This window comes from Podarcis erhardii, assembly GCF_964252035.2.
Source record: "Podarcis erhardii genome assembly, chromosome: 1".
NCBI classification, from domain to species: domain Eukaryota; kingdom Metazoa; phylum Chordata; class Lepidosauria; order Squamata; family Lacertidae; genus Podarcis; species Podarcis erhardii.
In genome coordinates this window covers 111,712,524-111,856,671 of record NC_138497.1, presented here as the reverse complement: position 1 = coordinate 111,856,671, position 144,148 = coordinate 111,712,524, and the positions used below count along the sequence as shown (strand labels likewise).

Below are 144,148 nucleotides of genomic sequence, written 5' to 3'. Positions count from 1 at the left end.
ATATTATGATTTTAATTCATCGTGAGGTGTGCTTTTTAAAGAAAAAAGTCAAAAATTTTAGATGATATGATTTGCAGTAAATTAATCAAGGTACTTAAGCTTACAGGATTTGAAGGACTATAAGCCAATTAATTACACTGCATTCTTCATTGGATTTCCAAGCTTGTGTGCTTGCAATTCTTTATTTCAAGGCATTTTGAACAGTACCTTTTCAATAGTACCTTTTTCTTCTTCAGTGCACTTGCTGTAATCATAAGGCTTCACAATAATTTTTCAGAGAGAAAGCTGACTGCACAGAGGATGGACAGCACAAGCTACAGCTCAGCATCCTTTTGACAAGTTGGGTACCACTGTATCAACTGACAACGTTCTTAGTTACAAAACCTTGTGTCATTTGGAACACGACAGTGATACAACTAAGCAAGCACCAAAACATCTGGAAAGAATGATATATATGCAGGCTGGTTTGAGGAAATAGGGAGCCTGTGGTCCGCATCCATCAGACAGCCGACAAGAGATGATACAAGTATGAGCTCTGTGTATGGGGCATCGCTGTGTTTATAGATTAAGGTTGCTGCCTTCTTACAAAGCACCCTTTTGCACATGTGGCTGGAAACTCCAAGGATGAGGGAGCCAGTGGCCCTCAGGACATTGTTCAGCCCCCACCACCCCTGACCTTTGGCCATACTTGCTGGGGCTGATGGGAGTTGGAGTCCAACAACCTCTGGTGGGTCACAGGTTCCTCATCCCTAATCCAGAAGAACAATCCACATGATGTTCCCTTTAATGAGTTGCTGTTACAGGATGAGGGTAAAAGATGTCAATGGAGTGTAATGCCCTAAACTGTGCACAGGCTAATGCAACGTTCCTGCAGCCACAAGGACTCAAACAGATATGTGCAGTTCCTCAGGAGTTTATTAACTTTGATGGAAGAGGCAGTTCCATGCACAGAAAGGAATGTGCATGTGAAGTGGCGTCCTTCATTGAAACGAATGGTGACACCTGCATGCTCAAGTATGGCACCCATGTCAAAGCGTTCTTCATTGGGGCATCAAAGTCCAATGCAAGCACCAGTTTTCAAAATGTGCCTCTTTGGGTGCAGCAGAATTGAATTAAAAACTAATTATCAGCTGTAAGTTACTCAAACCTTCAATGAATATTCAAAAGCTAGCCTACGGTATTGTATGTGAGTTAAAGCAGATATTTAGCAATAGAAATGTTTAGTTGTCTTTAGAACATAAATATTTAAAGTCTGCAGTTTTACATATAATGTATTTTACATTTTCCCTGTGTGGGATTCATAAATCCTTCAAGCCAGGGGGAAAAAAGGGAATAATTCTGTGTTCAGTCATTTCTGAATAGCTAAGAGAAATATTTTTGTATTATCTAAAAAACGTAAACAAAAACCTTCAGCCATTCCGCTTGGACAATATTGGCCATCTCATAAATATAACCTTCAAGACTCAACATTCTGGTGCAGTTTCTTCCCATAATATAATAGCTCTGGTGCACACAGTAGCTATTTTCTTGTCCAGAAAAGCCTGCCCTCAGCCTACTCAGAATCAGTAATATGTCTAACCCAATTCATCAAAAGTGTTGGAAGATAACTAAACAGCATTTGGTTGGAATACAAAAACCATCTATCACATCTCAACAGCCGTATTGTTGCAGATTCTCCCAAAAGTGCCTGCTGGAAGAATCTTGGTGGAGGCAGAGATAAAGGAAATAAACCGTTTAAAAATCACACAATGATATGCCTAAAATTTAATTTAGCTAGCACTTATTATCTCATTTTTTTTTAGCTCTCCCTGTTAGTAAGAAATGCCCCACATAGGTGAACTCACTGCACAGAAAAACCGAATTGAGAAGAACCAGGTCCTAGTTTTCAGCATTGTCGAGGCTGGATATTATTGTATTAGTAGTGCTAGATTTTATTGATGATTTTCTGTCCATTGCTGTATTGCATTGCACTATACCTATCTGCACTATACATTTAAAGCAGTATCATGCCACTTTAAAGCACTCATAACTTTCCCCAAAGGATCCAGCGTTTCTTAAGGAGGCTGAGAGTTGTTAGGAGACCATTATTCCACTCACTGAGCTACGATTCCAAGAGTGCTTTAACAGTCAATCCCAGGGAACTCTGGGAATTGTGCCTCTGTGAGGGGATAGGGAGCTTCTAATGATACTGCTATGATAACAGTGGTATATGATACTGCTCTGGTTTCAATGTACAGTGCAGATGTGGCCTGTGTTTCGTTATTGAGGTCCTTTGCTTTTTTAAAATTCTGGAACCTGAACCTGTAACTCCTCCTCCCCAGAATTAGACAGAACATATTTCTGCAAAGATGAAATCACAGTTTGGAACTGTTCCATAAGCAGACTCCACCCTTTCCCCTTCCTGCTAGCAAGCAGAGGTATTTGGATCCTGGTTAATACTCCTCAGGGACCTTCGTTTTGACTTTTAGCGAAATGATCCAGCTTTCCAAACAACCTGACTGAGACAGGCCTGCCAGTGTCTGGACTCCTTCCCAAAAAGTCACACATCATCCCTGCCATGGGAAAGGGAAACAGGTTATCTTCTCATGATTATTAACAGCAGCAATTGCCAGATTATCCCATGAAAAGCCTTTAGAAAGAAATTACATGCAAAATTATAAATAAAATGAAAATATTAATCACGATTAAGGAAACCACTGAACAAAACTATAGATTTATGCAAGCTGAAAGCTGAATGTTCTTTCCCCCAGTTAATCCAGTTCAGATTAATTTTTTGTATTAGAAAATTAATTTTTGCATTCTTGATAGCATTAATGTTCCTTGAAACAGATGGTCTGCTACTGTCTGGTGAGGGGGTGGAGAGACAGATTCTAACTGGGGGGTGGCAGTGGGGGGTGGGATGTGAAATAGCTTAACCACTCACAAATGCAAAGGAAGATTGAACAAAAGGAACAAAAGTCCATTCTGCAGTCCACTCACCTTGCTTGAGTCAGAAATTAGTTTAATTTATGGGGGTTGTGCTCTCACATGACCTCCAAATCTAGGTGCATTCCATCTCCCACCATCCCTGACTTTTGGTCATGCTGGCTGGGGCAGCAATATATGGAGGGGGCCACATGGTCTAGCCGTGCTATACTTGTCTGGAGAGTAAATCAAGGACAGTGCAATCCTACCTGTGTCTACTCAAAAATAAGCCCTACTAAATTCATTGGAGCTTACTCCTAGGTACGTGGGGTTAGGATTGCAGTCTTACTTCGGAGTGGACATGCCTTGGCTTAAGCTATATATAGTTTAGAGCCTCATTTCCTGTACCAAATTTACAGTGCAGAAGGTCAGTGTGCTACAGTTCACAACCAGACTTACTAGATATGTACACACACAAAAGAGAACACTATGCAGCCTGCATCACTCACTGGTTCCATAATCATTCTGCACCACAGACTGAAGCCCCTTCAGCATATGCACTGTGGCAATTTCATGTGCCATTGTCCGGACAGATGTGCGGAAACATTTCTAATGAGAAGTCTTCATGCATTTATCACAGTATTACATGCTTCTGTACATTGCTTAAGGTCAAGGTAGGTAATCAAATTGATAAGGTGACCTTCAGAAGCCCTTCTCCGGGTGCCCCCGCCAAGTGAGCTATGACTAATGGGTATTGGGGAGATGGCCTTCTACCTTGCCTTCCACCTTCTTGACTTGCACCCACTCGGCATCCTTCTTGGATTTTAGGTGCAGACCCAGTTAAATGCTGACGACAACTACTACTCAGTGTTTCTACAATACAAAGCTGTTTTAACACAAGGTGCTCTTCCTAGGAAACCCTGAGAACCTGTAGGAGAGAATGGGATGGGGCATTTACCTGACCTCCTAGCAGCAGAGTCTCTACAGCTCACCTGGAGGGATAGTGGGAAGGGCAAGGAAGCAGGGAGGTCAGTGCTGTGCAAACACACCAGCAGGAGCACCATGTCAGTTGAAGTCTCCACTGCCTTGCCTCGTTCACGCTCCCTCTTGGAAAGCAGCAGGAGGTTATGTAACTACTGCCATCCTACCCTATCACCTACTACTGCTCAGAACTGAAGTTCTGGAGTGGTTAGAGTTTTTTTTGGGGGGGGGTGCAGACAAGCAAACATCTGAAGACACACCAGCTATGGTCTAAGGCATTTATTTTCAGGGCAGAGAATGTTTTCCGATATGTATTCCACTAATCATAATAGCATGTAGGAATTCCCAGTGTTTTCACCAAACTACCAATCCCAGAAGCCCTGATAGTTAAGATGATATAAAACTGGCATAAGTTTGTATTGTAGCTGCACTGCTGCCCCCAATGAAGGGATTATAGGTGCTTCTGGAGGACATTCTGACAAATGGACCACCACTGTCTCTAAATGGTACCATGACCACACTCTTGGGGGGGGGGGAGATTTCTGCATGTTTCAAAGAATCCAGCTGATGATAACAAAAGATTGTGAATATAATTAAGTTAAACATAATGATAAAGAATTCTGAGACGGGGCTGAGTGATTTGCTGGTGAATCATGATGACACAACAATTCTATTGTTAAAATGTTGTTGATCAAGAAATATCTTTCTGGCTTCCAACCGATGGCTATTAGCAGCTGTCTATTTACCCTTGGGCTCAGCACAAAGCCATCAAAAATATGCAAATGAATGAAAAAAATGGATTTTAGAATGCAGTGTAACAGAGCACATCTCTCCGTGAACAAAAGGAGGTAATTTGGAGACAATATGAATAGGGTGGAACCAGTAGCTTGCAAACAACTTTGTGTCCTGACCAATCTACAATATTCATTGTCTAAAATACCCCACATGGAATGCATTCCCTGGTGCCTAAGACCTGGAATAGTCCCCTGTGCATGTTAGCAGATTCAGCTTGAGAAGAGGTGTTTGGATCCCCCAGTCCTACTACGTTAGGTAACTTCATAATACAAATCAAACCAGAGTCCATGGACAAGGGTTTGATTTGGTATTTCTCACTAACTTGAACATATCAAATGTCACTGGCTCCCAGGATATTCCCGAGCACAATTCAAAGTGTTGATGCTAACCTTTAAAGTCCTAAATGGTCTCGGCCCAGTATACCTGAAGGAGCATCTCCACCTCCATCATTCAGCCGGGACACTGAGGTCCTCCTCCGAAGGTCATCTGCTGGTTCCCTCACTGTGAGATGCAAAGTTACAGGGAACCAGGCAGAAGGCATTCCCGGTAGTGGCACCCTCCCTGGTGGCACCTTTGGCCCACTTTTTGAAATATGGCAGCCCTACAATAGCCCTTTCCTGCTCATGATCCCCAACAATTGGTGTTCAATGCTGCTTCTGATATGGGAGGTAATATAATCACCATGAATGGTCCAATCCCTCTTTAAAGGTAAAGAGGTAAAGATACCCTGACCATTAAGTCCAGCTGCGGTGGACTCTGGGGTTGTGTGTTCATCTCTCTCTATAGGCCGAAGGAGTCAGCGTTTGTCTGCAGACAGCTTCTGGGTCATGTGGCCAGCATGACTAAGCCGCTTCTGGCAAATCAGAGCAGTGCACGGAAACACCATTTACCTTCCCGTCAGAGTGGTACCTATTTATCTACTTGCACTTTGACGTGCTTTCGAACTGCTAGGTGGGCAGGAGCTGGGACAGAGAAATGGGAGCTCACCCCGTTGCGGGGATTCGAACTGCTGACCTTCTGGTCGGCAAGCCCTAGGCTCTGTGGTTTAGACCACAGCACCACCCGCGTCCTATTATTACCTATATGACCATTAAAGTTCCTTTGAAGTGCTAACTACTGTCTTCCTATGCATCTTTTAGACCAGTTGGATGCTTAAGCTCTGAAGATTCAAGACTGCTGTATTTCAAGGATCTTTGGGGATATACCCACTAATTTGGGGGATGTAGTGAGGTACCCCTAATGCAGCAGGGCAGATTGGGTAAGAGGAGGAAGAACCCTAATCTCTCTCTCTCTCTCTCTCTCTCTCTCTCTCTCTCACACACACACACACACACACACACACACACACACACTGCAAGGTAAGTTGGGAGGGAATAGGATCACATATGGTATGAAGTAAGGTATGTAGAAAATCACTTAAAGTTGTGGAACACAGCAAGTACAAGTGGGATCAGGGTGTGGGAATTGTTTTCACACTTGTTCATTGCCCTGGAATCTCCTGATAAAGGACACTTTGGCAATATTTTGGCTGAATAACTAAATATATAAAGCAAACAAAGCTCAAGCTACCTGAGCAAATTAAAACAGCTGAAGGTCAATAAAGAAGGGCAATCATGGGTCTCAGAGAAGAGTTTATTCCGCAGCATTGGGGCAATGTAGTCACGTACACATTTATACATAAAGTAATTAAGAAATATGAACATGTTCTGCCACTCTGCCTTTGCCCTGGACATAGCACTCAGGTTGTACTTCTGATCAGATTAGTTGACGATCGAAGCCCACAGAAATTATTTCATCAGTTTGATCCTTCAATAGCCCTTACAATATAATCCTGTACACATACACTCAGAAATAAGCCCCATTGGCTTCAATGGGACTTACTCTCAGGTAAGTTGGTATAGAGTTGTAGCATTAGTTGAATTGATCAGAAGGTGCTTGTGTGTGGAATATTCCAAACTCTGGCATCTCCAGCTTCTCCAGATGATTGAGGGCCCCTGACATGTCATCCTGACATTGCGTACATGATGATGTGTGATGTCCTGATGTCACACTTGGAACTCTCTGAATTTTGAGGGGGCCCAGCCCCTGCAAAAAAGATCAGGGCCCGAAGTGCCTTGGGCCCAGAAACCGGTGCCCTTGTACCCTGGAGACACCAGAGATTGGAACAGGGGGCTGTTGCGTACTAAGCAGATGCTTCACCACTGACCTCCAGCCTTTCTCCAAATGGTAAAATGGGGAAGAGATGATAGGAACATAGGAATACACCTTATACCAAGCCAAGCCATTGGTGCATCTGTTGACAACGACAGGAAGCAGCTCTCCAGATTTTCAGCCCAGGGTGTTTTTCAGTCCCACCTGGAGATGGAACCTGCAACCTTCTGCATACAGAGCAGAAGCTCTGTCACTGCAATACACATCCCTCCCCCCTCCCAATATATGGAATCTCTCTCATTGGTTTTAGAAAACGCTAATTATCTGATATTGCCACAACCCTGCTTCTAAAAACCAGGTGACTTAGGTGGTGTTCCAGCTGTGCAGAGCTAAGTGGGACAGAGGCAAGAAGAATAAACATTCAAAAATAGTATTTTTGATCCCAAAATGTGCCAGTTCTTTGAAGTGCTAAGAATCCTCCAGGGCTGGAACTATATAATGAACACATCAGGAGGAGACATGCCTTCATTTCAAATGGTGGCAGGCCGTTCTGTCCTGTAGCCGTTTCCAGCCCCTGAAGGCCGAACATTTCTAAACCAGGCACCTAACTTTGTACTAGAAGGTGACTTTATTCCGACACGGCGCACAGTCTCTCCAGTCAAAGCATCTCCCTCTTCTGCACATTTATTTTCCTGATGGTTTCTCAGCCTTGCTTGTGGAGCCCACGTGAGCTTTATTATGTCAGGCTACCGCAAAGCACCAGTGAGCTTGACAGTGAATCATTTCATCGCAACATTAATCTGGGCTTGGGTTGTGGGTATTTGGAGGAGGGTTTGTATCTTCCTTTCTGGCTGTGCCATATGGTGCCTTAAAAAAAAAAAACTTCCAAGGTGTGATAGTGCACAAATTGCAGGCTTATGTGCTTCCGAGGAATAAAAGAAAAATGGGGAAAGGCTCCTGGCGATGCTGCTTCACTCCACAAGCAGGGTTCACTTGGCTTCTCTTTTGTTGCACTCCGACAGCAGAGACAACAACCAAGAGCCTTTCAAGTTGTTCTCCGTTGCCTCTTTCCCAAGTATCAAAATAGCCATGCTTGATGGCAATGGAAATCTCCTCACCAGCCTTCCTCACAAAGGCACAATTTGTATCTTTTTTTGAAAAACGAGCCCTGTACTGATGAATTATAAGCATTGACTCAGCAAGCAAAGGAAGATAGAAAACAAGAGGATGCAAAAAATAAATAAATGTGCAGGCATTAATTTCTTCCCCTTCACTTATTGCTTCACCCTAAGCCAGGGTTGGAGGACCTGGAGAGCTCCAGATGTTGATGGACTTCAATGCTCATCAGCCCCGGCAAGCATGGCCAAAGGTCAGAAATGTTGGGGATGGTAATCCAACAGAAGATCAGGAGGAAAACTGGTTGGCTGTCCCTGCCCTAGGTTGCACAAGGCTCAGAAAATAAGAACACCTTCCTCCTCTTAACTGCTTTTATAGTATGCCTACTTTAAGGGGGTGATCCAGAGAAGACAGAGTACCCCTCATTGGAAGAAGATTTATACACTGAATATATTGTACCTGCCAAGTGCCCCAGAAAAAAATGGGACATCCTGTTTTTTTGCATAAGATTGTGGTGGTCATTTTGGGTACGGTGCTCTCACTCTGCATTCTCACCCCTAAGCAGTGCTTTTTGGGGGTTGCATGAGATCTTGCCCTCCAAAAGTGCTTTTTGGGGCAAAAGGAAGGTCTGGGTCAGGTGACTCTCCCAGAAGCACGTCCTGGAAGACGTGCACCCAGTTTGGGGTCTGGAAAAGTTGGACAGTGTGATAGATACAGTGCTTCCCATCCCCCTTAATAATGTTTAGGGGTACTCTCATTTTGACTCAAGAAAACTACCATTTTATAGTTCAAACCAGGGGAAATAAATTCAGTAAGTGGACAAAAGTACAAAGAGTCACAAAATGTTTAGGGGTATACGTACTCCTGCATCCCCCCAGAAAAAAAGCACCGGATAGATACATCCTGATGGTTAGTTAGTTGGCAGGGCTTCCAGATCACAGGGCACAGAGCTGGGCACAGGGCCTTTGCAGGTACTTCCATTCTGCTGGTTGGTGGTACCCGGAAACAACCTGTTGGCCAAGTCTCTTAGTTACCTCCCCACCACCTCCACTTGACACATACCCTCCATTTTTCCAATGAAAATAGAAATGTCCCTTCCAACATTTCTCCACTGAAAATAGGGGTGTCCTAAGGAAAAGCAAGGGACGTAGGTTACGCTGTGGGTTAAACCAGAGCCTAGGACTTGCCGATCAGAAGGTCGGCAGTTCAAATCCCCGCGACGGGGTGAGCTCCCGTTGCTTGGTCCCTGCTCCTGCCAACCTAGCAGTTTGAAAGCATGTCAAAGTGCAAGTAGATAAATAGGTACCGCTCCAGAGGGAAGGTAAATGGCGTTTCCGTGCGCTGCTCTGGTTTGCCAGAAGCGGCTTAGAATGCTGGCCACAACCCGGAAGCTGTACACAGGCTCCCTCAGCCAATAAAGCGAGATGAGCGCTGCAACCCCAGAGTCTGTCACGACTGGACCTAATGGTCAGGGGTCCCTTTACCTTTACGGAAAAGCAGGACATTCCAGTACAATTCAGAAACCGGAATGACTTCTGTAAATCCCGGACTGTCCCTGGAAAACAGGGATACCTGGAGGGTCTATATATCATATGTGACATCAGGTGTAAGGCAAGGGGGCATGGCTTGACCAAAACAGCCTTGTGGGCCAGCTGTGGAAGCCTGGGAGGCCTAAAGGTCAGAGGTTCCTATCTGCTGCTATGTAGGTTGGACGGAAAATCATCCAGCAATGTTCTCCAGGCTCATGCTGTATCTTTATTCCAGGTGGAAGGGGTTCTCGAGGCCTTCACTATCAAACTGGCTAGACAAATTGCACTTAGAGGTGGCACTTTCACACATGCAAATATTTCTTTACTGTGTGATCACCATGACAGAACCCCCCCCCCTATTTTTCTCATGCTGGGCAGCTGTTAAAGGCATAGACAAAAAAAGTATGGGGGGAAACATGGCAACTCTAGTAGCAAAGTGCCCCGCAAGTGTGAGGGAAGGCAGAAAGTAATCTGTTACAGCGCCTTTCAATAACTTCCTGAACTTCTTGTTTGTTTGTTTTTAAAAACACCCTGCAAAACAAATGCTTCACAGCCTATTCATGATGGATTTAATTTTTAGTCGCAAGTTCAGTTTATATACCTAGAAGCCATTAGCACTTATGAAATATTTCATTTAGATTATTATAATTAGACATTTGATAGTTGTTACGCATTTTTTGCTTTTGCCTGTCGTTTGCTCTGCATTTGTTTGTTGTGTGTTGTTCACAGTGGTAATTTAATATGCTTGCAACTGCATTTACCAGTTGGAAGTTAACTCCTGTGACCTAAATCTTACATAAATAATTCTGGTAATTATCCTCCATGTTGGAACAGAAGCCTTGACTGTAAATATTTATAGCTGAGATTCTGCAGAAAGTGCTTTGTGGGGTGCTAGATAAGATTGGGCTCTAGCATGACAGGAAGAGTTTTCTTGAATGTTGCTGGGGAGGAGTTTGGAAGCTTCCATCCGTTTAACCACCTACAAGACTATCCTCTGTAGAGAACTCTCACCAAACCAGCATCCTTTCAAGGCAATCCAACCCTTACTTGCCTTAAAAAAACAACCATCCCTTGCCTTTACTTTGGTGGGGCTGGGGTAAGGTTTTTCTTGGCTCAGAGTATTTTCTTGGCTACCTCAGCCAGCCTCCAGATGCAATGAGTTGGTGGGCGGATTATGCAGCAGGATAAAAAATTCAACACCCGGTGCTGCCTTAATACAATTGCACACTCCCGTCACTGGGTACTTTTGAAAATGGCTTCTCCATGCAAACCAAGAAGTGATCTTTCTAGACAATGGAACACTCTTCTTATCTCTGTGGCTGTGATCTCCTGAGTGATGTGTCAAGCAGTTGAATGTGCATGCATACTATGTCTGTTTCCCTCCTTCCCACCCACCCCTTTGCGCAGCCTCGGGCACTGGCAACCCATGTTACACCACTGATCTAATTCCATCACCAGGGCAGGGTGTGTGTGTGTGTTAGGTTTTAACACACGGTAACCTCCAGGTTTTGTTGGACTACAACTCCCATGAGCCTTGATAATTGGCCATACTGGCTGGGGCTGATGGGTATTGGAGTCCCAAATACCTGAAGGGCACCAGGTTGCAGAAGGCTGCTTTAGATGAAATGAAGTAGTGATGGATTTTCTCTCTTTTGGGTGTAGGAAGAGTTTTGTCACCCAACTTCACAAAATTTCTAGGATTCAACAGCTAGGATTTATGCAAAGGGCATAAAATCATAGAATCACAGAACTGCAGGATTGGAAGGGTCCCGAAGGACTGCCTTGCAGTGAAGATAATAAACTTGCTATTTCCTACTAAGGACTTTCACACGCACACTTTCCTCTCAATCCTCCTTCCTCTCCCCTCCCCACCTTCTTGGCTAGTCTCTAGGGATCTTATCCCCCAAGGTCATCTAGCATTCATGGATCCAAGAAAAGCAAAATTCCTAGCTAGGAGAACTTTACTGTCGCCACTAAAATTTCCTGGGTCATTTTATGATGCTAATATATGTATGTGTGCTGTGGGCCATAAAGTTGGCTATGTTTCACAGAAAACACAAATACTACCAAGAAAGTACAAGAGCCATCCACTGCCTTTTCGTGGCCACACATCCCAATGAAAATAAGCACACCTCAGGCAGACATTTACAGTTATGATCTATGTTCCATTTTTTATAGTTGTCAGGATGCACCTCGTTGATCATGCAAACAGACCAATTCAGGTTGTTCCAAGCTGGCCCGGGTGCTAAGCCAACTATGTTAATGAAGCTGCAAAGGGCCTTCTCTCCCTCCCCTCCACACATTTACAAGCCCCATAAAGCCTAGTACTAGAAATGCAAAAGTCTCTTAAGGACACATCAACTCACATCCTTTGATTAGTGCAGAAGAAAACATGTCCACTCTTGGGGCCCTGTGATACACAAGTGGGTGCTCTGCCCCCTGCTAATAGGGTGGCTAGTTTTAGAAGCAGGCATTCTAACTGTTCCTTTAACAGCCGTCTGATTTGCAGCAATTAGCAGGTGACCTGGTTTAGCTTCATAGCCTGAAACGTCCAAGCTGCTGCTATCAAGCTGCTGTTAAAACAACAGGGATCAAGACAGGCCGTTTCTTTTTCCTTGGCTGGCTGGCAAACTTAAGTGCCGATACGGATAGAGAGATCTAGACTGTGCTGTCCCAACAGCTATGGATCAGTTGAATTGTTTACATTTTAGGGACATAGGTAGAAACATAGAAAGCAACCTTATATTGAGTCAGATGATTGGCACACCCTTCAGCCTTTCTCCTATGAAAATAGTAACGCTAAAGGGACCCCCCGACCGTTAGGTCCAGTAGCAGGCGACTCTGGGGTTGCGGCGCTCGTCTTGCATTATTGGCCGAGGGAGCCGGCGTACAACTTCTGGGTCATGTGGCCAGCATGACTAAGCCGCTTCTGGTGAACCAGAGCAGCGCACGGAAATGCTGTTTACCTTCCCACCAGAGTGGTACCTATTTATCTACTTGCACTGTGTGCTTTCAAACTGCTAGGTTGGCAGGAGCAGGGACCGAGCAACGGGAGCTCACCCCATCATGGGGATTTGAACCGCCGACCTTCTGATTGGCAAACCCTAGGCTCTGTGGTCTAACCCACAGCGCCACCTGCGTCCCTATGAAAATAGGGATGTCCTATTCTGTAACAACATCTCTACTATTTATAGCCCACCCATCTGACTGGGTTGTCCCAGCCTCTCTGGGCAGCTTTCAACATATATAATAACAACATGAAACATTATATATTTAAAAACTTCCCTATACAGTGGTACCTTGGGTTACAAACACTTCGGGTTACAGACTCTGCTAACCCAGAAGCAGTACCACAGGTTAAGAACTTTACCTCAGGATGAGAACAGAAATTGTGTAGCAGCGGCAGGAGGCCCCCATCAGCTAAAGTTTTACCTCAGGTAATAAACGGTTTCAGGTTAAGAACGGGCCTCTGAACAAATTAAGTTCATAACCAGAGGTACCACTGTACAGGGCTGCCTTCAGACAGCTCGGGGGTTGAATAGTTCCATACCCTCCAACATTTCTCCAATGAAAATAGGGATGTCCTAAGGAAAAGCAGGACCTTCCAGGATTGAATCAGAAACTGCGATGGCTTCTGTAAACCTGTGACTGTCCCTGGAAAATAAGGACACTTGGAGGGTCTGCATTGGTCCATCTAGCAAAGCGCTGGGGAATCCTTGGCCCTTCAGATGTTGCCGAACCACAGCTGCCATCAGCCCCAGCAAGCAAGGGCCATGGCCATGGCCATGGCCAGAGATGGTGGGAGTTGTCGTTCAGCAACATTTGGAGGGCCACAGATTCCCCAACCATGATATGGCTCACTATTAGCCACACTGGCCTGATTCACACTGCGCAGTCAGCCAAACTAAGTTTAGCATGAGCTTAACCACAGATTGGACAACACAGTAAACCGAACTTTGGCTTATCTCAGTATGGTGCAGCAACAAAAAGCACTGGGAAGGAGCAAAGTGACTGCAAGCTCCTCTCCAGAAGTTCACACCCTTGCACTGTCTTCACTTAGCACATAGCACAAGTGACTGGTAGTGGCTTTTCAGGATATCAGGCAGCAGTCTCCCCCAGCAGGGGTCTCCCCCAGCCCAATCCAGAGATGCCAAGGGTTGCACTTTGGCCCTCTGCCGGTGGAACACATGCTCTGCCATTGAGCTGTGGCCCTTCTATGCAGAAGAGGAGAGGCAGTCCTGTGCCAGATGGCACCCTAGATTGCAGGGCGATGAGTGCTGTGCTAGGGCTGCAAAGTGATTAAATAATGTTTGATTCTTGCCTCTTAAAGCAGTTCCTCAACTGTTGAGAAGAAAATGGTTCAGTAAATGTCCTGAACCCCTGGCCTACCTGGTGGCAAGCGCCCAGTTCAGGGTCAATCCATATGTCCAAAGTCCAAAGATTCTACCTCATCCAAGCTGGGGTCCATCAACATGGGCACTTGAGCAGACACAGCACCTCAGCTCTGCTGCTGTTTTATAGTTTGCATGCTGATTGCAGCACCTGGGCTTGGCGAGGCAAGTGACCCTCACCTGTTCCAAGTCTACTCCAGCTGAGGAATCACACACTAGTGAGCCCCACCTGGCTTGCTAGTGAGCTGGGCTGTGGGCCCTTGCCTGCCTCTGCATCCTAGAGCAGTGTTTCCCAACCTTGTGCCTCCAGCTGTTTTTGAACTACAACTCCCATCATCCCTGACTAGCAAGACCAGTGGCAAGGGATGATGGGAATTGTAGTCCAAAAACAGCTGGAGGCACAAGGTTGGGAAACACTGTTCTAGAGCACCCTGCTTGTTGCTCCCTATGCCTCAGAGCCCTCTGTGTTTGTGGAGGCTGGGATCCCTGTGGCTCTGGTGATGGGTCTTGCTGCTCTGGTTCCTGTGCACTGACCCCCATCCCCTTGCCATCCTCTGACACTCCATGAGTACTTTCTACACCAACCTCTCCTTGCCCATCCTCAGCTTGCCCCAGTGTGTCCCAGTCCCAGCTACACCCTTCACTGGGATCCTCTTCCTCTTCTCCATTGTCCTGCCAGTCCATGACACTAAACTAAAGGCTTTCATTGCAAGAATGAGAGTCTGTTAGAAATAAAACTGCCTAAAACATCAATAAGCATGTAAGAACTGACATGCCACATATTGCACAAGTGATTTTAGTCATCATCCTTCATGCTAGAATTGAATCTTTAACTATAATTATTTGAACTATAATAATATCAAAAATAAACAAAGTTGTGACACAATGTAACTGAAGGTAGTGTACCAGAGAGTGACATTTTATTGCTAACATGATATTTAATTTTTTAAAAATCTTGTAAGTGTGTGTGTGTGTGTGTGTGTGTGTGTGTATCCCAAGCAGGTATGCTTTTACTTCATATTTTGCACCAACTAAAAGTAGCCCCAACTAAGGAATCAGCTGGACCAGATGCAAGTCTGCATCCTCAGTTTATACTCACAGTTGTGAGAAGAAGAAAAAGGTCACCTGTCATTTTCCCCGTGTTGAATCTGTATTTGTTGAAGTGCCTCCATGTGGTTCTATGGCCCATCCCATGGTCACTTTCCCTCTGTCATAAATGATGACACAAACTGACACTTAAGAGGAATTTGCATGACTCTTTTCAGATGACAACTAATGAATTGTCAAACCAACACAAGGTTGGGAGAAGGGCATGGCAAGTGGTGTGATACACCCCCCACACTTTCTCCTCCCTCCCCCCCTCTTCTTCCCCACAAATCCCACCTGCAAATCACCTGGGCTCCCAGTTCTCTTGCTGTAGCGACAAGATGGCACTAATGATAAAACACGAGTGTTGCCTTTTATACAATGATGGGTTGTGGACCACATCCAAGCCAACATATTTAGCAAACAACAATGACAACTCCAGGGAAGAGGCGTTTTACCCTTGGAATGACCACCAGTGAAAAGTAGCCCCTTTCTGTTTTGTGGGCTGTTTTGCTTCTTTATTGCAGTCTCTAGCGTCTGCAGCAAAGAGTCATTCTGAGTTAAATATGGATCTGACAAAACTGAAAATGAAACTGTCCCAGGATGGCATTTTTACAAAAGAGTTTTAGATTTTTATCTCTCTTCCACCAGATTAACTTTTCTACTTAAGAGAGGCACTGTCTTATGAGTCAGAGCAAATGTTGAAAGGTTTAATGTAGCTTTTAGTCACAGTTCCGTAGCGAGGCCACAAAATGGCCTTTCCACTCCTGCTCAGTCTCAGCAGAGCTGACTGGATTTTTGGCAGCCCCTGATTTCAGAGGTAGCAATTCTACAGGTTTATGTATATAAAAGAACCAGGTTTGAGCTGAAAGTCCAGTTTCAAAAACCCTCATGGCAGCCTCCACCCCCCCCCCCTTTTTGGCAGATAGTCTGAAGAAAATGTGCAAGTAGAGTCACCGGTGATATTTCACATAAAGCAAAATTCAAAGTGAATTTTGTGGCAGGGCCTGAGGTGCAGCCAAGGAATTTCAAATTCAATAAAGCTAGTGAACCTTCCCAAGGGGCTCCTGTGCCTTCCTAGGTTGACAAAGGAATTCAATTTTTAAAAAGCTTTTTAAGAACATTAGAAGAACTCTAACTCTGCTGGATCAGACCAAAGGTCACTGTAGGTTGAGGCCACCATCTTCATTTCTACCAGATGCTTGCAGAAAACCCATGCGTAGTCTGAAGGCAACATTTCGGTTTATACCCCATCTCTGCCCATGCCAGTGGTATTCAGTGATCAATGGGCTCTGGATATAGACATTTCTTAAAGCCACCCATGAATTTGTGACACACCATTGATCTTCCTTTCTCTTTTAAAGGCATTTGGCAGAGCAATCCAAACCCGCTTTGTGCCAGGCTGAGGGACGGGTTGGATTCACAGAAGTGCCCCTCTGCCTAACTCCGCCAGCCTCCATTGGCCTCCCACCCACTGCTACCTGTGGATTGACTCTGGTATTGCTCTACTGAGGTGCAGCTCCACCTGCTGTCCACCAAACAAGTGGATGGAAGCAGGGCTGGCTTGAGGTACTTTGGCACCTGAGGCAAACCACAAATGGTGCCCTTCCCCCACAACCAGGGAAGATGGGCTGAGTAAAGATCGACACCTGGAACAAGGTGGGAATCAAGATCTCTATCAGGAACCAGGGAGGGAATCAAATTAACCATAACCAATGGTGGTCTTGGGGATCAAAGGCCATGCAGGGGAGAAAGGTGCTGGCTCTGAATCAGAGCCCAGGAGACCCCAGAAACTGGTCCCAGCCATTTTCTCCCTAGAGGTGGAACAAGACCAGCAGTATCCGCTTTTCACTGAAAGGCCCTATTGCTGTGCAGCAATCTGCTTGCCCCTCCCACCTTATTATTATTATTTATTAAATTTTGCATACTGCCCTATACCCATAGATCTCAAGGTGCAGATGGACTGTGAAGGTGCCAGTGGTCCCAGCCCTCTGGAAAACTCCACCAGGGTGGAGTAGATTTGGGATCACAGCCTAAGCCATTGGCCATCACCACATTTCAATTATTATGCTCCATCAGTCAAGGCTGGTTCCTGTCCTGTCAGGTAAGCTCATTTACATGTTACTAGGAGACGAGAGAGAAGTCAATCCAGGCTTGCCATTGCTGGTAGCAGCTCATTTTCCACCACAACTCTGTGCAATCCATTCTCTGCAGCTTGTGCAAGAGGACAGGAAGGTGGAATCCAAGCCACACAGGAAGAAAGTTCATTGTCTACCTTCTACCTTTCACCTTTGCTGCAGAGCAGAAAGAGAACGAGGAGACCCTAAATTAGCCAGGTCTGCTCCCCCATGATTGGTCACCATGGCCCAGGTGACCTTGCCCCTTCTTCCTTAGGAAATTCCTGTCAGCCTCTTTCAGGAAAGTGGGTAATGGTGCAAACTCACCTCTGCTAAAAGATGCTTCCACATTGCTAATTTGCCTGTTTGTCCTGACAGCTCCAGGGCTCCCACAGCGCAGTTCTTCCAAAGCTTCTTAGATTTGATTTCAGCATACTATTGATATTACAAAGAGCACAATCACATCCAACCCCAACACCATTTCCCCCCAAGTTTTGCAATGGAGAGTTGCTACAGTCATTTTCTATTAGCCTGATGAGAAATACTTTCAAGAATGCCACTTCCCTGATCTCTTTGACTTCAACTTTTTTATTATTATGCTAACGTCTGCGCTGCACGGACTGGTTTGGCTTTACTTTCGCATTCTCTTTCTTTCACTCAGCCTTCTTCACTGAAATTGATGGGGATTTGGGCAAGTGATCCATGTGTCTCATTTCTGGTATGGATGAGCTGCCTCATTTTTATCTCCTTCAGGGAAGATTTAGAGTACTGCTTAAAGTTTTAGACTATTGTGCAATGAATATATATATATATATATATATATATATATATATATATATATATGGAAAATCTTTTCAGGGAGCACTTTGGGCTGGTAATCATTTGTGCAATGGAATTTACGCTTGCAAAGTCACACTCCCTGCCAATCACTTAGATGCAGGTCATAATACCACATTTGTTTCATCGGGGGCAAGGGTGAAGGATGCAACCTCTTTCTCAGAAACAAATAAAAATGATCAGCATCCAAAAGGCCATGTGAGATGGTTCTGATGATGGCAAATCTCTGAATAAATGTTCGATGAGTTGTATAATAGGAACAGTTCAAGGCAAAGTGCTCTCAAGTGGAGGGAATGTGCATCTTAAAAAAGAAACAACTACCCACAATTTTCTTTATACAGTACAGCCCTGTAACATTAATTTCTTCGGTGGAGTGAGGCTGGGCTTCTTGCTCACAGTGTGAGAAGTGGGTTTCTCCACACAAAGTGCATCTCAGTCTGTTCTCCCAAGTCCCACCCCCCTTTTTTGAAGCATCACTTAAGCTGAGTGTTTTACACAGAGCAGAATTGATACCTTGCTGTTTTTTGCCACACCCAGCCTTGGCCAGTGCTCCAGGAGCTACATGGCAGTGGGGGCCACAGCACATTCTGTCACACACATACAAAATACATACACAGATCCTGAGCTTTCCTCCTCCTCAGCTGATCCATGCAGATCAGCTGAGAAGGGTGGAAATCGCCCCCTCCCTGCTCATCAAATAATCAATCGCAGAAACTACAACTAATCCAGAATGCGGCAGCTAGACTGGTGACTGGAAGTGGCCACTGAGACCACCTAACACTGGATTTGAAAGACCTACATTGGCTCCCAGTGCGTTTCTGAGCACAATTCAAAGTGTTGGTGCTGACCTTTAGAGCCCTAAATGGCCTCGGCCCAGTAAACATGAAGGATCGTCTCCACCACCATCATTCAGCCCAGGCACTGAGGTCCAGCTCTGGGGGCTTTCTGGAGGTTCCCTCACTGCGAGGTTACAGGGAACTAGGCAGAGGGCCTTCTCGGTAGTGGCGCCCGCCCTGTGGAATGCCCTCCCACCAGATGTCAAAGAGAAAAACAACTACCAGACTTTTAGAAGACATCTGAAGGCAGCCTTGTTGAGGGAAGCTTTAAATGTTTGATGTTTCATCGTGTTTTTAATATTCAGTGGGGAGCCAGCCAGAGTGGGTGGGGAAACCCAGCCAGATGGGCAGTATGAATGAATGAATGAATGAATGAATGAATGAATGAATAAATAAATAAATAAATATGACTACTACTACTACTACAATCTGATGACCAGGGAAGGGGCAACTTGCATTCCTATCTGGATGCTGGGCTGCATGGTGAGGTTGAAATCCCAACTCCCAAAACTGCTTTAACGGGACAGTCGACAAATTCATGGTCTACCACTGGCTCTTGTTCTGATGCTCATGCCGTCACTGAAAAAGTGTTTATGTGCATAGGAATGCTTTTGCTCATGTGTCCCACTTGTGGGCTTCTCACAGGCATCTGGTTGGCCACCTCAAATGAGATGGGCCTTTGGCCTCACCCAGCAGCATCTTTCTTCTGTTCTCATCATGTATATTACTTTAGTTTTATGAGCCAATGTTCCCAGAGAGGAATAATTATGAACGTTAGGCTTCAGTTTGGTTTTCAGTGCTGCTGACTTTATTTAATTTATTTTTTATGTTCACCACAAAGTAATTCTCTTATGCTAAAACCATTATAGTAATTTGCTATTACCAAACTTTTTTCAAAAGTGTTGGGCTTAAAAATAAACTCAAAAGCTGCATTTTGTAAAGTGCTTTTTTATTATTAGGCATTGTCAACTGCTCAGTGAAGTGCTTTCATGCAAGCTCGACTACTGTTAACCTAGAAAAATCACTGCTATTCAGTACATAAAAGTCAGTCATCAAAAGTGCTACATGTTTCTAAAACTGAACCAGAGCCTGGTTTCGTTTCCAGTCACGTTGGAATATTTCAGTGAATTAACATTGGCTCACCAGCTCACTATTTCTGTAGAAATTCTCTGAATGCACATCAGCCCAACACAAGCAAGCTGAAGTCTCATTGATTCCAATGGGAGAAACTTAGCTTACTGTTTTCTCATTGAGCTAAATGGGACTTTTAGTGTGCAGATCTATGAAGGTAAGCCATATTGAACTTAGTAGTACTTACTTTTAAGTAAATATGCAAAGGATCTTGCTGCATACTGCTTAACTTTGGTTGGATCATGCACCTTATTTTTGGTTTTCAGGCAACATAATGTATACACTGGATTCAAAAATGTGAAGGCACATCATACCTCAACAACAAAAACAATATGTTTAATGTGCAAATGCTGGATAGATGGATTATGGTGCATTATGATGATCTATTTCAACCAAGGACTCTGATTCAATATTTCTTTTCTTAAAAAAAATGAAAAAGAAACAATGCTACTCCTATAGCTAAGAAAGCAAATGTACATACCATATCATGAAACAACAGCTCATTTACTTACAGTAATAACAGTAGGTGAAAAAATATCTTTAGAAACCTTTGTCTCAGAGCACACCAGGTGCATCATCTCCAAGTTTATTACAACAGATAAAGCATATATTTGAAAAAGTGCAGTAGAAGAGAATGATATTGTAGCCTGTTTTTCCAGGGATGGAGTCACACATGCTCGCTCATCTCTTGAAGGCAACACTAACACAATGATCTACAGCATGTGTGAAGGGACCCATCATAAGAGCTAAAACCACAGTGAGAATTTTCATACACGCAATGTCACCTCAAACCAGATACATTTCAGTTCACACCTTTAGCCAGAGCTATCAAGCATTGGGTAAACAGGAGATGTGCTTGCATGTATGAAGTAGCCCTTAATAAACATTTTTTTAAAATACAGATTATCTTTGTCTGAACAGACATGACAGATATTTCTCAGCTATACATGAATTCCAGTACACCTCCAGCAAATTAAGTGTAAATCGTTGGTGAAATAGAGTACAAATAAATGTTTTCTGGTGCGACCTCGTGGTTTAAGTGTTTACAAAAAGTTATGGCAGGTAGCCGGATGTGAAAGGTATATTTCATAAATAATAGATATATAAACGTTTAACCACAGTTAACAAATTATGCTCGGTCAATTGGATTACATTTACTCATTATCATCATACTGTGTATTTCCTTTAAATTGATCTCCATCAGCTGGCTTCCTCATCTTGACATAATCTTCTTGAGAAGACAGAACAGCTCTACAGCTTGAGTCCAGTGAATCTATGCTTGTATCTTTCTGCATAATTTCCTTTGCTTGACAGATATTAATATGACCATTCATAGCGTCTTTTGAATATGGTCTGGAAATATCTTTGGTTGCGCCAAAAGAGCCCAACAGACCAATGCTGTCATTGCAGGATAAAAAAAAAGTTTCTGTGTTACCGGATGAAATAGTATTTAACTTTTTAGCATGTCTGACTGCTTCCCTGGTGCCTAGTAACTCACTATCCAAAGGATATGCTGCATTAGCGACCTCCTTTAAAATCACAGCGTTGCTAGCGCGTGGTTTTTGACAACTGGCAATTTTATTATTATGTTGAATAAGATTATCTGAGGTAGTGGTAACTTTCCTTTTGATGCTTTCTTCAACGAGATTTAAAGCCTCAGTGGAGTAGCCCATGTCCGGGTCAGTTCTACTGAGCTGTTCTGAATTTCCTGTGTCTCTCTCTAGCCTTTCAAATGCATATTCATAGGGAGCGTTCTTTGCGTGGCTCAATTCTCCTAACAGAGAGTGCATATCACTAAGATATACTTCCTGTCTCCCAATGTTCTGATGCGGAAAAGCGGATGTACAACTGTTGTTGTTGTTGTTGTTGTTGTTGTTGTTGTTGTTATTGCTGCTGTTGAAAGTGATATCCTTATTATTCATCAATATGATGTCCTCATCTGTGTTAGTAACTGGTATAACTTCCGCAACATCAGCCTTGCTATTTCTTCCATCCATCTCCTTTTCAGTACCCTTCATTGTCGTGTTACCACATTCTTTCACATTCTTTCCACTTTCCTTCTCCTTTTCTGATTCTTCAGCTTCATTTATTTTCCCTTGCCTAGTTTCGTTTCCCCCCTTTTTGCTGACTTCGCATGTCCTTGTCATACTGGTATTTGTGGCTTCCACTCCCTGAGATGCAGGAGTAGGAAAGGGCTGGCCATTTGATTGCGAGTCAACAGTTTCACCTCTCTTTTTCTCCTTGGTTTCCCAAATATAGTCATCGCCATTTGCCAGTTGATGCTGGTTTCGGTCACCCACACACGGATTTAGACAGGTCCTGACGACCTCTTGTTCAGAAACTTCTGGTGGCCATTTTGGTTTATTCACTTTAACCTCCTCCTCAATAGAAAATGATTTTTTGGGTGTTTCCATAGAAGGAGGCCATGTGACATTTAGTTTTCCCCACTCAGTGTTTTGTTTTAAATTCTCACCCAAAGTTTCACGATGCCCTCGCCGCCTGCCAGGATTTGAAATTTGATCCGTTGGTTTATCTGTCTTTGAGATGGATGGATTAACTTCTTGAGCACGAACACAGCCAATGGGACCTTTTTGATCTTTGGGAATCCATAATTCTTTATGTTGCTTGTGTCCAAAACCTTCATCATAATTTCCTTTGGATTTGAAAAGTTGCTTAAAATGGGGTTTACAGTATATTTTTCCATGGAGAGAAGCGTAATTTCCCAAGCTGCCAAATCAAAGAGAAAGTGTTTTATGGCATCTATCTATCACAAATGCTCTAAGAATATCCAATTTCAGTTGACATTTTAAGTACCTATAAATAACAGTTTCTATAAATATGGCCCTAACTCATATCATTTTAGAAAAGAAATAATAAATGCATTTTATTTAATGTATTCTCAGAGATTACAGATTCAATGTATTCTAACAGATTATGTCTACTAGCAAGTGATATAACATTCACTTTCAATGTTGGTTTTATAACTTTGTTTTAAATGTGGAAATTGGTTTTTCAGGGCACACAAACCATAGCAGTGTGCAGCACTAGAGAGAAATTGTTCTTTGTGAGGCAGTGTGGATTAAGAGTAGGTTGAAGGTGCCTATTCTTTTGAGGGATCAGTCTTCAACTCACTATTGGGTTGTGGCCTGATCCAAAGGAGGTTGCAACAGGAACACCACCACCATGCAAATATATGGCCAAAAGAAGAAGAAATGAGTCCTCACATGCATGCCTGGATAGCTCAGTGGGTTAGAGGGTGGTGATGATAATGCCAAGATTGCAAGTTCGATCCCTGCATGGGGCAGCTACATATTCCTGCATTGCAGGGGGTTGGACTAGATGATCCTCAGGGTCCCTTCCAACACCACAATTCTATGATTTTTTGTTTGGGTTAAAAGTAGGTCATGGGTCTCCAAAGGCTGAAGACACCCGCTTTAGAATAAAATATTTCAGAGGACGGTAATAAGTTTAACAGAATGATGGACAATACTGGCACAGTCCACTCAAGATCCGTAAGTCCCATTTATTTTACTGGAAAGGCTAAACAAATATTTACCCTTTCTCAGTTCTCAACAGGAATGAAAGATGCTTAATTTTGATTGGTTCACACTCATTTTTACCAGTTTATACAGTGTGGTGAACTGCTTAGCCCATGAACCTGATCTGGACCACCAAGCCTTTTTAACAGCTCACCCTTGACCCAATGTACCAGGAGTGATAGCTCAGCGGCACTGTGATGCTGATCAGCCCCACCCCCACCCTGAGAGCGGGTCAGAGCACCCCAGAAAGATGAAGAAGCATCCCATCCATAGATTGATTTGCTTCACATTGAGCAGCTTTGCACACTATGTGGATGTTACAATCAGAAACTATATGCGAGTCCCGCTTCCTGTTTCCCAACAGGTTTGTGAAAAACATACCCAAGTGTGGCATTTGCCCTCCCAGGTGTGTGACATCATACTGGGTTCATAAGGAAAGGGTTAACTAATTGTAAGGGGCAGAGTTAACTGTATATAAGGTTTAAGCACAGAGGGTTTTTTTTTTAAGAAAAAGAGTTAGAGTTAGGGTGGTTGAGAAGACAGTCTGGAATTAGAAGAGACAGAGGAGATAAATCTGTGGGTTGGGCTAGTCTGGTGTGAGAGAGTGAGAGAATTTGTTAAGAGGAGTCAGTCAAACAGTTGAGATAATCCCTCAGAAGGTATTAGGAAGGTATAGGCTGGTAAAGAAACTAAAGTTAAGATACTGACAGGAATATTATCTGAGAAACCATAAACTTGTTAATGTTTGTAAAATAAACTTGTTTATTTGGTTCACTTTTAACAACTGTCTGGACTCAGTGTTTTACCCAAGAGTAACAGGTTGGTGGCAGCGGGGAAGCGAGAACAGTGGTGGCACAGGGATCAATAGACCGTTAAACGTCCGGGGACCCTGTGTGATTGCCACACCAAGGAACATCAGACCTTGCATCTGATAGCCACGCATCTCCCTGGATCGTATGTGTGCCGGACATTTCACACATGACCCCCGAAGTGTGGAAAGAGGAACCACAACCCATTTGTACTTTCTGTTTGAACACTTTTCAGATAAACCAAGGTGTGTTTCAGATTCATTACACAAGTATTGATTAACTGCAGCGTACTGAAATGCAGCACAGCAATGCAAGCGTGGTGAGGCTGTCCAGTCACATCACTACTATTCCTGGGAGCCAAATGGGAATGGGCAACGTGGCAAGGAGAGCAGTGCACCTCTTCTCTTTTCGTTGATCTATACTTTGCTGATTTTTCTTGGAATCATTTTACAGGGTTGTTTTTTTTTATAATCATACATAAACTGATATATTTCTTTTCTTTGTTTTTTAATTGCATGATTATATTACTGTAAGCTGTCCTGAGGCCTTTTGTTGAAGGGCAAGTAATGAATCTTCCAACTAAATAAATATTATGAGTTCCTTGGGAAACGTGGCATATTTAGTGTCCATGTGCAATATTATTTTGCAAACATAGCAAACAGAAAATAATTTCCAGGGGACAGATCCACCCAATCATTCTTGTTGCTCTGATTCTACCTATAAGACTTACATCGTACTTTGCATCCAGCTCTGACAAGTTCTAAAATATGGAGAACTGATATTTCCCCCCCTCCTTTAGATGGAAATATCCAAAGAGAAAGAGCTTACAGTAAGTGACCTGCCAAATAACCATTTCGGTGTTAGAGTTCAGCAGGAATTCCCGGTCTGTTGACTTTTGACCCACTCTCTTGGATATCACTGATATGAAAACAGACACCAGCTATGACAGTATTTGTACGTCAACGTGTTAATTGTTCACTTCATCTTACCTTAATTTACTGCCACAATGGTGACACCGGAAACATGATTTATGAAAGGTCTGCTTGTCGGCAACCAGGCATTCCATTGGATAGACTCTCTTTTGACAAAGTAGGCACGTTTCCTTTCCCTGAAGTTGCAGTTTCTAGAAATAAATAAGACAGGGTCTCAGAGCTATTACTCATTTTTTTCCCCTTCAAGCTCCGCACCAAATGTGTTGCCACCACTAAGAAAGCTGAAATGCTTGACTCACATAGAATTAACACCTAAGATTCCAGTTTAAAGGGCCAAATAAAATCCATGTTGCATCGTAACCTATACATCCTTGGGAGACTATGCTCACCTGTTTACTTGGAAGGCACAGATTGCGGTTTAATATTCCAAGAGGAAGAGTGACTCATGCTTCCTACTTTTACATTTTCACTGTCATGTGCCAAGCAGGAGCTTGCATAGCGAAGCTGCATATTTCTGCAGCCGGAGCTCGCCCACACCTTCCCACTGGGGAGGCGATGCATATGTTCCCCCTTAGCACATATTTCAGTGCAAATGCCTGTTTTTCCTCTTTCACTGCATTGGGGATTTTCTGCAGGCAGCAGATCATACATTTTTAAAGGGTTGGCTCAACAGTGTTGATCAATAGTCCAAGACATTTTGTGTTATTTACTTTGTTGAATCAGACCTGTTCTCCTTGGACAACATGGATTATTACAGTGATGTTGATCCCTTTGTGTGTGTTTGTGTGGGGGGCTTGATGCTGTTTAGCAATGAAGTTGCTGCCAAGGTTTGCGTTGCTGTGCTCTCTGCGAGGGACTGTGTTCCATCCAGGAATGGATGAAACCAGCTGACCAACTCCACTCCACAGTCCCACCACCTGCGTACTGAAACTATAAACCAGGGCTGACTCACCTGTGCCCCCTCCCCCCAGATGTTGTTGGATTACAACTTCCATAAGCCCCAGCTAAATTTGGCCAATGTTCAGGAATGATGGGAGTTGTAGTCCAAGAACATCTGGGGGAAGGGGCACAGCTTAGACATCCTTGCTAAAAAGAAGGCACTTCAGAATAGATGACAGCAATCTGGTTTTCCCCCCTTTTCTTTTTGAATTACATTTGGCCAGAAGAAGAGAGAATGGGACTTAGAGAGAAGTTTGGTTCTTAAAATACCCTATTTAGGTTGAGCTAATCTTTTGAATTATGGTGCCAGAGGAGACTCTTGAGAGTCCCATGGACTGCAAGAAGATCAAACCTATCCATTCTTAAGGAAATCAGCCCTGAGTGCTCACCGGAAAGACAGATCCTGAAGTTGAGGCTCCAATACTTTGGCCACCTCATGAGAAGAGAAGGCTCCCTGGAAAAGACCCTGATGTTGGGAAAGATTGAGGGCACAAAGAGAAGGGGACGGCAGAGGACGAGATGGTTGGACAGTGTTCTCAAAGCTACGAACGTGAGTCTGACCAAACTGCGGGAGGCAGTGAAAGACAGGAGTGCCTGGCGTGCTCTGGTCCATGGGGCCACAAAGAGTCGGACACGACTAAATGACTAAACAACAACAACAATCTGTGAATATTCTACATTTGCTCCTCTATGCTTAAATGTATTGACACTGTGGTGTTTTTTTTTTTATTATTATTTTTGCATTTAGACCATTCATACAGTTCTTAGGTTGCTGATTTAACTGTTTTTAGCGTTATTTAATTGTAATTGTTTATTGATTTTTGTGAGAAATTTTCTTATAATTACTGTTGCTTTTGTACTCGGCATATTGATGTTAGGAAGCAATCTGAGCCCTTGATCCATGTTCCTGGAGGGGGTTAGAATTGGGCAAATGTCACTCCATCCAGCTCTGCTGAAAGGGTAGCTCTACTGCCATGGATGCCCCATTGCACCTACTGAAGATGGTAATGTCAGCCGTGTTCCTGCTGACAGTAGCTGGTGCAAGGACCCCAGATGTGGGTGTTATATGGGGAGCAGCAGGAGTGACCAAGGGTTTACTGGGTCCTAAAATGGCCCCTTTTCAAGTTAGGGTCTTGATTTGGGCCGTTCTGCTGATCATGCTCAGAGCTGAAACAGGAGAGAGAGGGGGGGGGGGGAGAGAGAGATGCCCCCAACTCTGCCAGAAAAAGTTTAGGTAAGGCGATGGTCCCATGACTCTGATTTTCCCTGGGACCAGATTATTCTGATTCGGATTGCTCTGTTATTATACTTTTGACATTGATGTATTTACTGACATGTTGTACATATTATTGCTATGAAGCACTTTGAGCTCAACTTTGCTGTTGGAAAAGTGGCATGCAAGTAAATCAGATGAAATCCTTCGAAGATGAAGCCCATCACCACTTTTATTATAGCAATTAAAATGGATTAATATGGCATCAATATCATCACCCTTTGTTTTTCGTCTCTTAGCTGTGATATAACGACCTGAAATGTTTTTATTGCTGTTATCATGACCCTGATTATATTGCTTATATTTTACAAGGTTTTTAATTGTTTTAAATCTTGTACACTACTGTGGGAAAATATTTTGAATGAAGGCTAATAATTTCTTTAAATAAATAAATATCCAGGGAGGCCAAAGAGTTGTTGGGGAGGGGAGAGAAAGGGGCAGGAAAGTCGCTTTCTATGAGCTTCTTTTTGTTTCCTATTCGTGGGTTCCAAGCCCATATGTTGGTTTCATATTTATACTGGAACAGAGTGTTTGGAAATTCCAAAATCCTATGGATGTAATCACCCTAAACAGTTCTGGTAGTGCAAGCATTTCTGGCTATGCAGTTAAACTTCCCTCCCTCTTTTCTTCCTGTCCAGCCCCATGAACCACTTAGAGCTGTTCCAGATGGTTGTGGAGAAACCCACAACATATTTTGGGGATGTGCAGGCAGAGAAGACGGAGAGGAAGTTCTGTGGTACAGCCAAAAGTGTTTCCACTAGCGTAACTATTTACCTGGATAGCATCTAGTGATTATATCCATAACTCTCATCGCTCCTTTTCACAATGTTTTTTACTGCTCTTAGTGTCTTCAGTCTCTCCTTCACTATAACATGTATTTGCAATAGTATGAATGAAGTGTTTTCATCAAATCAGTGCAATATTATTGTGCTTCCTTTCCCTGCTCCATCAATTTGTGCCCATCCCTTGGCACAAACATCACTGAGAATGCCATCCTATGGGAGAATCATTTTTGACAATAATTCCACACACCACAGAGTAGAACTCCAAATAAATGCAACATTTTATGATGTCTTCTTTCTCTCTGTCTGGCATTCTGAGGTTTCAGCCCTAAACACACTTTTATAATTGGATCATTACCACGGAGCACATTGCAAGGGTTGGGCTATAAATCTCTTTAAAGGCCTCCACATATAAAACAAAATGAAGTTGCATTAAGGCAGGGGTAGCTAACCTGCCACTTTCCGAATGTTGATGGACTACAATATCCATCATCCCTGACCATTGGTCATGCTGACTAGGGATGATGGGAGTTGTAGTCTAATAACATCAGGTGGCTGGAGATAAGACACTCCTGCATTATGGGCATACTATTCTAGGAAAAAGTCAAGCACTAGCCACTTTTTTAAAAAAATCACATTAATTTTATACACCATGCAGATCCAAAGACCTTCATTCAATTAAGTGCAAAAAAAAAACCCCACACATGTTAGCATACTTTTAAAACTGAAGGAATCAACAAAAGTATCTTAAAACAAATGTCATAGTATGTTAATTATTTTGTTCTAATTTTAGTGCTCAGGAAAATGTCATTCCCAGAAATCAAATTTAACATTTGCCTTTTTCCACCTAAATCTAGGTTAGTCCCACACTTGGCACATATATCAAAGCACATGCCTTTGGAAAGGAAAGGAAGAAGAAAGATTTCTGAGACACAGAGAGAGTTGGGGTTAGTGGGAGGGGAAAACACCAGCAAAGAATTGTTAGTTGGAGTTCTGTAACTTCACTCTTCCAATAGACACATTAATTGCCATGGTGCCATACTCTTCCCAAGCTGTTAATACCTGCTTCACACGCTGCATGCTTATTTACCACTGATAAACTCTGCCTCCTCGTGGAAGCTACTTCTCACTTCTGCTTCGGCAGCATCAGACACGGTGTAGCCGAGGCTTTTGAAGACTCTCTCGCTTTCTTGCCAAGTCTTCTGAAAATTCCTTAGCAGCTCTTCTGGTGAATCAGCAGCAGAAATATCCAAGATATGCCCTGAGATGACATCTTCATAGGTTGGCGGTGCACGCTTGAAGCCAAATCCTGACTGCATCCCATCTGCACTTCGTGATGTGGAGGTGGCAGTTCTCGATTCCACGATGGTGTTCTCAAACGTATCCATGCCGGAGGAGCATTCAGTGTGGAACTTTGCGTCAAAGCACACCCTGGGTTCCAAGGGATGCTCTTTAATGGCACATTGCTTTTGCTTGCAAGGTGCGTTTTCCTTGGGTTCTCTTTGCCACTTGCCTGGAAACTTTTGGAAGCTATCTAATCTCTTCTCACTCTCTTGGGAAGTTTGGCTCAATTCCTCCTTCCTAACCCTGTGCCTTTCTTCTTTTATTTTACCACTGATTACACCATTCTCAACATACTTTTTCTTTGTTTTCACCTCAGCCACTGGCTTATCATGAAGTGTTCCTAACACTACATGTATTTTATCCTCACTCTCCTTGCCCAATCTTTCAGATGCAGACGGTTCCTTCCTTATGGGAATAATCAATTCAGGGACTTCGGCCTTCTGCACAAGACCTTGGGGACCAGTCTTGGAAACCTCAATATTTTGAGTCCTGCAGACAGAGTCCATATTTTGTCCAAGTGGCTCTAAGCCTTCTGGAATGTTTCCTCCCTTTTTGGAGATGCGAGTCTTGTTTGTTTTGGATTCTTCACTAGCTTTTTTCACTGTACCAGCAGTTATTTGGGATTCATTTACGGACGGCATTTTTGAAGTTAAAACATCAGATTGCCATGCCTCAATCTTGATTTGTCGGCGGAGTGTTGCAGGAGATTTCACTATCTCTGACCTCTTTTCCACAATAGGAACTGGGGTTACTGATCGGTTTTGCGTTGCTCCTTGAGCGAGTTTTACTGTGGTGTCTTTAAGCTTGGCCAGCTGCTCAGAACGGCTTTTTGGAGGAGAGGGGGAGAGGCAGGCAGCTGGCCGCTGCACCTTAGATGTTGGTGTAGTAGACCTGGGAGGTGGTGATGGTGGAACCGGGGTACTTTCCCTTTGAACAGGAGACAAGACCTCCCTGAGAGGAGATTCAATGCATCTAGATTCAATTGTAATATAAGTAGGTGAAGGTGCTCTCATTCTTAGGGTTGAGGGTGAAGAAGTTTTGGTTTCCGAAAACCTGTGTTCACTAACTTGCTGTTTCACCTCTCGATGTGCCCTTGTGTCTTTGATCATCTCTTTAGTCTCTTGTGATTCTTTCCTGCTTGAACCAATGCTTACTTTAGCTATCTTTTGCAATGATCCCCCAACTTTAGGAAACTCTTTTCTCGGTTTTTGGGGTTTTGTGGAATCCATGGCTGTCTGGATGGCCTCCTCAAAGGATCCAAGCATTTTGGTGGCTTGATCTTTAATCAGCGATAACTCTTCTTTCATCTTCTCAACATCATTCCCTTGTGTGAAGTAAGCCAAGTTTTGCTTCCTGTTTTGTTCTACCAGCCACTCTGGAATGACATTTAAGAATGCCTGTAATGTTTTGAGCCCATTTTTATTCGGCTCAGTTTCAAACTCCTTCACTCTGGACAACACCTGCTGTACCTCCTCACGTTTCCTCAAAAACTCTAATATATCGACTGGGCTTTTCTCGTTACTCTGCAGTGATCCTCCTGGTGAAATGGGTGATAATGTCTTTTTCTGTGCCAGCTCTTGTTTCATCTCTGTTGCCTTTAAAGGGCCTTTTTTCTGCTGTGTGGACTTTTCCTGGGCATATTCCTTTCCTTGTAGGCTGCTAGTTTTCTGGGACAGTTTTTTATTTTGGGCATTTGTTTCTGAAACAAATGTTTTCTCTTTCTGTGAGATAGATGTCTGTGACTCCTGATGCATATCAATTATCTTTTGCTTGACCATTTTCTCTGATTTATTATTAACCTCGTCTTGTTTTCTTTGGATTATTACTTTCTCTTCCTTGGGGCAAGCGATGACTTGCTTCTGTTTTCTTTCCACAGCCAAGGAGACTCTTTCTTGCTTCATTTCTTCAGTCCCTGTTTCTTTCCTTTGAACTAATATTTGCTTCACTTCACTTGAATCTTTCTCTCTTCCATCCTGCTTGCCTTCTGTATATTTTAGGAGTCCTTTCCCCACGTGCATCTTCTCATCAATGTTCACCTGGTTATTTGTCTTTGTGGTGCTTTGCTTTTTTCTGATAGAATTGCTTACATTGTCTTTCTGTTTCTCTTTAACTTCTTGCTTCACAGCATTCTGGAAGCTAGTTCCCTCTTGCTTTCTATGCATCTCAGACTCCTTGTGGGTTTCATATGAACTTTGTTCTAAGGTGGGAAGCTTGACGGTTCTTACATTGAAAGTAGGGGAGACCAGTTTGCTTTTGGGCATGTGCAAATGCTCCACAGTTTTCTGTTGCTCTCCTGCATGCATAGGATGTTCTTCATGGGTCTGTACCTTCTGAGAAGACACACAGTGCTTTGTTAGGTTTTCTGACTCATGCGTTGATGTTTTTTGAGTGTGTTCCTCTGCTGAGATCCTAACAATGGTTTGAGACTGTTCAGCAGCCAATACCGTTGACATAGACTGCACTTTATTGCTTTGTGACACCACAACTTGCGCCTTTCCCTGACATTCAGGCTGAGTGGGCTGATCTGGAGCTGAGGGCAAAAGGCCTGGCAGAGGGGTTTGATCCTGTTTGTCTGGTTTTAGTACTGGCAGACAATGTTCTGGCTCTGTCTGAACTGAACTTCCCGAAGCTTCACTGTTTCTTCGCATAATCACTTTGCAAACATCTTGGGTTTGCTTCTGCTCCATCTGTTCCCTTTGCTGCCTGTATTTTTCTTCTGCGATCATTAAAGGGGTTTTGAATTTTCGCACATAAGGCTTAGGACTTGCTTGTGTCACATCTGCTGGCAGGGAAGGAGATTTGACAAGCGGGAATGGACTTGTTTTCTTTAATGGTGAGGGCTCTAGCTTGATCACTTCCATAACTGATGCCGGCCTTCTAACCTCTTCAGCCCTTGCACAAACTCTTTCTTCTCTCTTTTCACAGCTAACAACATTCCTCGTTGTTGTGCTTTCCATGTTTTCTTCCATTATTTTTGTGGTATTGTTTTCTTGGTGCCTCTGGACAATGCTTGGGTGAACTTTGTGAGATGTTTTAGGCTGGGGTGCTTCTGACTCTTTCGTAAGTTCTATTGGAGGATGTTTCTTGGTGTGTGGGGCCTTGCCAGGCTTAACACTGGCATGAAGCTGAGTCGACTGCTGCAAAGTGTTGTCTAGGCGTTTGAGGAAATGTTCTTTCCTTTGCTTTGCCTGGTGAACAGCAAAGGGCTGAGGAACAGGAGATGAAGCCAAAGCCACCAATTCATGCTCATCTTCGATAGGGGGCGGAGGTGGAGGAGGAAAATGTTCATATTCAGCTTTAGCCTGTCCTATGGGGGGTGGAGGGGAAGGAAAGCTTTGTCTGTCAGAAGCCATCAGGAAATGAGTCAGAGGAGGAGGAGGAGGCAGAGGAAGATCTGCTTCAGATGAAGTCACTGATATTGGGGGCGAAGGGGGAGGAGGAGGCGGAGGTGGAGAATCAATTTCTGTCCTGTCTGGGCCTTTGGGGTTTTTGTTTGGATTCAGTGGATTTTTCACCACACCTCTGAAGTCCGATGCCGCAGCTTCAACTTTAGCTTTTCCTTGAAACTTCACTGTGGATTTTTCATTTTGCTGGATAATGTCTTGCTTCCTCTCGGCTTCTTTAAATTGGCTGTGGATTTCCTGGGTGACTCTGACTTTTTTATTGGTTTTAATATTCTGCTCTGATGCCATGGAAACCTCCACTTGGGTCGCCTTAACATTCTTTTTCTTCTCTTGGCAAACTGCCTTTGAATACTGAGATTGTTTTCTATCTTGCTGCGCCCCTTGCGCTTCAACATGACCAGTTGCTTTGGAAATCACGCCAGTTGACATGTTGACCAGCTGCTCCGCACCCCTGCGATGAGAGCTGTGCTCACGGGCCGACAATTTTGATTTTTCTTTCCTCTTCTCCTGAACGCTCATGTCAAAATATTCTTCATCTTTACATTCCTGGAACACATTCTGCTTCTTTCCAGTCATTACTTGCTTTGCAGACGGTACAATGCCGGGTGAACTGCCTTTCCTCAGCGTTCCACCTCCCTCTGACTTCTCTGTTCTTTCGCTTTTCTGAATACTGCTAGGAAGAGCAGGTTGATCAATCACATATTGATCTGTATGACTTTTTGCTTCCCTTTTCACAATGTTCTGGACTCTGACCTTATTCGTGGACTTATCCACTTTCTCGGTGACCTTGTGCTGGGAATTAGATAAGCACTTCACATTTTTCTTATCTGACTCATGTGCCTTGCTGCTCCATTTCTGAACAGAATGGATTGCTCTGGTGCCTCCAGTGAGAACACTTGTCTCCCCAGACTTCATTCCTTCATGACGTTCCCGGTGACATTCTTCAATATTATTTTGTGAACTTTCAGTTACATTAACTTGCTTCTTGACTAATTGCTGAGGTGGCTCATGCAGTTGCTCGGTGAGGCTCTTCATCTCTCGGCCGGTGCCTGTTTGCTGCAGCTTTGTTTTAGTTTCTGCAGAAGTTTCAAGAAAGCTCGCTGCCTCCACCTGAACATCCCTCCTGACCATTTCCTCTTTGCTGACGCTCTTGAAAGACTGTTGAGCTGCTTTTAAAGACCTCAGTGTGGATTCAAGGTCACCTCGAACAACCTCTTCTCTCAATACCTGGCTTTTTGTGTTTCTTGCTTTCTCCAGAGATTCAATCGCTTGCTTAATATCTCCAGGGATGACATCAGGCTTTTCTGTTTCCTTCAGCTGAGAAGCTGATTCTTTAAGGGACTTCAGAATTGCAAGGATGTCAGCTTTTATAATTTCTTCCTTCTCTGTAACAGTTGTTTGATTTATGGCCTGGCTGAGGGAATTTAAAGCTGCCTTCAAATCACCCCTTATAATTTCTTCTTTGCATACATGACAAGATGTATTTTGTGGCTCTGTTGTAAAGATTTTAACTGCATTGCACACATCTCCAGGGATTATGTCAGTTTCCTCAACTGTCCGCTGAATTTGAGACTTCTTTTTCTTAAGCAACAGTTTTGTAGCTTCAACATCACCACCGATGATTTCCTCCTCCTCCTCTTCTTGATTATGTCTTGCAAATGTTTCGTTTTCCCCTGTCTGGAGTAGTCTCAAATAATCTAGTGCCCCAGCTTCTATGCATGTTGTAAAAAACTGAACATTTCCCCTTTCTGAATCATCTATTTTAGGTCTTTCTGATATTTCATAATTCATTGCAGAAGAGAGAAGGCTATGAATTGTACGCTTCACATCGCCACATATCACTTCTTCTTGCTCGATTTTATCACTATCCTTTTTGTGAAAGAGAGAATAGACTGTCATGTTAATATCACCTCTCTCATTTTCCTGAATTAAAATTCCACGTTTTACAGAGCTGTCCTTACTAAACAGGTTTTTTATGGCTTGCTGTATATCACCTCTCACTACCTCTTCCTTTTCAATGTGAACATCTGTTGATCTATTCAGCAATTGCTCTTTTGCTAAATTCACATTTCCCTTTTCATCTTCATTGACTTTAGTTTCCCTTTCAATGGGGCCTGGTTTGGACAGCAGGTTCAACATGATGTTGGCTAAATCTCCTCTGATTATCTCTTCTTTTTGTATTTCAGGAGCCTCCTGATTCATAAGTTTATATTTTGTCATTCGGACATCGCCAATTTCATCTGCTTCCAAGATGATCCCATGGGATTCTACGACTTTGTGAGAATAAAGTTCCTTTAAAGTTTCTTTCACGCTTTTCCCTATGATTTCTTCCTTTTCAACTCTGCTTTCATTGAATTCATGGAAAGGAGTTGTTTCAAACAGCCACGTCGTAGTCTTTACATCTGCCTGTGGAATTTCTTCTTTATCTATTTTTGTATCGTTTTCGTCCGTTTCCTTAATGGAGTCCAGAGGCTGGTTTTCAAAAAGCCACACTGCATGCTGAACATCACCTTCTTGCACATCCTCCTTTGTTACTGTCTTGACATCTTTATACTCTGACCCCTCTCCTCTAATCTCATCCATGGTGTGTGTTTCAAATAACCAAGTAGACGTTTTGACATTGCCTTGCTGTATTTCGCTGACACTCACTGTTCTTACATACATGCCTCCTTGGCTTTCTTCAGACTCAAATAATTTCTTGTTGGCCTTCACGTTGCCACCCTGCACAGTGTCGACTGTGGGTACAATGAATTTTTCCTCCTCTGAAATGGTGTCCAGCGGCTGTGTTTCAAATCGGTATCTGACCGAACTAACATCTCCTTTCTGAATATCTTCCTGGGTGACAGATTTTATAACATACACATTATCTGATTTGTTTATCGATCCTAAAGGCTTTGTTTCAAACAACCACCGCGTTCCACGTACATCCCCATGAATTACTTCTTCCTTCTTCACGGTAGTCACCTCATGATAATACCCTTCTTTGTCTTGAATTGCGTAAAGTGGCTGGGTCTCAAAGAGCATTCTGTAGCTTTTCACGTCCCCTTTGGCTATTTCTTCTTCACTTATGGTTTTCTTGGTGCTGACATCTACAGAAGATTCATCTTTAATCTGGTCCAAAGAAAACGTCTCAAAGATGAAACATCCTTTCCTCACATTTCCACCTTGTATGTCTGTAACAGTTTTAACTGAGGTCCTGTCTCCCTGGTGGTCTGTTATTTCGTCAATTGACTGGTTCTCAAAAAGCCAACAGCAACGCAAAACATCCCCTTTCTGTATATCTTCACTTTGGATGGTTTTAATTTTGTTCACAACTTCCTCTGAGCTGACATTTATTGAGTCTAACGATTGATTCTCAAATTTATACCTCATGGTGGAGACATCTCCAGGCTGGATGTCAATTTCTACCACCCGCTTAAGTTCTTTCTCTTCTTCTCCTTGGATATTTTCTAGGTTTTCAGTCTCAAAAAGGAAACAAGCTGTGCGAACATCACTTCCCTGAATGTCCTCCTGCTCCACAGTGTGAAGTTTTATGGCTGTTTCTGCTTCTTCCCTTATTGCATCGAGAGGCTGAGTTTCAAAGAGCCAGGTACAGGTCTTGACATCTCCTCTGCGGATTTCTTCACTGTCTGTCGTGACCTTCTCTTTGTCATATAGAGATTCCATTGGCTGGGTTTCAAATAACCACCTGCATGTTTTAACATTCCCCTTCACAATTTCAGTTTTCTCAGTCTGTTCTGTGCTTTCTTCATCTTCCACGTTGCTAAAGTATTTAATGGAGTCAAGGGGCTGAGTTTCAAACAGCCACTTGGCTGTTTTCACATCACCTGACTGTACTTCTTGTGAGGAGATCCCTTTGATGATCTCAATTTTTTCAATACTCTCGTCAAACTGGTCAATGGGCCTTGTCTCAAAGAGCCACCTGCAGTTCCTGACATCCCCTCTCACGACCTCCTCTTGTCGAATTGTTTTAACTTCATGATATTTGCCATGCCTATCTTGGATGGCATATAATGGAGTTGTTTCAAAAAGACCTTTGTTTAATTTTACAGCACCTCTTGTTACACCTTCCACATGGATTTTACATGAGTCGTCGTGTTTTCTGAAACGGCACATTTCAAATGCATGTTTGCAGCTGCTCACATCCCCCTTGTCAATTTCCTCCAGTCTCACAGTTCTTATGACTTCTTTCTTTTCCTCTCTAATCTGTTCAAGGGGCTTAGTCTCAAAAATCCATTTCTGATGCCTCACATCCCCTTTTTCTTCCTCAGTGGCAGCCATTTTCTGAAGCTTTCCAACATCTGGGCTGTCTTTCAGCATATCCATTGGCAGTGTTTCAAACAAGTGTTTTGTGGTATTTACGTCACCTCCGATTATTTCTTCTGTGGGTAGAGGATTTTCATCTTCACTTTCCTTTAGAGTGTCAAGAGGCTGAGTCTCAAAAAGCCAGCATTTTCTGCAGACATCAGTGCCTAGGATGACTTCTTTTTCCACCACAGTTTCTTCAGTCTCCTCCTTAATGGCATCTAAAGGCTGGGTTTCAAAGAGCCATTTTGCCCTGCCTACTTCACCTTTGACACCCTCCTCCATGGAGATTCCACGGACAACTTTGATTTCCAATGAATCTTTGTTGATCATGTCCAAAGGCTGCGTTTCAAACATCCAGCGCACTGTCCTGACATCTCCTCTCTCAAGGTCTTCTCTGTGGACAGTTTTAATCTCTAGCATTTGGCCCAAATTGTTTCTAATAACATACATCGGTAGAGTTTCAAAATGCCTTATACTTCTCTTCACACCGCCTTTAATCTCCTGTAATTCAGATCGGAGCTGCAGCAGCTTAGCTTCATCCACTGAATAAAGTTGTCCAATGCTATCCAGATGCTGTGTTTCAAACATATACCTCACCGTTTTCACATCTCCGCCAGTGATCTCCTCATCAGAAGTTTCATTGGATTCCTGGTCTTTCTCATGGTGAATTTTATTCATTGAGTCCAGTGGCTGAGTTTCAAACATCCACGCGGCTGTGCGGACATCGCCTCGAGCCAATTCAGGAATTCTGTCTGCGCTTTCAGTGTTGTCTGAAGAATGTCCACCCAGTGCATCAATGGGCTGGTTTTCAAACATCCAGGTGGTATACTTAACATCCCCACCTGCAATGATTTCTTGACTGGCAATGCTTTTAACATTGTCCGGGTCAGGAGATTCATCTTTGATGGAATCCAGAGGCTGATTTTCAAAGATCCACCTCATAGATTGGACCTCTCCCTTGAGGATTTCATCCCACTCCAGATATTCCCTTTCTGGGCTCATGCACTTCTGAGGGCTGCTCTCTGTGTTTTCAAAGACGTACCTCGCCTGGCGTACATCTCTTGCAGCTGAGCTGCTTATTTCAGTGTCACTAGACACGATATCAGAAATATCATTGAAGTAATCTTTTTCCAAATTCTTTCTCAATTCTGGGTGGATGTGTTTGTACAAACGCTTTAATTCGTAAAGGTTTCTTTGCTTGGAATACAGATCTTTGGGAAGGGGCTGCTTCGATGGAGAGGGAGAGGATTCAGGGGACTGGGAAAACTCTGTCATTTCAGGTGGAGCCTGTAGTAAGTCTGGAGAAGGTGGAGGAGGAAACTCCTCTGTACTTGCATACTTGGAAGAGCAGCTATAAGCTGCAGCTGAGGCAGCAGATGTGCACTCGGTTTCCCTTGCCATATATATTCTTTGCTGTCTATTTGCAGAAGCCACTTCAGCAGAAGAGGAAAAGGCTGCAGAAGGCCAGGCCATTTCTTGATACTCATTTTCAATCTTTAGGGGACAAAATTAGTTGTTTCTTTTAAAAAACTGTTTTCTTGAATTCATTCTATATAGTTCACTCAGCCCTCCCAAGTGCTAAGAAGCAGGAGTTCAAATTTCTAATCTACCTGAGAACAAAACTAATGTCCAACAGTCAACATATTGGGGAAGGGCCATTGCTCAGTAGTAGAGCATCTGCTTTTCAGGCAGAAAGGTCCAAATTTCAATTCCTGGCATCTGTAGGCAGGGCTGTGAGAGTCCCCAGCCTGTTATGCTTGAGAGCTGCTACCAGTTGGTGTAGACAATAATAGGCTAGATGGGCCTACCTGGTAGAAGGTAGCCTCCTACATTCTATGAATTAGAACTGGTGCAATTCATCCATAGCCTCCATTACTTCAACAAGGTAGTTTGTTCCGATATTATTTATCTGCACTATAGTATATACACATTCTGAGATAATCTTGATCTTGCCTGCTTTTATCTCATATTAACAGATGCAGCAGTCATAGGCCTATGCCTTCTTGTAAGAATTGTAAATAGACAGAACACAGAGCAAGGAGCCAGATAGTTTATACCTGTAAAATATCATTTATCTACACTATAGTGTGTGTGCCTTCTTCTAAGAATTGGAAATGGAATACAGAACATGCAGCCAGAGAAAAAGAATTTAACAGCACACAAAGGATATTTTGAAAAGGAAAGCTGTACCTTATAGGTGGGTGTTGATCAAAAAATACACTTAAGGATGTTAGAGAATTCCAGATTATGTCTGTAAAATTTAGACTAAACACTTGCAAGATCTTCCTAGATATCTCCCAAACAGACCGAAATATAATTTAATATACAAACAGCACTGTCCTGTGAGCCACTGTACATTGGTTCATGGGATCACGCGTAAGGAGCCCAATGTTGCTATGACGCTCTAACAGGTACATGGGAAGGTAAGGGGTGGTCACAACCCCAACTCTGCTATTGGCTGCCATGCTCACAGCATCCTAACATCTTTTTCAGTCAAAGAAAAGCCAGTGTAATCAAATCCCACTACTTCATTGAAGCAAGGACTTGGCAGGAAGAACAGTGAACACACTCTGTCTTGCTAGCAAGTGATCAGAAGACACTAGCAGGAGTCTCTGTTTGCCCTGCCACAGTTTTAATTTGCCCCCAAACAATTGGAGCATAACCACACACCCCCTTGCCACACACATCCCTTGTTTACGGACTTAAGATTTGCACTGGAAATATCACTTAAACGAATGCAACATAGCTATTCTGAATTTAAAGGCACTGCAACTCAGAAAAGAATATTAACTATATGCAAAAAATGATAACAATTCAAGATTGTTCGGATGGAGAAAATCCCATTTTTGGCATCACCGACCTTGATCTGCTTTGCAGGTGTTCCACTCTCTCGGCCAGAATGGAACTGGGCTGTTTTTTCAAAGTGCTGCTTTAAGGATTGCGTAGAAATCTTTGGGATCTCCTCATCTGTAGCTGCATTGACCACTGCAATACAGAAAGAAAATTAAAAGAAAAATGAAAACTTGAATTTATATTGCCTGTATGAAAATTCATTAGCATATTTCTGTGTGTTTCTCCCCACAGGCACATTTTTGTATGTGACCCCCCCCCCAATATATTGCATTTTTATATCATATTTTCACAAATTTTTGCATTTTTATGAACAACTCCCCATAACGTATGCATTTCAATTTTTTCCCCAAAGTGCAAATTTCAAAGGACGGTTTGCATATTATTTGGGATTTGTGAGTTACACCCTTGTGCAAATTAAGTGAAACAAACAATGAATTTAGTAGTTTATTGTACAAAACTCACATACAAAACTAGCGGATATGACCTCTGCTATTTTTAAGCAGCATTTGAACATGGTTTGGCATGGAGTCTACTAGTTTTGAACAGACACTGTTGATTTTCGGATCCCTGTACCACACCTGAATCATTGCCTGAATTAGCTTCTCCATAGTTGTACAGTCTACAGCATGGAGGTGACTTTTGCATATAGCCCACAAATTCCCAATGGGATTTATGTCCGGGGAATTCCCTGGCCAATCAAGTACCTGTATTTGCTGCTCTGTCATGAATTTCTTCACCACTTTCGATGTGTGACAGGGGGCTAGGTCCTGCTGCAATATCCCAGTACCATCAGGATACCTCTTTTTCAGCTCTGGAATAACTCTTTTTCATAGAACCTCAATATATTGTGGCGAGCACATCATTCCTTCTATTGGCTTCCGGCACCATAATGATAAACTGACTTTTCGTGTTTGTTTTAAGTACTGGATTACGAGTAAGATAGAAAACATGCTTTGTTTCAATTTATTTGCACAAGGGTGTAGATAGTGTTGCAAACCAGAGCAAATATCTCCTCCATCCCTACTTCAGGAATCCCCAAAGGCTTGAGCATTCCCAGTGGCGTGATTGGTTGGAAGTTGCTACCAAAAACCACCAGGTTGGATTTGATGGGCCTCTGGGTCAAAGTCTAGCCTGGAGACTCTATGGTTCTTATTCTGCACTATTTCTCTCGCATTGATAGCAGAGAACCTTTCATAGATAGAAAGTCCTAGCCATGAGTTAGAATCACAATGAACCAGAGTTTATTTGCTGAGTGACATAGCAGCACCTCTTTCACATGTCAGACCAGAGCTGATTGAACACTGCAATAACAGGGACTGCGAGCCTTTATTAATTTCTGGCTAGGTGATCAGTCCAAGGGTAATTATATCCTTTGATATTCATGACATTTAAATATCTGCTAGGGGAATTGTTACAATAATAATAGAGAAAGAAAAATTGTTTGCCTAAGCCCAGGGCACTTGTGAAAAACACTCAAGCATATATTAGGTAATTTTAAGCACACCACCATTCATATCAATGGGATGTATGAATGTGCTTAAGAGGAGATGCAAAGGCTTCTGGGCTGGAGTGAGTGTAAATAACCTTAATTATATCCTAATCTTTATGGCCACAATCCATCCAAAGTTAAGTCCCACTGATTTTGATGGATGATATTTAAGTAGGTGCTTAGTTCTCCAGTCAAAATTAATGGCACTCCCAGGACTTAATTGTGGATGGATTTTGTCTTTCATCCATATGCATACAACAGAATTTGCTGTGTGAAAGGGTAGCTATCGCTTCTTGCCCCCCAGTATATTCTCGGATTTCTCTTGCCTGTTTCCTCAATGCTTTGAGTGACGTTAGAAGCTCTCTTAGCCTCAGACAAAGCTTGTTCACGATGAGAAACCTGCAAACGCAAATACACACCACAAAATAATTAAATAAACCAAATTTCAATGTGAAAATCAATATTTTAATTTGATCTATTGTATGCTTTATGCAACTCTGGGCGGAGGAGGAACAAGTGCTTTAAGGAGGGAACAGTGTGAACACTAGAACTGATGCTCTGTAGTTATCTGTGAGACAGAAAATCAGCAATTAAAATTTCACCTCTGCCAAAAATTCACAAGGCAGGCAAGTTGCCATCTCTTCGTCTCTTGAAATGCATTTATTTATGTATTATTGATGTATATACCACTATTTGTAAATATGTAAGAGCAATACTTGACAGTGCTTGAATTGGGGGGACAGAGAGGGTCCAGCCCCCCTTAGTTTAGGGGTCAGTCCTCCTACACGGCTGCATCATTTGGCTAAGCTTAGTATGTTAGGGGATGAGAGATTTCTTTAAGACCCCCCCCCCCCCCGCCACCTCCCCATCCCCATAATTTAAGCCCCAGTATCTGGAAATGTCATCATCATCATCATCACCATCTCAAAGCATTCTGTCATAATACTGGGACAAAAATTTAGCCTACTTTACAGGGCAGTTTTAAGGATAACTGAGACAAAGTATGTGAAGTGCTTTGAGGACTCAATAACTTCAATTTGAATGCAGAAATGCAGAAAACATCAAATACACACCATCAGTGACTGAATTTGGATACATGCGGGTACAGTGCACACCACCTCTCCCCCCATCTTGCCACTGTTTGCCCACCCCCTTCGCTCCCCTCACACTTTTGCTGCCACCACCTCCATTGCTGCAAATGCTTCCTGGGCTTGGGGAACAAGGCACAAGGCTCTGTCAGGATCCTGAGTACCTGCTGCCTCATTCCCTAAGCCCAGGAAACACCTGCCTGGCTTTGGGAAGGATGCAGCAGCGTGCTGGGATCCTGACGGAGCCTGACAGACCCTCACACCCTCATCCCGCAAGCTGGACAAGCAGGTCCTGGGCTCGGGGAACGAGGCCCTGCCAGCATCCTGGAGCCTGAAATGAGAGGGCTCTTGGACCCTGTCAGAGCCCTCCTGCCTCCATCCCAAAGCTGAGCAAGTGCTTCCTGCGTTTAGGGAATGAGGCAAGAGTCCTGCTGGAGCCCTGCTGGAGCCTCCTTCCCTGAGCATGTGCAGAGTGGCTCCCACCCCCTTTGCCCAGTTGGTTGTCCCTCCTCCAGCCATTTCTAGGCGGTGAGTACCAGCACCTTATTTTCAAGAGACTGAAAAGCACTGGGTACAGCAGTACAAACTTACACGTCGGTACAGACATCTGGACCAGCAGTTCTTTAATTTCTGTAGTAAAGTGTCTATCCGGTAGGTATAGCATATTGCATACAATGTTCACTTGTTCCAGTTTAGCATGGGGCAACCCAATGAGGAGAGACCAAAGAAGAAAGTGGAAATGGGTTTGAGGAGGAACGGGTGTGGTTAACAGGAAGGTGTCAAAGAAGGAAAGCTGCGGTGAAAGGAGGAAAGGATCCACTGCTCTTCTGTCACCCAAGGGCCCACACAAACCTGAAGCTGGCCCTGCCAAGTGGCAACATTTTTGCACAAATGCTTTTATCAGTGGTACTTCATTTATTTCCTAAGACGGGTAATGGGGACGGGTAATGAGTACAGGTGCAAATCGCCTCATATAAAACTCCAAAGCAAGAACGGATGCTGTAAGCACCAGAGGGCAAAAGTGGCACAGGTAAAATGGTATCTCATTGCATTGGTACAGTTACCTTTTCTGATTGAAAGGCTTCCCGCTGAGTTGCCTTTGACGCCACCTCGTTCACTCTGGTTTCTGTGGTGCTGCTGCTTGACATTGTGGCTTGGCTTCGACTCGTCACCTTCTGAAGATGAATAGAAAACAATTCTACGTTGGCAAGTTTACGGTACACTTTCTTTTCTTTTCCTTTTATTTCTTGTACACGGGCCTTTCCTCATACAGAGCCCTCAGGGACTAACACCAGCATTAAAACACACACAAGTAAAGTCACAATTGGCAATGCAACAGCATGTGGCAATCAGTGAAACAGGTTGACCAAGAGGGCCACTCCCGCGATACTCTGAAGACCTGCCAAAGTAAATGGTTCTTAAGCTGGCGCATGAATCAATACATAATGCGGGTGAGAACCAGATCTGTGCTGGGAGGGGGTTCCATAAATAGAACTGCCTCCATAATCATAAATGATTCTACGGTATATAAGAGGAAAGAGCCAGTTATTTAGTAATAGGGCATAACTCATAATATAATTGGCAAGGATAAGATAAGAAAAAAAATACTGGGATGGCTTTTGCCGTAACACACATTGTGGTTTCATTACTATAGTGCATCCAGGAGATTTCCTTTGCTAGGCTTTGTGGCATAAGATATGTATTAAAAGTAGTAGTACAGGACACAGTGACCTGGGTTTTAATGGAAGCTCTGTTGATTTAATCGTCAAATTCCTATTTACAAGCAAGTACATGACTGGAATATATAGGAGAAAGTTCCCCAACTTGAAGATGATGTGAAGGTCTTGTTCGGAGGATGTAAATATGGGGAGCTAAAAGTCCCAGCAGGTGGGACAGAGGAATATTTCTAGTGTTGCTAGAAATTGTTGCAGCTTAAATCCCTGATTACAAACCACAGCAACTCTTAATCTTTGCCTTCAATACAAGCTGTGCATTATGGCTCCTCAGCTCCTCAGATTTCAACCCTATTCGAGCTGAACAAGGCTGCCCCCACCCACCTTTCTACCCGATTTTTGCCACAGTGGGGCCAGCTGCCACAAAGAAGAAGGTTGTCCTCCATCTTCTGCCCTGCTCCTCAGGGAAGGACACCTGTGCCATTTCCTACTTGCTCCCTGGTGCTTGGGATGCTGTTACTACAGTGATCCAGACATTGGGGGACGGAGAGTGGAAAGAGACACCTCTTTCTTCCACCACCAGTGCCAAAGAAGAGGAAGGTGAGAAAGAGCACTGTGGTGTTTGTACGAATTGCTTTGGGTTGCTAGCCTCACCCTGAGTCAAGCCTGGAGAGTTCACTCCTCACTGCCTGTTTCTCCAAGGGGCAAATGGGGGAGGAGCCAATTCACATGTCGGAAACTGTAAAGTAATGAGGTCTCCAGCAAACAGCATAATGGTGGGAAGCAGCATCTGCAGTTTGCGGCAATTATTATGACAATGTAGCTAGTTTTTTCAGCATGATGGCCATATACAAGCCCAAGTTAAATTCCCATGGATTTCAAGGGGGGCATTAGCAGAAGTCAATAGGAATTAATAAGGGCTTAACTTTGGCTGGGCTCATGCACAAGAGGACTTCCATTGCATTCCCTAAACAATGGCTTAATTGGCCATTCCTGGGGTTGCTCAGTTGGTAGTTCATGAGACTCTTAATCTCAGGGTTGTGAGTTTGAATCCCACACTGGGGAAAAGATACCTGCATTGCAGGGGGTTGGACTAAATGACCCCCATGCTCCCTTCCAACTCTACAAGTCGATGATTCTATGATCCTCCTCGTATCCATGTTATTATGGATGTTCATGCCAAATTTGAAGATCACATGCCTGGCTCTATGGATCTGTAGGACCTGGAGCACATGTAAATAGTCAGACACACAAATGGTTCTGGGTGTGATGGACTGTTCAGCTCATTTTCCCAAAGCCCTTGGGCAGGGACAAGGGGTGTGGGGGTGATTTCCAAAGGAAATAATCTATTTCCTTGTTTGATAATTCATAGGTTCATAAATATTTCCTGATGTCCACAGGGAAAGAGAGCATGTGAATTGCAGAATGTAAAGGTTTGAACTTTCCAACTGTTGCTTGCAACAGCAATTATGTTAAGCGGAGGCAACCATGAGGCTGGTCACAGGCAGAACATATCATTCAAACTAGGTGAGAAGGAATGGTAGGAAGAATGGGCAAGATTATTTAGATGGGTCATTTCCCTCCCCCTCCCATAAATGTAATTGTGGAAATGCTGTCGTAAAGTGATTTTCACATAAAAATAGTGTGAGGTTGAAAGCAAATGCGGGTCAGGGGGAGGAATCAATGCAGGTAAGAATAAATGTTAAAAAGTGTTCAGGATTAATTTTTTTTACATACAGAATTCTCTGGAGTAGATCACAGTTGAAAGGAAGCAGAAGTCAAGGAGTCTAGATGGCATCACCCACTGGCATCTCTCTCATTTTGAGATGAACCTTAAAACTACATTATATTAAGCATATTCCTAATTATGGTTCCATTAGGTATATAACTGACAGTTCAAAGACAGCTAACAATGGTTAGTAAGTGTATGAGGGCTTGCTTTGTATTTATAGTTGAATCTTTCCTACAGCGCCAATGGGATTGTTATGTAGCTAAGTGGCTTGAGAGCTACAGGCATTCCATTTACAATTTGCCTCATCTTTCTTCCTTGCCGAGACTGAGTGATGGGCACAGCACACAATTGGCAGGGAACACAACTGGTTCTATTCTACACGGTTCACCTACAGCTGTTGTTATCACAGTCTGTGTGCTTTTTATGTCCAGTGCCAAAAATAAAGGCTCCTCTCTTAAGTTATAACTCCAAGTAACTTCATAGGGTAAAAGAAATGGGATGAGTTGCCAGTCTGGTCCAGGGACTCTTGAAGGAGATGGGGTTTCTGGATCCATGAAATCCGGGTCCATGCCTGGTTTTGGTACTTGGTCACCCTGCAGGATAACCTCTGTGGGGATCAAGGATAGTGCATGAGACTCGTAATCCAAGGTAGAGGGGTTTGGGCCCCACATTGGGTGAAATATTTCTGCATTGCAGGGGCCCTTGTGGTTCCTTCCAACTCTACAATTTTATGATTCAATTATTCTTAGACAGGGGGAGTGTGAACCTGTTGATTCCCCTTGTCCTCGCAGCTGTTACTATGCTGTTACTAAGAACCATGGTATTAATTTGGAAAGGCTGTCCAAGCTGGGTGAGGGTGGTATTTCATTGTGGTGGTTCCACTCATCCAAAATGTAGCACTGGGGGGAATTTTCTGCTTCAGGGTTCTATCTTATCCACTTTTCTGTTCATCATCTACAAAAGACCACTGAATGGTCTTTTAATATATTACTAATTGAATACTTTACAGACTTGAAATTGAATCTGCTCACACACACACACAAATGAGAGAGAGAAATTCTTCTTCATCCGGATATGTTGTTATTGTTGTTGTTGTTTAGTTGTTTAGTCATGTCTGACTCTTTGTGACCCCATGGACCAGAGCACGCCAGGCACTTCTGTCTTCCACTGCCCCCTGCAGTTTGGTCAAATTCATGCTGGTAGCTTCAAGAGCACTATCCAACCATCTCGTCCTCTGTCGTCCCCTTCTCCTTGTGCCCTCCATCTTTCCCAACATCAGGGTCTTTTCCAGGGAGTCTTCTCTTCTCATGAGGTGGCCAAAGTATTGGAGCCTCAGCTTCACAATCTGTCCTTCCAGTGAGCACTCAGGGCTGATTTTCTTAAGAATGGAGAGGTTTGATTTTCTTGCAGTCCATGGGACTCTCAAGAGTCTCCTCCAGCACCATAATTCAAAAGCATCAATTCTTCGGCAATCAGCCTTCTTTATGGTCCAGCTTTCACTTCCATACATCACTACTGGGAAAACCATAGCTTTTTCTATATGGACCTTTGTTGGCAAGGTGATGTCTCTACTTTTTAAGATGTCGCCATTGCTTTTCTCCCAAGAAGCAGGCGTCTTTTAATTTCATAGCTGCTGTCACCATCTGCAGTGATCATGGAGCCCAAGAAAGTAAAATCTCTCACTGCCTCCATTTCTTCCCCTTCTATTTGCCAGGAGGTGATGGGACCAGTGGCCATGATCTTAGTTTTTTTGATGTTGAGTTTCAGACCATATTTTGCGCTCTCCTCTTTCACCCTCAATAAAAGGTTCTTTAATTCCTCTTCACTTTCTGCCATCAAGGTTGTGTCATCTGCATATCTGAGGTTGTTGTTATTTCTTCCGGCAATCTTAATTCTGGCTGGGGATTCATCCAGCCCAGCCTTTCGCATGATGAATTCTGCATATAAGTTAAATAAGCAGGGAGACAATATACGGCCTTGTCGTACTCCTTTCCCAATTTTGACCCAATTTTGAATCATCCGGATATAAGAAGGTCCAATTTCAGGTCTGCCAACCATGTCCCTGTCCATTAAATGGAAGTTATGTGGGCAACATTTTAGAGTCTTCTCATGACACATATGCCGATAAGCAAACTCTGTGTTAAAGCTACTAATTTTTTGTAAGACAACACCACAGGAGATGTTGGACTACGCAGCATGGGAGAATAACAGGTTCTCACCCATTTGACAATGAACCATATTATTAATCAGCATTGTTTAGTTTGTGTATCCATCACTTGCAGTGACATCCTATTCATGTCTACTCAGAAGCTGGACCCACCTCCAGGGAAAATGGGTGCAGGACAGCAAGCTTCACCTACTATGCTCATCCTTTCATCTACCAGTCTTGGTCTGCTTTTGTGCAGCCCTGGCAAAGAGCTGTCAATCCCCTTCAAGCAAATCCCAAAATAGAGTGGATGAGCCCTACACGTTAGTGACCAATATTATTTGTAATCACATTCTTCGGAGAGATGTGCAGCCAGAGGTCTCTAAAGGGAATGATGATCATATTCTTCAGCAATGACTCAGGTGCACTACCCTGGTTTTACTAGCAGTAATCCATTTTCCTGAGCTTTCTGTGCTTTTTATGATGAGCCAAACTTCATATCAGTTGATGCTCTTTGTTATGGCACAATGTTCTCTGGTCTATAAGAATTCAGCTTTATCCCTTTCCATGGAGAAGGCTGCCTGCTCTTTGTCTGAGAGTGTTTGTATCTGACAGCCAGGTTTATGCTGTATTGACGGATTGGCCTCCTTATCCTTCAAAATCAATTTAGTAGCTGCGACTGAGATGATTTTTGGCCCCTTCAAGAACAGAAGAGGTTCTTTCCAATTTCACACAGTGCAGTGGTGAACTTCTGTAGCTAAATTGCATGCTACACCCCGCCACACACACACAAAGATACCAGGCTCTGAAACAAAGATCCTGGTGTTTAGTAGTGGTCTGCATGCCTAGACACATTGTGAAGATAGTGAGAGAACAGTCCCCAACCTTCTCCAAATGATATGATCAGCACTGTCAAAATGGACAGCATCGGCCATGCATTTGGTACTATAACATGGATCCCAATGCACACTGCAGGAACCCTATATCAATCCTTGGTGCCAGATGTAAGGAAGTTTGTTTTAAAAACAAACAAGTTCAAGTTCAACATGTCTGCAAAGGAGCTAATTCTGGCTCACAGCTGTCCCTTTGCAAAACAAAGCTGCTGTGCCAAAGTATAAAACATACTTAAGAAGTCTAAGAAAACATCTAAATACACACACATATGTGTGTGAATTTTGTTTCATTTATTTCCCCCAACAATTAGGATCTTTAAACTATAAGGCCCATAGTGTGAATGAATTTGAAGATGAACAAGAAATCATTCAAAGTTCTGCTCCAAAAATGAACTTAATTCATGTTCAGCTCACTTGGCAATTATGGGAACTATTTTCAGATACAGTTCAGAAATTTTTGAACTAATTCAGTGAATTTCATTGAACCAAACTAGGTCATCCCAAGGCCTGATAAGAATTTGGCAAAAGGAACTGCAGGCATGACCCTCATTTGCACATGTGGATCCTTATCCATTAGGGCTTCAGCCCTGCACAAACAAACTAGGAGTATGCTCCATTTAATACAGTGGGACTTACATTTGAGCGTACATATGCACAGGACTGAGGTTCACCGACATTGGGTGGTGGCATTCCATGCCAAAGAGTTTAATATTTGATGCTACAATTCTATGCAATTCTCTTTGCAATGTTAAGTTGTGCATGTATTACAGTATACAGTGGTGTCTCGGGTTACAGATGCTTTAGGTTACAGACGCTTCAGGTTACAGACTCCGCTAACCCATAAATAGTACCTCAGGTTAAGAACTTTGCTTCAGGATGAGAACAGAAATCGTGTGGCGGTAGCGGGAGGCCCCATTAGCTAAAGTGGTACCTCAGGTTAAGAACAGTTTCAGGTTATGGAACGGACCTCCAGAACAAATTACCGGTAAGTTCTTAACCTGAGGTACCACTGTATTTGTTTCTGAAGAGCAAGAGACATATACCAGGCAGATGATTTTTGGAGAGCAGATTACGCTTGCTTTGGTTTTCAGAAAACTGGCTGCTGCTCCCATCAATGGCTGTTGCTTAAATGTTATTCAAAACTATTTCATTGTGTTCAGTAGCATTGTGTGAAGGAGACAGGAGGGGGCTTCCTAGCAGTATTTACAACCAGAGTTTGAAAGCACTTCACCACATGCTGTTTTTTTCTTTTTTTAAACTTTTACTTTTACTTAGAATTGAACACCACCCTGGTGGGAAAGTCAAATGAAAGAGCTCCATCTATATGGCTCCTGCTAATGCATGGCTTTTTAGATCTATTTGAGTGTGCTGGTTGTGTGGGAAAGCTACACAAAAGCAGGATGGAATTACTAAGCCCTGTGTTGTGATGCCCATTATTCTCTATGAGTTGGAGGATGAAATTTGAAATGTGTAGACTGCTCAATGCTCCCCATATGATTTATAACCTAAGTTTTGCAGAACAAAACTGTCCTTGCTGTAACTCCCCCCCCCCCGGTCCTTTACCTAACTTATTATCTGACTTTGAACTTTGGGTTCCGTTGTTTCCCTGTTCTTGTGGTAGTTTTCAGTATCCACTCCAATAACTCTGATGAATCAGATGCTTGATGTCATCTTGCGCTTTCTGGTTTGTATCCCCATCCCTCAATTTTTCCACCTCTTTGGCTCACTCACAGATCATGTTTGGGATTTGATAACAGTTTTTTCTATATTTCCATTTCCTGATGGTCACCTTCTTTTTCTCTCATTCTTCTTTGTGTAAACCTCTTACTAGATCATCGAATTACCTTCAGAATCTGGATTTTGATGCCTTCACCCCTGTTAGGTCCTTCGGTCGATATCGCCTGTTTATTTATTCCCTGCATCTTCTTCTAGTGTTCCTCTTTCCCTATGTAACTGCTCTTCTATATTGTTCCTGTTATCCTTCTCCTACTTTGCCTTTAGTTCCTCATTGTAGTAATTTCAGTAATGAACTTGGGCTGCTTTATAAGTTATGGGGCAAGACTAAACACATTTCTTCTCCCTGGCATAAATTAATGTACATCTCTTTTCTTCTTCCACCTGCTCAACCTTAGTATTTGCCAAAACAAATTGCTTCTTTTCCTTCTCCTCCTTGCTTTTTAACTGTTAATTTTGTGCTCTACCTTTTTTCATCCCCTCCCCATGTCTCACATCTCGGATTTTTGCTTAGTTCCCCTGCCCACCATAATAAATCACCAGCCCCTGACTTTTCTATTTCTGTAACTTACATCTCCTGGTCCTTTATAGAACTCTTATTTCTAAACCTTCTCAACCATTGGCAGAGGATCTGCAGTGCATGGAGAAGGTCCCACATTCAATCCTGGGCATCTCCAGGGCTGGAAAAGATGCCTAGTCAGTATAGACAATACTGAGCTGGACAGATCATCTAAAGAAATAGCAGTGGAAGAAGGAAAGCAATGAGCAGAAGAAATAAAGGAAGATGCTTTGCTACAAGGCAAATTCCTATGCCTCATGATTTTCTTCTTTCTCTACTATTTCTTCAGAAGATCTTTCTGGTTTTGTCCTCACCCAAACCTACATCCAGTCCTTTTTCATCCCATTTCTTCTTCTTCTCATTAAATATATTGCTTTAGCTCATTTTGCTTTCTTTCTCTAACTAATCCCTCCTTGATTTCTGGTTAGTTTTCTTTGACCTTTAATTCTAATTTTAATTTAAGAACACAGAAGTGTCAACAATGGTTGATTCTTCTTCACTTGCTATTGGCTAGTTTTTCATCTTGCTTTTCAGTGGCATCCAGTGTTAGTCAAACTTAGAGCAGACCCATTTAAATCAGTGGTTGTCTGCTGAATTCAGTGGGCCTACTCTGAGAATCACTAACATTGGATCTCTCCCTTTGTTTCTTAATTACTTGAACAAATCTTATTTGAATTTTATCAAATACTCTTTTTGAGTCTTATCAATCAGATCTTCATGCTAACAGAACAGAAACAATGTTCTTTTCCTTAGCTAATTTATCTGAATGCCCCTTGTATGCTGATCTCTTCCTGATCTCTCCTCTGCATTATATAGTATTAGTAATTCTCTTCTTCCTTCTGTTTTCAATATTGTTAATCATACTCGTCTTTCTTCCTTGCATGAGTTTAGTTTCATGGTTCTCCTCATATATTTTTTTAACAATGCTTGTGTTTCTATTGTTTGAAATTCCTAAAGGTTCTGATTCAGGCCGTTTGATTCTTGTTGTTTACCTTCATGAGAGTTTTAGATTCTCTCATTTAGTCTTTTCATATTGATCAGCAGGATGATATCTAGCTACTCTTTTCTATTTCTGATCTGTCTTCTTCTTTTGCCAATCTTTTGTCATGTCTTCTTGCTGCTTCCACATGGCAGCCTGCTCATTCTTTGAAGTTAGATCTTCAAACAGAAAATAGAATATCTTATTTTTCCTGTCTCTTCTCTTCCCGTTCTTTTGGCTTCTTTGATTTATGGCTGATGTTATCAGTTGTCCTTCTCTTCCAACCAGAGATCTCAGAACCTTTTCCTTCTTTTTTCTTCACAGACTTTATTTTCAGCTAAGCTCCGTCATTTTCGGTTGTCAAAGCCAGCTAAAATTCATTCATTTCTTTTTGTTTATTCTGTCCATCCTTTGAATCATTCTCTTATTTTCTGACACTTGGATTATTGCAGTGCTCTTTTGGTTGGTCTTCTGAATTACCCTCTTGTTGCTTTCATTTTGTCACCCGCCTTATTTTTCCTCACACAAATATGATCATGTTTCTCTGCCTTTGATTCCTCTTCAGTGGTTACCTTTTCCTTTTCACATTCAATTTATGATTCTGCAACTTGCCACAAAATGTATTCAATCTCGGACTTCCTGTTATGCAACGAACCCAGCAAGTCGCCCTCTCGGGTCCTCTGATGCCTGGGAGGGGTCCCCATGGAGATTAATGGGTAAGGGGCATGCCTCCCCTATCCTTTTGAGGGTAACAAAAGGGCACGACCTGCGGTCGTCCATTAATGCCTCTTTGGTAACAACTGGACTGACTGTCTGTAAAGCACTTGGAAGAGAATAAACTGTTGAGTTGGATGTAATGGAACTGAGGATTGGCAGGATGGACTGCAGGAAGATTAATTAGTTTAGGGAGGAGGATGGAGAGGAGATATGGATTTTGTTGAGATTACATCAGCCCACCCTCTTGAAGCTTGAAGTTGGAAAGAAGAACAGTGAAAGGGATGGGATGGACCGCAGTGTATACCAACTTGACGGCTTCTAAGACTTTCAGACAGAAAAGAAGAGATGTGGATTGTGTTTATTTATTAATGAGCTGGTTGTATGTAAAACTGAGGATTAAATTTGGCAAAATCTGAAAGGTGGGTGATGCTGGGAGATTGGCAGTATTAAAGGGGGGGATGTTTATTACTTATGTTTATTACATATAATTACAAAATTATAGGGGTTTCGTTTTCACCCTCTGCACGCCGTACCAGTGAGGCTGAGTTGTTGATTACTGGGGCCAGATGTCAGGCAGCAATGTTCAAGACTATGTTAGGGAGGAATGTGTATATGTTGACTGGGAGGAAACAAGATCTGTTTTTCTCAGGTAAAATGTTACTCAAGAGGTATCAGGAGGAAATGTTTGAAAATTGATGATCTATCTATCTATTATAGATAGATGAGGATTTACTCTACTCAACTATTTTGAGGACAGGTTATAACAATGTATAAAAGATATAGCAGAAATTGGTAATTGAACAGGTGTAGAGGCGAAGGGATGAATGTATTTTTAATTATAGCTGGAAAAGTTATTTTATTGGGAGCAGCAAAGGAGGAAGGAAAATAGAGGGGACATCTGGGGTGGCTGGTAAGTTGGTAAGTCAACTTTTAAATTTGTATTGAACTTGTATTAATTTGGTGAAAATTTGTTAACATTTATGGAAAATCAATAAAAATAATTGGCAAAAAATGTATTCATTCTCTAGATCCTGCTTGCCTTCATCTCTGGTTTCCCTATATTCTACTTTCCTTCCTTTCCATTTTTTTGCTTCTTATTATTTGTCACATGCTGGACTTCTTCCTCTCATGCTTCATGCTTTTTTCCTTTTTCTCCCTCACTATGCAACTCTTTTAGCAAACAATATTTGTTAAATTAATTCTCATACTTTTGATTTTAAAATGCCTTTAGAATGCAATTCTATAATAAAATCTGAATTTTATGCTGAAATCCTAATCCTCTTTAACTATGAGTAAAAGGTAAAGGGACCCCTGACCATTAGGTCCAGTCGTGAACGACTCTGGGGTCGCAGTGCTCATCTCGCTTTATTGGCCGAGGGAGCTGGCGTACAGCTTCCAATCATGTGGACTCATAGCATGACTATGAGTAACCCCAATTTAATTCAATAGGTCTTATTTCTGAGTCTACATGGTTTGGATGGTGTTATAAGTCTATTTGAAGTGGTGCTTGCTTCTGAGTAGACATATATATATATAACTGCATTGTCTTATCTATTTCAGCTAGTTTCTTGCTGCCTTCTCCAGTGTTTAGCTTCATTTTTAGTATATTATTTCAGTATTAGCAGATTGTTGTCTTACATAGATAGTAAGACCACTAGGTAAGACCTGTCTTTGGGTCAAGCAGAAAAGAGGTATCCATAATGAGTCTCCAAAATAGATAGTGTATTTATTGCAAATTCACTAGGATGTATGTCACTGGAATGCAATGGGACTGAGACCTGGGTTAAATGTGTAACAAACTCACCCATGCTGGGTTCCATGCACCTGGTGTCATGCCTGTTGGCATCTACATGTGCAGCACTAGTACACAAGTGATCTGTGCCTCAGGAGTATTTTGTGCTAGCATGTTCATTATGCACACAGAACCGGTGACACTGTGTGCGCAATTCCTTTTCTTCTTTTTTGCTCAGCACATTTAAACCGGGCTGTATTTTTGTAAATGCGGAATCTGATATAATCTGACGGATGCAGGCTTTCACATGGCATCTTCAGTTTGCTTCCAACGCAGCCATGATGTGCATTTTGTGGCCTTTAGCAAGTCAGCATTACCTATCCCACCAGGATGCCATGAGGATGAAAGGAGATCATTGCAAGTGTGCCACCCTGAGTTCTTTAGAAGCCAGAATAGAAGGATTACTAATAAATATATTTCTTGCTATCCAGAGACGAGTGATGTTTGCCCTTTAGTTGGACTTTGCTTTCAGTTCTGCTAGAAGCAAGTACTAACCATTATTCAGCCACTCGTTTTATGTGAAGAACTGCACATAGCTCAAAAGCTTGCACAACTAATATATAATACCTTTGTAATACAATGGTATCAGTGCTCAAATTGCAGACACCAGAAGAGAATCAGAGTTGAATAAAGAGGAGTCAGCCACACCTGGGGCTGCTGTACCACTCACTGGGGAACTGGACCAGGTTCACTGTGTGCTCCTACAGAAGCTTGGGCTGATGATTTGGAAGCCATGGAAACTGAGGCTGGTGGTCTGGAGTATGCAGAGCTTAGGTCCTTAAGAGACACTATTAGGAATCAGACCTGCCCAGCAATACAAGGAGAACATCAGAAGGAAGGTCATAGAAAGAGTAAGTACTTGTCTTCAGGACAGAGTGCTGGCCAGAACCACAGGTGTCAGGCCAAGGTGGTGGAGCCTGGGGAAGGTAGACTGAACAAAGAGATGTATTAGGTCTCAGTTCATCTCCAGTCTTCCTCAGAGCAAGTTGCACACTTGGTGCTGCAACCACAGAACTGCCTTGCTGCCTTGGCCTCATGGGTACCCAATTAGTATGGTCAGAACCACCTTCCATTCGGACACTCAGGGTGGGGTGAGTTAAAACCAAGTCAGTGTCTTGGATCCAAAATGTTCCTCCTAGTAGAATATCCACAGCAAATAATTTGAATGAACGCTTACAGAGGAAATCATTCAAGGAGGATCCTGTCAGTGATCAGAAAAGAGCACGCCTTCTTCCTTCGGCCTCCCAGATCTTATAATGTCATGGAACTGATATGCTTTCCTGGTTTGTTGCTAGCTTTCAAAAATGAAGATTTAACTTGTTTTCCACTGTTTATTGCCAAATGTTCCTTCTAGAACAAAGATCTTTTATAGTAAGACTGTACTGTGTGCTCCTACACACACACAAAACAAACATAGCAGTCTGAAAGGAGAGGCAAACAGCTATTGATCTGAAAGCTGCACTATGAAAGAAAATTCACGGTAAAATCAGGTAATTTTTGCCCATTTGAATTTAATGCACAACAATAACATTAGCAGATTTTTTTTCTAAGGAACATGGGCTCAACAATCATTATTATTTCTAACTGAGGTGATGCATGCTTCAAGTCCAATGTTTAAAATGCATCTTGATCAAGCTTCTATTGCTCTCTTTGGTACACTGCATTGAATATTGACCCAAGATACCAAAGTTAAATAAGGACAGGATGCCAGCCTAGATTTCCTTGTTACCATTAGCTACGTGAATCCTGGCTTGCAATAGGGCAACACAGCAGACCTGATCTTTATATTTGCTCGGGTGGCTTAAAACAGCTTTCAAACTGGGAATGCATCACATTGATTAAAAGGAATTGAATGATTTCCTGTGACAGGCTATGGATTCCCTTAAGAGTTGTCAGAAATCTGTGGACAGAAAACCCATGCAGTTTCAGAAGGGGAAGTGAATGCATAACTTGATTAGATGAGATTTTTTGCTGGAGGCTACTCTCCCTGCCTGTCTCCCATATATCTCAAGGGATATGACTACCATATGCATTTCGATCTACACTTATTTTTAGCATTAGGTTTACTTTAAGTAAGTGAAATGCACTAAGCATAGGTAAGTACCAGTTGAGATTGCGCCCGTGAGAGTGTAGTACATTACTGACAAATCACGTTAAATCAAATGGCGAGCACCTTTTTTTAAAAAAAAACTAGGGGTGTGTATTATTTATGATCCTACAGAAGAGAAAGCTCCAGTGGATATAAATACAGCACCATCAATGAAAGCAGCAGAAGAAAAAAAGTTGAGCTCCTAAAGGATTAGGTAAAGGTAAAGGGACCCCTGACCAGTCATGACCGACTCTGGGGTTGCGGCGCTCATCTCGCTTTATTGGCCGAGGGATCTGGCGTACAGCTTCCGGGTCAGGTGACCAGCATGACTAAGCCACTTCTGGCGAACCAGAGCAGTGCACGGAAACATCGTTTACCTTCCCACCAGAGTGGTACCTATTTATCTACTTGCACTTTGACATGCTTTCGAAATGCTAGGTTGGCAGGAGCAGGGACCGAGCAACGGGAGCTCACCCCGTTGCGATGATTTGAACCGCCAAGCTTCTGATCAGCAAGCCCTAGGCTCTGTGGTTTAACCCACAGCACCACCCACGTCCCATCCACAGGCCAGAAAACTCTGAGTAAATATGCAGAGGACCAAGCTCTTGTTTTTATCCAGGCAGTCCCACTTTCTGCTCTGCCCTATTCTATTAAGACCAAGAAGATAATCTCTGTTCTCTCTATGAGTGTCTTTTGTCCCCGGAATTCCTTTTCAGCCTGAAAGACTATGGTGTTTGTTTGTTTGTTTTTAGCCTTGCAGTACATATTGCTGCTAATAGGATTTATTTGTGTAAAGCCTGCATACATAGAAGACAAAGAAGATGCCTAGAGGTCTGTGCTTGTTTTGGTTTTTGGTTTTTTTTACAAACCTGTAGTAGGTAAGCTGATTTCTTCTTCATGATGCATTTGAAAATCAAATTAAGAGTGGCATAATTCATGGGACATTATTAATTGGGCAAAAGCTTCTTTTCAGTCTCAAGAAGTTGAAAGTTTAGTATTATACTAAACTTCTACCTCAGGGATCTCCAACCGGTCAACCGCGATTGATAGGTCGATCCCCGGGTGATAGTGGTAGATCGCGGTTGATCGAGGGCTCACTTTCCTCTGCGGGGCAAAAAGGGCATCCACCCCCGCCCCCTTGCTCTTCCCTTCATTCGCGCAAGATTGCAAAAAAGGAAGATGGAGTTATTGCTGCCGTGTTTACTACTCAGTAAGCATTTCATGGCGTGTCCCCCCCAAAAAGCAGCAGAAGTAAGGCATCCCCCCCAAAAAGCTCAGCAACTTTGGCCTGCCTCCCTAGCTCAACAACTTTGGGTTCCCTCCCAAATGGGTAGATCACTGCTAGATTTTTTTATCCAGGAGTAGATCGCAGTCTCTTGGGAGTTGGACGTCCCTGTTCTACTGCATGCACATCGTATCTCCTGCTGTATACCAGTCCCCCCCCCAAAAAAAATTGGGTCCCCCCAGCTGTTTTTGAACTACAATACCCATCATCCCTGACCCTGCTAGCTAGGAATGATGGGAGTTGTAGTCCAAAAACAGCCAGAGACCCAAGTCTGAGAAACACTGCTGTAAATACTACACAAAGAAGATGGTCTTTTCACTTTATTGTGGGGAACCTGCCAGGTTCTCTCCCACTTCCCATCTCCACTCAAATCTAGTCCTTGGCTGAAGTATTTGGCCCAGTCATTTTCATACATTTTGAGGAGAATGTCCTCTGATGACTGGATTAATCTTTGGGGAATGGACAAATTGTTAAGAATTTTCATCGTTGACTTCAAATTCAAGGTGCTCTCAGTTTGTTCATTTCTTTTTTAAAACAACAGAAATGGCTTTCCACAGTGTGGCTGCTCAGGCTGAATTCTCAGAACAGACTGCTCTTTGGGAATAATGCTACATCATGACATGTACAATATAGATATTTCTCATACACATCACTTGACTGGAGAAGTTACCTTCGGAGAAGTGCAAATTTTGAGTTGGCTGTGTTTTGATTTGCATATTGTTAAGTGTGAATTAAGCAAGTATGCCTTTAAATGAAAACTGGATCAAACCCCTCCCCCCATTCCCAGTTAAAAAGTAACATGGGAAGTAATTATTAACTACATGGAAGGGAACAGCTACTTCTGACCAGCCTGGAGAGATCAGGGAACTGCTAACATGGCATAAAGCACCTGAAGATAAAGCCCAGTATCAATAAAAACACTTTTAACACACTCTAAAAGGCTTTATTTACGCTTGTTTTGGCTGACCTCTATAACTCACTCCTGGTTTTTCTGCTGAGCCGTGTTAAACTTGCACCAATGAAATGTACCGTGCCACAGAGAGCTGTCAGAATGGTTCATTGTATCACTATAGCTGGCAGAATTTCTGACTGTAGATATGAGATGGTCTGAGTAAGTTGCATATGCAAACCTATTAAATATAGGCCTTTTGTGTTTCACACCTTTAATTATTTTGGCTTTTTTCTCCCTCAAGTTTCACCTAAATTTGCTTTCCTGTAATGGAGGGTTAGCTAACATGGTGCCTTCCATCTGTTGTTGTACTCCTGCTCCCTGTAGTACCATCCAGCTTGGTTAATAGTCAGGAATGATGGTAGTTGAAGTCCAGCAATATCTGGGGAGCACCACATCGCCCACTTAAAACACAGAATTTCTATGTGGTGCACGTAAAATGTTTAAACAAAATAACCCTCTAGAATAAGGACTCTTAAAATCTATCCTAGAAACAGAAAACTACCTTTAATGCCTGCCAAAATAGGAAAGTCTTTTTCAAGCACCTGAAGTTTACCAGAGATCTCAACTGGAAGGGGGTTCTATAGGAATTTGCCCCAAATACTGAATGCACAGCTTCTGGTAGTTACAAGCCATGTATCTGAACCATGGGGGAGAGCGGGGCTGACTGAGATTCCTTTCAAAGATCACAGTGGTTGGGCAGAGATATAAGACACCAGGAGGTGCTGAAGGTATCTTGCACCCAAGGGCCTTGTACATTAAGACAAGAACCCTGAACCTGGTCCAGTATAATATGGTATAATAAGTATAATAAGTACCAGTGTTATGTGCTGACATGTTCCCATCAACAATCTAGTTTGCAGCACTGGGCACCAGACAAAGCAGAAGGGTAGCCCCATATGGAGCACATTGCGATGATCAAGTGTTGAGAGTCAATGCTCATTAAATAGCCAACTTTGTCTAATACTCCTGCAAGCAAATCATGATGAAGGGTCATCTGGAAGCTACACTAATGACATATCCAGGTTGTCACATTATCAAGACATGTGTTTCCCTGCACCTGTACTGCAACAATGGCTGCCTGCTGGTGGAGAGGAAGAAAATGCAGAATGTGTTGATGTCATAACACGGACTCTTCCAGAAGAGTTTGCAATACCAGCCCTGCCTCATACACAGCCTGTATTCCCATATTAGGTACCAGTGGGTTAATTTAAGGAAGCATAGTGAAGTATTGTCAATGGCTAATTTTAAAATTCACAGGGTGATAGCCAGTTCTCAGTACATGAGTGGAATGGACTTCCCCTTCCCCTCCTCCCCTTTGGAGCTCTAACCAAGGAACACCCCGAGAGGAAGAGGAAGTCCTGTTGTACAAGCAGTAGCCCCCTCACACAACATTGGGTTTCACCCACAGTTTAAGAACAAAGCAGCCTAGATGCAAAATGGATTTGTTTACAGTACAACCACATACACACAGAGAAACTCTCTCACATACATTTACTATACATTATGGTATACACAGTCCCTGCTCCATACATACCAGCTCCTAGGGGCTGAGGCTGTTTTGGCCCCCCTGATTTTTTTTAAGAGGGCCAGACTCCCTCAATGTTCAGAGGGCATTTGGCTCTATCCCATGGCTCCTTGTGACAACATTAGGACGTCGCATCAGGCCCCTCAATCAACTTGAGAAGCTGATGCCTCTGCTCAGTCCTAGTCAAGATTTCAGGCTACTCTGAGTGATTTCAGGCTGCTTCATCCTAATGGACTTCACTGGGAAGAAGAACCAAGAACCTTAACCTTTATTTGAAACCAGGCACACAAACCCAGGCACGGACAAACACAATATGACATTTCTCTAGGGATGAAACATTTCCTACTACAGATTGTGTGAAAGGATTTAATCGCAATTCTCCATGTGAAAACCCATGATTTCATTGACATGTACCTCCAGCATTAGACTCAAAATTTTTTCTGGTGATGCTTTTAATTCTTTACATATTCACAACTGGAGAAAAATCCTGCCTTCGGATACAGAGTTCTCATTTTATGTAAATAAAACCTGCTCACGTTGATACCCAAAGGCAGCTAGCTGTCTCACTGTGGACTGTAAAAGCTGGATGACATAATTGACAGTGACCTTGTGTATGAATGACCTTGATTTAAAGCACCTCGAGACCATGGAATTTTATTTATTGGTTCAGCAGAGTTTTAGACTAACATCATTTTGTTGTTTCATAGATGAGCGCTGAGCATTAGAGTAAATGTGGCTGTTTATCAAGCCGTTACTATTTCTCAAAATGAACAGCACATAGATAGTGCAATGAGTTTCATTATACCATCCCTTACATATTCCAAAAATCATTAACTTGGCTGCAACAGTTTTTTTCCATGATATATGATAATGAAGTAATAAAATACATAAACCTCTTATCTAAACCAACATTTGGAAGCTGCGTTTATATGGCTTTGTGTAGCATCTGGGTTCCTCTGTGCCATTTTTGATCTATTTAGAGAAGCTGATTAAATTTAACACAAAGAAAACAGCAAACTCTTTCCCAAAGAGAACAGCTTAGCACAGCTCCAAGAAAAATATATGCAAAACACTCACAGATAGTTTATAATGAATTATAACCCCAAAGACGTGGTTTACATTTTCATATGTTTGGGGGCCATAGAGAAGAGGTGTGTTTGGATCACTGTTCTACAATATGAGTTTTGACTGGCACTTCATTCATTTGTTTGTTTTACCTTCAGATATAGTAACCGCCACAGGGACACGGGTGGCACTGTGGTCTAAACCACTGAGCCTCTTGGGCTTGCCGATTCAGAAGGTCAGCAGTTTGAGTCCCTGCGATGGGGTGAGCTCACATTGGCTGTCCCAGCTTCTGCCAACCTAGCAGTTCAAAAGCATACCAGTGCAAGTAGATAAATCAGTCCCGCTGTGGCAGGAAGGTAAATGGCATTTCCATGTGCTCTGGCTTCTGTTGTGCCAGAAGTGGTTTAGTCATACTAGTCACATGACTCGGAAAGCTGTCTGTGGACAAACGCCAACTCACTTGGCCTGAAAGTTAGATGAGCGCCACAACCTTATACAGTGGTACCTCGGGTTAAGTACTTAATTCATTCTGGAGGTCCATACTTAACCTGAAATTGTTCTTAACCTGAAGCACCACTTTAGCTAATGGGGCCTCCCGCTGCTGCCACTGCGCCGCTGGAGAACGATTTCTGTTCTCATCCTGAAGCAAAGTTCTTAACCTGAAGCACTATTTCTGGGTTAGCGGAGTATGTAACCTGAAGCATATGTAACCTGAGGTACCACTATAGTCACCTTTGACCGGACCTAACCATCCAGGGGTCCTTACAGTAACCCTGTAAAACAGAACATTGAAAATTACCAATATTCATGCGCATCCAGGAAAATTGTCAATCAGGGAAGCAGCTCATATTACTTTTTTTGTTTAAAGCCAAGTGAACATTCCCATGGCACATCCTCTTTCAGATGGCAATACAGGGCCGGTGCTTTCATTAGGCAGAGTGAAGGGGATGCCTCAGGCAGTTGATTTTGAGTGTCATTAGAGAGCAGCAAACTGTTAATTGTTTAATGTATGTTTATTGCATTTTTGCTCCCAGAGAAAGGGACTTGTGGGATTTTCTTTGAAAACAACTAGGCCAGCTTGGGTTCCTTATGTGCCTAGGGATAGGTTTGGAGATGCATCATTTGCTGTTCTGTTGTTCAGTCAACGAAATGCCATGGGCCAGCCCTCTTGCAAGTTGGAGAATTTGACAGTCATCAAACTTTAATGCAAGCTCTGTAATTTTTGCTTATTCGCCAACCATACAAGTATGCAGTGTTTTATGCGAGCACTAGCAATATTTAAGGATACATTGTAAATCAATCAATCAATCAATCAATCAATCAATCAATCAATCACAAACTTCATGACAATGTTGTCAAACCCAGACCATTATATTAATGGTACTCTGTTCACTGACATTGTTTTGGAGTTACCATCCAATCTGATATGCTGAAATGTATATTCCCTTGAAGTGATGATGGTAGCCATTAACAATAATTGTTATATTTCTTATCCTGTCTCTCTACCTATATAACTCTCTGTTATATTAGTTTTTGTTGTGAACAGTCCTGAGACCTACAGGTATAGGACGGCATACAAAATAAATAAAAAATAAAATAAAATAAATAAAAAATAAAATAAAATAAAACATTTTGTGCTTTTATCTTGTATTTTTATGATTGAACTGCTCTGAGATCTACAAATGAAGGGTGGAATACAAATTTATTAAATACTAAATAATAGTAGGAAGGACATATTACTCTGTCCCAGCTCCTGCCCACCTAGCAGTTCGAAAGCACGTCAAAGTGCAAGTAGATAAATAGGCATTGCTCCGGCAGGAAGATAAATGGTGTTTCCGTGTGCTGCTCTGGTTTGCCAGATGTGGCTTAGTCATGCTGGCCACATGACCAGCTGTCTGCAGACAAACGCCGGCTCCCTCAGGCAGTAAAGCAAGATGAGCGCTGCAACCCCAGAGTCGTCCGCAACTTTACCTTTACTTTTTAATAATAGCAGTAGTAGTAGGCAATAAATATGTAGGCAGATTATTTTTAAAAGTAAGAATGATTATCTCAGCTTCCCTCAGAGATACTTGAAGAAATCCTATCAATGGATGGCTCAGTAATCTGCACAAACAATGTTGGGTAGAAATCTGTATCCTGGGGCAAAAAGTATCATCGACAAGCTGAGAGGAAACAAAACAAATTCCTTCCAGTAGCACCTTAAAGACCAACTAAGTCAGTTCTTGGTATGAGCTTTCGTGTGCATGCACACTTCTTCAGATACACTGAAACAGAAGTTTCCAGAAACTTCTGTTTCAGTGTATCTGAAACTTCTGTTTCAGTGTATCTGAAGAAGTGTGCATGCACACGAAAGCTCATACCAAGAACTGACTTAGTTGGTCTTTAAGGTGCTACTGGAAGGAATTTGTTTTGTTTTGACTATGGCAGACCAACACGGCTACCTATCTGAAGCTGAGAGGAGGAGGACTAGAGGGCGGGCCTTACAAATAGAAGCAGAAACATTACCTATACAATACTGGGTGGTGGATCCTGCATTATCAATTTTGGTTTGAGTCACACTTCACAGTTCCACCAAGTAACTGTAAGGTCAAGAGACACGATTACAGTGCTTGACGGCTTAAAATAAAGCCACCCAGACATGTGACACTTCTCAGTATCAACCCCCACCCCCAAGAAAAAAACCCAGTTAGGACCAACAACACAATTGAGGATTGAGGATTGAGTAAACATTTAAAACAGAAAATAGTGAAGCAAATTACAGTGTTCAGCTGCATGCACAAGTCTCATTAATTTTTTTTAAAAAAAGGAAAGAAGAAAGGGACATGTCAAAATTAATGTGATGCTGCCACAAGACAGATGAATTACAATGTGCCTGGTGGGGGTGGGTATATGATGGGATACTTGATGATGGGCAATAAATAACAGTAGCCGTACTGTCAATAACAATATCCGTCACACAAGCAACGCCAGCAACACTGTTGGGAAGATCGAAAGCACTTACGTTGTTTTTTGTAAACCACCAGATTTGGCCGAGATCACATACGTTTAACAAAATATGAACTGCAACAGACCAATTTTGTGGAATCTATACACAGTTCTAGGAATGCTTTTTCCAAAAAGCGTTTTTTAAAAATACATGGAATTTTCCCTAAGCTCGCCATCGCCATCTAGTGTCACTTTGTGTATTGCACTTAAAACACACTTAAAACATTTTATTTGCAGCTGTATAGCTGAGTCCTGTGAATATGAACGGGCTATCACACATTTAAAACAAAAACAAAAAACCGCCCATAAAAGGCATCTGTAAGCATACACCCTGATTTATATGAAGGTGGCTTACAAGGTCAATACATCTTAACTGTTGCTTAAAACTAGGACCACCCTCCACACAACCACCATTACTAATTCTTACCTGTACTACTACTTCTTACCTGTACAGATTTCTGCTGGTATTGGTACTGAGCACTCTGCGATGTGGCAGTTTCTGCTTTTTCAAACTGGTTCTTCACGCTTGCCAAGCCTCCAGGTATCCTACAAGCCTCTGTTTCTTCGAGAGCCTGGTGGGACAAATAAGGGTGGTATAGTGGTTAGAGCGTTGGATTAGGATGCATGAGAGGAGGAGTTCATATCCTCACTCAGCCATGAAGCTTGCCAGGTGAATTGAACCAGTCGCTGTCTCCCAACCATCATCTTACTTAACCATAGTTGCTATTCTGCCTGTTCTTCCAAATGACGCTTCTGCATTTTGTAGGATTTTTTTTTTTTAATTAAAAAAGTCAGTTTTTTAAAAAAGGAGTTTTAAAATATTAGAAGTGCACAAAGTGTAAGATGCGAATTATTATGCAATGGTGATGTTGTTGTTGTTTATGCAGAAAATGCCTTTTGACACTTGTTCCTTGTATCCCGAACAGCAGCTCATTCGCATACATTTCTTAATAAACCATGCCAAAATTAGAAAGCAAACCTATTAGGAGGCTGTCATCAAAATCCTTAAAATATGAATGGGCTGTACATTATGAAGATTCCTACTTAGAGAAGCTTGCTGTGGTATTATTACCTCATTGATTTAAAAGATTAAAGCCATACTAACAATAAGCAGATTTCAGAATCCCCTAATCCAGAGCTTCTTCAATACCATTAACTACTTTACACTGTCAGGTGTTCAGAGACAACGAAGAGATTCTGCCGTTACACAGCTACAAATTAATCTCTTTTCAAAACCAACATGCAAAGTCTCAGAGGCCCCTTCCATAATGCAGATGGATTAGCACAATAATGCACGCTGCACTCTGTGTTTGGAAAGAACTGCGTTTCAGACACTGACCCAGAGAGAGCCACAAAGTAAGTTAGAAAAGCCGAGGATCAATGACAACTTGGAAACTGGGATTCCAGCGAGACTTTTAAAACAGTGGCGGATCCACAATGCATCTGGAAGCCACTGGCTCCTGACAACCACAATGATGACTAATCACCACCACTTAGGATCTGCCCATTACCTATCTATCTTCCTTTGTTTTCCTCTGTGCTAATAGGATCCTTGTGTTTTGAATACCATGTAAGAGGAAGAAGCAGGAAGCAGGAAGGGAGTCTGAACCAGCAGGTAATTTTAGGACAGGGGTGGGAAACTGTGAACCCCAACTTCCCCCAACCACAGTCACCATGGCCAACGCTCAGGAAAAACAAGAGCTGTGGTTCAAAACCATCTGGGGAGCCACAGCTTCCCCATCTCTGCTTTAGGGTAATAACCCTGATCCCAAGCTCTGCCTGGAGTTTGGGTCATGCACATGCATGTTTGGCCTGGGGCAAGCTATATACATTGTGCACAAATGGACATGACACACTGACAATGACTGCTCTTACTAAAGAAAAGCAGCCTGTTTGAATCTAGAACAGTGTTTCCCAAACTTGCGCAGCCAGCTATTTTTTTGGACTACAGTTCCCATCATCCCTGACCACTGGTCCTGCTAGCTAGGGACGATGGGAGTTGTAGTCCAACAAGAGCTGGAAACACTGATCTAGGAGCCTCAGGTGACCAGGAGGTGCCTCATCTTTTCTCCATTTTTCTACTGGCCATTTCCCCTTTCCTCCAAACTATCCTCAAGATCCACATGTGTATACCAGATGTGAGGGGGGAAGGAAGATCTCGAGTAAGAAGATGGCCCATCGGAAATGGTAAAGGACCCTCCCCCTACTCACGGCTTCTCTGATAAAATTTGCTGCAGCTGCATTGCGTGCATTTCTGTATAACATGTTGTTTGCCCCTAAGTATAGAGTTCCCATTTGTTTCTTATACATCACAGTGTTGTTCTCGAATATCCAAGTTTGAGTGGGTGAAGCATATATTTCATTCTTTGGGTGCCAGCTTGACAAATCTGCACATTTGCTTCCAGCATTCTTATATATTAAAGCTGTGAAAAACAGATGAGCACACACTTTGCAAATCTCCATTGCGCACTTTGTTTTCCAGGAATGCAAGGGGATATATTGCCAGAGTGCATTGTGCAAGTTTGTGGGATTAAAAAAACACAACAACACCCAAACAAGCATGTTTTGGACAGGTATGAATTCACTCAGAGACTTCATAACTCCAAGGCTAAGAAACCGCCTCCCAAAATAGCTTCAAAAACATATTGATTTTTTAAAAAACAAAAACAAAAAAACATGCTACTTTGCCACTAACCTCCACAAAGAAGAAGAAGAAGAAGAAGAAGAAGTAGTAGTAGTGGCGGCAATGGGATACTTTTTAAATGGTATATTTGCCCACTGATATCAGAACCATCTCTACCATTAGGTAGCGTGAAGAAGCTGCCTTAGGAAGCAGAAACTTGGGTGGGGGCAGGCAGCAGCAGTGAAGTATTGGAAGAAACAGTTGAATATGCTACACAACGTGCCTTTAAGCTTCAAGCCAGCCTGCCTTCCTCTGGTGTGGTGAAGGGAAAATTAAACTAGCAGCCCAGTTGGTTTCAGTAGGTGGAATGGAGAGGGGCACCATCTTGATCTTCACCTTCATTCACAACGATTTACATGTCACAAGGAGTTGAAATCCTAGGTAATGTTGTTACAAAAAATAATCTCACTCATCTCCCCCACAGCAAGAAGTGGGAGTTGCTCCCTCCCATCTGGATCTCACCTTTTGCAGATTATTATGGAAGCACAAAAAGACATGCTTTTCTCTGTATCAGGGCTGGAAACGGAATGGGAACCCATGGTAGGGCCAAGAACATCACATTCAAGGGAAGCGAGTGGCAAGGAGACCATGGCAAAGAGATACGAAGAAGGGTATAATGTCAAAAATTAAAGAACTTAAAATAAAAATCCTAGCAAGGCGTCCTTCCCCTCCAAAACAAATCAAGCAAAAATTCTGTGCCATGTTCTATCTAACCTAGTGGTACAAGTAACTTTCGTTATTGTGGTTTGCAGGGCATTAGGGCCATCCAAAGACAGATGGGAAGCAGCAACATCGTGGCAGGGGGATTGGACACCACTGCTTTGTGACAAATTACCTTGGTGATTGGACCTCATTAGAATATAGCACTCTGCCTGTTTAACTGAGCACTTTGTTGCAAACTAGGAGGTGGTGGAAGCAGTGACCTTGGGAAAGGCTACCTCTAGCAAAAAGAGCCACGTCTTGTCTATTGAAAGAGAAGTGAACTCTAATAAACCAGGTATGGTGTTTTTAAAATGTCTTTTTAAACCACCAAAAAGTCTATAAAAACACTCTCCTGATAAGGAACTGGCAACTTCCTCCCTCAGTTGGGTGGGAAACCGTTCTCAGTTTAGTGCTCAGAGCTTTCCATTAAGATTTTCCACATTAACAAGTGGCATGGAAGTTCTTGTCCTGCACATGATTTTGTTAAAAATCAAACCCTGTTTATGACCTTGTGTGTCAACCCCAGACACACACTTGAGGGCTGTGCTGCTCCTTCTTCCACACACACCTCTGTTGCCTCGCACAAAATTCACACGAACCTTATTTTCCCAGCAAAGACGGCCCCCTCCTGGTTCCTGCCGTATGGCAAGCATTTTGGACTATATCAAGGGGAAGTGGAGGTGTCACACCTTGCGTTTAGGTTTGGGGTCCTCTGTTTTGAAATGGCAATTTCACACCAGGGCACTAAATAGCCAAAGCTGCCAGGATCTGACATATTTCTTAACAATGACAACAACCCCAAAATACTATAGCAACTAGCAAGTCAGTGGGGAATGTAATTTTCTTGAAATGTCCAAGTCATTTTGGGTAGCTAGTACATATATCTGAGGAGCAACTAGGCATGTCCTAACAAAACAGTACCGGTTTCCAAAGGATGCAAAAGACATGAAGTTTCGTTTGAAGATCTATGTTTTGGCAGAGCAAATGTGAACAGCCAGTTATATTAGCAAGCGGCCATTTCATGCATGCCTAGCGCAAGCCAGTGAATTTTCAATGATTTGTGGTGGGCAATTTTAGTCTGACACTCTTTAAGCTCTCCAATGAATGTTACTTATATAAAAGGCCACTAGCAAATATCTACTGTTTGTTCAGACATCCTGTTTGGGAGAAAGTAGCTCTAATTTCAGTGTTAGGTTTAGCTACGTATTGTGTCCTTAAATGGCACAAAACATTCAGTAGTCAGTAAATTTACAATGCAAAGGTGTGTAGAGTTCTTAATACAGTTCTTGGATTTGGAGAGAGATTACAGGTTTCCATTAAATTCTCTATTTTAATTATGGAAGCAGTGTATCTCTTTCTCTCTCCGGCACAAAAACAAACAAGCAAAATCTCCTTGCAACACACATTTTCTTTGACCAAAAGTGAAATGCCAATCAACCAAGCACCTCTAATGCAACAGTTGTCATACAATAGGTAGAAAAGGTAATAATAATAATAATAATAATAATAATAATAATAATAATGTACAATGGCCCTTTGTTGGATGATTGTTTGAGGTGTTAGAAGGCAATGAGAAGCAATTGTAGGATGGTTGATTACAGTAATTTCGCTATTTCCGAACAAATGAAAAACACAAGTTACATTTGAATACTGCATTGTATGAAGGCACTCAGAGAAAATATATATATATATATATGAATGAGAGAGAATATGTTTTGCCTAATTAAATGTATGAGGCCTGTTCTTCAGATAGGAAGGATAGTAGCTCAGTGGTAGAGCATTTGTGCTGCATGCAGAAATTTCCAGGTTCAATCCCTAATATCTCTACAGGTAGGTAAGGCTGGAAATGCTGCCAGTCAGTGTGGACAATACTGCGCTAGATGGATCAAAGGTTTGCCTCAGCATAAGGCCACTTCCTATATTCCTTTGTGAGTGGCAGGAATTGGTCCTATTCCTGTGGCTCCTGTGTACTGGACTGTGTGCATGCTTAGGGCAGAGTAGAGGCATCACTACAGAGTTTGCAAATGGCCCATAGTACCCTGCACAACACACAAAAGTACACTTCATTCACCGGCCTCCTCGGCTACATATTGCAGAGCAATGCAAAAGGAGCAAGCCGTTTCCAGCTGTGCAGGTCTAAAGAACTGCAAGACATTTGCTACTGCTGCTTCATCATGCCCAATGGACACCTGTTGGTCATACGCTACTATCAGGGATGGGGAGCATGTGGCCCATTGGATGTTGTTCAACTCCAATTCCTAGGCACCAGTTCCTAGGGGCTTGCTCTCTCCCCCCACCCACCATTTGTTCACAATGATCAGGGAGTGGAGAAGGCCGAGTGCGGAGCCAAGCGTGGCGTGGCTTCAGTGGCTGGCTCTTCCTCCTCCTGCTGCAGAGGGGAAAGAGGGAGGAAGCAGTCCCTGGTGGGTGGCAGTGAAAGGAGGAGGAAGAGGCGGTCAACCGTGGAGCCCAGCAAGGTGCAGCATAACTTCAGCAGCTCATGGTTCCTTTTCCTGCTGCTGCTGCTGCTGCTGCTGCTGCATAACAGAAAGACAGGGGAAGCAGCCCCTGGCTGGTGGTGGCAACAGCAGGAGGAGAAGGCCAAACACAAGACAGGAGGAGCTGGTGGCCATTGAAGCCACACTGCCACTGTGTTTGGCTCTGGCCCCTAGCTCCTCCTGGCATCCTGATGTCACGTATGTGTCATCAGCCTCCCCCCCCCCCAATCTTCTGTGCAGGTTGGTGCTTCTGACAGCCAGCATGGCCCATGCTCAGGGATGATAGGACTTGGAATCCACCAAAATCTGGAGGTCCACATGTTCCCCTGCTGTAGAGTCTGGGGACCAATAATAATAATAATTTATTATTTATACCCCACCCATCTGGCTGGGTTTCCCAAGCCACTTTGGACAGCTTCCAACAAAACACTAAAATACAATAACCTATTAAACATTAAAAGCTTCTCTAAACAGGGCTGCCTTCAGATGTCTTCTAAAAGTTTAGTAGTTATTTTTCTCTTTGACATCTGGTGGGAGGGCGTTCCACAGGGCGTGCGCCACTACCAAGAAGGCCCTCTGCCTGGTTTCCTGTAACCTGGCTTCTCACAGCGAGGGAACCTCCAGAAGGCCCTCGGTGCTGGACCTCAGTGTTCGGGCTGAATGATGGGGGTGGAGACGCTCCTTCAGGTATACTGGACCGAAGCCGTTTGGGGCTTTAAAGGTTAGCACCAACACTATGAATTGTGCTCCCACCGACTAAACAGCAAGAATTAGATTAGGCAATACCTTTAAAGTCTCCACATTACCTGGGTACTTCCTTTGAGGCACTTAGTGATGCAAAGCTCTAAGTATTATGCGTGGAACTTTTATTTTGATACTTGTATTCTGGCACTATTAAATGGGGCTGTCAAAAGAAGATTTGTAGTTCCTTAATTGCTTGACTTTTAAACAACCAACCGATTTTCATATTAAATTTGCATATTACCCAAACCGCCGTATGGGCGTGTTTTTAATATATCAAAGAAGACAGATTTCGTTTGCGAAAATTTAAGTGATCACTCACTGTTAGCAAGGAACGGGACCTTTAATATTTTATTGCTCATTCCTCCTTACCCAGAAACACACCGAAAGCAAAATAGCCTCAAAAATAAGTATTGTGCCATGAACTTACAGCCTCATGAATTAAAATTTGCCCCATCTCTGTTTCAAGTTACCCTCTATGTATAAAGCAACTATAACAGTGCATTTCAGCACATGCCTACTCAATATTAAGTCCTTCTGAGTTCAATGGGACGTGTTCCCTGCTAAGTGTGTGCAGCAGGGATGGAGAGCTTCTCACCAGGCCTCTTCATTTGGCCCAGAAACCATGCCCATCTGCCCCAAATCTGATGTCATATGTGACATCAGGTGTGGAACAGGAACAGATGCAGCTGAATTGGCAACTGTTGTGGCCAAGATATGTAGAAAGCCATCCCTGTGCACCAGAAGTTCAGTCCTGCTTGTTTCAGGTGTGTGAGAGAGTTCCGTAGCATTTTTCCTTTCGCTGTTTCTTTAGTGGCAGCATTGAGACCCTCCACCTCATCCCTCCCTTATTTGCTCTAGGAAGGGAGAAGTTGGAAAGCCTCTCTGGGTGGATAGGTGGTGGCAGAGGTGGTGGCAGAGCCAGTCAGGCAGCAGGGCTGCTAGCTGTAGCTGCCAGTTTCAGGTGTGCCCCCCTCCCCACAAAGCATGGGGTCTAAGAGAGGTGACCTTTCTCCACGACAACAGGGGTGTCCCTAACTGTGAGCATACCTGCATCTTATGCGTTGACACAAGTTTTCACATGCAGGTCAGATGGAATGGGTATACCCTAAATGGCCTCAGCCCTGTATACCTGAAGGAGCGTCTCCACCCCCATCCTTCTGCCCAGACATTGAGATCCAGCACTGGTGGCCCCCTCAATGTGAGTAGTGAAGCTACAGGGAACCAGGCAGAGGGCCTTCTCGGTAGTGGCACTCACCCTGTGGAATGCCCTCCCATCAGATGTCAAGGAGATGAATCACTATATAACCTTTAGAAGGCATCTGAAGGCAGCTCTGTATAGGAAAGCTTTTTTATGTGCAATTATTTTTTATGTTTTTATGTGTGTTGGAAGCCACCCAGAGAGGCTGAAGCAACCCAGTCAGATGGGTAGTGGTATTATGCAACATGGAGGATATGGACAAAACAAGGGCATCTGTAACACTCTGGTAATGGTGTATTACCCTATGTAAAGCAGCCAATTTTATAGAACCATGAATATGACTGCAGGCATCAAGCCTTCTGCTGGTTCCATATTTCCTGGGATTAGAGAATCCATCTTCATTACAATTCACTAATTATTTCAATGATCTTTTAACATTCCTGTTGCTTTTCTTACAACAGGAGGCAGCTGTGGCTGCACTGCAGTCATTTCAAGCAACAACTACTACTACAACAATACTAAGCTGCCGCCACCATGGGAAACTGCAGCTATTCCTACTCCTTTAACTGGTTTATCAAGTGACAAGAGTGTAAACAGATCTCATTTCTCTGTTGACTAAGCCAATTCGAACAGATTTTATGCCTTCAGCAGCAGGAAGAAGAGAAACTGGCCAGCAGTATGATGTACACAGTACAAATTTTTATCTGTCATACCTTATATTCAACCCTAGGTAATTTTAAAGATGCTACACAGCAATCGTAAAGTACCATTAATGCTGGAATGTAGCTAAATAAATTCTAATCAGAGTAAACCCACTGAAACCAATGACCAAAATCAGCCCCTTCCATTGATTTCAATTAGTCTGCTCTAAATATGAGCAGTACCATACAACTCATTGGGTGGTAAGCAATGCTAGTGCTACTCAGAGTAGACCCACCAAATTTAATATACATTACTAATTTCATTAAGTGGGTCATTAAGTGACCCCCCCCTTCATTTCAGTGGGTCTGCTTTGAGCAGGACTTGGTTGAATACAACCCATTGGGCCAAATTCAACTAACTGGTCCCATTACGGCAAGCCCATACAAGGACTTCCCTCCTCTTCCCTCCCCACTGAATTGGCTGTGTGTGTGTAAGTAAGTAAATAAGTAAGTAGAACTGCTCACATATGGAGGGGAGGAGAGATTGTTCCATTGAGCAAGCAGGAATGCATGTGCTGACAACATGTGTGGCAGTGTGACATTGAATCCTACCTATTGTACAGGGTGAGTCTTTTAAAAGAGGCCCTGTGGAACAGGTGTACTCTGTATCCATGGGGCCTCTTTTAAAGGACTCACCCTGCATATTAGCTTAGGTTATGTATGCATGTATGCATGTATTATATTCTGCATTTATATTCCACTTTTTTCTCCAAGGAGTTCAATGTGGCATGCATGGTTCTCCTCCTCATTTCATCTCCACAACAACCCTGTGAGGTAGGTTAGGCTCAAAGGCAGTGACTGGCCCAAGGTCACCCAGTGAGCTTCATGGCTGAGTGGGGAGTGGAGCCATGGTCTCTAAGCACTACACCACACTGGCTCTGGGTTATGCTTTTTCCATTTTTCTAGGTTTATGTTAGAATAGCTTTTGTACTTATTTTGCATTCAGATATAGAATCACAGAATTGTAGAATTAGAAGGGATCACAAGGGTAAGGTAAAGGTAAAGGTAAAGGTAAAGGTAAAGGTAAAGGTAAAGGTAAAGGTAAAGGTAAAGGTAAAGGTAAAGGTAAAGGTACCCCTGCCCGTACGGGCCAGTCGTGTCCGACTCTAGGGTTGTGCGCTCATCTCACTTAAGAGGCCAGGAGCCAGCGCTGTCCGAAGACACTTCTGGGTCACGTGGCCAGCGTGACGAAGCTGCTCTGGCGAGCCAGCACCAGCGCAGCACACAGAAACGCCGTTTACCTTCCCACTATAAAGCAGTCCCTATTTATCTACTTGCACTTAGGGGTGCTTTCGAACTGCTAGGTGGGCAGGAGCTGGGACCGAAAGACGGGAGCACACCCCGCTGCGGGGATTCGAACCGCCGACCATACGATCGGCAAGTCCTAGGCACTGAGGTTTTACCCACAGCGCCACCCGTGTCCCTCATCACAAGGGTAATCTAGTCCAAATGCCTGCAATGCAGGAATCTTTTGCCCAATGTGGGACTCACACCCACGGCCCTGAGATTAAGAGTCTTATGCTGTACCATATAGATACAGACACGGCTTTTTTCCAGTTGGAACTCACCAGAACTTAGTTCTAGCACCTCTCAGATGGGCGCCATTGTTATTATAAGAGAACAAAGGAGGCATTCTTCTTCTAGAAAAATAGCACTGGATACATATAGATATATACATACACTTACCCATCTACTTCTATACAAAGCAATTATTTTTCATGTTAACTGTCACCCATCCTAAGTCTTAATGTTATAGTGAGAGAAGTGGTGTGTGGGTATATACGATGAGAGTGGCTGCAAATTTCTGGATCCCACAGAAAAGGGGCTACAATATGCCCCCTCCATCCAAACTGTTACTGGAGGCTGAAGCCTCTAGGGTTAGGGTTGGGAGGCAATTTTCAGCTCCATCTGAAAGACGTCTACAAGCGCAGAGCTTCATTTATCTTCACACTAGTGAATAGCAGACATTCACTTGCATGGGGAGAGTAAAGGGCTTTTTATGTTCCATTTGGCGTTCCATAAAAAAAGTTGGACTCCTTTCTGAAGGTTAAAAATCCATCATATACACTGCTATGGATTTACTTCAGACACACTTTTTAAAGATATCCTTAATTTGGGATGGCTCCCTTTGCATCATGAAACGAGATTATTCTGATATGATATCTGATTGACTTTTGTTTCCTTGACTTTAGGATTTGCCAAACATCGCAAAAGTAAACAGGAGCCCAGGCTCATTTTATTTTTATTTTTATTTATTTTTTACCATTACATTTTTATTCAAAATATATAAATACACATATCAAGACAGAAGCATAATACACCCATTAATAAACATATTAATTTTAAGTTATTTACATAATGCATTGTGTTCTCTCCCCATTTATACAAAACACAAACAAATACATCAACACAAAATTCTCTGTATTTGGGCTCTATTTAAGAGCCCTGGACTCCCTTCCACCCTTTTGGTAAGTATCAAATAAATTCTACGGTCACGTATTTTCTTTTTAATCTTAGATACTGGTTTTTCTCTGAATTAGAAAAATTTGCAAGGAGATATGAGAAAGATCTTGGGAAGATGGTGGGGGAGGAGGAGGTGGCTGAGAGGCAGGGGGATGAGGGTGAGGAAGAGAGGAGTGAAAAAGAAGAAAGAGGGACCAATTCATCAGAAGAAGGGGAAGAATCAGAGAAAGAAGACAAGGGACAGTAGTCTACAGCCGGATTTGATAATTTAAATAGAAGTGTACAATAATGGCATTAAAAGTACTAACTTGGAATGTGAATGGGATGAACAATAAAAATAAAAGGAATCAGATTTCACACATACTATTAAAAAAGAACCTTGACCTAATCTGTTTACAAGAGACTCATGTAATGAATAAGCACAGGAGAATTTTGAGCAACAAGAGACTAGGTCTGGACTTTGTGTCCTCAGACAAGGTTAAGAAAAGAGGTGTGGTATTATATATAAAGGAAAAATTTGATCCACAACTACTGTACAAAGATGATCAAGGGAGGCTGATAGTGGTTCAGATGATGTTTCAAGGAGAAAAAATAATTGTTGTAGGAATATATGCCCCTAATGATAAAAAATCAGTCTTCTTTTCTGAATTAGGCAATAAGCTACTTGAGTGGATGGACCAAAAAATGATACTGATGGGAGACTTCAATGGTGTTGTATCACCAAATCTGGATAAGTCAACCAAAAAGCAGGAATCAAAAGAAGGTAAATTACCCAGATCTTTTTTCGAGCTGGTGAATAATATGGGCTTAATTGATGCCTGGAGATTTAAAAACCCTACCATCAAACAGTATACTTATTTCTCAAATCCAAAGCAGAGCTGGGGGAGGATAGATGGTGTTTGGATATCAAAAGAATTGGTACAGAATTTAATTAAGTCGGAAATCCTCGCACAAACTATATCTGACCACAATTCGGTAATTATTGAGTTAAAAGGTAAAGATGTTAGAACAGGCAGATGGAGAATGAATGAAGCTTTATTTAACGATCAGAGGATAATAGCCAAGGCCAAGGAAACAATTGGAGAATACTTCAATTGGAATTTAAATCAGGAAACAGCTATAGAGACGGTATGGGATGCAGGAAAGGCAGTCATGAGGGGCTTTTTGATCCAGAAAAATAGTCATTTAAGAAAAGAAAAAGAAAGAGCAGATTTTAACACAGATTATGGAAAATGAAAGAAAATTGACAATCAACCCTGGCGATGAAGCCGTTAAAAACAACATAAAGATACTACAAGCCAAATTTTCTACGATAATTAATCAGGAGATTGAATGGAAAATAAAAATGATGAAACAGAAAAATTTCGAATCAGCTAATAAGATAGGGAAATACTTGGCGTGGCAAATAAGAGAAAGGAGGAAACAAAACATGATATCCAAGATAAAAGATGGAGACAAGATAATAGAAGACCCAAAAGAAATAAAAAAGGTATTTCAGAAATATTATAAAGACTTATATAAAAGAGGGAAAGAAACAGATTGTGAAATAGATTGTTTTTTACAAGAATACCACTTGCAACAAATAGCAGAGGAAGAAAAAGAGTCATTAGATCAGCCGATAACACAAGAAGAGATTCAAAGGGCAATAAAAAAGATGAAAATTGGAAAGGCGCCGGGACCAGATGGCCTACCGGCCAAATACTATAAAGTACTAAGTGAACAAGTATCCCCAATTTTATGTGAAGTAATGAATAACATTTTAAAAGAAGGAAAGATACCGAACACCTGGAAGGAAGCCTTTATTACATTAATTCCTAAAAAGGATGTAGATGCTTTAGACGTAAAGAACTACAGACCGATCTCTTTATTGAACAACGATTATAAGCTATTTGCGGATATTTTGGCAGAACGATTAAAAAAAGTATTAAATAATAGAATTCACAGAGATCAAACAGGCTTCCTTCCGGGGAGACAATTGAGGGACAATGTCAGAAATGTGATAGACATTATTGAATACTTAGACACTAGAATAGATCTACAGGCGGCGCTGATATTTATAGATGCCGAAAAGGCATTTGATAATGTCTCTTGGGACTTCCTGAAGAAAAGTTTGAAAATGATGGGGATAGGAGAAAAATTTAGAAAAGGCATTGAAGCTATTTACCGGGAACAGAAGGCAAAACTTGTATTAAACAATTCAACATCTGAAGCCTTCAATATATTTGAAGGAACTAGACAAGGATGCCCCCTGTCTCCTTTACTATTTATAACAATATTAGAAATATTCAATAAGAGATTGAGGGAATCAAAAGAGGTTAAAGGAGTCAAGGTTGGATTGAAGGAATATAAAATCAAAGCCTTTGCTGATGACATTGTATTAACATTAGAAGACCCAAAACAAAGTGTACAAGAAGCTCTGCAAAAGCTTGAAGAATTTGGCGTTGTGTCAGGGTTTAAGGTAAATAAGAACAAAACTAAAATGTTGGTAAAAAATTTAACAAAGGAAGAGATGACAGAATTAGAACAAAGGGTGGGAATTATGATAGTCAAGAGGGTGAAATATCTTGGGGTGTGGATTACGACAAAAAATATCAATTTATATAAGGACAACTATGAGGCCACCTGGAGGAAGATTAAGAAAGATCTCGAAATCTGGGAGAGAATGAAACTATCCTTTCTAGGAAGGATAGCGGTAGTCAAAATGAATGTTCTGCCCAGAATGCTGTTTTTATTTCAAACAATCCCTGTACTTAGAGGTCTGAGGCGATGTAAAGAGTGGCAGAGAGTGCTTGCGAGATATATCTGGCAAGGGAAAAGACCCCGAATAAAAATGAAAATATTGGTGGATAAAAAAGAAAGAGGGGGCTTTTCCTTGCCGGACTTGAGTCTTTATTATGAGGCGGCATGTCTGGTATGGTTAAAGGATTGGATAAAACTGGAAAATACAGATATGTTGGATCTGGAGGGCTTTGACAACAGGTTCGGGTGGCACTCGTACCTGTGGTATGGAAAAGTTAAGATACACAGGGGCTTCTTAAACCATATCTTCAGGGGACCAATATTTCAGGTATGGGAGAGGAACAAAAATCTTTTGGAAAGAAAGACCCCATGGTGGATTTCACCAATAGAGGTGTTGACTATTAAGAAAACCAATATGGAAGAGAAGAATGCCACATACAAAGAACTTATAATTAAAACAGACCAAGGTATCAAACTCAGACCGTATGAGGAGGTTAAAAACCAATTCACTAGCTGGTTGCAATACCATCAGGTGAACGGTTTGCTAAATGAAGATAAAAAGAAAATAGGATTTGAAGATAAAAAATCTAGATTTAATGAAGAAGTGGTAGAGGGTGAGAGCAAAACTCTATCTAAGATTTACAATATATTACTGGACTGGTATACAAAGGACGAGGAGGTGAAGGAGGTAATGATAAAGTGGGCGATGGATATTGGCCACAATATCGAGTTTGAAAGATGGATGGAATTATGGAATAGCAACATAAAGTTTACGGCTTGTATGGCATTGAGGGAAAACATCTGGAAAATGATCTACAGGTGGTATCATACACCAGTGAAACTGGCAAAAATGTATAGATTAAAGAATAAAAGTTGTTGGAAGTGTGGAGAAGCAGAAGGCGACCTCTACCACATGTGGTGGTCTTGTAACAAAGTGAAAGCTTTTTGGGAATCAATTTACAATGAACTTTAAAAAATTTTCAAATACACTTTTCCCAAAAAACCCGAAGCCTTTCTGCTGGCAATGCCAGGCAAAGAAATAAAAAAAGAGGACAAAATGCTATTCCTCTATGCCACCACAGCCGCAAGAATTATGTTGGCGCAAAACTGGAAAACGGAAATTATACCTAGTATAAGTGACTGGCAGGTTAAAATGGTAAATTATGCCGAACTTGCTAGATTAACAGATAGAATACGAGATCAGGATGAACAGAAATTTCAAAAAAATTGGAGTAAATATTGGAAATACATTGGAAATGAACTGTAGAAAGCACTGGCAGTTTTGAAATAACACTTACAGAGAAAAACCAATATCTAAGGAGCCCAGGCTCATTTTATTATGCCTTGGACGTGAATTCTCATATGCAGCTAAGCAAAGATTAATCCGTGAGCAGAAGCTTCCATTGGGAGAGCTGACGTCAGCACTTCTGAGCAGAAAGCAGGCACCCAAGTGGGAGCACAGCAGCGATCCCTCTGACCCACATTATTATCTTTGCAGTGAGCAATTTATTTTCCTGAGCTCTCCAGGAATTAGTTACACCTTCAGAGCAAACCCCATGAGTTTAGCTTCTAATCATTTTTGTTATCCCTCAGTAGGGCCCACAATCAGACACTTTCCTTGGACTTCCAGTTGAGGACAGGGTCAGTTCTTACCGCCTTTCAAATATGACTACCAGGTCCCCAACTCCAAAAGAGGTGAATCCACTATGCAGTGGTACCTCGGGTTACATACGCTTCAGGTTACAGACTGCGCTAACCCAGAAATAGTACTTCGGGTTAAGAACTTTGCTTCAGGATGAGAACAGAAATCACGTGGCGGCAGCAGCTGGAGGCCCCATTAGCTAAAGTGGTGCTTCAGGTTAAGAACAGTTTCAGGTTAAGAACGGACCTCCAGAACGAATTAAGTACTTAAACCTAGGTACCACTGTACATTATTTGGAAGAACTGTGGAGCTAAGTAATGGGCCTCTTAATCCCAGGATATTTTGTCAGTACTGTTGTACCTTGGAAGTCGAGTGCCTTGCTAGTCAAACATTTTGGCTCCCAAATGTCACAAACGTTATGGTTTGACTGTTACAGTTTGCGAACTATTTTTGGAAGCCGAACATCCGACAGGGCTTCCGCAGTTTCCGATTTGCTGCAGGAAGCCGCGCTTTGGTTTCCGAACATTTTGGAAGTCGAATGGACTTCCAGAATGGATTCCATTCGACTTCCAAGGTGCGATTGTATAACAAGCACAGTCTGCAATGGCATGTGTGCTAGGGAGGAGCTACCAAGCCAACTCCCCAACACCAACATCGCTGATGTTTACCAGGACAGAAATGGGCCAGGGCAGGGTGATGTGAGGTTGGGACCATGCGAGTAAATTGGCAGGACCACCACTGCTCACCACCAACCTGTCCCAACTCAACCCCATCAAGGTAAGCAGCAGCTAATTATAGAACTCCTTTGGATTTTTGTGGGTATGTTTTGTGGGGAAAGGGAAATGAATTAATTTGAGACACTTGGGTCTGAAGATTGGGGAAATATTGCTGAAGAGAAAGTAGAACAAGTTGGATGTCATCCTAGGGTGAGTTTTTTGAATAATTTCTTTTATGTAACTGACAGGTAGAAAACCAGAAGTCCTTGTCATTTCTCTTTCTTCTTCTTCTTTTTCTTCTTCTTCTTTCCTTTCCTTCTTTTATCATTTTTTCTTTCTTTTTGTTTTGTTTTCCTTTGATGTCCTCTGCTCTGGGCCATTATAAGAATTACAGACACACAAAGGTGATGGATGGTTGGTGAAGGACATTGACTGAGTGAGAGGCAGGGAAGGGAAGACCTGCCAGAGTGAGCGAAAGGAAAGCTCCCAGGTGAGAGTTTGGAGGAGGGTCCACCACTTTCTGTGTGACACAAGGGTTAAGATCCACCTTTGAGGGAGGACTCTGTGTTTCCTTCCTTCCTTCCTTCCTTCCTTCCTTCCTTCCTTCCTTCCTTCCTTCCTGTTTATATTTAGATTAGTTTCTTTCATCTTACTCTATTATGAAAAAACTTTAATAAAATCTTACAGGGTGGGGGGAGTAAGCAAGGGCAATGCTTCCACATGTGCTGCTACTGAAACAAGCTATGACAAATGGTCTGCTTACCTGTTTGCCTACTGGTTGTATGAACAGCCTATCGTGGACCAGACAGGGAAAATTGTGCCTTCTTATCACGTGACTCATGAAAGAAAGGCAGGATGGAACATTATCACTTGACAAATACTTGCTTTGAAGAGATGGTATGAAGGCAAAGAACACTGGCACACTATCAAACTAAAGGCTTAGGAGGCAAAGGTGGCTCACTTACATTTGCAGAGGAATTGCTGATCTCTACTTTGGACACAGCTGCTTGATACAAAGCCATCCTCTCCTTCAGTGAGACCACCTCCTGGGGCTCCTTGTTGCTCTGGCTAGTCCCTCCTGGCTGTCCACTGGCTGATTTCTTACCACCTACGGAACCTAAAACAGAACAAAACGAGACAAGAACACAAGGGTATGAAGAAAAGGATTATTTCTGTGTGAAGTAAGGAGGAAGTGGAATGGTTTATATTTATTTATTAAAGCCTGCATTTATATACCCTTTCCATAAACAAAAGTCAAATGGGAGCTAGTTTGGATTGGATTGTGGTATAAAAGATTAACATCCGCAACAAATGATTAAAAGCCCCTAAAACACAATTAATGAGCCATTTTAAAATCATTTTGCTAGTACCAGAGATAGGCAAAACTGCTACTTTCTTTGTTTTTTCCTTAGAGAATTATACAAACGGCCACGGTGCTGCATCTATGCAATATTTCTATAATGCGTAGATGCAGCTGTTTATTATATTTAGTACAATGAGCTGATTACCTGTTATCAGATTGTTTTACCTGTTGTGACCTGCCTCTGGCTTTGTTGTTTGTTTATTTATGATATGCTTACCGGGCTGCTTTCCTATGATATAAGCTGGCCTTACAATGGAAATATGGTTTATAAATGTTTTAAATACATGTTTTTAATGCTGCATGTGGCAGCTATGAATGAACAGGAGGCACCTACAGTGTTGCCCCGCAAGACGAATGCCTCACAAGATGAAAAACTCGCTAGACGAAAGGGTTTTCCGTTTTTCAAGGCGCTTCGCAAGACGAATTTCCCTATGGGCTTGCTTCGCAAGACATTTTCGTCTTGCGAGTCTTGTGAGTTTTTTCCCCTTTTCTTCTTTTTCTAAGCTGCTAAGCTGCTAATAGCTGCTAAGCCGCTAAGCCGTTAATAGCCGCTAAGCCGCTAATAGCACTAAGCCGCTAAGCCGCTAATGGCCGTGCTTCGCAAGACGAAAAAACCGCTAGACGAAGAGACTTGTGGAATGGATTATTTTCGTCTTGCGAGGCACCACTGTATTGGTTTTCCTTGCGCCAAGAAACTTTCCTTGGATTCTCAAGGGTGTTCAACACCTACTGAATGGGAAAGCGGGATAGCGGTAACGCCAGTTCCAGAAACTGTTTAAGGTTAGAAGGCTTCTTGCTAGAAAAGAGGGAAAATCTAGATAATCAGAGGTTGCAGCAAAAGGGAGAAAGAAGACCTTCTGGGACTTGTAACGCTGTGAACCCCTCCATCATAGGCTCAGGTTGTATATATTTGTAAATAAACCATATATCATAAAGACACCACAGTCTCCACTGTGCCTCATTTCCAAACAAAATACAAACCCTGGGGAGCACCTGGGAATCTCGCTCTGCTCAGCTATAGGGGTGGTGTGCAACTATACAATAATGGACTGGATGACCCTTGGGGTCCCTTCCAACTCTACAATTCTATAATTCTATGAATGTGATCTCCACAATTCAGTCTTTTACTATTAATTATTTTGCCTGCAGGACCGTGATAAATCCTTCACAATAATTAATTATTTTGACCTCCCTTGAAGTACTGCAAAATGAAGTCACTGTGCAGGGGCTGACTACTCCCAAGCCCATAGGTTGTCCCCTTAGTTCTGTAAAACTTTTTGTGAAAACGCAAAACATAAATTACTTCCTCTATTAGCCTCACAACCAGGTCAGTAATTTTCCTTCCAACCGGCAATTAATGAAATTATTCCTGTCAAATATGTGCATTTTCTTGTCATAATATGCTTTTTTATTTGCAGTTTAATGAGCTTAACAACCATTATATTGAGCTCTTAGCTGGGCTACAATATAACCTTTTCAGCAGAGGGGAACAGGAAACCCAGCATTTGTAAATTTGACCAAAAAATATTCCTCTATATTACACCTATGCTTGTTGATTTCAACCATACATTCACACTCCAAGCATGCAACTGAAATGAGCAAAATAACAAAAGACTATGGAGCCAAACACCATTTAGGATCAATTTATGCACTTAATGTTCCAGAAAGAACAGCCCCATCTTCATGAGCCTTCCATTCGACTCTGTAAGCACAATCCAGCATGTGTCTACTCAGAAATAAACCCCACTGAATTCAGTGGAACTTGCTCGCAGAGCATCGGACTGCAGCCTATGAGGCTTGCAGGTGAGGTCATCGTGATTTGTTACCAACACTACTTTGCTTTAAAAGTCCTTACATTTTTATTGGTGTTTGTTCCTTCCGCTTCGATCACAGTAGGGGATGTGAGGCTGGAAAATTGTTACTGGCTCTCCATGCACAGCTGATGAGATTCATGAGTTTGCTAGGGTTTTCAGCCTCTCAGTCATTTTCATCCTCACTTTATAACCCTGTCCTTTTGAAAGTTTTATTTCTTAGAACACAACTTTGCAACAATAACTCCAGAGACATGGTGGTGCTTCATACAGGATGGCATGAGTTGAGACACCAGTGAGCAAGGAGGAATGGAATCTTGGTCTCACTACTACACAAATGATGAACATCCACACATGCTTGAGAAGCCAGCCACACAAATGTTAGAGCAGCGTTTCTCAAACTTGGGTCTCTAGCTGTTGTTGGACTACAACTCCCATCACCCCTAGCTAGCAGGACTAGCGGTTAGGGATGATTGGAGTTATAGTCTAACAGCAGCTGAAGACCCAAGTTTGAGAAACACTGTGTTAGAGTATTCAGAAGGGTCAAGCTTTTTTTAAAGGTTGCAATAAGGCATTAAACCAAGATCTGCAAAGCTTGACTTTGGGTATATACAGGTTCCCACAGTAAGAATGACACGAACTCCCTCTCCCACTGGCAGTGACAGCCTATAGGACTAGTATTAGTACTATAGTACTCAAAGCATTTCTTGTTTTCTTGTCATTTAGTTATGCCCATTGTAGAATGTAAACTTGGTTTCATATGAGCTGTTCTATTTCCATCTGGAAAGAGTATCCGGAAAGCTTTCAGGTTGCTCACTCACAGAGAATAGGCAATTGCATTCAAGAACAAGTAGTGCTATTTTGTTCTTTCTTATTCTCACTTCCACTTGTTATATTCAAATAGCAAGTAATGGTTGGAATTGGGAAAGGATTTCAGAGAAGCAGCTCTTCCAAGGACTACTGGTCCTGAGCACTATGCATCACCTCCAGCATCAAAGCACAAGAGTAGGAAACAAGATATTATTATTATTATTGCATTAATTTTGTATGCTGCCCTATACCCATAGATCTTGGCACTTCACAACATAAAATTACTATATACAACATATTATGCCAATAAAGACCAATAAGGTAAAGGTAAAGGTAAATGACCCCTGGATGGTTAAGTCCAGTCAAAGGAGTCTATAAGGTTGTGGTGCTCATCTTGCTTTCAGGCCGAGGGAGCAGGCATTAGTCCACAGACAGCTTTCTGGGTCATATGACCAACATGACTAAGCCGCTTCAGGCGCAATGGAACACTGTGACGGAAACCAGAGCACACGGAAACACCGTTTACCTTCCTGCCACAGTGGTACCTATTTATTTACTTGCACTGGTGTGCTTTTGAACTGCTAGGTTGGCAGGAGCTGGGACAGAGCAACGGTAGCTCACCTCGTCATGGGGATTCAAACCACTTACCTTCCGATCAACAAGCCCAAGTGGCTCAGTGGTTTAGACCACAGCACCACCCGCATCCAATAACATTATAAAACACACAAAATACATAATAAAAACAGAATCCAGCAGGGCTTTTCTTTATGTTCTTAAGATACAAATAGATTCCCTGCCCCACCCCCACCCCTTCTGGTCAAAAGTGTCATAAGACAAAATCTTATAAGTTTACGTGAAAGATGTGTCCATATGCCATGAGCAGTGAATTCCTTTTCGAACTCTTGGGCTGCTAGTGGCACGTCCTCTATAATGCCTTTGTTACTATTACCAGAATACTAACTTAGTTTAGTAGTTAGAATTTGCAAGATTTTTCATTGGTTCTTAAAATAGCTTATTGATATTTCTGGGCTGATTCTTCTTCTTTTTTTATGAACAAGGGACAGAACAAAGCAATAGAGGCTAAAGCCAGACAATAGTTTCTTTCTTAGAGAGTTGAAGGTGATACAGTTAGCATTGCTCCCTGTGGTTTCCTATAAACTCGTTTCTTTTTATCCTGCTACCAGCTGTGGTGTGCCTGGATGGCAGAAGCTGCAGACAAACCTACAGCTAGAGAAAAATACACCTCTCTGCTGTTGCTGTTTTAAACGCACCTATCTAGAAATACTGGTTTAAAGAGAAGCAGATTAATGCTTGTGATGGCTCAATGGGAAAGTTGCATGAGGCTGTTAACGTGAAGTTTTGATTATACATATCTTTGATATGGCTGCTATCATAAGAGTAATAGACCGGTAATTAGCCCTATGTCTGAATTGAAACCCAGTGGACTCAGTTACACTTTTTCTTATAATGCAAGAAGATTCCTGCTGGATCAGATCAAAAGCCCATTGAATCTAACACTCAAAATTGCTAAACCTATGTCAGTAGGAAGTCCACAAGAGACTCATGAGTGTAACAGCAGAATGAAGTGTCATTACCATCTCTGGGATCCCATAGCTAATTCTCCCCTGGTCTCCTCACTGGCCCAAATAGGACTAATTTAGCCAGCTAGCCGTGGTGATCATCTAACGTTTATTGGATGGATTTCCCCCCTAAATTGATTTTTGAATTCTGAATTTATTGTTATTCACGTTTTATATTTTATTTTATGCTGTTTTTTGTTGCATCAATTAAGTGTTTTAAATTTGTTGTTAGCCGCCCTGAACCCGGTTTTCTGAACCGGGAAGGGCGGGGTATAAATAAAATATTATTATTATTATTAAAGAACGGGGCTATGGGTGGCTCACTGGGTTCAGGCCCTGCCCACTGCTAACATGCCAGCAGGAACCGCCTCCCCCCCCCCCAAGGAAATGCAGCAATATTGACAGAATAAATGTTCCTCAACCCTGCTTTTATGTAATGGGGATTACATGATGAACTATAGCAGTGCAAAGTAGTCCCTAAAGTCCCTAAAATATATTTGTCATTCTGCCGTGTAGTAGAACCCAGAAAGAAAGGAGGGCAAGGACTTCATTTGCTGAAGACTTAGAGAGCAGAGCTGCAAGGTCAAATTCCCCTTTACTTAGAAAATCAAATTTTCTAAGTATCCCCAAGTCCTTCATTCTGCTACAGTTGAAACACAGCTGGTACAGAGCAGTAAACCTTCCTTGTGATAAAGGACTATCATTTCTCCAGCGAAAATAGGGGCGTCCTGTTTAATAAGAAAAATAATAATAATAAATAATAATTTTATTATTCATACCCTGCCCATCTGACTGGGGTGCCTCGGCCATTGTGGGCAGCTTCCAACTTATAATAAAACATTAAACATTTTAAAACTTCCCTATACAGGGCTGCCTTCAGATGTCTTCTAAAGCATGTATAGTTACTTATCTTCTTGGCTTGGGGGCTGGGGGAGGTCACATAACTCCATACCCTCCAACATTTCTCCAATGAAAATAGGAATGTCCTAAGGAAAAACAGGACTTTCTCAGATCAAATGAGAAACTGGTACGGCTTCTGTAAATCCAGGATTGCCCCTGGAAAATAGGAGCACTTGGAAGTCTGTGCTTAGAAACCAGAGCAGCAAGGTCAATTTCCCCTCGGTTGGTTAATACTATGAAATAGCTGCTGTTCATGCTGTGGGTACAACACTGTGCTCTTAAAGCACATTCAGAGCACCCCCCCAAAAAAATAATAATTCCAGGAAATGTAGTTTGTTAAAGGATGCTGGAAATTGTAGCTCTGTGAGGGGTAAACTTACAGTGTCCAGAATTCTTTGAGGGAAAGAATATGCTCCGAATGTGCATTAAAGGCATTGTGTTAGCCACATTGGAGTGCAGTAGTACTCAGAAACACACCAGCAGGTGGAGTCTTCCCCTATAGTTACTGGAGGAATATGCTGTTCTGATGGCCCGTAAAACATTACACATGTAGCAATTTCTTTTTGGCAAAGGCATGCTGATTGTTAATAAACAGCAGTCATCTGCATAGCTCTTCCCCTTTCTTCTGTATTAGGTCTAAGGAGAAGAGAATGTACAAAAAAGATAATAATTGTAAGCCCACCAAAAAACACTTCCTTCGAAATTTACTGGAAGAGCATTTGCTCCAGTTGACTGGAGAGGAATCCACTGTTGTACATTAAACAAAAATAACGTCCATTTTTAATCCTTGCTCCTGTCTTCCAGGCTGTTAGCTGTGGCTAGCCACAGCAGTGATCAAATTATAGCTCCACCACCCATCCCCACTCTGTCCCCCATACCCTTTTCTGAAGGCCTTCTCAGCTATTATTTTTAGAAGGTAAAAGATGAAAGGAGCACGATGGGGGGGGGGGACGGGGGGGAACATTTAAGCAGTGTGGGAATGTGATTTTCATTAAGAACCCCTCTTCATTATCTGCTCTAACTTGAGCACTGGGTCGTGGTTTTGTTTTTAAACAGCATATTCATGCAAAGTAGAGATTGTCATTAAATGCTGGCTATGTGTGTGTGTGTGTGAGAGAGAGAGACAGCAAGTGGGGGAGAGAGAGGAATGCAAAACAGGTAGAGCAGAACTCTGCCCAAACTCTTGCTTCCTTTGACTTACTCTGTGAAACTAATATATGCTGCTTGATCCAGGAGTACAGAGAAATGTATACGCAGCCATCTCTAGCACCTCAGAAATGTCTCCATTCACAAACAAGTACCCAGCAGTCTCTTCTGTTGGCATTTTCCCTATTCCCTTGCCAGGCTAAGAGAATCATTTATAATTGAAAGGATGCCTTAAAAGCATCACCATGAATATCTTCACTCTTGGTGTACGCAGGGATGAAGAAAATAAGTTGTGAACATCCTCTGGCTTATTAATAATCTCTCTGTAGAGAATCAACCACCCATCTCCCCCAAGTTTACCTCATAAAAATTGCACCATTCCTGTGCGGGCAAGCTTTACACTGCTTGGAAACTTTGATTTGGCAGCACACAAACTTCTGCGAACAGGATGTTTTCCTCTAGAAAATGGGAAGTGTTCAGCCAGCAATTCTGTATTGATTGAAATGCTGCCTTGCTATCAATTCCCACATGGACATACTGTGCTAACCTTTGAGCATCTTGGTGGGACGAAGGGTTAGTACAGGCAATAATGTACAGCTCTCAGGCCGAACACCCTGTGTCCTGAATTCAGCCTCTTGTTACAATCTTGGGATTCCTCCACTTTCATTGATGTGTGGGCAGACAGAGGCATCCAACAAAATAGTTCCATATGTGCAAAGATTTCCACCTGCACAACAGAACTCCCCCTCCTCTTCCCATGTGCTTGCCCCAAACCCTCCCCAAATCTGGTCCAGACAGTTGAGAGAACCACAGAACAGACAGGAGGAGCACAGAAAAAGGAGAGGGAGAAGTTTCATTGCACAACCAAGTATCCTTGAGCTAATGGAACAACTTTGTTTGACAGCACCCAGAGTGTTTGAAAGGTTCAGCAATTAGCAAATATGGAATTGCTGCAATATTCAGAAGCAAATATTGCTGGTTTTTATATTTTTGAAAGGGAAACAGCCATGATGTCCTAGTAACCTTTGGTGAACCTGAAAGCTCTTTTGCATACATCATGATCTAATTTAATTAGTGCTGGGAGAAAGCCCATTGAGCAAAATGGACCTTTTTTCTTACTAGACATTTATAGGATTGCACTGATAGTTTGCATAAGACTTCATGTGCGCCATCTTAAGACTGCAAGAAGACTCATTCTCTCCTCCACCGCTTTTAAAAAAGTTTTATTTTATATTTGCTTAATGTCCAGCTGGATGAAGAACTGTGGGTGCAAAAGCTTGTTCACTACACTCTGTCCTTGTCATAGGTCCTAAGGAAAGTATTATACCACTGTTACGTTTTTGATTCCCCCCCTCCCCGCTCCTTACACACACAATGGACTAACACGGCTATCTGTATTTTTTTTGCATTGATTATGATTACCACCATATCTTCGCATGATTTTCTGGGACTATATTATGACATTAAATATATGGGGCCCTCCAAGTGTCCCTATTTTCCAGGGAGAGTCCCAGATTTACAGAAGCCGTCCTGGTTTCTGACTTGATCCTGGAACATCCCACATTTCCTTAGGACATCCATATTTTCATCAGATAAATTCTGGCAGGTATGGTTATGCAACCCCTGAGGCCAAGGAGATAAGTAACTATATAATCTTTAGAAGACAATTGCAGTCCAGTATAGGGAAGATTTTTTTAAAAAAATAATAATTAATGTTTTATTAGGTTTATGTATATGTTGGAAGCTGCCAAAAATGGCTAGGGGAACCCTTTTAGATGGGTGGGGCTATAAATAAAATTATTATTATTATGGAATAGGATGTCCCTATTTTTATCAGAGAAATGTTGAAAAGTATGAAGTAACAAGAGGATTTTGTACATTTCAACAAATTTATAAAGTGCTTAGAAGTGATTAGACCATGATTATTTCTCTTGCCAACAACACACAGTCCTTCCTGTTTCATCTGCAGGTGTTGTCCGAATTCTTTCTCCCAAGCAAATGGATCTTTCACTTCCTTTATAGAAGCTGCGCAATCAGCATTCTAACCACTTTCTGGAAATGGCCAGGAAATAAGAGTGGAGCCACCAAAGTACAGTGCCCCCAGTCCTACATTCCTGGGGTGCTCTGGAAAGATACCAAGGATCAAAAGCTACTGAAAGATTGAGGGGAAACAAGTAGGGTACACTCTCCCCATCTTTCTCCTGATAAATGTCACCAACAAGGCTGACAAAGGCAGTTTCAGTATTATGACCAGGTCTGAGGCCTGACTGGAAGGGGCCCAAGTAATCAGCTTCCTCCAAGCATATCTGAAGCTGGTCCACTACCACCTTCTCAAGCATTTTGCCCCCAAAGGGGATATTTGACAATTGGCATTAGTTGTTTAACACTTCTGGATCCAGGGAGGAGACCTTAAGGAAGGGCGCACACCACAGTCTCCTTCTCCAGGAAAGCATTCATCCCACCCTGGACCCACCCTGTCAACTTCCTACAGCTAGTTCTAAGAAGCCAAGATGGGCAAAGGTGGTTGTCTAAACCTCTTCAAACAGCTTGTCCATATCCTCAGACGGCAATGATCATGACACTTTAAAACCACCAAAAAAAAATTTAAGTGTAGCATTTTGGAGAGGTTAGAAGAAAAGAAAACTGCTAATCAGCAAAGCACCTTAGCCCATGTGAAAGTTGCTGGAACAAGCCTAGATTATTCCATTAGTTTAGGTATGGGGTGAGTGGGAAGGTTCTTATAACAATCTATCAGGAGGTTAATTTAATTTCTATGTTGTAGATGTTCACAACGGTCTGTCGCTTTTGTTCTAAATTTCAAAATGCATTTAATCTGATGCGTCTGACATCATGTAATTTAATTTTAAAGAACTCCTCCTGAGATATATACCAGCATCTGGTCATTTCCCAGTAGCTCAACAGGCATTTACTGTTAAGGGCATTGTAGTTGCTAAAAGAACTATTTTAGAACACTTGGAATCTGCTTCCTCTCCAATCAATATGCAGTATGCACAATTAGCAATTTCATTTATGAATGGAATAAAGGCATACAAAGGGAGAAGGAAACTCGAGACTTTTTGGGACGTGGGCCTTCCCGCCCAAATTATGCTGCCCAAATCAATGGGCTATTGGATTTCAAAAAAAAAGAGAGACTTGGCTGCTTATTTTAGCTATGCTTTAATACATTTCTTTTCACATACTGAAATTACCTAGAAATAATAAAAATAAAAGAACTTGGTCTCATTTTACATGCCATTGCAGAACACATATAAGTGAAATAATGGGGGAAACCCTTTGGAAGAATACATCAGCGTGCAACATAAAAAAGAACTCCAACTACTAAAGACGCTTGAAGGGTGCTATGATTCATCTTTAATATGTAAATTGTGATTATGTTTTTTCCGGCATTTGTTTTCTATGCCTCATAATTGCACACACATATTAAATAATGTTGCCATACCGTTCTCCGCTTAATGAGGGGTATTTATTATTATAAATGGAACCAATGAAAATTGGATGTGTTGGATGCAAAGCAAGGATTAGAATGGATTTTGCCTCCCATCAAGTCAGTCTCTCAGCCTTATAATAACTACATCTGAATTACTCAGCTATAACTTCCAGAAAGATATGATGTCATAATCAATATAGACCGATCCATAACGAGGGCTTTGCTAGTGCAACAGGGGTACTCTCCTGCCTTAATAATTTCCTGCCTTAAGTGCTCTCATAGCAGCTTCCTTTTCTTTTCCCCTTTCATAAATTAAGCCTAGAGAAGTAACAGAATCTGACAGAAGAACTGCTGGGAAAGGGTTTATAGAGGTGGGTGCACTCAAATTGCATATAAAGTGGGACATACTGAAATATTCAACCTCATGGGTAACCCAACCTATAAGGTATGTGAGAGCCTAGAAGTGTACAGTTTAATTCAAAGGGAAGGAGAGGGGGAGCGAGAGAGCGAGACAGAGGAGTAAAAAGCAGAGAGCGTGTGTCTTATTTCTTGCCATAGAAATGTCACTGCTCCCTTTCTGACAGCCGTGCGGTTCTCAAAATCTGCCTGACTCACTCTGAAATTATTTCCCAGTGCCACAATGTTTTTTTAAGCGTCGAAATCACCTTTTTAAAAAGTTGATGAATGCAAACCTGACATTCTGCGCAAATGTCCCTGCAAGGACACCTGAGACTACTTGCCAGGCTATCATGTTTATCAGCTGAGACCAAACCGTCTGAGGGAGGTGGGGGCACATTTGTGAGAAGCTTGTCAATTCTTGGGGCAGAGCTGACAACTGACATCTTACGAGGGAACCCGATTTTTGTTTTCTGACAGAGGAACAGCTTTTGTCCTTTTAAGAACCCCCAGGAAGTTGGAAGGTGCAAAGTGCAGTTTCTGATGTCACATCGTGATGGTGGGTGGTGGAGATGGGATGGCCCCTGCTCTTGCTAAATGCTTACCCAGGCATAGGCAAACTTCGGACCTCCAGATGTTTTGGAACTACAATTCCCACCATCCCTAGCTAACAGGACCAGTGGTCAGGGATGATGGGGGTTGTAGTCTCAAAACATCTGGAACGCCGGAGTTTGCCTATGCCTGTGCTTCCCTGTTTCAGATAACTTAAAGAGACAGAAACTATGTTAGACTGTGGCCACATCTTTGAGGTTCATGAGAGCTTCACTGCCAACATCCATCCCATGAGAACCAACCAAACTTCATCATTATATCTGCAGATGAGACCCATTTGCAATGGTTTTTGCATGGCAATGCAACAGTTGTTTCAAATGGCAGGGCTTTATGGCTGCTTTTCCATTCTGAACAGGCTGCCCTTGACAAGCATGTTCAAGGAAAGATAAGGATTAGGAAGGAGTTGATTGGTTTTTGCCCTCACAAAAATTACCTTTCCTGTTCAGGGAAATCTATATTCTCCCTCTTCATGATGGCAGATAAACCTGAGAGCAGCTAAGGTTACCTCTTGCCCCTGCCCTCCTTTATTCTTCCCAATTTCCCTTTTCTTTTAATTATATAGTCTTTGCCCTAGTCAATGAGCAGTTTTAAATGTGCAATCTTTCTAAGTGTGATAAATGCACAAGTGAACAAATGCATGCGGATTATTCTGTCTGGAAGAGGTACAGCTGACCTGCAGTTAAAACAACTTTGGGAGCCAACTTCAAGAGCAAAGTTCTTGTGCTCCATATATACTGCTGCAACTAAATTCTCCATTACCTAAACAGGTTTTATTTAAGGGAGGGGGTTCATGGATGATATATGCTACAACAATGAACTATGGTTAACCTAAACCAGGCATATGCAAACTCGGCCCTCCAGATATTTTGAGACTACAATTCCCATCATCCCTGACCACTGGTCCTGTTAGCTAGGGATCATGGGAGTTGTAGTCCCAAAACATCTGGAGGGCCGAGTTTGCCTATGCCTGACCTAAACTATTGAGAGTAATCACATGCACATTTGTGTTGCATACCTCCCAACATTCCTCAGATGAAAATAGGGACATTTCTCACTCCCCACAACTGACCCTCCTCGGCCCCCCATTTTTGGCCCATCCGCTGCCACAGAGCATTTCCACCACTGCAACACAAATCAAACACAGCACACACGCCCTCCACTGTCCAGGGAAAAGCCCCTTAATCCTAATTTTAATTTAATTCATTCTTTGGTAGATTTACTGAACGAAAAGCAATGAATAAGTTTCAGAAAGGGGCAAGATGTGGAGGCACAAAGCACTTCTTAGAGAAATCAAGACTCCTTGCGCTTCGCTCCACTCCTCCCTCCTTCCCACCCAAGGTGGCCTCTGCCTGCCCCTCAGAGCCAGTGTGTCACATTGGGTTGGGCCTTGATGGTAGCAGCCTCTCCTTCTCTTCACCCGTTCTCTGCTACAAGCTGCCCAACAGTGGAGGCCAACAGTGGCAGCCATGGAAAGGCCATGGGATGTTCCCTCACAGCTGTCATTGCCACTGCTGGCCCTGCTCGAGATAAGCAGTGGCTCATCCTTCTCCCCAAGTTCGGTGGCAGCAGTGCTGACAGGGAAATTAGGGACATTCCAGGATCAAATCAGGAGCCAGGATGGCTTTTGGTAATTCCAGGACCATCCCTGGAAAATAGGGACACTTGGAGGGTATGTTGCTGTGTTTCGATAGCAGTTTGTATCATATAAGGTGTGCTCTGCTTCACCTCTTTAAAGCCAGAGCAGAAAACATGTGCCAGGAATATCACTTAAGTAATTATCTTTGCAGCACTTATAAGGCATGAAAGAATGGGAATTAAACTCCCCTGGCAGATTAAAAATAGAAGGCTGCTTTGAACCTCTGAACCTCCTATAACACAATCAAACTTACTGCCAAAAATCCTCCGAAAGGTGCCACATGAGCAAGTGAAGATTAAAACTACAAAACTGTTTGTATGGAAAGCAAAACACGTACCTATCGGGCTTTGCGCCAATTCCGTTCCCTGCCAGAAGTTGAATGTTTCCATTATTGCAGCACAGTGAAAGGCAATATTTATTTGTGTCTGAAAACTTTACCCCACCCCACTAAACATAAAGATTTCTTTTTGACGGTGGCCAAATCGCAACAGACTTTACATTTGCTCATGTGGTTGTGAGATTAGAAAACTCAGCCTTGGACACAGTGGCCTTAGTCTGCCATCTGCCCATGGAAGTTGGTGGAAAATAACACTGAGCAAATGAATCTTGGCAGGGAGTGCATATTCTCTCACCAAGTTTTCACCTTCACCTCCATAATTTAATTATGTACATAATGCATAGCGATAAGGAAAGAAATGAGTTCACGGTTAAAGGTGAACCTCCCTAATTTGCACCTTCCAAAAAAAATAAAAAAATAAAAAATACATAAACCAAAACACTACCGTCCTTTGAAACTCATGAATTTTGCAAGGCACTTCTCCAGTCGAGTAATGTTACACAAATGCACATGCTGAGGCAAAGTGTGCATAAAAATGCAAATGTTAGCAACCCCAGCATAACAAAAATGCATTATATTAAGGAAATTGCTTTGCAAAAATGTGTATAATAGGCAAAAATGCATACAAGCACGGGTACATTCATTCCAAAATCCTGGCTGGATCTACACACACCAAAAAAGCATTCTAAACCTCAAAGTGGGAAATCATGTTGGTGAAAGACGGACCTCCACAGCACCATCTGGTGTCACAGTGTTGTAACTAACACGTATAAAACGCTTTTTCTTTACTAATGTAGCTGAGTTTTTCACAATTAATTTTCATGAGGACTTAAAATAAAAAGAGGAAACTGATGCAGAAACACCAGTTTTTAAAGAGTGGAAAAACGGGGAACTGAAAGAAGCAGAAATTGACAGATTTGCCCCTCCCTGGTAATAAAAATCATATGTTTATGCATTTATACATAGAATCATAGAGGTGGAAGAGACCCTGAGGATCATCTAGTCCAGGCATAGGCAAACTTGGCCCACCAGATGTTTTGGGACTACAACTCCCATCATCCCTAGCTAACAGGACCAGTGGTCAGGGATGATGGGAATTGTAGTCCCAAAACATCTGGAGGGCTGAGTTTGCCTATGCCTGATCTAGTCCGATCCCTTGCAATGCAGGAATATGTAGCTGTCCCATCAAACCTGAATATATACATACATATACACATGCAACCAGGGAGGAGCAAGAGGCAAGGGAAGTCAACAGAAAAGCCTGCTTCATGTCCTAATCACTCAAGGATTGGAAGGGGCAGAGCAGGCAGGGCTTTTTTCCAGCTGGAACTCAGTTCTGGCACCTCTAAGGTGGGCACCATTGCCATTCAATGAGGATGGTGCTCATGGTGAGTTCCGTCACCTCTTTTTGTAGAAAATAGCACTGAGAGTAGGCCTTCTGTGGGATCTGGAAACCTGATTGTGCATGCTTCCAGGTCCACTAGAAGTCTATGCATGCTGGCCTCCTCAGCCCAGAAAGCCATGCTCAATATGTGGGCATTGGGAAATGGGGAGCTGCACAATGCTGGGGACTGGCTGGTGCCATAGTCCAGTGCTTCCCTTTCCAGTGTCAGACCCTCCTTCCCATAATAAACACATGACAGGAACTAGAGACAGTGTTATGTACTGAGTTGAATAGGAACCAAAATGCAGCAGTGTGATTGGTCCTAGAACAATAGGATTCAGAATGCAGCAGTCTGATTGGTCCGCAGGAGCCACCCAATCCGCTCCAGGTAGAAGTGAATCCGCAACTTGATTGGCCTACAGGAGAATCCCGGAATTAGCCAATCACATGGGGCCCATTGTGTAAATAATGTATATAAAGCAGAGAGTTTGGGGAAACTTCCATTCCTCACTACTATGAGCTGAATAAAGAGCATGAAATCTACACGTGACTCTGAGTATATTTCAGAGAGGAGAGACAATGTAAAGGGAGTAAGGTAAAAAGCACTCTGCATGTGAGCAAACTTAAGGAATGGTGTAGGATAGGTGACCTTTGTGTAAGTTATTGTGTGTTTGGTGGGGGGACTGTTTCCATCAGTTTATTCATGTGAGAGGGACCTGTGTGTACCTGTAGCCCCTATCCAGGACCAGGCCTTAGTCTTTCTGATTTTGCTCTCTCTTGTACATGCCCAGGTTTGCTTGTGTATCCTCAAAAAGTATTATGGGGCAAAAGTATCATGTAGCAGGCAAACAAAAATACAAAATTCCCTGACGATTAAATTCAGGCGCCTTCTTCATCATCAGTTAAGCTACTCTTCAAGCACAACCTTTCTATTTAAAACTAGGATCCCCGTGAGGTCCCACACATTTAAATATGCAACCAACAATTTTAGAGCACAACTCACAGGCAGACAGAATGTGAGGAAGGCTCTCAGTATGGTGGCATTTGACGCGCAACTAGCACAGCAATCTCCCAAAATAAACCACTTTAGGATCAGTTTTATGACAAGTCAGATTATCATCTCAAACCAAACGTTTGTCTTTTTAAAAACCCTTTTAAGTAAAATTGACACATCTCAATTTGGGACAGACAAGGCAATTACAACTTTCTTGGACAAATCCAGTAAGCCGAGGGAGATATTTCAAAGACGCTCTGGAAAATGATACGGATCCAAGGTGGGGGGGGGGATGTGAGAGAAGGACTCATATAACACGGATGCTGAACAGCTTATAGCACATACCCAGGGTGAAAAAATAAATCACTTCTTTTATTTTCAGCTTTCATTATTCATCAGGTCATATTCCTTTCCCCCTTTAACACAACTATTTTTAAAACTTGTGGAAAACAAAACAAAGAATGGATATGGGGCGATCTGTTCCATCTGCCTGGATGAGCAGGGAACTAAATGAATACCATAGGACACCTGGTGTTTCCATACCATATTCAACACTAACATTTCTAACTTCCCCCAATTATATATCAGGTTGTTATGACCCCAGATGACCCTAAAGCCACAGTATCTTGTACACTTTAGCAACTTTAGCTCTTTGGACAGAGATAGCCTGTCACACTCTGGTAACAACTAGCCTACCTAGACTTAAAAAAAAAAATTCTGTACATTTTTAAAAACCATTGGTTTTATTTTTATTTTATTGAAATCCTTCATGGATATTTTATAGCATTTCATGCAAACTACTTAGAGACTTTTTAATGGAATGACATTTTGCTAAATCAATCAATCATTCAATCAATCTACAAGTGGGCCAAAGGTTTGCAAAAACAAACTTTTCCAGTGTGTGTGAGCATGACTGTATGCGTGTGCAAAAGATTTTGAACCTTTGAATTCGGAGGCAATTTCAAGGGTGGGGACTAAATTTTTCAGATAGCTGGGTGTATGCTGACTACGGCCATGAGCAAAGGCGGCTCCCCCTACAACACATCTGTGAAGATGAAGATGATGAATATGTAAACCACTTCTGAACTTCACTCAGTTACAGTTATGGTTACAGCTATGGTTGTTGCTTTCCTACTTTGATTGATTTGTGTACCTTGTTGACTTTTTGCAGTTGTATTTTTGAAAATTAATAAACATATAGTAAAACTAATGTACACACTTGGAATAATGTCATCGCAGGTGGCATCCAAAGTACATTTTTCAGCCATTGTATTTTTAATGAGGAAAAGGAGATAGCCGCCATCTTTGCTTTTATCACATGTATCTAAAGTATCCAAGGTATTACCGAAAGTGCATAAAAGCCCTTAAAACACCCTAGGAGCCAGTTACCTGAAGGATCACCTTGTCTCTTATACACTGGCCAGATTGCTGTGATCACCTGGAGAAGTCCTCTGTCTCACACTTATTTTATGCTCTCTTGTTTTCCATGCAAGCCAAGGCTCTCAGCAAACTGGCACCAGCAATTTGGAACACTCTTCCTATTAAATTCCAGCAGGCGCTGCTAATTCTGATATTTCATCACCTACTGAAAAACATTTTTGTTTCTCCAAGCATTTTTAGGGAATTAATTTGTCATTTGTTCTGTGTTTTATAGCTTTATGGTGTTTTAATGATTTTATCGTACACTGCCTTTTTTTTTAATGCTTTGCTGGCCTTTAAATATCCCCCACACCACCACCCCAACTGAAGACCTGTCTTCCCAATTCACCACCACCAAATGGCATACTAAAATTGGGAATGAGTACTTTGTTGCGGCCTTAAACTAACATCCCTGTTAGAGTGCTGCAAAGTGTTGTATGCAAGGCTGCCTTTGAAGAATATCTGGAAACTTCAATTAGGTCAAAATACAGCCAGTTTTTGGGATAATAATGCAATATGTGTAAGGTTGGTGCGATTTCTCTACTTAGGTTCTGAAAACCTTTGTTTGTGACATTTATTTATGTCTTGAATATGGTTTTTATGTTTTTTGTGGTATTTACTATTTTTTTAAATAAAATTAAATACAAAATACAAATGCAGTCACTAGACAATTGAATTAAACAGTCTGGAAAGAAAATATATTGGTGTTTTAAAACCAACTAACTGGCTCCTGGTCTGTTTTATAGCACAATTCAAATCATAACAATTAGAGCTCTCTACAGATTGGTATTTGAATATCTAAAGCACTGACTTCTTGTCACATGAATTGGCCCATGTCAAGAGACATGGAGACATCATGGAGAGAGTGGTCAGATGAGCAGCAGGTGTGGGAGGAGATTGGGGAGTTGGAGGAGCCTGATGCAGAGGAAAGCCCTAGAGGAATGCTGGGAGGGCCCTTATGGCTTGGGAAGCAGAGAATTGGATTTGGGGACAGGGCTAAGCAGAAGAGTGACCCACCTCTGGGCCATCAGATACCATTAGCATAACATAAGTGTGGTGGCCTTGGTGTTTGCCCGTGGCTTTCAGGGAGGAGGCATCTAAGGGTAGATCTGGATTCAAGTTGTCCCATTGCCTCCATCTCTATCTCCAAGGATGCAGAGATGACTGCACCAGCAGGAACAGACAGTGCAAACTTTTTGTACTCATAAGGATGCCTACTTGCTTGCCTGGTGCTGAGACTAGGGGGCATGTCAAATGTTGAAACAAATAATAATAATAATAATAATAATAATAATAATAATAATAATACAGTCATACCTCATGTTACGTTTGCTTCAGGTTGCGCATTTTCAGGTTGCGTCCTGCTGCGACCCGGAAGTACCAGAAAGGGTTACTTCCGGGTTTCGCCACTCACGCATGTGCAGACACGCAAAATGACATCACACGCATGCGCAGAAGCGGCAAATTGCGACCATGCATGCGAAGATGCGGGTTGCGTTCTTTTCAGGTTGCGAACGGGCCTCCGGAATGGATCCCATTCGCAACCAGAGGTACCACTGTAATAATAAATTTTTATTTGTACCCCACCCTCCCTAGCAAGAGCTGGGCTCAGAGTGGCTAACATCATATAAATAATACAATATGCATAGAAACAAGCAATCAATCGATTAAAATGCATCCTAAAATTAATTCAAATAAATTAAAATTAAACTGATGACAATCCGCAGGTTAAAATTGAAAGTGGCTTATACTCGCCAGGACCAACTGTTTCCACTGATATTATAAGGACCTGTGAGTGGTAAGTTTACACCTAGCCATATATTGTAGAGTTCTGCCATGCCTTAGGAATGTGTAGCCTGCAGCCAAGCCTTTGTTGGGACAGTGTACTGATTTTTCCAACAGAGCCTTTCATCACAAACTGATAGTTTGCAGAGGGCTTTAAAAATTAGTCAGAGAGCTGCATACAGGCCCAGAACCACACATTGCCCACCTCTGATGTATGGGTTGAGATTATCATGGCTGCAACCCTTTGACCCTGCAGTTATTGTGCATTCTCACAGCTCACTGCAGAAAAGCAATGGCAGGTTTTCCAATTCACAGGTCCCCACCACCCCCATTAAGCACTAAAGCAAGGTTTGTATCTAGTGTAGCACTGAGTAACCATCCTGCCAGTGTAAGGATTTGTGTTTGTGCAGCAGGATGTCCACTGTCCTCTGCTTGCACATGCCCCATTTGCTCTGGAAGGTTAGGGGAACACCTAGAACAGATTTAGGTAGTGCACAAAGGGAGGAAGAAGGAAAGTCCTGTTTCAAAAGTGTAAATTCTTTGAGTTTCTCAGCACTACATTGGAAACTGTTTTCCTGTTTGTCCCTTTCCTGGATCTATTCAAAATAGTCAGGAACTACTTGTTTGTCTAATTTTAGCATCCTCCAAAGTACACATACCTTTTCATCCCTGGCTAATTTGACATTAAGTGTTTAAGTGATAAGGAGGGAAGAAAACAACATAACTTGTTTGAATGTCAGACATCGAATGATGCCAAGGCACTGCTTGATTAAACCGAAAGCTGCAGATAGACTCGTAGCCCAAAATAATCTGCCCCAGGATGAACTTGAATCTGTATCTTCAGTGCAATCCTGAGGCAGCAGTCTTGAAGTTGGTTAGGACCTCAGCTGGCCTTAGAAGTTCAGAAGTAAAGATGAACCTCAGATATAAGATGGATGGTCAACAATGCTAAATTTGGGGGGGCTGGAGATGGAGATGGTGGTGGCAAAGAGATAAGTACCTACTAGACAATGTGGGAACATAACTTGAAAGATATTGGGAGAGTAAGAAGAACCTAAATGAGAGGTATGTGAAAGAACTATTAGAAAAAGAAGTGGGCAACTTAATGTTAGAAGCTTGTAGTAGGTGTGGCCTGCACATATTCATTCATGTGCACATAGTCTCTCTCTCTCTCTCTCTCTCTCTCTCACACACACACACACACACACACACACACACTTAAAAATGGGGAGAGTGCAATCCTCACTCTCCCATACCCTCCAATAAGGACATCTGTAATTATTATTCAATAATAATAATAATAATAATAATAATAATAATAATACCCTGCCCATCTGACTGGGTTCCCCCAGTCACTCTGAGCAGCTTCCAGCATACATTAAAACATAATAAAACATTAAGCATTTAAAAAAACTTTCCTATACAGGGCTGCTTACTTAGCTCCTTGGCTCGTGGGTCACATAACTCTGTACCCTCCAACATTTCTCCGATGAAAATAAGGACATTCTAAGGAAAAGCAGGACATTTCAGGATCAAATCAGAAACCAGGATGGCTTCTATAAATCCAGGGCTGTCCCTGGAAAACAGGGACACCTTGAGGGTCCAATCTCAAAAGCTCTCCTTGCTGAAACAGAGAAGGCTGGACCACTCCCTACTTCAGCAGGGAGAGAAGGCACTTTCAAAATGCTGGTAGTGCTGGTGCAAGGAGTTATCTCCACTGCTGAAGGTTATTCTGCCACAACCAATACTTTACCTTCCTGTTTATTTCCATCATCCTGGTTTGAAAAATTCAATTTCAGGCCAGAATATCAGTGCAAAATATCAAGAAGTAGAAAAGTTGTTAGATCAGTTGTCTTGAGCTATGCTTATGGTGAAAAAGAAGGACTAATTGCACAGTTGCACAGCCATTTTTCTGCAGTCATTGCACGTTGACTGTGCCATTTTGGGCTGAGCTGGCTGTGTGTGTGAGCATACTAACGCCATATGCTGAAGTCGGCGTAGATATGATTTTGGAATGAAAAACAGATAATTCTTTTGGGAAGTTGTGTTGAATGCTAGGTTCAACAAGCAATAACTTCAGGTTTAATTAAACTTTGAAGTCCAAGTGGAATGCTCTTGGGGGTAAGGGAGGTAGGGAAAAGCAACCCAATGCCTATTAATACCACAAAAATTTCAGTCAGAATCCCTAGATCTTCACCACAGTGCTAATTGTAAAGCACTAAGCTGTTGGTTTATATTAGCGATAGAGGGACATGCCTCTATTTTCAGCATGTCTATTTTTATAAAGATTGCAGCTTGGTAATGGTCCTTAAATACATGCTGGAGTAATGGGGTAGGCTGCATGAGGATTGCTTCTGAATACCTTGTGAACTTATTAGCCAACATGGCACAATTAGGGGCAGTGATCTCACTGAAGGAACAAGTCATGTGTAATCTAATACCCTATCGTATTAGCTCACCATTGAAATAAATAATTAGGAGGCAAAAGAACCAAAAACAAAGCACCTACCTAGCATGAAATACTTGGGAGTATTACTAGCCTATCTTTCCAACAAGAGTTCATACCAGCGCAATAATTACTGTTGTGACAATGTAACCAGAAACAAATTAACACTAACCATATATGACATTTGAAAAGTTATTGTACTCGGTGCTGTATAAAACTTCTGCTAGTTTCAGTGCTAGTTTCTAAGATCTGTTCACAACTTTTCAGACATCATACACACTATTCAAAAGCAAGCAAAAAAGATAAACTGTTCAAACGATCTGTATTTCTTATTCTTAATTACTAGTTTTGCTTCTAGGCCCTCTTCTGTGTTCTTGGCTTAAGTTGTTGAATGCATGAAGTGAGGTCCGCTCACACAACGAGACACCCTCCCCATCTCACCCACCTGCATACCCCCACAACCCTTAAATCTGCTCCGGGCGTTGGGGACACCCCTAGAACAGGCTCAGGGGAGCACAAGGGGAGGGCCTCATTTCCCACCACACTGAATTCCTCTTGCATTGAATTCCACCCGGTGATTTTAAACATCCATGGCAATTTCAGTTCTCACTTCAATCCTACATTTGCACAGTGTCATAAATGGTGTGCTATCTCTTTACAACAAAACCTTTGTGCCCTCCAGATGTTTTGGACATCCCCTCCTGTCAGCCCCAGACAGCAAAGGTCAGAGAATTGTGCTTCAAAACATGTGGAATGCATCAGGTTCAGGAAGGCTATGTTAAATATTATGATGTACTTGAGCTGCTACGAAAATGATGATTGCTGTTTTAATTTAAACATGCTGATGCACTCAGGAATTAGAGAGCGAGAGAGAGATTTTCATGCAGTGGGTGCTATTAACCTCAATGGGGTTTGTTCAGATCAAACCAAGGTATACTTCCAACAAAGTGGAATTGGGAGTGCAATCTTGAATGCACTCTGTGCTGCAGTTTGGGGTTTGATCTTGAGCTGCAATCATTATGATTAGGTGCTGAAAATGTATCCATGTGGTGTTTATCCAATATATCAGAGTGTGTGGTGTTTGCGTGCACAAACCTGATCAGTCCACAGCCGCTCAGCTAGAAGTCCACACAAACTAACAAAGCAAAGCCAGTGAGTGTCACAGGTTGAGAGAGTGGTGTGAGATTCCAAGTACTGGCCATTTTGCTGTTGTTGTTGATTCTAAAATAACATTTAAATGCCACTCATGTGTTCTTGCTCCCTCTCAGCCCTGTATCAATAAATGCCATGCTGTATCTATAATCTCCACATAAAATCCATGTCTTGAGAGGGAAGCAGTTTCTGTTCACCGCTCACACAGGAATGTCTTGCTTCCCACTCACATGAACACAGAGAATAATGCCCAACCCACTTACCTTTCCTAATGTTCAGAACTCTGTGAGAGAACCGCAGCCTCTTTGTCACTGAAAAATCTTTATAGTCCTCTCCACACAGACTTGGTTTTGCTTGGTTTTCTTTGCGAGACAAAGTTCCCAGTCCCCTGAATACAGAGTCTAGTGGAGACCAGCTCCACTGAAACACGCACCTCTCCCTTCTCTCAAGTGAGTGGATTGAGACAGCTGGTTTTATTTTAGCCCTGCATGCAGAACATGGCACTTGGCACCTATTTTTAGGGGCTGAGGCCTGATGAGCCAGTGCCTGAGTCGACTACTAGCTCTTGGAACCTGTTAGTAAAGGCCATCTTAGAGTGTCCTTTTGTCATATCTCTATGCAGGGCATAAGCACTTGTTCAGTCAATCAAAGTTTCACTTACCTAACCCTCTAGTCATTCCTCCTTAAGTTTTACCCCCCTATATAAAACAAGAACTCCAATTATCCTAGCAAAATAGGAACAACCCCACAATGCTTTGGATTAACATTTCTACCCCTTTCCCCTTAATTTATGCATACCAAGTTATTTTGTGAGGGAATTTTTATTATTATTTTAAACTCCTATTCTACCAAACAATATATATGCTTTGGATTAGCATTTATTTAAAGGAGGTTATACAGCAGGTTATTTTGTGAGGGAAATGTTTCCTTTAAACCAAGAAGTCCATATTTTTTAGGAAGTAGCACATTAAACTCTGGGGATGTGCATGAAAAAAAGCACTGGGATAAGAGGTAGGCAGCCAGGTGAGAGCTGCGGGAGTCTGCCATTCTATGTGTGGATAAATGATATGATATGCATGACATAAATGTGACAGGGAAAAAGAGAATGAAAAGTCTTTTTTGTTATTCTTTTTCTATATGTTTTCTACTTTGTATTTTCTTATGAGTTTGAATTTTCATGTTTAATATGTTAAAAAAAGACTTTCAATAAAATTGATATTATTATTTTAAAATGAAATTGACCCTGACTGGAACAGGGTTTTTTAATTTTTAACCTGAGCCAAAACTCAGTCCCACAACTTACCCAAAGTGTCAAGTTCAAAGTGAAGTAGCCACGAGTGCATTTTTTTCCTGGTCACCTCTGCATCACGACTCTATTCCCAAGTCTGTGAGGTTGATAATAGATTCACCAGTGAAACTCTGCTTACTGTGAAATATGAATTGAATTTGGAGGAAGGGTCATCAGTCAAAACATCTGAGGAATGTTGATAGGGTTTTGAGAAAAGGAGTGAAGCTCCTCACAGGAATTCCACACATCCTAAAGCTGTCATCCCAAGTTTTGCCTGTACTGTATTATTGGGAGCACCCTGATCAGGTGAGACATTTGTGGAATTTGGAGGGAAGACCATTTGTGTAAGTCTAGCCAAATGTCAGGATCAGGGTGGTGGTGGCAGTTTCGTGCATAGAAGATACAAGTTAGAAAATGCAGCTTCTAGACAGGACCATGCATTAGTACATTTCTTTTAAGCACTGAGGTTATCATGAAAAGTTTAGAGGCAAACCAGTCAGAAAGTTAAACAAAAAACTTTATTGTCTCTCTCTAGCAAGAATAGAGGTGACACAGGGAATGCCTGACTCCAGCAAATACAACTAAGTCAAGTGCCACCTAGTGAGTTGATTGTATAATTACCCCTAACCACAAAGAGGGCAACCACACTTTCCAATTCTATTGTGAAGCTAATTTTATACACAAGGAAGAATGAGTACCGAGTATTAAAATAAAACCATGGCGTGGATCCCAGGCCAGTAAATGCTTTCACTATTTTCACACAGGATGGTGACAAACTATGCCTTTATTTGGATCCCTAAATTATCTATCACCTTTTTGTCATGTATTAGCATGATCAAGGAACATAATCAAGGGCAGGTCTAAACAACTATAGGGTGATGATTATCAGTTCTCGAATTAGCACCCCCGCCCCCATGAATAGAGGGATCCTTTATAAAATTTAGAATTCTTGACTACCTAACTCTGCCTAAAAAGTCCTGTTGCACTGATTGATCTTGTTCTGCACACACATCCAACTTGAAACCATACTGTACCCTGATTAGCTCTGCAAATGTGCTAGTAGTTTTACTGCTGCACCACTAGGAATGGAGCCAAGACACATCTGCTTATTTATGTATGACATCTGTCTGCTGCCCCATAACTTAGAGTTCCCTGAGCGGCTTACAATACTTAAAAGAAGAAAGAAAGAAATACAATGCAATCATACAAAGGGGTAGAGCTCTCCTTCTCAACCATTATCTTATAGATCATCTTTGGGCTGTACCACCTCTCTTGGGGAGCTTTTGTACATCCTTGGCTTGTTTTGAAGTGAATGCCTTCACACCCATCTTACTTTTCATTGGAGCTGCTTCCTACCAGCATTGCCTCTCTGTTAATCAATTCATAAACACAGAGGTGGGGACCCTTTCTCAGCTCAAGGGCCACATTACAGCTTGGATAGCTCAGTTGGGTAGAGTGTAGCGCTGGTAACGCCAAGGTTGCAGGTTCAATCCCTGTATAAGACAGCTGCATATTCCTGTACTGCAGGCGTTTGGACTAGATGATCCTCAGAGTCACTTCCAACTCTACAATTCAATGATTCTACTATTCCTTTCTGAGAGCAACATACCAAGGGTGGGTGGGAGCAGGGGCAGAAGTGGGAGGAGAATGAAATGTGGATTTTACCTTTGTACAGTAGTCTAGCTTCTCCACACCCCACTCTATCCTCCCTCCATGCATGATCAGAGCTCAAGGCCAGGCGAAAACACTTAAGGAGGTTGCAAAGCCAGTCTGGGTGAGCAGTGTGGCTCAGGAGGGTGTGTGACCTAAGGACCAGTCAGGGAATCCTGGTTCCCTGTTTGGCCCCCAGATCTGAGGATCCCTGATGTCACACTTTGGGAAGTCTCAGCTGTTTGTCTCTCCCTCCACCCCACTTTTTCGGTAGGAAGCTTAACAAACTTCAGTTTTGTTCCCCAATTAGTAAGCATGCATTAAAACCGTATGAATGGTAGCTAAGATTCATCAAGTAAGTTAGAGGTATGATCCAGCTGCCATCAAGCATGCAGATTGCTTCTCAGCTTTGCCTCCACTAGATATTTGGTTGAGTCAATTAAAGCAATTAAAGCCTGAAGTAATTAAGGACAGCGATCCATGCTGATTGATCACATGGCGCCTGATGGCAGCGTTTTCACACATTTATGGAAGGAGGCTGCAATTATCCTGCGAGGAACACAGACCCTGTGACCTCAGATTGGGGGGAAAGTAGCCTGGTTTTCACTGTCTTTCTCTTTTTTACTCAATAATTTGTATGTTGACAGATGCACCCAGGATGGTAGGAACAGGCCCAAATGGCGAAAAAGAAAAGAAGGGGGGAAGATGATAAATCTGTTAAAGGTGGGACTTAAATCCCAGAGAGATAAAATAAGACAGAAAATACACAACACACACACTCTCTCATACAACTAAAATGTCTGGCAAGAGGGTTTAAAATAATAATAAATAAGAATTCTAATCTTGTTTACCAATGTGACAAGGACTGATGTGTGTACCAACATCAGCTCTCCAAATGCTTGTCAGATTTAAGGAAATACGTGTTTCTATCTGTCGCTGAAATAAATTCCCTGGAACAAGGGCATAGAATCCAAGTCCTCTAGCACACAATCTGGGATAAATGAGCAATCACTCTGGGCGCGACATTGTTATAAAGCCAACAAAAGTGCAAGGTGAACTCCGTCGATGACTATTCACATTTTTCAAATTATGTTAATCCAACAGCAGCTAGCTACTGGTACTTACTGCTGCGGTTTATCAATTACAGTTTCCATGCTCTAAACAAGTATAATTTCAAGGTTGATGGAAGCCACACTCCCACATAACTGAGGGCATGTTTTTTTTTTTTTTTTCAAAAAGGAAAAGGCTTAACCTTCACTTCCTCTCAACAAGCTAACAACATCCATCTCTACTAGATGAAAATGTTCAGGTTCTATTTCAACTTCGTTTTCCAGACTTCAATACATTATCTTCCTCAGCCGTCATTCTGGTTAGCAGCAAACGAGATTAGCTGGGGAGGTGTGCAATTAACAGTTTGCTGACAGTATTTAAATTGTCTAAATTACAGGGCAATCCTATGATCCTTGGTATGCTGGGAAGTCGCTATGCCAGGGCTGCCACAGACATAATGTCACAACCTGATAGCAAACCAATATCAAGGTCAACAGCAAAATAGCTGTAGAAACGAAAGCTAATGTGCCAGTGCCAACACTCCCTCAAGCGTTCCTGGAAGCTCTGCTGCCAACCCTCAATCATGCCACTGACGCTCTCTAATTGTGCATAGAAAGTACCAGTCGGTGCAAGGCAGCTGGACATTCTCATTATGCACACATGGCCTCCGCACAATGCACAAGCAACCATCAGGAATGAGAGGACAGCAGTGCCCACCCTCTGCACAAACAGTCATGATGCTCCAGGAATGAGGCCTGCATGGAGAATGTCAGAGTACAAAGGTTCGAGCCCTGCTGCAACAAACATGGTTCCGCACAAGCAGTGTCTCCGACACTGCATAAAGCACATCTGTATTGTAGCCTCTGTGCATGGAAGTCAGCATCATACAAAAAAGAGGTGAGAGCTACATATGCAAGGAAGGATGGGAATTGCAGCAGCACTGGGAGCTGCTCAGTGGGAAAGGACAATGCAATGGGAAAATAAGAGCCATCATTTTAACTCCCACCTAGAGTTGACGCTAGAGAGGGACGCAGGTGGCGCTGTGGGTTAAACTACAGAGCCTAGGGCTTGCCAATCAGAAGGTTGGTGGTTCAAATCCCCACGACGGGATGAGCTCCCGTGGCTCAGTCCCTGCTCCTGCCAACCTAGCAGTTCGAAAGCACGTCAGAGTGCAAGTAGATAAATAGATACTGCTTGGCAGAAAGGTAAATGGTGTTTCCATGCGCTGCTCTGGTTTGCCAGAGGCGGCTTAGTCATGCTGGCCACATGACCCGGAAGCTGTAAGCCGGCTCCCTCGGCCAGTAAAATGAGATGAGCACCACAACCCCAGAGTCGTCCGTGACTGGACCTAATGGTCAGGGGTCCCTTTAGAATTGAGGGAGAAATTTGATTCAGTTCACATCTTTAGGTGAGCCTACCTAATGCACACTTTTCCAAATGCATGCATGCACGCACCAAAATACATCTATTCTTTGAAATAAGAAACTGTCTGAATTTTGCAATGGAGTTCTCCAGCTCAGTGATGCATTCAAAAATGCATATACTAGGGTAATGTGTGTATGGAAAAGCAGCTATTAGTGAAAAATAGCATAGAGAAATGTGTTATGTAAGAGCAAATTGCTTTGCAAACATGTGTTTACAAAAGATGGGCATACAAATTTATGTGTATATTAAGAGAAATTTCATGAGGACTTTTTTTTTTTTTTAAGCAAACTGATGGGGAAATGTGGAGAGCTGAACTTTAAAATGGTAAAAGCAGAAACTGAAAGGAACTGAAATGGACAGCTCTTCGCATCCCTAATCCCACCCCAGGGAGATGTGAGTGAAGCTTTCACAAGGTACAAACCTACCTTCCTGATTTAATGAAAATGATTTACAAGTGGTACATGACACCAGTCAAGCTTGCAAAAATCTACCATTTGCCCGAAAATAAATGTTGGAAATGTAATGAGACTGAAGGTACATTCTTTCACCTTTGGTGGACATGCCCAAGGATTAAGACATTCTGGGAGATGATTTATAATGAAATGAAAAAGGTATTTAAATATACCTTTCTGAAGAAACCAGAGGCCTTTCTCCTGGGCATGGTCGGCCAATTGGTGCCAAAGAAGGACAGAACTTTCTTTATGTATGCAACAACAGCAGCAAGAATACTCATCGTGAAGTATTGGAAGACACAAGATTTACCCACCCGGGAAGAATGGCAGATGAAGTTGATGAACTATATGGAATTGGCGGAAATGACTGGCAGAATCCGAGACCAGGGAGAAGAGTCGGTGGAAGAAGATTGGAAAAAAATTAAAGATTATTTACAGAAATATTGTAAAATTAATGAGCTTTAGAAAAATGGTGGAATGAAGTTATATGGCTTTGGCAGAAATGTTATAAGGAACTAGGTACAGATAGATTGTTAATGTATTAAAGGGAAAAAACAAGGTTAGAATATGTTAAGATTAATTACAGGACAGAAAACAGAGGAAGATGGAAAGGAATTGCTGAAAGAGTTAATTGAAGTGGAATACAAAAAGGGAGGCGTGAGGAAGTCAATGAAACAAGTGATGAAAGATAAGCTTGAAAATATTGGAAGTATTTTTAATTGTTCTTGTTTTGTTTTGTTAATTCAATGTTTTATGTAGTGTTTTTGTTTCTGTTTTTGTATTGTATTATATTGATTTGTTTAATTTTTTTTTCTTTCTTTTTGTAATCTTTAAACTCTTAATAATGACCGCTCCCCACTTAAAACGGGGGGCGCCTTTTGCGTGGACGCGTGCAGCCCTGGATCTGGAGTGGCCCCATCAGCATAGGCTTTGCCTTCCCTCAGGTGGGATACCTGGAGGTCCCCGCCTACCCCAGTGAGTTGTCCAATCCCACCTGGGGGAAGCGTTGCCAGGGAAACCAGGCCAGGTAAGGGGAGGGATTACCTGCCCACACAATAGAGGGTGGATCTTAATTGGTAATCCTCACTTGGCTCCAGAGCTTCTCCCACCCTACCCACCCTCAGTTAATGTCTTCTTTTGCAGGTTAACTTTTCTTCATAGGTTTTGCAGGTTAACCTGTCTCCACAGGTATGTGGGCGCTGCTACGATAAGGTCGCTGTTAAAGGGCCGGAAAGGAATTTCCCTGCATTGGCAGGTTTCGCCTTTCCCGTAGCAAAACGTCACAACTTTGGTGGTATCAGGCCTTGGGCGGAATCCTTTAGTCCATCTTCCTCTTTGCGGCGGCGATACCAGGGTTCCCCGTTAAAGGGGTTTTTGAAGGGAGGCTTTGACCGTACGCCGAAAGGTCGTCATTGCTCTCCCCTGTGGCGGCGGCGTAACGGGGGCGGCTATCTCTGCTTGAACATATGTTCTCCAGAGCCAGCCCATCCTCCCCACACACACTGGATAACCCTGATGCTCCCTAGGTCCCCGGCTGGGGACTAAGGAGGGAGAACGCCCAATGCCTGAGCCAAGGTCTACCCACATTTGAAATTTAATAAAGTTGTGGCCAATTTAATCCCATAGCACGTTGTCTAGAGTCGTTATTCCACATGACGGGGGGGACCACTCGGGATCTGGGGACTCCGTCTGTCCACGCAAATATTATTTTTTTAAAATAAAAAACAAACAAACCTACCTTCCTGGAGGTCCTGCTGGGACTATTATATCCTACTCAGAGTAACTGCAAGGAAAAACTTGTGAGTCTAAGAGCTGAAAATCATGCAAAAACCTAAGGCACCGAATTCCTTCAGTTAACAGTTGCAAGAGCTCATCTAACCACTGAATAAAGAACTTTTAAACTCTGTTCTGTCTTCTGGAGTTTTATGTCAAATTGATGTGCTCCCATCCTTTTACCTCACTTATTTTAAAGATTCTCTCTCTCTTTCTCTCTCCCCATCCCCACCTTTCTCCCTTTCCTCTAAGAATCTATTCTCTTTTTTAGGGTTGTGAATGCAGTAGGGTATGCAAGTGAATTTGAAGTAATATGCTTCTACCCCACTGACTAAACAGATGTTTCCTTGTTCAACCTAAGCTTTTGGTCTGGATGCGAATTCCTGGACTTTTGAACTTCTTTTGATTCATTCTCAGGGTGGTACCCACATAAAAGATCCCTCTCGCACACAAGTTTTTTAAAGGGTTATATGTGAATCTCATGCATATGCAAGCTCCTAGAGAGATGTGGAACAGTTGGCAGTGCAGACTCAACTACCCTCCTTCCTGTACGTGTCCCATCATGAAGACATCTGGAAGGGCACTGCCTGTGAAGCGCTGGGGATGCCAAGACACTGCTGAAACAGTCACCAGTTTTATTATGTGACAGCATCAGTTTGCAGAGTGAATTCTGATAGCATCACAGAGGAATGGGGATGGCAGTCTTTGTGCACTCACAGTGTCTTCTTTGAATGTTGCCCGGTAGACAGAGGAGCAACTGGCATAGCTTTCCTCACCATTGCATCTCCTTACTGGGTAGAATTGCACCCGCCTGGCTTCCTCACTGCCATCAGCCATGAACTCTGAAAAAGGCACAGTACTCTTGGCTTAAGGACACAAAAGATGGGCTCCCCACGGATAAGCAGCTGGATTTCCAGAGCTGTTTATTCTGGAGGCCTTTCAAGTGGTCTGCCTGGCACTGGGCTCGGAGGGGAATACCCAACCTCTGTGCTCAGTTGTCTGTGGGAAGGCAAGGGAAACATAGGAGCATGGATGAGTAATGAGTTTCAGTCACAACAGCTGAGTCTAGTGACTAGGCACTCTTTAGGGATTGGTGATGAGTAGAAGTGAGAAGGAGAGCTATATCCTTCCATTCTGTTGCTTCAGCCTCTCGGCCATTGGCAGTCCCTCTGATGTCATCGTCCTGTTGGGAAGACAGTGTAATCATCACAAGAGCCCTCACTCATCCTCTGAAGGGAGTCATACTGACATTGCCTGTAGTTTCTATTTGGCCATTCTGCCAGTTCATGTATCAGAGCGCTGGCATGAATCTTCACCATTTCAAAGACCTGGAAATTCTGTTCGCACTACCTACAAACTCTAAATAGAGGATACTTTTCCATTACAAGCATTAACAACTAAATCATCAAAGGGACCATATTCGGAATTAAAAAGGGCAGCTGCAGGCAACAGATCATTTACAAAGTGAAGAATCAGCACCTCAGATTGCTTAAATACACTTCTCATGAATTGTGCGAGGGAAATGCAAGTGTTCCCTCTGACCCATTCTCAACTTGAGACTTTGGCCTAGAGGTCCTGGTATCCCACGTAAGTGTCATCCTCATCTGTAATTATCCCCAAAGCTGAGCTTTATTTCTTTCAGTGTGAATCATTGACAGAATTCCTAACAGAATCTGAATCCGCCTCTGTCTTGTGCAAAGCCAATAAACAGAGTAGGATCACAGAGAGAGTTCTTAATGCAGAAAAGTACATTCTAGAGAACTTTTGTTACAAGGAACAAGGAGAAGAGTTTGGATGGTGGTATTGGTGGGGAGGCTTAACTTGCAATGCAAGCTGCATTTACCAGGCTGACCTTGAAACGAACGGAAACATCTGATCAAACTTGATTCAGAAAGTGCTGGAAGATAATAAACACGAAATTTCATTTTTACTCAGTGACATTTCAGACTAGAAACACACTTGGAAACGTTGGAAGGAATTCTTCTGATCATTCCATCAAGCGTTTCTGCTGGCCAAGCAGAACAATTTCCCTCTCCTCCACAATGTTCAGGGGTTTCCTCTGATGTTCCAGGGTGCATTCGGAGGAGGTGCAAGGGTACATGGGGAAAGGAGAGGAAAAAATTATTTCAATCTTTTTTCACCACATCATGTAGCTTAAGAACATATGAAAAGTCTTGCTGGAGGAGACCAAAGGCTTGATCTTGCCCAGCATCCTGTTCTCACAGTGACCTACCAGATTCCTCTGGGAATCCCACGAGCAGGACATAAGGGCAATATGTGTGTGTGTGTGTGTGTGTGTGTGTGTGTGTGTGTGATGTTTGCTGCCCTTTCTCTGCCTTTTTCCAGCTCTATAATATTCAGCATCAGCATCATTGACAACAGGCTGCAAACCAAAGGCAGGAGGCCTAAAGGCATTTATAATTTTGTGTAGGAAAGGAGGAAATGCACTTACTCTTCACCTTGTACTTTTATTAGAGGCCAACTTTAACACCTGAAGCACCTGACTAACTAATTCACATGCGCTGTCCAAGAGACAAGAAATTGAAAACCAGAAAGAAGACAGTCCGTTGCAGCTACTGAGAGCACTTCTTGTACCAAGAGCATATGTTTTATGAACTGGGGAGTCTCCAATACGTATCTCAATTCTGCTTATAAGCCCACATGGTGGCATTTCAAAAACCACCATATCCTTGCTTTTAAAACACATTCCCCACCCACACTTCCTTGCTTGTATATGAACCAAATAATGCTAGCCTATTTTATTGCTGTTATCAGTTTCAGGGATGGGGAGTGTAATGAATGTATGGGGGTTGCTCGTGCGTAAGTTGCTACCATGCCTGGCTAGTTAGCCTGGTTAAACCTTTCCTGACTGGACAGCCCTTCACTTCGTGGCTGTTCAGTCACTAGCAGAATCCGTCAGTGGGCGTTTCTTAAACTTCTTCCAGCACAAAAGCTCTTTGACGCCAAGTCTACGCCTACTTTCCCTGCGCGGAAGTCTTCTGCGCAGGGTGGGTGTGGGCAGAGGAGGACCAGTGCTCTCCCCGCTGGTCTCCAGCGAAGAGTCCTGGAGACCCCTCTCCGATTCCCCCAACCGCCCCCCTTTATCTCTGGTGTTACGCTGATTTCCTTCCCCAGCCGATGAGTTCCCTCTCTCCCTGCTTGCCCCTTCTCCGGCATCGCTTGGGAGCTCTGCCTCCACTCCTGGCTCCGATGTCAGTTCCCTGACAAGGAGTCTGTGGCCAAATAATGCTCCCCAAAATAATGGGTTGTACCCTTCTGTTTGGAGTAGTAAATGTCCCTAAGTTAGTTTTTACCTATCAGTTTCAATGTGTTTGCTCTGAGAATGATTGCTGCATATAACCCAATGTATTCAGGTATGCTTGGGGAGTCGGTTCTTCATGAATTCTTGTACAACACAACATGGTCTGCTCCTCTTGATGCAAGGATCTGTACTTCAGTATCAAACATTCTGCAATTCTCCAATGGCTGCAATGCAGCTCTCAGCAGTTTTTTAACATGTCAAAATATTTAAACATGAGAGAATATATGCATTTAAATGCCATTTAAAATATACATTAAAATATGAATTTTGAACACTTTTCTTTCTTTTATAAAAGGCCAACTAATGCAGAAACGGAACAGAATAGAATTACGGGTCGAGATATGCAAAAGTGATACAGACCAGAAATAGACAGATCTGCCTCCGCCAAGTGCATATGAAGTGCCATGTATATGAAGTGTCCTACTTATACGAAGTGAGCATGTAGGGAGAAGTGAGCATGTAGGGAAAGTGCAGTATCATTAAGTATTGTTCTTACATTATTAGCGAGAATTTGTTCCAACAAGCCTTGTTAATATAATCATCTGGCAGCCTGCTGCATTAGGAATATCATTGCCTAGTGGGAATTTGATTTGGGCGATTCTGCTTTTCCTATTGACAGAATGGGGAACAGAGAGGCTCTCAACTGCTTTTATTGCAAGACTCACCTTCAGAGTTTCATTTTAATTATATGTTTCCTTTTGTACCGGTGATGTGGAAGGAATCACACCAACGTGCCCTTCACTGAATTCTTAGTGGTCAAAAAACAATGTTTTTCTCTGCCTTCCCCTCCTGTATAATTTCAAGTGGGGTTTTAACCTCAGAGCTACACCATCTGCCAGAGAACAAATACTGATTTTTTGTTCTCTTTGGGAGTTCCATTGACCCCATTTCCCAAGTGCCTCACATTTCAAAATTCTGGATTAGGAAAGCAGAAAAAAGGGAAAGATGGAAAGAAAAAGAAAGAAAAGTCTGTACTCTGAAGTAAGAATTAAATTACTGAGAGACAAACAAAAAACAAACCCTGAATGTTTCTTCTTAGCTTTGGCAGGTCAAAACAGAATTTATATGAAACCAAATTAATGGGTGTTTGATTTGCTGCAACTAAAGAAGACAGTTTGGAAGGGGGAGGCAGAATCAGCCCCATGGCACAATGGCCATCTAATAACTCTCTCAGAAACACAGATGAGTAATACAAATGTCAAAATATCCTTAATCATGTGATTTAAGTGTCCAGTTTGGTATGTCACTGAATGACAAATGGATTGTTATCAAGTTGCATTTCATCGTTCATGCTACATCATATGAAATCATTTGGCTAAAAATGTGCCTGCTTATTACCCCTTAGCCGTTGACAGCCTAAGTGTTATAAATATGAAAGAGGCTGTGTTAGAGCCATTCAGCCCACTGATTTATGAGTCTGACTTGCGGAAAGCATGACAAAAATCTCTTTTTAAGGAGCACATTTCTGAGAAAAGTATGTTTTCCCTAAATGGAAATTCTGCTCCTATATCCATGGATCCTGCTGCTCTGGTTAATGCGCAAACAAGGTAAAGTTCACGCACGTCTCTGACAGGATCTTGCTCATTCCTTATTCATGTCACCTTGCTTCCAAAAGGTTTGCTTGGCAGAGGCCAAAAGATAGCGCCTCTCTCAAGGATGAGAGATCAAGGTTGATGTGGAGATTTCACTGGCGTGCATAAATAAGAGCAAATCAAACAGACATCATCGTATTTTCTTGTCATTCTTATTTACAGCGCTTAACGTCTTAAATAAGAGGCACTGAAAGCTCATGCTTGCAGAAGAGGCCCACATCCCCTAATCTGAGGCCTCTAAGAGCGGACTGCTTCCACAGTCACATTACCTGGCTGTACGGTATATCACACTGCACTTGCTCAGGAAAACACTGTCCTTTAAGGGACCCCTGACCATTAGGTCCAGTCGTGACCGACTCTGGGGTTGTGGCGCTCATCTCGCTTTATTGGCCAATGGAGCCAGCGTACAGCTTCCGGGTCATGTGGCCAGCATGACTAAGCCGCTTCTGGTGAACCAGAGCAGTGCACGGAGCAGTACCTATTTATCTACTTGCACTTTGATGTGCTTTTGAACTGCTAGGTAGGCAGGAACAGGGACCGAGCAACGGGAGCTCACCCCTTCGCAGGAATTCGAACCGCCAACCTTCTGATCGGCAAGTCCTAGGCTCTGTGGTTTAACCCACAGCACCACCCACGTCCTGCACTTGCTCAGGAAAACACTGTCTTTTAGCTATCAATTAAACAGTGAGTCCTGACACCAGGCTCACCAGGTTTGGCCCAACATTGTGGGTGCCCTGCGTGTGTGGGTGATGTCACGCACAACACGCTTGTGACGTCACACGGTTGGAGGAGGTCCTGAAAACTGGATTGGGGGCAGGGTCAGGAGACCCACCAGAACAGCACCTGGGGAGGAGGAGAGAGGAGATCATTCTATCTGGAAAAACCTTTGCACAATGTTGAATTCCTCCCCATGTATTTCAAGGTAAGATAGCATCTGTAGATGGACGGAGATGGTGCTTGCAGAGTTGGGCCGTATATTTACACTCCACCTCCTCATAAAATGTTCAAGGCAACATAGAAGTAATTAAAAGCCCGCAATCAATACTGAAATGCCTGAATAAAAATCCCACAAGGCTGCAGCGCTTAAATCTCATTTAAAATTAACGGGACATAAGCTAGTTCTGACTGAAGGCCATACTTAAGTGTGGGCAGCATGGCATAGAAGTTGCTTGCCTAGCTTTCTAAAGCAAATGGCAGATACAAGAGACACTGGTGTGAAGGGGGGGGAGGGTTTAAACACACACACACACACACACACACACACACACCCTTCTAATGAGGATATATAAAATGGCCTTGTGGGGAAATGGGGAGGACCAATTATGCCTGCAGGCTGTAGGTTCTCACCTCTGCTCCAACCCACTGAATTCCACGGAACTTCAGACTTAGCTGAGTTTCAGGCCTAATGTGCACAGCAACTCATGCCCTGTAGGCCCTACTCTATTAGGGTTGCCATATCTTGAAGAAAAAAAAGAGGAGAGTCCGAGCTGCTGCCAGTCTGAGCCAGGGAAAGAGGTGTGTGGGCTGCTGTCATGCCCGGGCACCTCTTTTGCCGGCTCGGGCTGGCAGCGGCCACAATGTGCAGAGCAGCCTGAACCGCCCAAACATGAGCCGCCTGAGCCCAAAAAACTTGGACATTTCCTTTAAAACACAAAAATCTGCCCGATGGGCATGTTAGCCCCCCCCCCAAAGAGGACATGTCCGGGTTTCCCCAGATGTATGGCAACCCTATAACTCCATGAAATCAGTTGCCGGGACTAAAAGACCCTGTCACCCCACAGCCATCTAGGTAGTCTCCTCTATGGGGCTTCTTGCCAGCAATTGGAGACTGTGCCTGCATGCAGCTTGTCTTTGCTCCTCCCATTTCATCTCTCTCCTGGATCTGGGAGTCAGGGGCGAGGGAAGCTTGTCACAGCAGGATGGGGAGACACCAATGGGAGATGAGTCACTAGCCGGACTCATCTCTGCCTCTTGATCTCCCTTCTTCCCACTGTGACCAACTAGTCCATGACATCAAACTTCTCTGTTCTTAACATCTGGTTTCCAAACAAACTTTAGTTTGGATGTGAAATATGGTATCTGGATATATATGCAACATTAATATTAAAGAAACCTTCGGATGCTTCTCCACAATGATAATTTTTGACAAACACATTGCCGGTTTCAAAATACACAATGTAAAATTCCAGCATTGACTCTTCTCTTCATAAATTCCAAACAGCGTCTATTCAGTACCTCACGTAAACTTGCATTGTATTTTGTTCTTAAATTACACTGAAATTTGTGGCAATCTGCAGTTTTGAGCATTAACATTTAAATGCCACTTCCAAAATGTTAATAAATCAAAATTACACCAAACGAAAGCTTTACTAAAACGTGGCACCATTCTGTCCTGTTCTATCATAAAAACATTAAATATATTTTAATGTAATCATCTGAACAAGAATAGATGGAAAGCTTTTTCTTTCCTCCTTTTTATTGAATGCAGCTTTCATTATACAGTCATGGTTTTAGAGAGGTATTTTGAATATATATATATATATATATATATATATATATATATATACACACACACACATGCCCTGTGCTTGAAGAAATTAACATGGTGTTCTATTTGAAGCTGGGGAAACTATCTTACAAAAAAAGAACAATCAAAGTTATTCTTTTTGCTTGCCCTTATTTAATCACAAAAGCACCTTCCCCAAACATTTTACTACTGAAACCTGCCTTTCAAAATTACAAGAGTGTCAAATAAATTTGTGCTTTACAGCATCAAATGTTGTTTACTTCAGAAGCCTACCCATATATTATCATTATAATTTTGCTTTGAATCTGTATCTTGCGGGGGGGGGGCGGTTGTTGTTGCTGCTGCTGCTGCTGCAGAAGAAGAAGAAGAATTCCCCCCTCCCCCGCTGGATGTTTTGCTGTCTAACTTGTTCTATACAAAGTATGAAAGCAAGAAATCAGATCAAAAAGTGTTATGCTAACCTTCAGCGTTGTTGTTCTGCGCATTTACTGGTGGTATCTTGTCAAAAAGTGGTTTGCCACCTTTTGCTTCTGGATCTTTCCCTGGAATGACAGAATGGCTCCCAGGCTGGATTTTAAATGCTGGTGATCGCAAACTTCTCTCGGTTTCTACTTCCTGTTAGAAGACATTAAGGGAATGTGTATTAAAAGCTATCAGTGGGAAACAGATGTGGCTGTCTGAGGGAGGAGGATGTGAAAAGGTGAGGGAAAGAGCAGTGGGGTTCCATTACATGATTGATGTTTTCCAAAATGCTTCAGGGTAAATCTCTAACATTGCAGAGGGTTACAAATGTTCATTTGCTGTCAGTTTACATTTCAACACATCGAGAAGCTAGGCAACCACTGCAGCTTCTTCACATTTGGCGTTTCTTTGCACATTTTTCAACACCACCACATTTCCGGAAGGAAATACTGTATGTAACAACAACAACGGATCTGAATGCAATTTTATTTTTTTATTTTTTACAAATCCAAAAGGGTGTTTCAATGGGTTTGATGCAACATGTCCCTGCTCATTTAAAGGGTATGTTGGAAGTTAGATGCATTTCTGCTGAGTTTTAATTGGCTGCTATCCCTGGGATCTTCCAAACAGATTTCACTCATCATCACAGCCATAGGGAGCCAAGTTCCCAGGGGCGGAGGAAGGGGGTATGGTGGGGGCGGGTCACTCCGGGTGTCACCACTGTGGGGGGTGACAAAATGCCAGATGGCACTGTGGCGTTCGTACGGAGCCCCTGGTTGTCTCACGGACTATTGACCCGTACACCACTAATCTGCTGCCACCAACCAGGTCCTGGTAAAATCACTTCAGACTCAGTCAGCTTCTCAATTAATAAAGAAGAGTGTATTTCAGACACAAACAAACTTTTACAGCATTCCAAACGTTGTTGCTCTTTACTTTCTTAGTCTTATTTTCCTCTCTCTGTCTCTTCTACCTCCCACACTCAAGAGCCCACTGCCTTAACTGTCTCTCTATTACCAACTGCATTTCCCAACCAGCCAACCCACTAAATCCAACCAACTACCCACCAACAACTCCCAATGAACTCCTCCACAAACTCCTCCGAGAACTGGTTTTATAGTCCCACTGACTCCACCCCCCGGGTCCTGACTGGGCAACCTGTTTAACTATCTCACCTCCAGCACTCTCTCTTATGTTAACGGTCACAGGCAATCACCGTGGGGCCTGCAGCACGCCTGAGCCACGAGTCTCTCCTGGGAGTGACACGGTGCCTTGGGCGCCCGCAGGCTCCGTGCTGCCCCAAACGGTCTGCCTGCCACCTCCCCCCCCCTCAGTTGTAGGGCGGCTGAGTGGGAGGAGGCAGGCAGACTCCTTGGAGGCCCTGCGAAGCATCCTGCCCCTGCTTGCCCCACCCTGCCCCACCCTGAGGTCGACTGTCCCCGCCCCTGGGTGCAGGGCACATGTGCCACCCCAGGCGCCCGATTGGATTGCTCCACTGCTGCATGTTCATTTCCACCCATGTCATTCAGTAATCATGATCACACACAGAATTGTAGCAGCAAATGTCTGCAGTCAAGTAACCCTTAAAATAAATAAATTACAATTTCACTAGAATGGACAATCTGAAGCTCTGCTGGTTCTCTTGCCTGGCTTGCTGTTTAGGATGCGACAGGAAAGCATATTTGGCTCTTTGGGAATAAACACTTTAGACAAATCCTTGATTTTAATAAGAATACTAAGGTGATTACAGCTGCAAAATTGATGAGATGTTGCAAAGGACTAATTTGTACAAGGTTCCTGTGGACTGAAAATATTGTGGACATCTCCAAAGCAACTACAAGCAAGTCGCTTTTGATACCTTTTGCTGTTTTACATGCCGAAATCAAAGCAGCATGAGAATGAAATGTAACAGAGCATAACTTTGAAAGCACATTTATTGCAACGACTTTTCTATTAGTTATTTCATAAGGCAAAGTTGTTAATCAAAAGTGTATTTATTCTCTGTATGCTGGTAAAAAACAAAACCAAAAAAAAAAACAAATCTGCTGACTTTCTTTTTTCTAAATAATCTTATCTTGTACCAGTTATGAGTATCCAATAAATACTGAATAATAATAATAATACTGATGTAATAAAGCGAGCATCTACCTGAAATCAAGATATCTTGGCTTGCCAGAGCTGCAATAAAGAAGAGAAAAATATGCAGGCATATATAGCCTCTAGAGAAACAAGGAAAGTTTAGGAAAAGGAATTATTTATCATGTATATGACAAATTGCATGTGATCATGGAACATACCCATGCACACACATATTCATACATACATACATACATACATACACACACTCATTCATATTACATTTATATCCCACATTTTCCCCAAGGAGTTTTATGGCTGCACAGGAATTTGAACCCTGGTCTCCCAGGTCCTAGACCACCATTCTAAACACTGCACCACATTGGCTCTCATAAAAGCACAACTACAAGGGTTAGAGGAAATTGAGAAAAGAGTGGGGTTGACCACAAGCAATAAGATTCCCTATTGTCATCTATCATATACACACAGTCATGTTCCTATGGTATTCTGAAGTGTTCGGTATTCTGCAAATGTCATGAATTTTACAAAGCCCTATTGAGCTCTGTACCAATCCTTTCGTACATGAACATCTATGTCTGCAATGAAAATAATTGTGTCCAAAGACTGGTATTCACCAAACCCTGGCAAAACTTGCCAAAATGTATAAAAACAGATCAGCCATGTGTTGTAGATGTAAAAAAGAGAAAGGATCCTATCTACACATGTGGTGGAATTGTATAGAAATCCGTGAATTTTTGAATAATATATACAAGGAACTAAAAAAACTACTTAAATTTACTTTTTAAAAAAGACCGGATATCTTCCTCCTAAGCATGCTGCCAAAGGAACTTGGAAAATCAAAAGGACCATTGACCATATATGGGATAACAGCTGCCAGAATATTAGTGGCAAGAAACTGGAAGAGTCAATCAATACCCAGTATAGTGAATTGGCAGAATCTAATGGTAGAATACCTGCAGCTAGCAAAGATGACAGGAAGAGTTAGAGGTCAGACAAAACAGAGTCTATAAGGAATGGAGAATATATAAAGAATACTTTTAAAAAAATGGTGTAAACAGAAATCTCCTGGCAGAATTAGATTGTCCCTTGAAATTCATAAAAGGTAACTGAGGTATAATGAAAAATCACAGGAAACGGGTAACTGTGCAGTATAATGTACATAACAGATACAGTGAGACTACTTGGAAGTCTTTTTAAATGTTTGCGGCACTTTTTATTTCTAACTGTGTGAATAATCATTGTATTAACAAAATAATGTTGAGGAATTTCATAATTGTGTATGTTTTTTCTCTTCTTTTTTCCTTGATTTTTATACACTTGTCCTTATCTTGCATTTTTCTTTTCTTTCTTTCTTATGTTGTAAGCTTGTAATGGCAAGTACTGTATGGATATATTCATTATAACTCAATAAAGTTTGACAAAATGGGGGGAGGAGACTGGTATTTAATCGTCCTACTCAGAATATATTTACAGTTTTATTTGGGGGTGGGGTTGTTTTAAAATGTTATATGTTAATTTGAATTTTTGTATTTGTATTTTTGGATTGGGGGATTGTTTAGGGGCTTTTGTTGGGGGAGTGTATTTTTTAATGAGTGTACAGTGGTACCTTGGATTACATTCGCTTCAGGTTACATACGCTTCAGGTTATAGACTCCGCAAACCCAGAAATAGTACCTCAGGTTAAGAACTTTCGTTCAGGATGAGAACAGAAATTGCATGGCGGCAGCAGGAGGTCCCATTAGCTAAAGTGGTGCTTCAGGTTAAGAACAGCTTCAGGTTAAGAACGGACCTCCGGAACGAATTAAGTACGTAACTGGAGGTACGACTGTATATACATTAGTATTGTTAATTGTTTTACTTATTTTTACACTGTATTTTTATTATTTTCTTTGAGCAATTGTTGAGAATGTATTGTGTACAATGAAAAAAATGGATGGGTGGGGCAGGGCACAAAATGAACATGAAATTGGTGCCATTTTAAATGTATTAAGTATCATTTTGACTGACAGTGGCAGAACCAGAAAAGTACACAGTACTTTTTCCAAAGCCAAGTTCCTGAAAGTACACTGACCGTTTCAATGCACTTTCTCAAATACTTGTCCAGTATTTTTTATCAAACCAAACAAGTCCTCACGATCCGTGTTTTGCCATGACTTTTATGCAACCAAAGATATCCTCGAGGCATCCTTAAAAATAACAGAAGTGTACTTGAAATGCTGAATGCAACATATTTCGCTATAGCTGGAATCATGTAAGAAATCCAAAGGGGGAAAGGGAAAGGAGAGCTTGCAAACAAGTTGCAAACCACCTTGCTTAATGCTGGGTGATGTAGGCTGAAAGAAAATTGTGGTGTTTTGCATGAGGTCTGAAAAGCAGGGGAGAAGGGGGCCAGCAGAACTCTTGGCTGGCAGGCTGAACAGGCTGTTTCGTCTGTTTGTAGACCTAAGCCTGCTGCTTCAAAGAAAGGACCAAGGAATCATCTTGAGATGTGAATGTTCTGAACCTTTCCTCCATGGTAGACTCAGGGTGTATACGTGTGTAAATGAACCATATATCATAAAGACACTGTAGTCTAATTTCGAAAGGAAACACGAACACAGGATGAGCACCAAGACCCCTGGAATTTCACGCCACTCACAACCTAAGTTGAAATGCTACACCTAGTCTTTACTATCCCCTCATGAAAGGAGAGGCTCAAGTTCCTCAGCTATCAGGTCCAGAGTAAGTGTATTGTTAATCGCTTATCACCTCGCTTTGTACTACGTGATGGCTCTTCTCCCCAGGTGATTCCTGGCCAGGAAGCTGATTCAGCCTGCATTTTAACACTCTTAATTCAGCTCTTCTTAATTCTCAAAGCGCTGATCAAACCCTAGAACCCAGGAATTTAGAGGGGGTCAGGATACCCACAACCTAAGGGAGTTAGATTCACGTTGTTACGGGTTTGTGGGTGCCCTATCTAATCACACTTTCTAGAGCAATACATGAGCCTAAACATAACTAGCCTTCAATATTTGTGATGCAATTTAAAAACAACAGCATATATTTTGGAAAGAGTACACAAAAATACATATATTAGGGGAAATGACATACAAATTTGCATTATTTTAAGGGAAATTGCTTGCAAAAAATGAGTGCATGAATACAAAAAAAACTGCATATGAATTTTCATGTGGACAAAAAAAAGAAGTTTGTAAACCGATGCAGAAATGGAGCAGACTAAACTACAAATTGGGAAAGGGAGGAACTTGACCCATATCTGGGCCCTGAACAAATTCAGGGACCTTGCACAATGTTTAATTATGGTTTTAAATATGGTGGAGGAGAATGAGAAATGGGTTAATCTACCTCCTGCACAGGCTTATTCCAAATTGGGAGGGATGTCAGTGGCTGCATTTTTCCATTAAAAAAAAAAAGGGAGGAAATCACAGATCTCCCGTATCATCCAGTTTGGCTTGCAGGAATTTCATCCTTATGGAGAAGTATTAAACAAAAGGAAATAGAACTCATCTGCTCTGCTATTGAGAGAAGCAGTTGAGTCGTGAAATGCAAAGGTATTTTTCATTCTGATTTATCCATAAACCATTCTGTAGTAATTTCTGGGGGCTTCTGGGCTGACCCTCAGAGATGAAGGGTGCTCATATGTTTTCTATATTACCATAGATGCTCTGGCTGTTATGCGTTGTGTGTTTTAAAGTCAACCTGCCCCAACTCAGAAGAGATAGTGAGCTAATGCACACAGAGGCATTCCCCCAGAGTCCAGAATGCTTCGACATACTCAAGGTCGCGCTCTGGGAAATGAAACAAAAAACCACAAAAGCATAATCTGGATAATGAGGCATGAAATTAGTAAGAATCAGTAAAAGGGAAATGCAACATGCTTTATGCTTTGGCTCATATTTGTCCCTTCTTTTTTTTTTACTCCAGCAGGAATATTTTTTGTTTGGTCTGAGATGTTTGGGAGCAGGTGAGCTAAAAGAATGAAGGCTGGCATCAGATGAATTAATGGAATTCCAGAGTAATATGGATGGCTGCATCTCAGAGCAGCCTTGACCCACCTGGTTCCCCCCAGATGTTTTGGACACCATCTGTCAGCTTCCTCTGCCTTAGTCTCAGTGTTGCCCTTGCAGAATTGAGCAGGGAGGAAGCCTGTCATTTGCTCTGGGTCCACCTTCCTGCTTTCTGGCCCACCAGTCACAATGGGCACCAGCCAGCACTGTTGTAGCGAAAGAAAAATGATTTGAGAAGTGACCAGTATGGTAAAGGCATAGCCATGGATCCACCTTCCTGATCTTGGAATCGTAGACTCCCTGACAGTGCTGGGGAAAAGAAGGACAGCAATGAGGTCAAGTCCGTGTGGATAATAATAATAATAATTTATTATTTATACCCCGCCCATCTAGCTGGGTTTTCCCAGCCACTCTGGGCGGCTTCCAACAAAATATTAAAATACAATAGTCCGTCCAATATTAAAGGAGTCAATCTGGCACTCTTATGAGTGCATTAGTGCAGTCCTAACTTCATCACTTCATTGGGGATGTGGGTGGCGCTGTGGGTTAAAAAACAGAGCCTAGGACTTGCTGATCAGAAGGTCAGCAGTTCGAATCCCCGCAATGGGGTGAGCTCCCGTTGCTCGGTCCCTGCTCCTGCCAACCTAGCAGTTCGAAAGCACGTAGATAAATAGGTACCGCTCCAGCAGTTCGAAAGCAAGTAGATAAATAGGTACCGCTCCAGCAGGAAGGTAAACGGCGTTTCCGTGCGCTGCTCTGGTTCGCCAGAAGCGGCTTAGTCATGCTGGCCACATGACCTGGAAGCTGTATGCCGGATCCCTCAGCCAATAAAGCGAAATGAGCGCCGCAACCCCAGAGTCAGTCATGACTGGACCTAATGGTCAGGGGACCCTTTACCTTTTAACTTCATCACTACACTGCCCCACCCCAGCGCCGACCCCGCATGGTGTAGTGATGTCAATGTTGAAAAAGCAGCTCTCTGTCTCTGCCCTACCACTAGAAATGCCCAGTGAAGTGATAGAAGCAATAGGTACTTTGGTTTTCAAATTGTTTGATTTTGCTAGTGTTCCATAAATATATTAAAAGCTTTAGGTTGCAACCCTGTACTCATTTTCCCAAGAGAAAACTCATTCTCACTTGATAATTAGCAAGATTCAGCACTTAACAGTATTTTCAAAAATGCAGTATATATTCTCTTTGTTTGGAAAAAGCAAATGTAAAAAGGTGGGTAGCATGAAAAGCCCCAGAGGAACCCATCTGAAAGTTGGCAGGGTTAATCCCCTCTGAAGGGGCTATCCTGTCTCCAGAGGTCATGCTCCTATGTGAAAAAACAAGGACCATGTGGCCATTTTGATTTTGCAATTCAAGCCAATGGGATTTCCATATATTTGTATTTCCCCGTCACAGTCCGGTTTCAGATCTGGGGCAGGGACAAACATTGGATTGGGTGAGTCTGTACAGACATCATTCATATATATATATATATATATGATAGCTCAGTCGGTATAGCATGAGACTATTAATCTCAGGCTCATGTGTTCAAGCCACAAGTTGGGCAAAAGATTCCTGCATTGCAGGAGGCTGGACTATATTACCCTCATGGTCCCTTCCACCTCTGCAACTCTATGGTGCTATGAGAATATCAGTTTGTACACACAAAACTGCTTCAACAAGTTTGTATTGTTGAAATTGTTTTGTTCCATCTTTGTGTGGTGAGTGGGAGAGACAATTTATTCATCCCTCTATGAAGAGTCACTTTTGAAGGCTGGAATGAATGTTAAGTGCATCTTTACAAGGTCAGATCAAAGGCTGTTATTAAAAGGCCATCATGTCTCTGAAAGTGGCAATTTCTGGATCCTTTAGAACAAGTGCTTAACAACACAGGACGCTCATGCAGCACACACTCACCCCTCTGCTCTTATCCTTCTGATGTTTTGTGGCATACTGAGGAAAACCAATTTGAGCATCCCTATCTCCCATGAATATGTCTTGCCTCTTTATGAGCCCAGTTACATTCAGTGAGGGACTTTGGGGCTTAAATCCGGGTGTGGAAGTAACAAGCAATGCCTTGGATTGTGTTACTCCAACTCTCTCAGCCCCCCAGAAGTAACCCACCTCTGGATTAGGATTACTCAGCAATACGCTTCATATCCACAAAGCCATTCTGGTATTTACTTTTTCAAATTCCAAAGCTGAGTTTTTGGCATTCTTAGCCATCTTCCTGAGCTAAGACCTGATGATGGAGAGAAGGAAGTCTTCACATCTGACAGTAACTTTTTGCTTTTTCTACATAGGAATGCTTACAGAAATCCACCTGCCTTGCTGAATTTTTCCCAGGGATGTAGAAATCCCACATTGATGGAAATGTTCATGGGAGTGGAACTTGCAACATTGTAATCTGGGTCCCTGTTTTGTTCCAGAGCTGTATTTCCAAAATGCTTGCATTAATCACAACCTTAAAAAGCAAAAGTGGTTATTTTAAACACACCTTTTTTTGCTGCAGATTAGATTTCTGCATTGCTTTAGCCTTGCAGGATAATTTTTTTAAAAATGTTTTTTGGCCAAAGGAATGATTTTGGAAGGTACTTTGTTGTAGCATATGATCACAGATAGTGGGGTTTTTTGTGGCCTAAAAGGAAGAAAAAAATTGTTGTTTGGATTTTCTATGTTAGACAGGTTAATTTCTGTGCTCCTGCAGAAAACCAATAAAAAATTAAAACAGAATGCCACAGTATCAGTGTTGTACTTTGAGGCAGCCTCACATTATTTATGCATGTGTGATACTAGAGAAATAAGTTTCAAAGATCAACTGTAAAAACAAACAAAACAAACAAAAGAATGATCCATAACATATTGCCCAATAACTCCATCAACTCTTTTTAAGTCCTTGCGGCATAACACAGTGTGTGGGGACTCAGCATTCATAGAGAGGAATATGGGGTTGGATCAAAGAGAACAACAACTAACAGACTTTTAGAAGACATCTGAAGGCAGCCCTGTTTAGGGAAGCTTTTAATGTTTGATGCATTACTGTACTTTAATATTTTGTTGAAAGCCCCCCAGAGTGGCTGGAGAAGCCTAGCCAGATGGGTGGGGTATAAATAATAAATTTATTATTATTATTGGCTACTTTAAGAGAGAATGCGGCATCATTTCCGAATGAACTAGAGAGCAGTAGGTCCAATTCACTGCCTCTTGAGATGGACATTTTTAGACAAATTCCTGGAGGGTGGGGCTCTTGATGTTTTTGACTTATAAAGCCTTAAACGGCTCAGGACCGTGATACTTCAAGGACTGCCTCTTCCCATATGAACCTACCCAGACCCTGAGGTCATCCTTTAAGGCCCTTTGTGTGCCTCCTCTGCAAGAGGTCTGGAGGGTGGCAACATGAGAGCAGGCCTTTTCTGTGGTGGCTCCTCATTTGTGGAATGCTCTCCCCGAGGAAGGTTCACCTGGCGCCTTCATTATACACTTCTAGGCTCCAGGGGAGGAAAATGTTCCTCTTTAACTAGGCCTTCACCTGATTAACATCCAATGTCCTTTAAAAATGTGTTGGGAAGGGAAAGGTTTATTGGGTTGTAGTTTATTTTGTGATGTATTTTGTGATTTTGTTTTGTGATTTTATGTTGTAACTGCTTTGAGACCGGTGGGTATAGGGCGGTATACATATTTAATAAATTAGGGCTGCCATATTTCAAACAGTGTAAATCCAGACAGAAAAGTTGTTGAGCTTTCGGGGGGGGGGGGATGAGGAAAGAAATGTTGTGAGGAATGTTAAGATGTCAAGGGGCAAGAAGTAGAGAATTACAGCTGTAACTAACAAGCTTATGGAAACGTAATGAAAGGGAACTAATAGACAAACTGACTAAAGGGTTGCTAAAGAATTTCAAAATAAGGATGCAGCGAAAGGGAGGTATGGGGAAGTCGGAGGAAAGAAGGTGTATGAAAATAAGATTATGAAATTATACATGTTTAAATGTTTTGTATGTTTTTGTCTTGTGTTTTGTTTGTTTTTATTATGTGTTTGAAAAATGAATAAAACTTATTTTTTTTTAAAAAAAGAAATGTTGTGTTTGAGCTATTTTTATGGAAAATTGGCAAAAGCAGCACTGCTGAGATGGGCTGCCATACGTCTGGATATTCAACTTTTTTTTTTAACCGATTTTTGCCCGGACCTTTTGCCGAATGACATGTGGCAACCCTAAATAATATCAATACTAGCCATGATGGCTCTGCCTCCATAGTTGAAATAGGCCACTGGTCTGATCCAGCCAGCCTCCTCTCGTGTTCTTATGTTTAAATGAGTTAAACACCAAACTGGTGTTTCACTCCGAGTGCTTGTTTTCTGCTGTAAAGAAGTTTTGAATAAGGAGTGTGAGGATTATCTGTATTCCTTCTGAATGGATTTCATGTTAAGCTCTTGTGTAGTTTTGTGCCTATGAAAAGCTGCCTTCTTTAAATAGAGGCAGTCATTTAATCTAAGAAAGATTCAGTCAAAAGTCCCTATTAAGCCAAGACTCTTTGCTGGGTAGATATTCCCCTATTTTAAATGTTAAACGCCTGCTGCTTGCTGCTGCTTCTTAAAATAAACATACAGATGTTCTGTTTCTCTCCCCCCACACTCCAATCACTTACATATTTTTATTTTATTTTTAAAAGCTACTTTTAATCTTTTGATATGATTTTGCCATTCTATTCAGTGTCGTATGGGGAATTTTTGAAAAAATGAAGTATCCAAATGCCATATGTCAGAAATATGTAGTCATTATATTCAGAATATGTCAGAGATAAAGTCTCCCCATTTCACTCTCTTCCTCAATAGTTCCACTTCATTTAGATAGTGGGCTTTCTGCTTGTTATCTAACCCTGTGCTGATCTAGAGGTCAGTAAGCCAGAACACATGAGGCTTAAAATAGAGGGAAATGCTTTATCAAATTACAGTTATCTTTTTTTCTTACGCACAGTTTGGGAAGAGGAGAGGCGCTGGTGACAGAATATTGACCAGTTTGTAAGCATCCATCCCAGTGTTGGGGGGGATGTGGCTTAATTGCTTCTATTAAAGTTATGTACAAACATACTCAGGCCCCATTTATTTTGATGTAAATATTACACGTAATGTTCATCAGTAATCCTATTAATAAAAGTATGGGGTAAAATCCCCTTCAGGGATCACTGCCTCACTGGAAGGACAGATCCTGAAGTTGAGACTCCAATACTTTGGCCACCTCATGAGAAGAGAAGACTCCCTGGAAAAAAACCCTGATGTTGGGAAAGATGGAGGGCACAAGGAGAAGGGGACGACAGAGGACGAGATGGTGGGACAGTGTTCTTGAAGCTACGAACATGAGTCTGACCAAACTGCAGGAGGCAGTGGAAGACAGGAGTGCCTGGCGTGCTCTGGTCCATGGGGTCACGAAGAGTCGGACATGACTAAACGACTAAACAACAGCAACAATGGTGTAAAATAATCAAACCCCTATATGGTTTAGCTGGGTTCTTTTTATAGTTAAAAGCCACAATACAGAGAACTTCAAAAACTTTTTCAGCATCCCATACAGGGCTGTGGACCTCCATTTTCCTATGTTGCATCTTGAGATTCCGTGATGGATGAAATTAATGGACCTAAGTTAGTCATGTCCATTCATTTCAATGGCTGAGTATGACTAACATTGAATAAATATTTGATGTGTGGATGTCCTTCTTCTAGCACCTTGACACAAGTATACCTGAGGGCCAGGTTGGTGTAATCTCATCCCCACCACCATTACATGTAGACTGTACAATTTAAGGTGGGTTTGACTGGACCATAGGGTTGCCATATTTCAAAAAGAGAAAATCCAGACACAAATTAGTTGAGAAAAATCTCAAAAAAAGGGAGAGGTTTTAAAGCTATTTTTAAAGAAATTCACTCCCCCCCCCCCCAAATCAACAATTCCAATATGGGCTGCCATATGGTTACATTTTCCTAGACATTTTAACTATTTAAAAATCCTTCCAGGATGCCATTTTCGAAGGACAAATCCTGGCTATGTCCAGGAAATTTTGAACATATGGCAGCCCTTTTGGACTATAAAGCCATCCTAATTTGAAAATAACCCTCTGGGCAGCTCTTAGAGTAGGTCTACAATATCCAAAGGAGAGTGAAACATCTATTAGTTTGGCAAAATAATCTCTCTCCTTTTTTTTACAGTCACATTATACTGTTTATTAGCATCGGCACTCTTTTTTTCATTTTCTATTTAATGAGCTTGCCACTACCTTAAGATTGTTGTTGTTTTTGTTGTTGATGATGACGATTCTTTGTCTTTCTTTAGACAGTAAAGGTAAAGGTAAAGGGTCCCCTGACCATTAGGTCCAGTCGTGGCCGACTCTGGGGTTGCGGCGCTCATCTCGCTTTACTGGCCGGGTCATGTGGCCAGCATGACTAAGCCGCTTCTGGCAAACCAGAGCAGCACACAGAAATGTTGTTTACCTTCCCGCTGGAGTGGTACCTATTTATCTACTTGCACTTTGATGTGCTTTGGAACTGCTAGGTTGGCAGGAGCAGGGAACGTGCAATGGGAGCTCACCCCGTCGCAGGGATTTGAACCACCGACCTTCTGATCGGCAAGTCCTAGGCTCTGTGGTTTAACCCACAGCGCCACCCGCGTCCCTTTCTTTAGACAGTAGTGCTAGACAAAGCAAAATAATTTCGGTTGCAATCCTAAAGAGAGATATAATGGAGAGAAAATGCCAATGAACTCAGTGGCACTAACTTCTGAGTTAGTAAACATCCCTATAGTTTTACTGCTAGAACATCAGGCACATATATTTTGCTAAACTAAAACATTTGTGGATCATAGGAGGAAAGTCGGAGCTCAGTAAGAAAGCATCCTCGTGCAGATGGGCCCAGGTTCAATCCCCAGCCAATGGTATAAGGCAGCTTCATATGTTCCTATACCTTCTGTGTGCGAGAGAGAGGGGAGGGAATTTTGCTCCACAGCCATTAGTCAGGCTGACTTCAGCACCTCATCAGACTGCGAGTTAGAGAAGGTGTTAAGAGTAATACGAGCTTCTCATGACCGCTGGACAAATGGATCATTCGCCCACTCCCCTTCCCACAATTATGTACCACAAAACAAGAACTGAATGCAAATGTGCATCACTGTTGGTTTGTAGGAATAATAAATAATAATAATAATAATAATAATAATAATAATAATAATAGACCTTCACTTACAAAAGTGGCATGATAAAAATCTGCTCCCAATGTGGTTCACATTTGTTAATTAAAATATGATGGAAATTTATCCTGCTGCCATTTAGCTCACACTGAGCTGGGAATCCTGTGGAGCATCTGCTGGAATGCTAAGGGCATTATTAAGATTGACGACAAGCTCCACAAATTGTCTGTTACAGGGGAGCGCTAATAATACCTGGGGCATCAAAAGGGGGGAAAGCAAAGTATTGAGAAAGAGAGAAACTCCAGCATACTTTCAGCCAATTCTCTGCAATGCACCACTTTACTGTGCTCCGATGTCCCAAAAAAGCATTTTCTTTCCCAAAAAAAGAAAAGAAAAGAAAATGTAGCTTTCTAAAACTTGTTCCCCATCTTTTCCATCTCTGTCTCCCAGGCATACCTGCCCTTTCAGTCATTGTAAATGAGTCAATATGTAGATTGGCAATTTAAGGACATTGAAAAGCTGATGAGTGCTGGAAGCAGTGATCTGAGGGGCCTCTGAAAATTACACATTGAATTAGCCTGCAGTCACATTAAAGCAAGATGAATGATAAAGGGCTAGCTTTGTAGGGGAAATGGTGCACTCGAGCCCAAATTCTGCTGCTAATTGCACATTAAAGTTCTGCAAAGCCATGCTGGCTGGGACTAATGGGAGCTGTGGTCCAAAACATCTGGAAAGCACCAGGTTGGCAAAGGTTGCATTTGCCAACAAAACTCCATAGTTTAACTACACAAGCATCTCTAGGCCTTGATGGTACCTTTTCTGATCTGTGCTATACAATCTAGCTGTGTTCCCATTATTGTGGTTTTGAATGATCCTGGTCATTTCAAAGGAATATATAACATAATAATAATAATAATTTATTATTTATACCTCGCCCATCTGGCTGGGTTTCCCCAGCCACTCATGGTGGCTTCCAACAAAATATTAAAATACAATGGTCTGTTAAACATTAAAAGCTTCCCTAAACAGGGCTGCCTTCAGATGTCTTCTAGAAGTCTGGTAGTTGTTCTTCTCTTTGACATCTGGTGGGAGAGCGTTCCACAGGGCGGGTGCCACTACCAAGAAGGCCCTCTGCCTGGTTCCCTGTAACTTGGCTTCTCGCAGTGAGGGAACTGCCAGAAGGCCCTTGGTGCTGGACCTCAGTGTCCTGGCAGAATGATGGGGGTGGAGACTTTTGTTCCTTTTGAATTTCTTTTTCAACTTTTCCTACCAACTTTCCTCAATAATGTCTATGTTGGACTTACTTGGCTATTATTATTATTATTATTAATACCCTGCCCATCTGGCTGGGTTTCCCCAGTCAATCTGGGCGGCTTCCAACTGAATATTAAAAACAATACAGCATCAGGCATTAAAAACTTCCCTAAACAGGACTGCCTTCAATTGTCTTTTAAAAGTAAAATAATTGTTTATTGCCTTGACATCTGCTGGGAGATTACCACTTACGTTTGTGTTGAAGTTACTACCACTGTGCTCACTGTTACAATTCACTCAACAATATTTACATCTCACACCAGGTTCTGGGTGCCACTTAAGAGTTGCCTCCTCTCTGGCCAGTTCCCTAACCAGCTATATATAGAAACTTTGCCTCTTTGTTGTGAGCAGGACACACATTTACCCAGTCTGAAGTCACCCATTGCTACAACACTTCCTCCTTTGTCTCCTTCATTCCGTTCTCCAACTCACAATTGCCAGAGGCATTTGGGTCAGGGGAATAATAGTACGTCTCAATTACTGAATTACTTATGGGGCCTGATATTGCCAGCTACAGTGACTCTGTGGAAGAATCTGCTTCTTTGGGGATTTCTAGCTTGTTGGAATTGATGCCCTCTTTGATGTACAGAGTAACATCATCCCCAGTATCTCCTTCCCTTCTAACACAATTTGTGTACATGCTCACTGCTTTGCTCCATTTCACCAGTTTCCATTATGCTGCTTCTAGCAATCTATGCTCTCCTTTAAAACCAAGCATTCTAGCTGAACCATTTTGGCTCGAGGGCTTCTAGCATTCGCGATATAAATGCCAATACAGGTTCTTTCCCCTCTCTAAATATCTCTGGCATGTTCGTTCCCACCCCCATGGCATTTTGGCCTCTTCAACCCCCAACATAAGACAGAAAGCAATTATTGAGATATTCTGGTCCCAGGCCATTGAAGGCTTTAAAGGCCAGACATTAATCCTTAAACACTCATATCCATGTACTGAAATTCCTCATTAGGAAGGGGGAAGCAGTGCCTTTCTAATAGGTGCTTAAGGACCAGTGATGTTCAGCAAAGCATGCCTGCTCAGTTTGGAACTGGCTCAGCATTTATGAGCTTTTTGGGTTAGAAAAGGCTGGTTTCTTTCCCAAGAATTCTCTCATGGCTTTTTCTGTTAGGGCACGTGGGCTTATGCTTTTGTGTGTGTGTGTGTGTGTGTGTGTGTGTGTGTGTACATTACCCACTGGAAACTGTAGTGTGACTTTATCTGCTTTGTACCCACTCCATAGCACTAGCCATGACAAGAGCCCTTAAAATAAATAAAATACCTCCAATGTGCTTCTCCCTGCAACAACATAACTAGGACCAAGAATTAAAAAAACTGAATAGATAATAATGAAACACTCACAAGAAACAATCAAAATAACTGGCCTGAGTAGATCAAATGCTGTATCTAACATAGTGCTAAGGAACTCCTTTCATCAGCGCATGGATTTAAGCTTGAGCATAATTTGCTACCTCTCCCCATCATGCCCACCTAAATCTGTTCTGGAACAGATTTGGGGGTGGGGGGCATGCAGGGGAGAGGACAAGGGGGAAGTTCCACTGGACAAGAGTAAATCTTTGCACTAATGGAACAACTGTATTGGGCTGTATTGGTCTTTTTCAGTGTTTCTGGTGGGCGACCATACATGAGCAGTAGGCTGTATCTTGATGCCGTATCCTATAACATTTCTCTGATAAAAATAGGGATGTCCAATTCCATAGTAACAACAACTTACCTATTTATACTCCATTTGACTAGGTTGTCCCAGCCACTCTGGGAAGCTTCCAATGTATAGAAAAACATAAAACAAAAACTTCCCTATACAGGGCTGCTTTCAGATGTCTTCTAAAGGTTGCATAGTTACTTATCTCCTTGGCTCAGTTGTTGCATAACTTCATGCCCTTCAACATTTCTCTGATGGAAAATAGGGACATCCTAAGGAAAAGTGGGACATTCCGGGATCAAATCAGAAACCGGGATGGCTTCTGTAAATCTGGGACTGTCCCTGGAAAATACAGTAGAGACACTTGGAAGTTCTGTGATGGGTGACACATTGTGCAGGCCCTTCTTAACTACACCTATAGGTAAAGGTAAAGGACCCCTGACAGTTAAGTCCAGTTGCAGACGACTCTGGGGTTGCGGCGTTCATCTCGCTTTACCTAAAAAAACTTGGGCAGAGGCATTGCATGTAGTAGATTCAAAGCCAGTAAAAATTTCCTTATCCATTAATGAACATCATCAACAAGTATCCTACGTTTCTAGCAGTTGACATGTGGTGGTAAACCACCCAATGATCAGTGATCGGTCTGATCTTCGTATGAAGATGCGATTGGAAATGCATCACAAGGGAGCACTGCAGAATGCTGATCCCTCCCTGATGCAAATGAAGTTGATTAAACTTTCACATTGGCAGGTTGAAGATTACAAACAAAATCTCACTTTGGGATGGGGGGGGGAATGAAGGGAAATGTCAGTCTTTTGATTGTGGGGTGCTGTGGAATCTTGCTGCTCAGGCAACTTTGTCATCTAAGGGTTGAAACTGGCTCCTAAGGATTTGAACAATTTTCCCCAGCATTGTTGAAAGTCATTAGGACACCAGGGCAAACACCTGGGCTCAATGAAATCTATTAAACCTTGCCCTATTTGATGTTAACAAAAACACTGCCATTGATTTCACCAGGATCAGCATTTTACCCATTGACAGGTTGAAAATTAGTGCCTTGGATTCCTTCTTTTACTGCATAATTGTGTGTCAGCACCACCCCCAGTTCAATCTCACCTCTATCAGTTGGCAAAATCTGCAGATGTGATTCGTCCCTGGCATGCCATTATAAAGTGAACAACAAAGGCTACAATCAGATACCTGTCTACCTGGAAGTAGCCCTGGTGAAACTGATGGAGCTTATTACTGAGTAGACTTGCATAGGATTGTGGAGACACAATTACAGAGTGACCATTTTACGAAAGAGTTTAATTACATTTTCCTTCCAAAGGGAGGATGTGGAAATTTCCCTTCCAAACGCAACAGCATAAGCAAGACAATATGAAAAAAAATGTTGCACTAAATATATCAGTTCAATACTGAAGAGAAAACCAATTCAACTAACACCAATAAAAACGTCGTTCACAATAAATCAATTATATACCCCCTCATACACTCAGTATACCAAACCATAGGGACATACCACTAAAGGGGACAAATCTACCAGACATTCAGTGAAGAGCATGACATAGCAATTGATGCAATAATGGTACAGGATATTGAAAGTCACCACATGCTGAAAACCCCTTCTGTAAACCCTGACCATTCACCACAGAGGCAGAGCCCCTCTGCTGACAGTGCCTCTCCTTTTGTGCCAAATGAACAGCTTCCCATGTGCATTTGCATCTGCCAACAGTTGTGACTTTATAGCCCACTTCATAACATCCATAACATAACAAGGCACACTTCATCCAGGCTGAGAGAACAGGCACCACAGTCTCAGCCAATGTACACATTTTAGAGTTTAAGGATTGGATCACAAAATTTGAAGCTGTGTGGATGTTGTTGTTTAGCTGTGTTTCCATTCATGTATTGATTGGGAACAGGGGAATAGGGGACGCGGGTGACCACAGAGCCACAGAGCCTAGGGCTTGCCGATCAGAAGGTCCACGGTTCGAATCCCCGTGATGGGGTGAGCTCCCGTTGCTCGGTCCCTGCTCCTGCCCACCTAGCAGTTCGAAAGCATGTCAAAGTGCAAATAGATAAATAGGTACTGCTCCGGCGGGAAGGTAAACGGCATTTCCGTGCGCTGCTCTGGTTCGCCAGAAGCGGCTTAGTCATGCTGGCCACATGACTCGGAAGCTGTACGCCGGCTCCCTCAGCTAATAAAGTGAGATGAGCGCCGCAACCCCAGAGTCGGCCATGACTGGACCTAATGGTCAGTCATGGCCCAACCTATTGATTGGGAAAGTGCATATTTTGTAGGTTATTTTTGTTAAAATGTGAACTGAATCAATTTCTCCTCCATCTCTAAACTGGAGTGTTAAGGTTGCCCTGAATCCATGGCCTACCTGGCAGCAAGTCAATATGTGCAGTTCAAAGTCCGGGTGTCAAGCCACACAAGCAAAGCCCAAAGGTGAAACACAGTCCAAGGTCAATCCAAGTAGTCAAGTCTGTCAGGATGCAGTCCAGAGTCAAACCTGAAGCCCAGTTCTGTAGAGGCCCAGGAGCATCCAAGCCAAGTTCCATCAACATGGGCAGCTGAGCAGACACAACACCTCAGCTCTGCTTCCCTTTTATGCTTTGCATGCTATTTGCAGCTTCTGGGCTTGACGAGGCAGATGACCCTCACCTGTTCCAAGCCCACTGCAGCTGAAGAATCACACACCACCTCCCAGAGTTAGTGAGCCCCACCTGGCCAGCTAGGGAGCCTTTGCCTGCTTCAGCCTCCTAGAGCAGCCCTCTCACTGCTCCCTATGCCTCAGAGCCCATCGTGTTTGTGGAGACAGGGATCCCTCTGGCTCTGGTGATGGGTCCTGCTGCTCTGGTTCCTGAACCCCTGGCCTACTTGGTGGCAAGTCAGTATGACAAATGCCCAGTCCAGGGTCAGTTCACAGGTCCAAAGTCCAAACTGAAGCACAGTCCTGCAGAGATCCTGGAGCACTCAAGCTGAGGTCCATCAGCATGGACACAGCACCTCAGCTTGTTTCCCCTTTGTACTTTGCATGCTGATTGCAGCATCTGGGCTTGACAAGGCAGGTGACCTTCACTTGTTCCAAGCCTTCTCCAGCTGAGGAATCACACACTTCCTCCCAAAGATAGCAAGCTCCACCCTGGCCAGCTAGGGAGCCGGGCAATGGGCCCTTGTCTGCCTCAGCCTCCTAGAACACCCCTCTCACTGCTCCCTATGCCTCAGAGCCCACTATGTTGGTGGAGACAGGAGCCCCTCTGGTGATGGGTCCTGCTGCCTCTGGTTCCTGTGCATTGACCCCCATCCCCTTGTCATCCTCCATCACTCTGTGAGTACTGCCTTCTCCACCCCCTGCTTTCCCCGGTGTGTCTCAGTCCCTCACCCCTCACTGGGATCCTCTTCCACCTCCCTGTTGTCCTGCCAGTTCATGACACAGAGTTTGCTGTGGAGAACAACTGGTTGTTAAACCACTCTGAGAAGTGAAGAACTGTAAGAGGAATAGGGCCCTCCTAACAACTCTCAGCACTCTTCCTCCTCCCCATCAACCTGCCTGACACTCTCTGACATCCAGGAGACCCACTGCCAGTCAGTGCAGACAGTACTGAGTTTGAGAGACTAATGGTCTGATTCAGTATAAGGCAGCTGTATCATGCCCTGGTGGGAGAAGTCAAAGCTGCACGCTCTTTAATATAAGTAAAATATGAAGCAATATGAACTGCAGCAGCCAAGCCCACACTTCTTTTGTAGCACAGGCAGCATTTTGTTCATTGCAATAATGTAGCCAAGATACATGCACTTGAACTTTCCAGGCTGTGTTTCAGAATCGGCAGGAATGCTGCGTAAGCCACTGTGTGCAGCAGTGAAGAATGATCCCGGAGATCCTGTTTGCAAAATCACAGCCTCGGGCAGAGTGAAATGCCAGCTTAACACCCTGAATGGAAGAAATGGGAACTGAAAACAAAATGGGATCATCAGGAATACCAGGGTTTCTTTTTGGGACCAGAAAAAAGGTGGATAATGTGCCTGACATTTCAGCCAAATGAGACTCGACATCTTTTTCATCTTTATAATTTTTAATGCCTACGAGTTGATAAATGTTTGCGCTGCCAAGGTTAAAGCATCTCTGTTCCAGATATACTGCACTGTTTCAGCACATGCTATGGTTTTTTTACAAAAACCCTCCTACAGTAAATCTACTTCTGCTTACTGCATGGTAACTATGAAAAGGCCACTAGCGATTATTATAGTCCTGTGCCAGCCATAATATTGCAAGCTAATGTTCTTTTCTTTTACAGGTGGAATTTTACAATGCTCATTGTTTTCACCTTTCCATGGATAGCTCAGTTGTTTAGAGCGTGGTGCTGATGATGTCAAGGTTGCAGGTTCGATCCCCGTATGGGGCAGCTGCATATTCCTGCATTGCAGGGGGTTGGACTAGATGATCCTCAGGGTCCCTTCCAACCCCACAATTCTAAGATTCTAAGGAAACATTGTGAAGATGGAATATTGTCCGAATGCAGCCCAAATGTTGGGAAAACTGAATAAACTGCTGCTATATTCCACTATATTTCTGGAAGTGCCTTTTATATTGGGAGAAAGCTCCAATAAAATGAAGCCCAGAGCTGTTTTTTGCCCTGTAAGTAGAATTCTGCAGAACACCTGTCCTCTTCTTACTGGCATAATGTGGTTTGCATCACGTAAGTTGTTCTCTGGAGGTATGGTGAGCAGATGGTCCTGTTGTTTCAATGGGAGATGAACTAGTATATGGCCTTTGAGTCTCCCCATGATCTTGCTATTTTAAAATGCTGTCAAGAAATAAAGAACCGGCAAGCTTCTGTGATGAAGTGACCAGCAGTGACCTCAATAGACCAATGGCCTGACTGCCGAAGTCAGTGTCAGGCAGCTTTTTACCTTGTTGCTATGTAACAAATCAACTGATTGGGCTCAAAGAATGGTAGCAAAGCTAGGTTTGTCCTTTTACATACACCTCAAAAGACATTTGCTTCTTAATTTTAACTTTCAATATTTATTGTATATACATTCACAGCATGAAAGTATGGGGTAGCAGCCAACAAAACAAAATGCAAGTAGTTTTGTCTGTGCAATGAAACGTTCCCACCCTCTCTCCCTGCACGTTCCATAATTTTTTTCCGGGGGTGCAGGGGGGGGAGGAGCCTCTGGAAGAGATTTAGGGGTCATGTGGGGGTCACACAAGGAGAGGAAAGGGTGAGGAAGTTCCATTGTGCAGCTAAAAGCTCCTCAGGTTAGCAGAACTATTTTGTTGGATACTACCCCTGGTTTATATTCCTTATCCTTTCATAAATTTAAAACCGATTTTTTAAGGAGAAAACTCCTCTACCAAACTGTGTCCTGAATACGAAACGAAACAAACACAACTATTAGTATGAAATACCATTTAGGTACTTTAATCCACCATGCAGTGGCGTAGCGTGGGTTGTCAGCACCTGGGGCAAGGCAAGTAATTTGCGCCCCCTAACCTGTGGATTTGCGCCCCCTAACCCGTGGATTTGCGCCCCCTAACCCTAACCCCCAGATGTTGCGCCCGGTGCGGCCGGCCCCCCCTGCACCCCCCACGCTACGCCGCTGCCACCATCTTAAAAAATAGCCAGCACCAAGACAACCACCAGCCCCTCATAAAGCTAAGAAAGCTATAAGCAAAACCAGACAGCAATATTATTTTCCTAGTCCACATTAAAATCGTAGCCTAAAGGCAGTGAGGAAGGAATAATGTTCCGAAGCCCTCTTAAACATTTCCAGGTGAAACAATATTTTATTATGTAGTTAGAGCATGAGTAAGTACCTAGTATTAATGATTAATTACTACATTGTCAAAGAGTGATCTGCCAAGTTTCCTTGAAGCACTTGGATTTGATTTGATTTGCAATATTGATTTAAGTATTTCTACATAATTGGGCAGTGAATTGGCCTTTTAGGCCACATAACAGTCAAACCATATAAGGCTGGTTCACTTTACATCCATATGCGGACGTTTACGTGTTAAAAGCAAACTGGCAAACACTGTGATAATGTGTCATTCACACAACATGTTCTTAAATAAGCCTATGAGTTTAGGATTCCTAGACAGGCCACTGCAGTTCATGGTCTCAGGTTACATGGATGACCAGTTTCCCTGCCAAAACGGTGTGTTCCTAAGCAGTGTTTTCCTCCTGGGAGGCCAAGCTTCTAAATCAAGTACTAAACATGTCAACCTTGATAGATGAGAAAGAAAACCAACCACTTTGAGAACCCACAAAGCCCATTTCCAAGCTGCAACCAGAACATTGCCATAGTTTTTATTAGTGGAGGGGAAAAACAGCATCACCATGGAGGACACAATTGTAGTTTTGCCTGCTTTATTTCAGGATTTACTTCTATATTTATTGATAGGGATAAGTAGTTTTCAAAATGGGGCCATAAAGATTTATATGCATGGCTTAGCAACTGATATCCATAAATCCCATCAGTTGCCAAGTAAACATCCTCAAACTGCAAGTTTATATATATATATATATATATATATATAGCTTCTTTCTGCTCCATTTCTTGGTATGGGACTAGAATGTAAAACTTAATTTATTGAACATATAGCTGGGAGTTTATTAAGTTCTCCCTTCATGTTTTCTTTTTTTTAAAAAAAAAAAAGTTTTATGCAGCATGTTCCCCAGCCCTTCATTACACGTCCTCGCTTTTGAAAGCAAACGAGAGAGTTGTTAATAGAATATATGTCCATGGATAGCATTCAAAGATAGTGGGAGAGTTATTTATAGATCTTTGTTGTGTGACCAATAAAATGTGATAGATCTGTTTGATGCAAATGGTTGACTGCTTGCAGTTCTCCACTCGGAAGCGATGCGCTGGGCTGAGAATATGGGGATTAGGGAGGAGGTAGGCAGCATTTTAAACAAGTCTCACATATGGTAGAGGCATTTCACATGCTCACTTGGCTGAGCACTGCCATTTTGTGAATGATGCTGGGAGCACACGTGCTCCTTTTGTGAGATGCTTAAGGCCTTGTGCAAGTTAGACTTGTCTGTGTGTAGGAAGGGATACCTCATAGGAAGCTGCCCATTTACCTCAGTGTTGTACACACTGACTGGCATAGGCGCCAGCTCTAGGGGCTGAGGCACTTTTGGGGGCCCCCAATGTTTGTTTGTTTTTGTGGCCAGGCTCTCACTCAGTTCAGAGAACATTCGGCTCTGCCCCACAGCTCCTTGCAATGTCGTATGCGCAACGTCAGGACATCACACAACATCATGCATGTGATGTCCAGTCATCACATCAGGGCCCCTCAATCATCTTGAGAAGAAGGTGCCTCAGCTGACTGGTTTTCCAGGGTTTCAGACTGGAGTCTCTCACAGCCCTACCTATAGGTGCTGGTGGCACTGTGGTCTAAAAACCACTGAGTCTCTTGGGCTTGTGGTTGAATCCCTGCAATGGTCGGTGGTTTGGATCCCTGTGATGGGGTGAGCTCCCATTGCTCTGTCCCAGCTCCTGCCAACCTAGCCTTTCGAAAGCACTCCAGTGCAAATAGATAAATAGGTACCGCTGTGGCAGGAAGGTAAGTGCTGTTTCCATGCACTCTGGTTTCCGTCACGGTGTTCCGTTGTACCAGAAGCGGCTTAGTCATGTTGGCCATATGACTCAGAAAGCTGTCTGTGCACAAATGCCAGCTCCCTTGGCCTGAAAGCAAGATGAGCACCACAACCCCATAGTCGCCTTTGACTGGACTTAACTGTCATGGGGTCCTTTACCTTTCACCTATAGGTGCTGGGGACGGAACCTAGATTCTTCTGCTTCTAATACAAGAGTATTACCACTGAGCTATCTCCCTGAATTTCACTGAGTAAATGCAAAGAGAAAAAACCTCTAGATACCATAAACCAGATAATTTGGTATGTTCTTTGACTGCAGCTGAAGTCAAACCTTATTTTCTTCTTGTATACAGAGCAAGCTGCCTAGGGATGTAGCGTGACTTCATTTAGAGTTTTCCAGGAAAAATCTGGGTAGGCATTTGTTAGGGATCCACAACAGATATTCTCCCGCAGAACAGGGGCCAAGTCATATAAGTGGTTTTCAGATGTTCTCCCTAGAAAACCTGATATTCCCAGATGGGAATATCAGCAATGGCAGATAAGCTTCCTGAAAAGATCACTTATGCAGCATTAGCATATTCTCCCGCAGCCCCAGAGAAGCATTGGTCACTTTCCAGGATTCATTGGACACTTTCCAGGATGCCCTTAGAATGCATCCCATAATCCCTTGCAGTTCAGAGGCA

At 42.5% G+C, this 144,148-nt stretch overlaps 1 protein-coding gene across 1 annotated transcript; it reads right to left on the bottom strand.

The window, feature by feature from the left end:
* Positions 1-22,462: 22,462 nt before the first annotated feature.
* XIRP2 (xin actin binding repeat containing 2) lies at positions 22,463-104,463 on the bottom strand. Its single transcript, XM_081869917.1, has 9 exons — positions 104,329-104,463; positions 81,812-81,963; positions 65,207-65,332; positions 43,699-43,809; positions 41,873-41,945; positions 40,065-40,189; positions 29,239-38,698; positions 25,212-25,345; positions 22,463-22,601 (listed from the first exon to the last, which is right to left on the bottom strand). Exons 2-8 carry the CDS (start codon positions 81,866-81,868, stop codon positions 25,251-25,253), a joined length of 10,047 nt encoding a protein of 3,348 aa, XP_081726043.1. The 5' UTR covers positions 81,869-81,963; positions 104,329-104,463; the 3' UTR covers positions 22,463-22,601; positions 25,212-25,250.
* Between the last annotated feature and the right edge of the window lie 39,685 nt (positions 104,464-144,148).

Excerpts from the sequence above, each read along its gene's own strand:
- XIRP2 (XM_081869917.1), bottom strand. The coding sequence starts at position 81,868 with ATGGCTTTGTATCAAGCAGCTGTGTCCAAAGTAGAGATCAGCAATTCC. Across the intron at positions 40,190-41,872 it reads TCAAAGCATTGAGGAAACAG|TGGTCAATGCAGCTACAGAT; the intron begins GCAAGAGAAATC and ends TCTGTATTGCAG. Across the intron at positions 38,699-40,064 it reads CACCTGCAAAGCAGATCAAG|ATTGAAAATGAGTATCAAGA; the intron begins GTCGGTGATGCC and ends TGTCCCCTAAAG.